This window comes from Rana temporaria, chromosome 4, assembly GCF_905171775.1.
Source record: "Rana temporaria chromosome 4, aRanTem1.1, whole genome shotgun sequence".
NCBI lineage: Eukaryota > Metazoa > Chordata > Amphibia > Anura > Ranidae > Rana > Rana temporaria.
The window spans coordinates 44,983,933-45,128,111 of NC_053492.1; the positions used below are offsets into that span (position 1 = coordinate 44,983,933).

Below are 144,179 nucleotides of genomic sequence, written 5' to 3' on the forward strand. Positions count from 1 at the left end.
ATGACGTCACTGCGTTCTTGCCTTTCAAGAGAACCGCGGTTCTTTTGAAAGGAGAGTCTGTACACTCGGGCGGCAACGTTTTTTTCCCGATGAGATTCTGGCCCATGTGTACGAGGCTTTAGACTGGGAGGGAATCTTGGCATCAATAAGCACAGAACAGAAATGGTAATTCTTCAAAGACTGTATGTGAACTCACTGCAAAGTATGTTCCCATGGGCAATACATTTAAAAGGCTAACAATAAAACCAATTTGACTCATATCCAAAGTTAAAAAAGCTATAAATAATAAGAAAATAGCTTTTAAAAATTATAAAATGCAGTATACACTATCATCATTTAAATGTTACAAAGAACATAACAGAATATGTAAAAAAGAAATTAACTCCGTAAAAATTCAAAATGAACCTCAGATTGCAAAACAGCAAGAAAACCCCCCAAAACTCTTCAAATATATGTAAAAAGATCAGGTGTGAGTATGTAGGCCCTTTACAAAATAATCTGGAGTGGGTGACTGGGGACAAAGAAAAGGCAAACTTATTATATACCTTCCTCAGCTCTGTGTCTACAAAGGAGCATGGGAGAACTCATGTCCATAATGGGGATGGTATTGACACAGCCTCAAATGACCCACAATGGCTCAAAAGTGATATGGTCCAAAAATATTTAGATAGAATCAAGATGAATAAAGCACCTGGTCCAGAAGGCATATACCCATGGCTCCTGAAATAATTGAGCTCTGTCGTTTCAAACTCATTGTATCTAATTGGTGCCCATATTTAAAAAGGGATCAAAGTCTTTACCAAGTAACTATAGACCTGTTAGTTTAACTTCTATAGTTGGGACGATATTGGAGAGTTCAATAGAAGACCACATAGACGAGTTCTTGCTTGAAAATAATATTTTAAGCAACAGACGCATGGATTCATGAAAGACAGACGTTGTCAAACAAACCTGATTTCTTTTTACAAAGAGGTAAGTAAAACTTTGAACAGAGGGGTGGCTGTGGTATATTTTGCAAAAGCGTTTGACACAGTTCCCCACACACAGCTAATGTGTAAGGTAAAGTCTACAGGCTTGGAAATATCAGTTTGTAAATGGATGAAAAACTGGTTAAAAAAAAAACATATTCAGAGAGTCGTGGTTAATGATTCTTACTCTGAATGGTCCAAGGTTATCAGTGGTGTACCCCAAGGTTCAGTGTTGGGACCCTTACTTTTTAATATCTTTATAAATGAACTAGATGGATCTGTGTCTTTTTTTTTAACCTGACTAACTACAGTATATAACTATGTAACATTCACCTGACAGTTTAGGCTCCATTAGTTCCAGTAATATTACATAGAAATGACATGGTATACTTACTGTAGGACAAGTAAAGACGAATCCATTTTTAGGCAAGGGATTTATTTCCATCTATTTAGCATGTTATAATTATTGTGCAGCGTATGATCATTGTGTAACATATAGAAAACATAACAGATAGCCTACTTAGAATTAGTGTCTTAGATTAAAAAGTTGATTGCATTTGGTGTTTGTTTTTTCTGAGAATTTTTTTTTGCGATTCTTTTAGTCAGTGGAAACACTTTCTATTTTAATCTGTAAAAACAAGAGATAGGAGATATCAAATAACCATATTTATATCGTATTGGAAGATTATTGCCTGCTTGACTACCTAAATAACAACTGGTTTGATAGAAGAAACTAATGTACCGTATATACTCGAGTATAAGCCGACCCGAATATAAGCCGAGGACCTAATTTTACCACAAAAAACTGGGAAAACGTATTGACTCAAGTATAAGCCTAGGGTGTCCATCTGCATGCCTCACGCGCCTCACTTTGCCTCACTGTGTCCATGTGCATGCCTCACTGTGCCCATGCCTCACTGTGCCCAAGCCTCACTGTGCCCAAGCCTCACTGTGTCCATGCCTCACTGTGCCCAAGCCTCACTGTGCCGATGCCTCACTGTGTCCATGCCTCACTGTGCCCAAGCCTCACTGTGCCCATGCCTCACTGTGTCCATGCCTCACTGTGTCCATGCCTCACTGTGCCCAAGCCTCACTGTGCCAATGCCTCATTGTGCCTCACTGTGTCCATGCCTCACTGTGTTCATGACTAGACTTACATTTAACATGGGAGTATATAGAAGGGGTGCCCGGCTTTGAAAAATTGGGGCTACATGTGTGCCAAGTTTCGGGTCCACGGGACCTACAGCTGGCCGGTACCGGGTCCCTAAAGTTACCGGAGAAATTACCATTTAACACAAGAGTCTATGGAAGGGGTGCCCGACTTTGAAAAATCAGTGCTCCCCGACATTAGGTTCCCCGGACAACAAACTTTGCACACTTGTAGAGGAAGAGTGGGGCTATATGTGTGCCAAGTTTGGTACCGGGTGCCCAAAGTCCGGGAGATCAGGCGCAAAAAGGTGACTCAAGTATAATGGTCTAAGGTTATCAGTGGTGTACCCCAAGGTTCAGTGTTGGGACCCTTACTGTTTAATATCTTTATAAATGATATTGGGTCTGGGATTAAAAGTACCATTTCCATCTTTGCAGGTGACACTAAGCAGAGGGGGGCATTTTCAGCACCAAAATATTTGCTGAAAAATGTGGCTTATACTCGAGTATATACAGTAGTTTTAGTTCTGTATGTGGACTTAGCATGGTAATACATTTTATTATTTCCAAACTGGTTGACCATTCTGTCTTTGTCCAGATATTTTCCACTTTAATTTAATGCTACTGTATAATTTCTATAAGGCCCCGTACACACGAGAGGATCTATCCGCTGGTATTTATCCGCGGATCAATTCCAGCGGATAGATCCTGTGGTGTGTACGGCCCAGCGGATATTTATCCGCAGATTTTTTTCGGCCCGATGGATTTCCAGCGGATAAAAATTTCTTAGCATGCTAAGAAATCCATCCGCTGGAATCCTGTCCATCGGATTGATCCGGTGGTCTGTACAGACTCACCGGATCAATCCGTCCGATCACCTCCCTCGCATGCGTCGTAATGATTCGACGCATGCGTGGGAAGTCTTTACCTTCCAGCGTCGCGCACCTCACCGTGTCATCATCGCGGGGACGGCGCGACACGTCACCGCAGATAGATTCCACGCGGATTTCGATCTGATGGTTAGTACAACCATCAGATCTAAATCCGCCAGAGGATTTATCCGCGTGGATAATCCTCTCGTGTGTACGGGGCCTTACAGTTTTGAAAATGAAACTTCTGTATGGCCTGAAGTTAAAGTGGTAAGTAAAGGTTCCGCTTTAAAAAAAAAAAATGTTATACTTACCTGCTCTGTGTAATGGTTTTGCACAGAGCAGCCCTGATCCTCTTCTTCTTGGGTCCCCCGCTGTGAGCCGCTTGCTATGGGGGGCACTGGTGCGTACTCGCTCCCGAGCCCAACTCTATGCGTCCGTAAGACACATAGAGCTGCAGCTCTTCCCTACCCCCTGTTCGCTCCTCATTGGCTCACTGGCTGTGATTGACAGCAGTGAGAGCCAATGGCTCCAGCTACTGTCTTCGTCAATGAGGAGAGTGAGTCCTGGGACAGCAGAGCATGGCTGGAGTATTAGGGGGGCTGCATAAAATGCATGAAGTTAAAAAACCTACAGCCTTTACAATTACTTTAAAGTATGACTTTTTTTGTCTACAGCGTTTTGGAATGATCTTTGTTTCTTACATCTACAATCTATGTTTTCTACAATAAAGCCTGTTTCAATAAGTATTTATAATTATAATGTAATTTACCGACCCCTTCCTTTTCTAAATGAACACAGTGAACACACTCGCTCACTGGGTCCAATCACAACTGAAGCATAGTAAACTGGGTTTACTATGCTTCAGTTTGTGAATGAACAGGAAACCACTCAACACAGAGCACTTCCCATTCATTCACTGTTCAGTGCAGCTGATGTTGCAGAGAAAGGCATGTGTGTTTGAGCTTTGGGGTACACACCCTAATGCAATAGGCTGTGCACACCTATGCCCATTTCCTACACTTTCAGACCTCAGATCAGCCCCAATTACTGCATCTTTACCTCACAGACCAGCCCCAGTTCATGCATCTTCAGACCTTCTAGGCCACACGCACAGAAGGGAAGGCCAGACTTTCTAATTGACAGTCCAGTGAGCTGTCAGTTACAGCTTTATGGCAGCAGAACTTCTGGATACTGCTGACAAAGACATTTGTAGCGCTACCCCCGAAGGAGCCGCTGGTTGATTCGGGATCTACTCTCTTTTGGCTCAGCTCACCCCTGTTTAATTAGCTCGAACCCTCCCTTGACACATCAGAAGTTTGGTAGTGGGATATTGTGACCCCTGCTGGGCTGGAGTCACAATAGCAGGCACACAATATACAATGACAATATGATAATGAATTACCTGCTGCAATGAACGGTCCCTCCAGACGAGAAAATACACTCCACACAGTGAATATATTTGAATAAAGGGGGGGGGGGAGTTTACTGTATAGAAACATAGAAAACGACAGGTATCGGGTTTAGACATAAACACAATCAATAAGTAATAACTCAGTCTGATTCGCAAGGGCCCTTGCAAGAATCAGCAATTAATGTAAATTAGTGAGATTCTTTTGAACCTAAGAATGGTACCATTCATCTAAACTAAAAGGGGAGTCTATGCTCGCGAGCGCCCCTAACGGGCATGTTCTACGGATCAGTCAATATCTGTGTTGTGGTTGGGTGGTGCACAATAAAATTGTAATCCACGGGTGACAGTTATTGAAAGAAACTATGCAACAAAATGTCTGAGGTAGCAGAACGTTGGTGGATTGATCGCTCGTCAGCGTCAATCACTTCTATGGAACACTGACACGATTTGCTAGGCCTCAAAGTTTCGACTGTGGGCCGAACACGTATCTGTGGCCTGTGAAATGGCAATGGGTGTCTGTAATAACAAGGAAGTTAGAAGTTGAACCTGTAATCTCTCACCCAACAGGCCGATCCGCCTGATGTCTCCTCAGAAAAAGGCGCGTTGCTCCACAGCACGAAGGGTCCCCGAGCGGGGGTTCTCCACCGTTTCTGCTGTCAGCTGGGCTGCCTCTTCGTGCTCCGGGAACACGGGCTGGATGCTGAGGTCTTGCTTCCGTCTGGATGGCTGGTCTCTCAATGAATAGGCCCAGGCTTCTGGCCTAGTAGCACGGGAGTGATTATTAGCAGCCCCGCAGAGGAGAGAAAGGAGAGCGAAGTCAGCCCCGCCCTTTTCTTAAATAACTTCCCACGTTCGTTCTGACTGGCTGAATGGAGTTGTCACGTGCTCCAATGGTACGGGGCATTGCAAGGGGCGTAGTCTGTTTTCTCCTTTGAGTCAAATGGAGTCCATATTTCCTGCTACTCATAGCCCGGCAATGCATAACTTTATAACAATGTCTAACATATTTACAAATGTGAATGTAATTCCAGCGGGGAGGACCTGTCGTGAGACTCTGACAGGGTGACCCAGCTACACATTTGATGACTGCCCAAGCACCGTGATGTGTGTCCAGCTTGGTGACTCTTGTGATCCGAAACCATGCCCTATGAATACAGGATTTTCTCTTTTAAGTATTTTACCAGCCACTTGATTCTGAAGATTTTTGGGTAAAATCGAAATCTTTTCACAATAATTTTGCATAGAATATGAAAGGATCACCCAAAAATATAAAAGTAATCCCTAATATTTATCATGTGCCTATGGTTGCATGGCTTTCACCTTGCATATATTCACCTTATGTGCATTCCTGACAATCTGTCACCACCAAGAGTGCAGAGAAACACCTGGTAGCTCCAGGTATAGTAATGCTTGGCAATTGGTATCTCAGGAACCCCGCACTGTTTACAGAGGCAGAAAGAGACTCACCAGCCCTGTGTGGGCCTACTGGGATCAACTTGGGTGTTCTTTTCCTGGCTCAATATCTGAATGGCTTGGCCGAGGAGTAAGGTGATCTATATGTGAACTGATTTGCTAGCCTTGGTGGCCAAGCATAGCCAGCTGCTGGACATCTCTCAGGTCATGCCTCTGTTGTTCTCTCCTGAAAGCGTGTTCACAGGGTTGACTGACCTGAAATAAAATAAGACTATTACCAAAACAGAGTTGGATATTAAGGGCCAGATTCACAGTCCGGCGGCGCAGCGTAACGTAACCCGTTTACGTTACACCGCCGCAAATTTCCCGATTTAGTGCCCAATCCACAAAGCACTTACCTGGAAATTTGCGGCAGTGTATCGTAAACAGGTCCGGCGCAATGCGGCCCAATTCAAATGGGACGGGTACCATTTAAATTAGGCGCGCTCCCGCGCCGGACGTACTGCGCATGCTCCCGTCGCAAATTTCCCGACGTGCTTTGCGCGAAATTACGACGCGCCGACGTTTTGTGAATCGCGACGTGAAAAAAAGACTTGCGCCGGGAAAAAGAAAAAATGTAAAAAAAATTCAAAAGCGACGCGGGAAAGACGGGCATACTTTAACATGGTGGAGTATTTTTACACAATGTTATAGGTGCCCTATCTTTGCGACGGAAATCTAACACTCGCGACGACGTAACGACGGGAAAAATCTTCGTGGATCGCCGTAACTCCTAATTTGCATACCCGACGCTGTATTACGACGTGAACTCCCCCCAGCGGTGGCCGCGGTATTGCATCCTAAGATCCGACAGTGTAAAACAATTACACCTGTCGGATCTTCTGGCTATCTATGCGTAACTGATTCTATGAATCAGTCGCATAGATAGAACAACAGATACGACGGCGTATCAGGAGATACGCCGTCGTATCTGCTCTGTGAATCTGGCCCTAAGAGACTAATGCCACGTACACACAATCTGAAAATCGGACGACAGATCGTCCAACTTTTTCTGTTTACTAGTCGCAAGTAGAAATTGAATAGGTTGCTAAAGTCACGAAAATTCTCGTACGACAGAAAAAAAAATCGGAAGTGATGTCATGTGTTGTAATTTATTTGTGTTGTATTTTCGGAACGACAACTGTACTGACCAAACGAAAATCGTACGATCTGGTATCGTACGAGGAAAATTTTCATGCATGTCCAATAAAATAATATCGGATGAACTGTCATGATCGGCTCACGGAAGCCCTGTACTAACGATCCAATTATCGGACGATTCTTCCTCGGACGACATTTTTCGTACAATATTTGGATCGTGTGTACGTGGCATAAGAGTTGTATGTAGCAAAGCATGTAATTATCTATTATTGATTGCCTATACATAATGGCCCAGATTCAAGAAGCACTTGCGCCCGCGCAACCATAGTTGCGCGGCGCAAGTGCTTACTTGCTCCGGTGTAACGAGTGCTCCTGATTCAGGAACCTCGTTACACCGAATACAGCCTAGGATGTGACAAACATAAGCCTCCTTATGCCTTCACATCCCAGGCTGCATTCTTGCGTTGGCCGCTAGGGGGCGCGGCCATTGTGATCGGCGTATAGTATGCAAATTGCATACTACCACCGATTCACAAAAGTTGCGCTGGCCCTGCGCACGCAAGGTACGGAGTTTCCGTACGGCCACTTTAGCATAAGGCTGCTCCTGCTAATAGCAGGCGCAGCCAATGCTAAAGTATAGCTGCGCTTCCCGCTCGCGACGTTCAAATTTTACGTCGTTTACGTAAGTGAACCGTGAATGGCGCTGGACGCCATTCACGTTCACTTAGAAGCAAATGACGTCCTTGCGACGTCATTTGCCGCAATGCACGTCGGGAAAGTTTCCCGACGGAGCATGCGCTGTTCGCTCGGCGCGGGAGCGCGCCTAATTTAAATGATTCCCGCCCCCGGCGGGATCATTTACATTAGGCGCCCTTACGCAGGGCTATTTAGCATATCGCCCGCGCAATTTACGGAGCAACTGCTCCGTGAATCGCGGGCAAAGCGCAATATTTGCGTGGGCGCAGAGAAAAATGTTTGCTCTTTGCCCACGCAAATATTGCGCGATTCTACCTGAATCTGGGCCAATCTTTTTTTTTTTTTTTATCTCCCTGGAGTTCAGTTCTAAACATTAACTGTTTCACATTTGATTTCTAAAGTATTGTGTATCATAAACAATTTGTAAGCAGGTTGAAATGCTGGTTAGTGAGACAGCTGCTGCCCCAGCCGGGAGGGAAACAATTTAACCTGTTTCCCGCACTTTCTACATCTACTTCTGTCTCTCTCCCTTTGCTGATAATAAAAGGGGAGAGGACTCTGCCCAGATAGATAGTTTGCATAGGAAAGAAGACACAGACAGGACACAGCATGCAATCTCCAGCCACAATATTGAGCTGCTGCAGCTACCACAGAGAGCTTTGCCTGCCTCTAGGAACCTTCCACAAGTAGGGGGATTGCTTGGACCTGCAGTCCTCCATGAAGGACACCAGCTCTGGAGATCTGCCAGTGTGGACTCTTCTGTGTATGGACTCTTACCTGTGCAGGTACGCTGAAGCAGCTACAAGCCTAAGTTACAGATTAGTTTAGGGAAAATACTTTGTTTTGGAACTGTTATGTTGAAAGTTTCCAGTAAAGCTTTTGAAACTTTGTCATGCCTGGTCTGGAGTTACTTAAAGGGGTGCATGGTGGTAATGGCGTATGGAAGAAGAGAGCCTGTATTGCACACATATGGGGTGAAGTAGTGACATGCTGTTGCTAGAGGCAACAAGTACACGAGGAGGATTATATGACAGCCAGACAGCGGAAGAGCGGTACCGGCAGAGGTGATGGGTCTCATGCAGGGGTCAAGTCCTGGGGAAAAAAGTGTGGGAACTCCAACCCAAGATCCACTCCCCCACAAAAAAAAAAAATGATACGCTCATATGCAAAATTACTAAACCGCATGTTTTCTTTGTTTTTTTCGATCCACTGTACCTTCGATCGAGGAAGTGACGGAATACCCGCACATTACCCGATGAATCCATATACAGGAAGCGGCCAGTAACATAAAGGATTACTAAGGTTCGCCTGGCCCTGACAGTGACTCGAGCTGGGCATCGCCGCTTAATGAAGGATTGGCTCGGGCAGCTCGGCTACTCTAGTCCTGCAAAGGGAACTGAGTTCCTGCTGTGAAAAAAGTGCAGGAACTCCGTTCCCACGCGTTCCCGCAGGACTTGAGCCCTGGTCTCATGTAAAGTGAGGGGAGCAAGTCATAGCCAAAGTGGTCGGTAGCCAGCAACCAGGCCGGGACCCATGTGGTGGAGACCCTAAGGACCTAGCCATATTGGAACGGAAGAGAAAACAGTGTGTAGTGGGTCCAGGCAAGTGCTCAGTGAGCTCTTGTTCTGTCACTGGGAGATAGGTGGCGGAGCCAAGCTGGACTGGTAGAACAGGACAATGCTCTGTGGTGTCTCCGTCACATATTGAGCAGATGTGTGTATTGTGGGCCTGGGAGATACCTGTATGACCGTTTCAGGTTATGATACAGAGACACTGGGGTGTAGGGCTTACTTCCAAGTTGGAGTCAGGGGTGGATCCAGGGGGGGCAACGGGGCAATCGCCCCCCTGAGAAAATGTTACTGACCCTGAGGCTGAGCGCTCCCCGGGTAACCATAGCCACAGTCGGGACATCCTTACATCCTACTGACCTCTGTACACTGTATTATACATTAAATTCAGTTATTTTTGGGCAGTGCCCCTACCGAGACTAGACTCTGGATCTGCCCCTAGTTGGAGTACCGCCATAATGTTAATGCCACATGAACGTGGCCCCACCTGGTCCCGGGCTTTAGTGAGTGCGTACAGAGTCCGGAGAAAGGAGGATTGTGAGAGAGCGCAAAAGGCCCCATGTGCACTGGGCAAGTCAGCCCCATCCACAAATGTTATTTTCTTTTTGAATAAAATACTATTTTCACTTTTTTGCATCTTGGTGTTGCTGATTGTCTGCAGCCTATTTTAGCTATTTCCTGTCTACATGCACCAGTGTCCGCTCTACATCATCACTCAAGACCAGCCTGTGAGGACCATGCCTGTGCAACATGTGTCAGCCTGGACACTTGCAAGCCCCATCAAGGAGTTACATGGCAGGATGACAACGCAGCAGACCAATTGGGAGTCAGTTGTCACCCAATAACAGGAAATGCTTAGACTTTATTGTAGCACCATCAAGTATTTTTTTTAATGACAATTCCGTATTTAAAACGATTGAAAACAACTTTTGTAATTACATGAACACACTTAAACTATGTTTAAGCTTATATGATACTTAAATTGGGGTTAGATCTACTTTGCTAATATTTCACATAATGGACTTTATTTAAACCCCCAAATATCTTTGGATCCAAATATAGCTTCTAATGTAAAACTTATCAGAATTTTATGTTTCATAGATTGACAATGCTGTGTATGTGACAGATAAAATGCTCCATTTCCTTCTTTAATGTTTGTGGTTGAGTTTTTGTGAGATTAAAAAGAAAAACAAACATACTCGTAGTTCTAGGAATTATTCAACCTCAACGCTAAATGGGACGCAGAAATTTCTCATAACCCCTGCAAGCAAAAGGATCTTTTTTTATTTCTCCCCATTCTACCATCGTCACGAAACGTAATGACCGTAATGTCTTCCTACAAGAGACAATGATATCATATTGTTACTGTTCTCTTACAACCAAGACTGTATTTAGGACAACTTTGTAGTATCTGTGACCTGCTTTTTCATTTCAGGTGAGATTACATCAGTCTCAACATGCAAATCTTGCGGTGCCATTACAAAGCAAATTGTACACCTTGGTTAATGTGGCCATACTGCACGTTAAACATATTACCGTGAAAAAACACTATAACCTGTAAACATAATGTCATTAAAATGATCCCCATTAAAGGAGAGCCATTATGTCTTTGGGGAGTTAAATTTTCGTTTTTGATTGCATTCCTACCTGAGCAGAGCGATTTTCAAGCATTTTTTTTGTGAGCGTATACAAGCACTTTAGAAGCATGTTACAAGCGTTTTACATATATATATATATATATATATATATATATATATATATTTAAGCGTCAGGCATTTTTTTTTGGCACTTTGGGGGAGAAGACCAGTTATTATGGGGCTAAAAATGGCCAAATTTGCCTCAGAAATAGATCATGTAGCTTTTGGAGCTTCAGGTATTGAGCTACAGGCATCTGAGCCCTCATTTGTGAACAGGGGCCGACTGACGATTCGGGCACTCGGGCACTGCCCGAGGGCCCCATGCCAATAGGGGGCCCATCAGGGTTGCCAGCCTCATTTTTTTTTTAATTCCAAGATTATAGCTGCCCTGCCTCTCCAGAACCTTTTTAGTGTGTGTATGTGTATTCTGTGTGTATGTATGCTGTGTGTGTATATTGTGTGTCTGTGTGTGTGTATACTGTGTATGTATACTGTATGTGTGTGTGTGTGTATACTGTGTGGCCCCATAATCTATTGCCTGGGGGCCCCATAATCTCCTATTGCCCGGGGACCCCATAATCTCCTATTGCTCGGCAGGCCCCATAATCTCCTATTGCCCGGGGGCCCCATAATCTCCTATTGCCCGGGGGGCCCCATAATCTCCTATTGCCCGGGGGCCCCATGAGTTGTCAGTCCGCCCCTGTTTGTGAACAGTTCCCATTGAAATAGATAGAATTTTGGATGTTGATGGCCTCACAATTTTGGCCTTCCCTACACTACCGTTTCTTGCCGGCCGACCAGAACTCGAACATTTTATGAGCGATCCACCATGGGAGGGTGTCGTCCCTCGAATTCCTAGCACAGTTTGATCCCATTAGGGGTGCTGGGATTGAGGATTCATCACCTTCCTCTGATACTGGCGAAGGCCACAACGCTATTAACCTTAGTCCTCTGGATTCTGTAAGCTTTAGTAGTGTTGTTGCTCATGTTGCATGTTATGTCTTTTCAACAGAGTTGTAAACGTCTGTTCATGCTGTATCTGTTCTTATATTTCAATATATACCTCAATAAAAATCTTTTGAAAGGAGAATTTTGGATGTTGAGCATTATGGAGCTTTGATCTTCAAGCTACAAAATGCTCAGGTGTGAACATTTCCTTAAATTGTATGTCAGTGCAAAAAAAAAATAATAATAATTAAAATACATCTCTGTAATGCTCGCACATTTCCCCTTGTTTTTTCCCTTTAACCACTTTCTGCCCAAGGCCATCATATGACGTCCTGGACTTTGCATGTTGATATGTTGCAGGCATCATTCAGATATCATTCTTTTCATCAGGCAATTCCCTGCACTGTAAAAACAATCAGCCGTTTGATTGTTTTTACAGGAGACATTTACCATAGAGGACATTTGTCTCCATACAGGAGACATTTACCATAGAGCTGACCGTGGACCAGATGGTCTCCGGCTATCTCTATGACCTTTGGAGGCTGGGCCGGATGTTATGACGTTAAGTCTGGCCTCGGCAGATGTAGACACTGCCGCTCCTTTACCCAGAAAGTCTAAGATGTTTTTTTTTTCATCTCAGAATTTCCAGCCTAGAGGAGAGATGTGGGGTCTTGTAAAGAGGACCTGTCATGCCATATTCCTATTACAAGCGATGTTAACATTCCTTGTAATAGGAATAAAAGTGATTAAAAAAAAGAAATTTAAGAGGAAAGTGTAAAAAACGAAATACAATTAAAGCGCCCCCGTCCCCGTGTGCTCGCACGCAGAAGCAAACGCATACGTACGTCGTGCCCACATATGTAAACAGCATTCAAACCACACATGTGAGGTATCACTGCAAATATTAGAGTGAGAGCAATAATTCTAGCCCAAGACCTCCTCTATAATTCCAAACAGGTAAACTGTAAGAAAAAATTACAGTGTTGACAATGTAGATTTTTAAGTCCTAAAGTTTGGTGCCATTCCACGAGTGCGTGCAATTTTAAAGCGTGACATGTTGGGTATCTATTTACTCAGCCTAACATCATCTTTCACATTATAGAAAGAAATGCTAAAAAACATATATAATGTTTGGGGGTTCTGAGTAATTTTCAAGCAAAAAATTATGATTTTTACATGTAGGAGAGAAATGCCAGAATTTGCTTAGGCTGGAAGTGGTTAAAGGCACTCAAGTATAGAAAAATACTTGAAACAGGAAAAAGCCAAATACGCTGTAAATTGAATCTAATTTACAGCAATAATTTCATTTGTGGTACCATCTATCAATATTGCATAAAGATCCCAGCATATACATAAGGGGCCAGATCCTCAAAGAAATTACGCCGGCGTATCTGTTGATACGCCGCGTAATTTAAAATTTTTCCGACGGATATTGGCTCAAACTTGTCTTGCATAGACACAGGTGCACAAATGTTGTTGGAAATTCCGAACGCCAAGAACGCGGTGACGTACAAGACGTACGATGGCACTATTAAAGGGAAGTTCGATACCAGTCGTGTCAGTAAAAGTTTGGTGAGAGATGATTTGCGCTTTCAGCCTTGTGCTTTTCAGTCTGTTACAGCGTGACGAACAAGCTATCTCCATTACGGACGCTAGTTTTACCAGACCGAGTGCTTCCGTCTCGTACTTGATTCAGAGCATGCGTGCAATTTTGTGCATCGGCAATTGTCCACACATGATCAGAATTTACGAGAACGGATTTTGTTGTCGAAAAATTTGAGAACCAACTTTTAAATTTTTGTTGTCGGAATTTCCAACAGCAAATGTCCGATGGAGCCTACACACGGTTGGAATTTCCGACAACAAGCTCCCATTGAACATTTGTTGTCGGAAATTCCGACAGTGTGTACTCAGCATTAACACCTCTGGCCCAGCAACCACTTGGTGGAGCAATTTCAAACCTGGTTCCAGTTTGCAGGAAAAAAACAAGATCCAAATACTCTGAGGTGAGAGAGGGTGGAACGTCCTTAACTCTGTGTACAGTAAACTCTGATACAGACCAACCTAAAGCCTACATAGGTATTGGATTCAACACTCTAGGGAAGAGAACAGATTGGCTGTGGATTGCAGCAAAGGTGGGTATAATAAATAAATGGGCATTGTGAAAGATTCTCTTTGAGCAATATTTGAGGCAATTAGACTTTACATTTGAACATTTAAATCGCTCTTATAAAACGTGTTGTAAAATGTAAAGTTGCACAGGTCTTATCTGTATATGTTTACATATAGCAGTGCCAGGAGCTGTACTTCCACTACCTGCTCAGTGACTTATTGATAAATGGTGTCCTCATCATGTAGGTCACATAAAATAAAACTTCAGCTCTCTCACTGTCCTGGATTGACCCAGTTTGTTTCCTAGACCCCCACCTTGACTACTACCTGAAAGTTCCCATTTAACAGACTTTCCACATTTTACAAAATAAACATAAATTGGCCCTTTAATAAAAAAATAAAATAAAAATATATTAAAAATATATATATTTTTTTATTTAAAAATAAATAAAAGAAAGGGGGGTTGCCATCTGGGGCCATGGGGGCCTCCGGGCCCCTGGGGACCTCTGGACCCCTAAAAGGTGTACTTTTTTAAAGGGGGTTGCAACTTGGGCCCCTGGGGACCTCCGGGCCCCTTACAGGTGTACTGCCTGTACCCCCCTGATGGTGGCCCTGGTCATGATACAACCAAAAACGTAATTGTATTTTATTGGGATTTTATGTGATAGACCAACACAAATTGGCACATAATTGTGAAGTGGAAGGGAAATGATAAATGTATTTATTTACTTTGGTCGGATGACTAGAATTGTTTCTGTATTATTTTTTTTGTATATCGTAAACATAGATATATTCCTTCTCTTGATACTGTCTATATTGTTTATATCTTTTGTTATAACTAAAAAAAAAATTTGAATACAGAATTATATAAAAAAATAAAAATAAAAAAGTGTGGCATACATTTGTATTCATCCCCCTTTACTCTCATACCCCTAACTAAAATCCAGTGGAACCAATTACCTTCAGAAGTCACCAAATTAGTAAATAGAGTCCACCTGTGTGTAATTTAATCTCAGTATAAATACAGCTGTTCTGTGAAGCCCTCAGATGTTTGTAATGGCCCGTACACACGATCCGAATATCGGACGAAAACGATCGTCCGAGGAAGAATCGTACGATTTTCGGTTCGTGTGTACACTACTTTTGAGAGCCAAACACGACAGTTCATCCGATATTATTCGATCGGACAAGCACGAAAATTTTCCTCATACGATGTCAGATCATACGATTTTCATTTAGTCAGTATAGTTGTTGTCCGAAAATACAATACAAATACATTACAACACATGACATCACTTCCGATTTTTTTTCTGTCGTACGAGAATTTTAGTGACTTTAATAACCCATTTCATTTTACTTGCGACTATTAAGCAAAAAAAGTCGTACGATCCGTTGTACGATATTCGGATCGTGTGTACGGGCCATTAGAGAACCTGAGTGGACAAACAGCATCATGAAGGCCAAGGAACATACTAGACAGGTCAGGGATAAAGTTGCAGAGAGGTTTAAAGCAGGGTTAGGTTATAAAAAAAAAAATTCCAACCTTTTAACATCTCACAGAGCATTGTACAATCCATCATCCAAAAATGGAAAGAGTATGGCACAACTGCAAACCTACCAAGACATGGCCGCCCACCTAAACTGACAGACCGGGCAAGGAGAGCTTTCATCAGAGAATCAGCAAAGAGGCCCATTATAACTCTGGAGGAGCTGCAGAAATTCACAGCTCAGGTGGGAGAATCTGTCTACAGGACAACTATTAGTCGTGCTCTCCACAAATCTGCCCTTTATGGAAGATTGAAAAAAAAAAAGCCATTGTTGAAAGAAAGCTATTAGAAGTGTGTAAGAAGCCATGGAGGGACACAGCAAACATGTGGAAGAGGGTGCTCTGGTCAGATGAGGCCAAAATTGAAATTGGACTAAAGGCAAAATGCTATGTGTGGTGGAAAACTAAGGCCTCGTACACACGATAGGTTAAACAGAGGACAACGGTCTGATGGACCGTTTTCATCGGTCAAAACCGATTGTGTGTGGGCCCCATAGGTTATTTAACCATCGGTTAAGAAAAAGCCAACTTGCTTTAAATCTAACCGATGGATTCCTAACCGATAGGTCAAAACCAATCGTTAGTAGGCACAACCATTGGTTAAAAATCCACGCATGCTCAGAATCAAGTCGACGCATGCTTGGAAGCATTGAACTTTGTTTTTTTCAGCACGTCATTGTGTTTTACGTCACCGCGTTCTGACACGATCATTTTTTTTAACCGATAGTGTGTAGGAGCGGCGGACCATCAGTCAGCTTCATCGGTTAACCGATGAAAACGTTCCATCAGACCGTTCTCATCGGATGGACTGATCGTGTGTACGCGGCTTAACACTGCACATCACCCTGAACAAACCATTACCACTGTGAAACATAGTGGCGGCAACATTATGTTGTGGCGATGCTTCTCTTCAGTGGGGACAGGGAAGCCAAATACAGGACAATCTTACAAGAAAACCTGTCAGGCCTCGTACACACGACCGGACATGTCCACTGAAATGTGACAGCTCTACAAATACTGCAGCAACTGACTTTTAATAAATGGACACTTACCTGTCGTGATCTCGGCTGCCAAAGCCGATCTGTTCGTCGGCTCTCGGGTGCTGCCGCCGCCATCTTCGGTAAGGGAATCAGGAAGTGAAGCATTTGCGGCTTCAATTCCTGGTTCTCCACTGCGCATGCGCGAGTCACGATGCCCGCATTCACTGGTCCCTACTGTATTCTGGGACCTGTGTGTCTCCCAGAAGACAGCACGGGGGAAAGAGTAGGCGCCAGACGTGGCGTAGGTTACCGCAGTGATCTATGCCAGGAAGTGGGAGCAAATACCTGTATTACACAGGTATTTTCTCCCTCCTCCCCCCTGAAAGGTGCCAAATGTGACACCGGAGGGGGAGAGGATTCCAAAAAGTGGAAGTTTCATTTTTGGGTGGAACTCCACTTTAATGTGCTCCTTTACAAATGCACAATGTGTATCTGCACAAAGTGAAAGCAAACACCCTTATCTCTTCATATCGAGTCTAACATTTTGTTAAACAAAATTGGCAAACACTGCATTGTTAAACAGAACAAAACCTCTTGTAGTAGTAGGCTGATAGTAATTCTATTACTAGAAGATTGTCATTATTTGCCTATTATTTCTCAAGTTTTCATTGCTAAATAATCAGTGCACTGGAGTGGTTGGTTTTGGTGTAGCCACGTGAGCCACCGACTTCTCCCAAGTGAGTTATAGACCTCATTTGCCATGAACCTAGTACAAAGCAATGAATTCTATTTTTTTTTTCAATCATCAGTAATGTGCAGGGGAGGGCTGGCAGCCTTAGCCCTGGGGGGCAAGTCCAGTCAAGTGGCCCATAGAGCATGAAAAAGTGATGGATCGAGGAAAACATAAGAAAACATAAGTCTAAGATTTTTCATGATCACAGATTCCGCACAGAGGCTCCCCTTACATCAGAGTCCGCACAGAGGCCCCCCTTACATCAGAGTCCGCACAGAGGCCCCCCTTACATCAGAGTCCGCACAGAGGCCCCCCTTTACATAAGAGTCCGCACAGAGCCTCCCCTTACATCAGAGTCCACACAGAGCCTCCCCTTTACATCAGAGTCCGCACAGAGGCCCCCCTTTACATCAGAGTCCGCACAGAGCCTCCCCTTACATCAGAGTCCGCACAGAGCCTCCCCTTACATCAGAGTCCGCACAGACCCCATATACATTAGATATGATGTAAGGGGTGTTCTGGGAAACTTGATTTAAGGGTGCATGCTGTGGACTATTGTGTAAAGAGGGTCTCTGCTCACCAAAGCCTGCCCCCCTCCCCTTTAACAAAGTCCACAGAACACCCCTTTTTATACACTGGGAGGCAGGAGAGACTAGAGAGGGCGAGCTTACCAGGATGGAGGCTGAAGTGCAGGCAGGCTGTCTGATGCTTTTTTGGGTTCAAACTTCCTGTCCAGTGCCCACACATGCCCGGGGAGTGTGGGCAGGGCAGACTCAGAAGGAGGAGGAGCAGATGAGCTCTATCTCTCCTCGTGTCTGTGCAGAGAGAGAAGGGGATGTCAGCGCTGGTGTGCGCTGAGGCTGAGCTATGTGTGAGACGAGACATAGCTCAGCTCTGCAGCCATCTACCTCAGAACTGACACAGGCACGGCTGCACAGTGGGAGGTGAGCAGCGGCCGTGACCCATGTTAACAGAGCTCCAGCAGGCATATTCCTGCTCTGCAAAAACAGCATTTGGTAGTGGCGGCCGGTGGCTGTGCATAGTGTCACCAGCCTGGGGGAAGATTTTCACCCTGCCCCCTCTGCCAGCCCTCCCCTGGTAATATGGCAGTTACTTTAACCTGTCACTTACTTGTTGAGGACATATAGCCTGGTATGGTCTAGGAGGGGTCCCCCCTATACTGACCAGCCAGGCGGCATGCTCAAATAAAGGGTCTGGTATGGATTTTTAGGGGACCTCATCCCCCGCCCAACCATCTAAGTTGCATTTGCCAAAGCCCACAGCACTATCGATATCAGCGTACTTTGTCTAGTTCTGGAGCCCAATCAGGCTGCACACTGCTATTCCACATTCATGTAATTAGTGAACTGCTGCATACCTAACAGTCATTTCGGAAAGTCTCATGTTCCCTTTGAATCTATAGAAAAAGTTTCTGTTCTCTGTTAACTTCAATAGAAACTCTCCATTAAAATGATATAGTTATTATAATCAGATAGGGACTTACAGCCGGGCTCCCTGGAATAGTTAATCAGTTACTAACCTTTTGTAGATCTATAGCTGGAAGATCTGCATTCACATTTCTTTCTATTATAATAACAGCTACAGTATGTCCACTTACTAAAGGAACAACAAAAGAGGAAAAATTACAATATCATGTACAAAGACATTAGGTCATATTCCTATTATACCTGGAATACAATTAGTGGACTTACCTGGTGTGCTCAGTATATAAATTCCCTCCTATACAACTTGAGCATCTACCAGTTGCACTGGGAGCCAGAGAAAAGACTTCACTACCATGAGCAACATCAGAAGACCAGCAGTGGTGGTAAGGGTTGTATTTTAAAGTTGTATTCATATTGTACAGAAAACTTAACTGCTCCCAACTTTTTGGGGGGGACAGCAAACAGTATGCCACTGACCTCCCCCTGGTTGGTTGGTAGCACTTACCCCGTCGCTTCACCGGTAGGTTCCCTTGCTCAGCAGCGGCCTCCTTTTCCCCTGCTCTCCACCGGTCATCACTGCAGTGGCAGATTTCATTTTCTCCCTCCCAATCAAGAGTCTTCTCTTTTCGGCCAATCGCCATTTGGGTCACACACCCGCTTCGGATTGGCCGGATTGAGGATCAGTGTTTCAACAGCGAATATTCATTCACTGTTGTAACACCTGGGTGGACTCCGAGCACAATGCTCTGCGTTCGGAGCCCACCCTAATTTGAAGCCTGTTAGAGCCTCTGGCTCTAATCAGGTGCTTCTAAAACCTTTGTCGCTGTAATTCATGCGCCCGGTGTCCTGAAAGGGGCCGGATACATGAATAGGGGGTGGCGGTCGTGTATAGCGGGGGAGGGTGGTGGCGGTGCATTGAGGGGGCTGTACCCAGGCGTCCCTAATGGAAGGGTCGCCACTGGTCTCCACACGCAGTCAAAGTGGCATTAGGGCCACCAGGGTGCATTGACATTGCATAGACATAATAAAAAAAAAATAGAGGCACTCAAATGATTTGTAAAGGTAAACTTGTTTTATTGCACAGCTTACATTTTCCAAATGCTGATAAGCAAATTGATGATAAGATATTTTCAAAGTGCTATTATGTTTGAATTATGGAAGTGAGTGTGACTTCAGAATACATATCGTAACTGGATAGAAGACAATCCGCAACTCCATACATGCTCTTCAATAAGTCCAAATTTATTGTAACTCCATCAAAAATACAGTGCCTTAAAAAAGTATTCATACCTCTTGAAATGTTATCAAAAATGTAAATCTATTTTATTGGGATTGTATGTGATAGACCAACACAAAGTGGCACATAATTGTGAAGTGGAAGGAAAATAATAAATGGTTTTCAATTTTTTTTCCCAAAAAATATGTGAAAAGTGTGGCGTGCATTTGTATTCAGCCCCTCTGAGTCAATACTTTGTAGAACCACCTTTCACTGCAATTACAGCTGCAAGTCTTTTGGGGATGTCTCTACCAGCTTTACACATCTAGAGAGTGACATTTTTGCCCATTCTTCTTTGCAAAATAGCTCAAGCTCTGTCAGATTGGATGGAGAACGTCTGTGAACAGCAATTTTCAAGTCTTGTCACAGATTCTCAATTGGATTTAGGTCTGGAATTTGACTGTAGCGGGCCATTCTAACACATGAATATACTTTTATCTAAACCATTCCATTGTAGCTCTGGCTGTATGTTCAGGACTTGTTCTCTGTTTGGGCCACTGACACCACCCACCCTCTCCGCCCGCTGACTTCTGGTTGCGCGCAGCCTCTGACTTCGCCGCCTCTCCCAGGTATCTGATCAAGCATTAGGAGCATTTGTGCGAGTACAAGTACCGATACTCCTATCGGTATCGGGACAACCCTAGTTAGGGGTATCAGAGTAAAGGGGGCTGAACACAAATGCACACCAGACTTTTCAATTTTTTTGTTTAAAAAAAATTGGATACCTATTTATAATTTTCCTTCCACTTCACAATTATATGCCAATTTGTGTTGGTCTATTACATAAAATCCCAATAAAATACATTTACGTTTTTGGATGTAACATGACAAACTGGAAAATTTAAAGGGGTACGAATACTTTTTCAAGGCACTGTATGTACAGTAAAAGTTTACACTTTTCAGCCATAATGGCCTTGTTCACAGCAGTTATGTACAAAAACTGCACAACATATATAGTGTAAAAACACCCCCCTCCTCCTTCATTGATCACAAAGATTTCCAATTAACCTAATGATTGTCAAATTGAAACAATGAAACAAGAGAAAGTAGAGGGTTAAAATTGTTCTGGAAAAAAAACCCCACAAAACAGAAATAAAAATAATCAAAAGAGATACAAAATAATAATAACTGATCAGTATGACAGAATAGAAACAAGTGAATGACCACGGGGAAGGGGAAATCAAAAATAGAAACAACAGAATATGAGAAATGGTGGAAAAATGAAAAAAGAAACCTATAAAATGACATTGTAAATGTAAATCCATGTCCCATCTGAAGTTTAACCCCTGGGGGACTCTGGTTTTAAGCCTAAAAATCCACCAAGTTTCCTTATCCAAAAGTCGCCCACCTTTGTCCCCACCACTGGGCATTGGAATGACGCAAAACATTAGAAACATGTTTGACATTAGGATTAACAGTATTGCAATAATGTTCCTCTATTCTAGTATGTAGGGCACGTGTCTTCTGTATTACAAGCAACACAGTATATCAGGTACACTACATACCGAATCCCGCAATTTATATATTGTTTAATTTCAAAGCTTTCACATGAATTGGATGAACCAAAAGACTTAGTGGGAGAATTCAAGTGACAATATCTACATATTGTAACTACCTGGAAGAATTTTTCACCTTAAATAGAATAAAAGTTTCATTAGAGTTTGACTGGTTTATTGTCATTTTATTTACTATACCTTTTAACCATAGAAGGCCCCTAAAATGATTTTCAGGTCTCAGGGAACCTCTGAAAAACATAATTTTCTATGGGTTAGTGGGAAAAATGCCTCTTTTGTTGGTAGTCAGTGGGAAGAATGCTCTACTTTGAGTAGTGGTGAAAATGTCACCCCTACAGACAGATAACAGTGTAAAAAGTGTTATGATACTGGCTCTGCCAAATAGTATTGGCCCTGAAACTATACCAATACCATTAGATGGGAGGTCAATCAGCCAAAGCTCCAAGAACCACCAAGTAACCTCTTGAGGAACCCATAATTGTGGTCTTATATGTAGAAACATTTCTCTTAATTGCTATTATACTTTTCTTGACCCTCTTGCAGCCTCTCTTTACACTGTTGGTGCTTTTTTTGCTGGTCCCTTGCGATGGAAAGAAAAATCTTCATAGGAAAAGGTGTCCAATGAACAGAAATGTGAATTTTCCATCAGTAATGCATGTCCATCTTAATGAGAGTGAGGAGTTCCAGTGGCATGTGGATGATGCGAGTAATAGGTCACTCTCTCCGTGGATATACAGGTAATATTTTACAATATGCTCATTCAGGGTTAAAGTGCACCTGAGCCTAGACTACAGGCATTAAAGTTTTTGCATATTCCTAACTAGCAGTAAAAGAGCTTAAAGCGGAGGTTCACCCTAAAATTCAAGTTTGTTTTATCCATGCCATTGCGGGCCAAACACAATGCGGGCGGCTATAACAGTGGGACACACGAGTGGCTGTTTTCACAAGGTAAGAGCGCCCGAGGGATTTAAAAAAAAAAATATGAAAACCCGCAGAACCCCCGCTTTAAAACACATCACTGGTATGTCTAGCTGTGTGTACTGTGAAGTGGTTCATCCTCAAATATTCTTAAAGCCTCAGTCTGGAATATATTTAAGGATAACAACAAAGACTGTTGTGTTCTATTTGTTTCTTACAACTTCCAAAAAATCTGATAGTTGGTAATGTTACAGCAGGGGTCCTCAAACTATGGCCCTCCAGTTGTTCAGGAACTACAATTCCCATCATGCCTAGTCATGTCCGTGAATGTCAGTGTATTACAATGCCTCATGGGATGTGTAGTTCCACAACAGCTGGAGGGCCGTAGTTTGAGGATCCTTGTGTTAGAGGGTTTGACAGCCTGCAACAATTTTGCGTATCAAAACTAAAGGGGAAAGGTGCTGAGACATCGGTGCTGAGACATCAGTGCTGAGACATCAGTGCTGAGACATCAGTGCTTCTGATGTGAATTTGTGAATTTTGAAGATTATTTTTTTCACCATGCAAAATGAAAAATGCAAAATTGGGCATTAATGGCCGTTTTCTCCAGTTTTGTCCCTTTTCTAGGCTTTGTCATGTTATCTTTTTTTTTTTTTTCAAATATGTTTATTGGGTTTTTAAAACATGTAAGAGTATACAAAGCGATCTTGTTACAATGTATGCAATAAGTCGAATAAGTGACATTACATTTAAGAACATAAAACAAGGATCAATATTTAAAGTTAGTGATCCATCATAGTCACAACAAAGCAGTCAAGATAAAATTCGAGTATTTAGGGGGGAAAGGAAGGGGTAGGGGAAGGCAAGGTAGAGGGAGGGTTGAGGAAACCATCCTATTATAAGCGGTGTGATTCAAATTGACAAAGTTATAGAAAATAGGAACAACAGAGGAGATTAATCAGATTCCGGGACTCATCAGGAATCCAACAAAGTACGGTATTCAGAAGAATCCGCAAAGTGGTGCCAACATGCCCATTTATCTCGGAAATTCCTAGAAGAATCTCTAGAATGGGATATCAATTCCTCCATATATGCAATGTGATCCACTTTGCGTATCCACTCTGAAATTTTTGGAGGGGTTGCTTGCGACCATTTAACTGGAATACACAGCTTTGCCGCGTTGATAAGAAACACAATAATAGATTTCTTGTAGACTGAATTGGGTAGGGAGGAGAGGTGTAATAGGTACTGTCCAGCTGTAAAGTCTGGGGTGTAGGTGGTAATGGACACAATGAGATCATGGACTGATTTCCAAAAAGTCGTGATAGCTGAACATTCCCACCATATATGGAGGAGAGTGCCAGCCTCTAGTCCGCATCGCCAGCACAAGGGAGAGACGTTTGGGCTAAATTTATTAATAATGTAAGGGGTTTTATACCACCTTGAGTATATTTTGTAACTGTTTTCCTGTATCAGGACGTTTAGTGAGCCCTTGTGTAGGCGATGGAAGACTGAAGTCCACTGGTCATTAGAGATTGTTATACGTAGATCCCTTTCCCATTTCTTGTTGGTGTTGTCTGATTGTGGGTCTGATGTTGAGCTCAATACACAATACATGAGGGAAATTAAATGGCCTTGGGGAGCCTTTCCTATGCAGACGGATTCAAAGGTTGTCTTAGGCCTGTGCCAAATGTTAGTGAAACCGAATTTTTTCAAAAAAAGAGTGATTAGTTCAAAGTTATGAGGAGAGACAGTAAGATTCGGGAATTTAGCGGAGAAATGAACCAGAGAAATGAGATTCCCTTTTTCAAAGAAGGCTTCAGCCCTGCAAGTCGTGTCTGAATCCAAGTCGGGGGAGGTAATGATATGGTGTTTCCGGGATATTTCAGGGTTAAAGGATATTGGGGTAATAGGTCCATATATTGAAGAGATTTTAAATTTTTTACAGAGAGACCTGAAAATTTTCAATGAAGTTCCCGTAATGGGATGTGTGTTTGCAAGGTGCGGAACCTTCCTAGGATCAATCCATGGAAGGTTTTTCAGAGGGATTGGTGGAGAGATTAAAGATTCCTCCAGTTGGATCCAGTCCTTGGAGCCACTGTGTAGGTGCCAATTAATAATTCTGGACATATGACAGGCCCAATAATAAGTTTTAAAATCTGGTAGACCAATTCCACCCAAAGATTTCGGGATAGTAAGCTTGTCCCATTTGATACGGGGTTGCCTATCATTCCAGATAAATTTCAAGCAGACACGGTTTAGAGATTTGAAGAATGTGGCAGGGATCGTAATAGGAATGGTCTGGAAGAGATACAAGACTTTAGGCAAGATACACATTTTTATGACGTTAGCCCTCCCAAACCACGAGAAAATGCCTTTGTTCCATTCAAGCAAATCTTTTTTTATGGTGTTCAGCAGGGGAACAAAGTTGATAGTGTACAGATTATCCATGTTGGACGGTAAGTGGATTCCCAAATAAGGTATAGATTCATTCTCCCAGGTAAATGAAAAATTAAGTTTGCATTGGTTTACCGTGTCAGTGGAAAGGGAAATATTTAAGGCCTTAGATTTGGAGAAGTTTATTTTGAAATTTGAGATGGTTCTAAACATGGAGAAATCTTTAAGTAGGTTCGGAATTGTAATTATTGGGTTGGTAAGAAATAGTAGAATGTCGTCTGCGAAAGCCGCTAATTTATAAGTTGTGTTATTAATCTTAACTCCACTAATATCCACATTCTCTCGTAGTCTACATAAGAAAGGCTCCAGGATAAGTATAAAAATTATGGGTGACAGAGGGCAACCCTGACGAGTGCCATTCGACAGGGAGAAGGCCTCCGACAGGACACCATTAACTTTGATTCTAGCCGTAGGGTATGAATATAAGAGGTTAATGAATCCCAACATTCGATCTTGTATGCCCAGGGATTTAAGGACATCTAACATATAGTCCCAGGCTATCCTGTCGAAGGCCTTCTCCGCATCGAGGGATAAGAAAAAACCCGGAGATTTTGATTTGATGAGCCAGTGTTGAACATGTATAGCCTTTATGGTGTTGTCCTTAGCCTCTCTTCCCGGCGTAAAGCCCGTTTGGTCGAGGGATATTATTCGAGGTAATAAGGGAAGTAAGCGATTAGCTATGATTTTAGCATATAATTTGATGTCGTTATTTAAGAGGGAAATGGGTCTGTAATTGGAAACAAGGGTTTTATCCTTGTTAGGCTTAGGAATCATGACAATGTGGGCTTCTAAGAGATCATTAGGAAGTGGGGACGGGAAAGGGCTAGAATTAAACGCGTTAAGAAATTGTGGGATCAAGACATCTTTGAAAGATCTGTAGTAATTAACCGAAAAACCGTCTGGGCCAGGACTTTTTCCAGTCTTTAATTGACCGAGTGCAGTTAAAGCTTCTCCTGCTTCCAGAGGCCTATCTATACTTTTCGCTGTGTCCGAGGATAAGGTATTAGGGCAGTAATTTTTCAAGAACTCAGAAATTAGATCTTTTCTTGAACGCGTATTTTTAGGGCCAAATTCAGGAGTCAAGTTATAGAGTTTGGAGTAGAAGATTCGGAATTGGTCTGCGATATCTTCAGAAGAGGAATATTTTTTACCTTTAGGGTCAGTAATGGCAAATATGTTCTCAAATTTTTTAGATTTTGAGTGCAAGGTGTTAGCTAGTAATTTCCCCGTCTTATTTCCATGCTCATAGAAAAATTTTCGAGACATATCAAAACTGCGTTTGATCCTTTTGTCTAGGACTTCAGACAGTTCTAGCCTGAGTCTCGAAAGCTCCTCAAGCGTTTGTAGTGCCAAAGAATGTTTATGTATAAGTTCCAGGCTATTGATTTTATTAGTTAAATCGTTTATATGAGCCTGATGTAGTTTCTTCCTTCTCGCACCGAGCGAGATCAAACTGCCTCTAATGACACACTTGTGCGCGAGCCAAACATTTATAGGATGTACATCGCCAGTGTTGTTATGTATGAAAAATTCGGAGATCTGAACGTCCAATTTTTGCATGTTGTCAGCATATGTGAGGAGAGAATCATCTAGTCTCCAATATCTAGGAAGGATTGGTTTATTTTTGAAGGTCAAATGCAGAGTGATTGGGTTGTGGTCCGATATGAGCATGGGTTCTACTGTAGCGCTTTCAATAGTGTTTAGATCGTGGTGGGACAAGAAAAAATAGTCTATTCTAGAATAGGAGTCATGTGGGAGAGAGTAAAAAGTAAAGTCTTTTGAAGAGGGATTTAGTATTCGCCAGGTGTCGTGAATGGAAAGGTCTTTTAGCAAAGATTTAATACTACTCAGTGTTTTATATGATATTGTAGAGGAGCCAGTGGAGGTGTCTAGAAGGGGATTCAGGGCTATGTTGAAGTCTCCACCGAGTATCAATGAGCCGACAGAGAATGACTTAAGGACTTCAATAGTGTCCTTAAAGAATTGAACGTGGAGCCTGTTAGGGGCATATATGTTGGCCAAAGTCACAGGTTTATTATACAAGGATCCTTTAACAAACAGGTACCTGCCTTCATTATCAGTTTTAGTGTCCAAAATTTGAAAGGGGCAATACTTAGAAATTAGTATTGAAACTCCCTTCGATTTGGAGTTTGGGTTTGTAGTGTGGAGTATCAGAGGAAATCTCTTATCCGTAAAGGTTGGGCAATTGTTGGACTTAAAGTGGGTCTCCTGAAGGAATATTATGTCTGCTTTTGATTTCTTCAACAATAGTAAAAGCTTTGACCGTTTCTCTGGGATATTGAGGCCCTTTACATTAAGAGAGTAAAGTTTGATTGTCTTTTGAGGGTCTGTTGTAGGATTATTGGGGGTAGTCATATTAGTCAAAAGTAGGAGGGGATCCTCAAGTTGAGAAAATAGGAAAAACGAGGGTGAAGGGGTTTAAGGGAAGGTTTAGGTGTTGAGTATTAAATACTCAAAACAGATAGTACCGGTGACTATCACAATAATAAAAATAAAAATTGACAGGAGTAAAATTTCCCCGCAGGGAAAAATATGCGGTACAAGGTGAAGTAGTATCTTATTAGAAAAAATAAAGAGATCTAACAAGAGCTACTCCGTGGGGGTTGGAGTGAACCGAGTCAGAGAACAATAAATCGGAACGACTGGATGCCCGCCGCCTACAGACTATTAAAGAAAGAAAGCAATATGCTATAGTAGAAATGATGAGGCTAACGGAATTCCCATTATAAAGGGTAATGAGAGACCGGAATCTGATAACATTCCAAATATATAAGATATAAACAATTGAAAGTAGTAAAACTGCTCAGCATCCGGACAGCATGTCAGTGTGTCAGGAGCGCTGTCCGGGTCTTAGGTACAGGTCACAACCATCAGTAATATTATCATAGGAAGAGAACTGCAGTAACAAAATGTAAGAAAGAGACTATTGCAGATCCCTTGCCCGTGTGGGTAGACCTGAAAACAGTAGTATCAATGCATAGTTAAATGATAGTGTTGATAATAGTAGAAAGAAACATTGTCTCCACCCTTCATAAATAAATCCAAAGAAAAAGAAAAAAATAAAAAATAAAAAATACATTGAATGCCACAAAAGTTGCAGCATGAAGGGTAGCAATTTCGTATGTGTCTTAAAATCACCAAAACAAATACGTTTCAGGTCAAACCACAAGGGTTATATATATCAGGAGTAAGATAGAAGAAACATCAATAAACATCAATAAAATATATGTGTTTTAGACAATTTTGGAAAAAAGTGTAAATAACAGAATACACTCATTTATCCCTTCTGGGTTTCCTGGAATGTGGCACGTTTGTTGATTGAAGATCAGGATCTGGAATGCCTGGAGAATCTAGGTTGCTAGGTGATTGGGATCGTCGTCTCCTGGCTCTGTAAGGGGCCGTTTCCATAGCGACAGTGTCATCCTTCCTGCAGTCTCTGGAGTTGTCTTTAAAACGAAAGTCTGCATACCAATTTGGTAGTTCCATATATGGAATGTTCATGGATTTGCAAAAGGCATGTAGATCTTCGGGTACCCTCAGCAGGGCAGTATGACCCTGATTGGTCGCTTGCAGGCCAAATGGAAACTTCCATTTGTAGATGATGCTTTTATTTCTCAGTGCATCCAATAAAGGTTTCAGATCACGTCTATTTTGGAGCGTGATTTTCGACAGATCTTGAAATATAGATAATGTAGAGCCCTCAAATTTCAGAGAAGAGCGCAGTCTTGCCTGCCTCAGAATATCCTCTTTCAGTAAGAAGTCATCTATATGGCATATGACATCTCTAGGAGGATCAGAGGGTCTGCCCTTGGGTCGCAGGGCCCTGTGCAGGCGTTCCATTTTAATGTTGGTTAAGGGTGGGCGACCCAGCAAATCGTTAAAAATTGTTAGAATTGCGGGGGAGAGTCGATCAAAATCAATCGATTCGGGCAGTCCCCGTACCCTCAAATTATGTCTCCTGCTTCTGTTCTCGAGGTCTTCTGTTTGGCGGTATAAGTCTCTCAGAAGCGTAATGTGTACGTTGGTTTTGTGGTTAATATGGCGCAGAGCTGCTGTCTGTTGCGCAGTAGTTTTTTCCACATCACTGACGCGCGCTGAAACTGCGCGTATGTCCAATTTCAGATCTGCAATGGCAGCTGATAGCGTCTCTTTAATATCAGCTGCCACGGAGTGTAGATCATTTAGGCTAAGGCTCTGTCGAGCGTCCGTAGCGAGGTGGGGATTCCGGTTGTCGGTAAGGGGGTTTGTGTCAAAGTTCCCTTGAGAAGTGGCCAATGTATCTGACTGGCCTCCCGGGAATTCGGCCATCATAAGATCTGACAGGAATTTCCAAAAGATTGTAAATTGGTGAAAATTCGTCAGGTAGAATGGAAAACAGTATGGGGATGATCACCGTGACAACGGGTATCAGATTAGTCGTATTCCAGTCGGTGGGACCCCTTACCGATTCCGTTAGCCGAGAATTGCAGCCTGCAGCAGCGGGAGCTTTCCAGTTAAGCAGCCATTCCCGATCACGGCTAGACCACGCCCCCCGTCATGTTATCTTTTGTTGTTACCGCAAATGAGCAGATTATTGCAACATGATAATAGCTTTGTAATTCCTGTTAAAGAAGAAATAACGTACCTTTTTAATGCAAACAAAAGAATTACAAGTTACAAATTGTGCATGCATGCATACTTGCAAACTGTGGTACCATTTGCATTATCCATATTTCATATTATCTGTATGGTATCCGACCTAGACTGTTCTTCGGCATTAGAGGGAGGCACATGTGCATGGTCCAGCCCCCGCTACAACCTATAACATGCTAATGTAATTTCAAAAGTTGTTTTCAATCTCTTAACATCTGCAGCTTTCATTACAATAATATCTGATGATTCTGCCATGAAGATTCTGACCTTGTATCTTAAAGGGCTTGTAGAGTCAGATTTTTTTTTTTTGCTATGCATGTGCACACTGAAATATTTCTTTTTGGAATTTCGTTTTCGTACGAAAAATGAATTTATTTAGTTACTCCTGAAAGTCGTTTTATTTATTTTATTTCTTTAAAAAATGCATTTGTCAAAAAATCTGAATTAATTAAGGTCGAATCTGTCAACTGAAGCCTTATGGTGTCCGTCGAATGTTCTAAGAAGATTCGACGAAGCAGGTAAACTGTACGATGCCGCAATCGTACATTTCCGGTTGAATGGTCCGCCCACAAGCTAAAGTAGAATTCTAATGTTGGTTGACTAGTAATAATTATATTTATTAATTATTATTACTAGTCAACCAACATTAGAATTCTTCTATAGCCTATGGGAAGAGCATTTGACTATAAATGTCCGCTCGTGGCGATTGTATGTTTTTAGCTGCTTCGTCGAATCTTCATGTCTCTATAATGTCGAATCTTTTCTCTCTATGTAGAATAATCTCGGACTAATAGAGTTAGGTTAGGCACATTCAACCGCAGATTCGATAGATACAGATCGCTATTGTCACCGTCATGTTGAATATTCTATCTATATCGAACTGTTGTCACAACGAAACGAAAATAAAGCATTTTTTATGTCGGATCTTTTGGATTTCAGATTCTGAGCGTTCGTTATCGTTTGTTGAAATGAACGCAAAAATCCCTGAAATTCGGACAAAAATGCATTCGGACAAAAACAAATGCACATGTCTACTATGCATTAAGATAAAAAATCTTCCTTGTGCAGCAGCCCCCCTCAGCCCCCTTAATGCTTACCTGAGCCCCATCTCTATCTAGTAATGTCCCTCCTGATTGGCTGAGAACACAGCAGTGGCGCATTGGCTCCCGCTGCTGTCAATCATAGTCAGCTAGCCAATCAGGAGAGAGAGGGAGCCTGCTAGGCCATGGCCCTGTATCTGAATGGACACAGAGAGCTGCAACTCGGCTCGGGTGCCCCCATAGCCCCATTGCTGCCCTGCATTGTCATACTGTGGATGCTACAATTGGCTGTGATTGCTCAGGCATGATCCAACATTGTCACCATCAGAAAGCTAGTCCAGAGAAAGTATATGCTGTTGACACTGGAATGCATGAAGACAGGAAGTGGCTGAATAGCTTAAGGAGATCAGAGATGCAAAAACAAAGGATGAAATAAAGGTTTACACATATTTAATGGAAAAAAATATGATACACAGTGCATAACCAACCTGAATATCATCTAGTTAGGATTTATTGCACTAGAAAAAAAATGTGTATAAGGCATGATGCAGGTGCAGTATCTTCTATGACATAATTGATGCTGGTTATGTAATTATTGTAATGACAGAACCTCCTATCAAGCACGCATTCTGGCCTATCTGCATCTGTATAACAGAAAGCTCTTGACTGAAGCCTGCTAAAATCTTTGCAATGTATACAGTATAGTTGACTTGAAGGGTAATGTTATCTTTTCAACAACGCTTTGACTATGTTTTTTTGCTTTCTTACCAGCCATGATGAAAACAGCAGCAGGGTTCTATACACCATAAGAAACGCAAATTGCCATGACAGTTGTGTGGATTCCAATGGCAATGTGGACTTGAACCTAAGCTCAGTTCCCATCAAGCAGGAGATTCTGGTCCTTCACCAGGAAATGAAAGGATGTCAAGCAAGCTTCAAGTTGAAGATCATGATGGTTTCTGTGGGCTGCACGTGTGTCCGAAACTAATAATAAACAGAACATGTGGTGAAAAGTTTGTTTCCATCTGACTCTCGCACCTATATGAACTTGTTGGACATCCCATTCCAAAACCATAGACTTTAATATAGAGTTGGGCCCTTCACAACAGCCTCCACTTTTCTAGGAAGGCTTTCCACAAGATTTTGAAGTGTATCTGAGAAAACTTGTGCCCTTCAGGCAAAAGATGGTCAGGTACTGATGGTGGATGTAAAGACCACGGTCAGAGTTCCAATTCATCCCAAAAGTGATCAGTATGGTTGAGGTCAGGGCTCTCAGTAGGCCACTGGAGGTCATCAACACCAAACTCATCAAACCAGGTCTTTTTGGAGCTGGCTTTCTGCACAGTGGCACAGTAATGCTAAAACAGAAAGGGTCTTCTCCAAACTGTTGCTACAAGGTTGGAAGCCTACAATTGTTTAAAGTACTATTATATACTGTAGCATTAATAGTACCCTTCACTAAAAAACACCTGAATGTAAATATGAGGGATATCCACAATTGTTTTAACAACAAAAATCCTTACTGAATTGAAAATACAAAAAAAAAAAAAAAACGTAACTTCATTATAATTACTGTTCTTATTAGTTTTTTCTATGTCTAACAAAGATGTCAAATAAAAAAAAAAAATGTAAATTATTCTTGGCACTTAGGTTTCCAAAAGGTACCAATTTTTGGAATTAGTGCTTCACCTTACTTGTGAGCCTTTGCCTATTTCTTCAGTAAGGCCGCATACACACGGTCGTTCCAAACCGATGAGAATGGTCCGACGGGCCATTTCCATCGGTTCACCGCTGAAGTGGCCTGATGGTCTGATGTGCGTACACACAATCGTTCCAAAAACTGATCGGGTCAGAAAGCGGTGACGTCAAACACACGACGTGCTGAGTAAAATGAAGTTCAATGCTTCCAAGCATGCGTCGACTTGATTCTGAGCATGCGCGGGTTTTGAACCGATGCTTTCTGTACTAACCATCGGTTGGGACCGATCGGGCAGCGGTCCATCAGTTCGATTTTGAAGCATGTTTTAAAATTTTGGACCGAAGGAAAACAGACCGATGGGCTATACACATGGTCGGTTTGGACAGATGAAACTGAACCTCGGTCCATTCTCATCGGTGGCTTCTGCTACTTGCCAGACCCTGTGATGGAGTTGATAAAATTATTATTTTATGTTTATGTTATCTTTCTCCTATCCACTCAAATATTACTTCCCTTTCTTATATTGTTTTATTTCTTTTATTTCTTGATATATATATATATATATATATATATATATATATATATATGTGTGTTTCAGTATTCTGTGAGAAAACGTTATTATTTTCCTTAAGTAAAGTCATGATAGAGTTAGAATTCTTCTGGAGTAAAACTTAAAGCAGATGTCTTCAAACCCCCCCCTTCAACTGCTAGCCCCCCCTCCCACCGACCAAAGCAATATGGCGACTGAAAGTTGTGGAATGTTCGCCTTGTGGCAAGGAACAGACGTCACAAGAGGACACCATGTGTGGATTAGCCAATCAGATACACCAATATGAATGATGCTTGCTTATGTCACTTTGTCTATAAAAGCTGTGATTTCAATAAAATTACGCCCTTTTTCGGTTGAAAGACGATGGAGACAGAAGCGTGATTACTTCCCTTGTATTTGCATTCTTTCGACGTCATAAATTTGACTCAGAGGCAAAATAGAATACAAGTCCTGGAATTGAGCCAGGGAACGTCCATTACAACCCAAAGTCATAACTTACTATTCCTGGTAACATTTTTGGAATTGTTCACACTACTTGTGCATCTATACCTACTGCTCTAGTTACCTTGCCATGCAAAGGCTTCTGACATCCACCAAACTTAAACGCTAAGCAATATCTCTGATACAATTTTTGTAAATTGACATCTTTGCCAGACAAAGACAAAAACCCTAAAAATAACTAATTTTAGGAAGGTTGAGTTTGTTCAAAAATTGTATTTTCAATTCCGTAAGAATATTTATTGAAAGAATCATTCTGAAAGTGGTAGTAAACTCTTGTTGTTGTTTTCTACCTATTGGTAAGCTTATAATAAAGTTTACCTGTAGGTAAAATGAATATCTCCTAAACGTGCATCGGAGATATTCTAGCAAGCAGCAGCCGATGATGTCACTGGTGCACGCACTCTGAAGAAATGGCATATCCATGCCATTCCTTCTGAGCTGTGTGCTGTGGCTGAGACTCCCGTGCGAGACTCCCGTCATCACGGCTTGGCCAGTCAAACTGCCGGAGTCCGCGAACCCGGAAGGAAGACCAGGCGAAGTTGAAAGCCTCTGGGGTAGTGCACTTTTTTATTTCATAAGCCTGTTATGGATTTTCCACAGACAAAGTGTAGGACTTTTGTCCGAAGGGCGTTGACCAGGAATTTGTCTTGCATACAAACGGCACACAATTGTTGGCCAACAAACAGAAAACTACGCGTTTTTCAGCTCTTTAGCGTCACCCTTTGGGCAACTTCTGCTAATTTTGTGGTATGCTTCTGATCCGATGAACTTGTGTACACATGATCGGATAATCCGACAACACACATTTGTTGTCGGAAAATTTTAAAGCATGCTATCCAACATTTGTTGCCGGAAAATCCGACAATTGTCTGATGGAGCATACAAACGGTCGCATTTTCCGACAACAGCCTGTCATCACACAATTGTCGTCAGAGAATCCGATCATGTGTATGAGGCTATAGAGTACACCACCGCTTTAATACTAAAAAGTGGCTAAAAAGTGGATATCCCTTCATTATAGGTTCAGGGTACTAATTTTGTTACAGGATGCAAAAACATTTTAGATAAATGTACATTTTCAATTTTTTATTAACAGGTTGGGGAAGACCTCTTTCTGTTCCATTATGACTGTGCTTCCGTGTACAAAGACAGCTTCATAAAGAAGTGATTTTCATCAAAACTACATAGAGCCCTGTCCTGAACCCTACTGAACACTTTTGGTCAATTTCCTTTAATGTTCATTATTTGCAAATTTTTGGGGTTCTAAATTATATTTTGAATTCAATATGGATTTATTTTTTATTTTTTTGGAATGCATCTACATTATATTATTGACTTAATTTTTTTTTCCTGTATGTAAAATATCACAACATTTTTCATGTGGGTTCATGCTCTTGCAAGCTTCTGACTGGTAATATTAATGTGCTTCTATGGAATGGCCATTGAGCATAGCAGAAAATGTAACTATTTTAGATGGCGCCAAGATAATCATTTTTGAAAAAATAAAATACATATTTTCTGAAAAATAAAAGTCTTCCATTAATTACTATTTTAAAAATGGATTATTAATTAAACCTGGAAAAATATAAATAGACTTCTGCTACCCACCAGGCCCAAACTCTGAGCAATATATCTGATAAAGTTTCAGAGTACGTCACGCTACCTGTGAATCTATATCTTCTGTTAGGCCTCATACACACGGCCGAGGAACTCGACGTGCCAAACACGTCGAGTTCCTCGGCGAGTTCAGCCCTGAAGCCGCCGAGGAGCTCGGCGGGCCGAGTTCTCCCATAGAACAACGAGAAAATAGAGAACATGTTCTCTATTTTCTCGACGAGTTCCTCGGCGGCTCCATCGGGCCGAAAGTGTACACACGACAGAGTTTCTCGGCAGAATCCGACTCTGACCGAGTTTCTCGCTGAATTCTGCCGAGAAACTCTGTCGTGTGTACGAGGCCTTACTATTACTTCTGTGCCTTGCTTCACACAACAAACTCTGAATATCATCTTGCTATTCCTGGTACAATTTTTGAAATGAGTGGCTCACACTACTTATGCATCTTTGCCTATTTTCGCAGTTACCTTGTATCCCCAAGGCTCCCTCCACCTACCAGGCCATAACTCTGGGCAATATTTCACTATATCTGGTGAAATGAGTGTCTCACACTATTTTTGCACCTTTAACCACTTAAGACCCGGACCATTATGGTAAAGGACCTGGCCAGTTTTTGCGATTCGGCACTGCGTCGCTTTAACTGACAATTGCGCGGTCGTGTGACGTGGCTCCCAAACAAATTTGGCTTCCTTTTTTTCCCACTAATAGAGCTTTCTTTTGGTGGTATTTGATCACCTCTGCGGTTTTTATTTTTTTGCGCTATAAAAAAAAATAGAGTGACAATTTTGAAAAAAAAATGCAATATTTTTTACTTTTTGCTATAATAAATATCCACACAAAATATATAAAAAAAAAAATTTCCTCAGTTTAGGCCGATACATATTTTTCTACCAATTTTTGGTAAAAAAAATCGCAATAAGCATTTATTGATTGGTTTGCGCAAATGTTATATAGCCGGATTCAGGTAGAGCGGCACTTCTTTAGGTCCGCGTAGCGCATCCCATTTGCACTACGCCGACGTAAGATAGTGAGGCAAGTACTGTATTCACAAAGCACTTGCCTCCTAAGTTACGCCGGCGTAGCGCAAATGGCCCGGCGTAACCCCGCCTAATTCAAATTAGGCAGGTAGGGGGCAGGCTCCATGTAAATTACCCGTGACCCCATGTAAATGAGGGCCGTTGGTACGGCGAATGCGCAGGCATGCTCAAAATCACGTCGCAAATACTCCTTGCTTTTGACGTGAACGTAACCTACGCCAAGCCCCATTCACGTACGCTTAAGCAAACAACGTAAAATACGACGGCTGTTCTTTCGTCTATACCTTGCATGGGTTGCACCATCTTTTTGGTGGTTTATCTTTACGCCGGAAAAACGGCATACGTAAACAGCGTATGGGGCGCAAGTACATTCGTGAATCGGCGTATCTAGGTCATTTGCATATTCTAGGCATAAATCAACGTACACGCCCCTAGCATCGGCATAGGAGACTTACGCCGGTCATATCTTAGCAACAGAGAAGCGTATCTCAGACTGAGAATACGCTTAAAGATACGACGGCGCGGATTCAGACTTACGACGGCGTATCTACTGATACATTGTCGTAAGTCTTTGAGAATCCGGCTAATAGGGGTGCAACGGATCGTCACCGATCCGTGATCCGAACGGGCCGCCCCGTTCGGATCGGCACACCACACGATCCGCGGAGCGCTCCGGAGCCTCGGCCGTAGGAAAGTCCCCGGCTTCGGCCTAGCTCCGGAGCTGGCGGCCATCTTGCTCCACCCCAGTGGAGACCGTGTGCTTGCCAGTGACCCTTCACAGCATGGGACTGAATTCCCCTGGCTGCTCCAACAGAAGTGATGGATGTCACCGACTCACCCGTGATTACACAGTAATCTGTAAGTAAGTGTCTGGAAGGGGGAACGGCCAGCCTCTGCTCTACAGATAAGATAATGTTAGGTGAGGGATCGGGAACAAGTGCACTGCACTGTATAGAGAGGTGAGAAACGAAGCCAGCAGTGTGTGTTCAGCTTGTTACTTCCTCTCACTCACTTTTTCCTCTCCCTAACCTGCCTGCTTGGAATGCCGTGCTGGAACAATCACACAGGGCTGTGAGGGGATCATGAGAGTCCTTATCCTGTCAGTGTGTGTTTGTACATCGCTACTGTCTGTGTGTGTGCTACACTGAGACACTTTCCCCACTGTATACACAGCATGTCACAGTACACAGTCCCTTTGCTTCACACACTGTGTATGGCATTGTCCAGGTCCCTGTTTAACCACTTCAGCCTCGGAAGATTTACCCCCCCCCTCCTGACCAGAGCTTTTTTTGCGATACGGTACTGTGTCGCTCATATATTTAGGCCAATATGTACTCTGATAAATGTTTTTTGGTAAAAAACAAATAGTTTTTTTTTTTTTTTTTGTGAATAGCTGCGTTTAATGGCACCTTACATGCTTGCTAATGTGACAGAACATCTCTGATATTAATATTTAACTTAATGTGAAAATCAGGTGTTCTGTCACATTAGCAAGCATGTAAGGTTTGCTGCGGATTTTAAAATGTAACATGTAAACAGTCCGTCAGATTTACATATTCTGTATTTAAGCTCCGTTTTGTGTTGAAAATAACTGAATCTAAAACTCTGTTGGGTGTAACAAGATTAATATTTTTTTTTGCTGATCCGAAAAATGATCCGATCCGTGACTCCTGATCCGAGGATCGATCCGATTTGGGAGTTTTCTGATCCGTTGCACCCCTACCGGCTAATAGCATTTACAAAATGGGGGATAGCTTTATGGTATTTTTATTAATATATTTTTTTACTAGTAATGGCAGCGATCAGCGTTTTTTTCATGACTGCAACATTATGGGGGACACATCGGACACTTTTGACACTTTTTTTTTGACCATTGTCATTTTCACAGCGAAAAGTGCTATAAAAATGCACTGATTAATGAGAAAATGACAATGGCAGTGAAGGGGTTAACCACTAGGGGGCGCATAGGGGTTAAGTGTGCCCTAAGGGAGTGATTCTTACTGTAGGGGGTGTGGCTGTAGGTGTGACGTCACTGATCGTTGTTCCCTATATCAGGGAACAGACGATCAGTGACACTGCCACACAGAAGAACGGGGAAGGTGTGTTTACACACACCTCACCCCATTCTTCAGCTCCTGTGACTGATCACGGGACGCCGGCGGTGATCAGGTCCGCGGGTCCCGCTTGCGCGGTCACGTAACTTCAGACCGGGTCGCAAGTGTGCGACGGCGGCGTGCTTTGCGCGACCCATGGCTGGGCTCTTAAAGGTGACGTACCTGTACATGCCTGTGCCCAGCCGTGCCATCCTGTCGACGTATATCGCGTTAGGCGGTCCTTAAGTGGTTAATGATGTTGCTACTTCACCAGGCCAAGCTCCTGCCAGCCACCAGGCCCAAACTCTGAGAAATACCTTTCTATCCTTGGTAGGTTTTTTGTAATGGGTGGCTTACTCTACTTAGCACTTGACAGTATCTTAGTGTGCTAATCTTGCGTTAAAGCGGAGGTCCAACTGTTTTTTTTTACAAATACTGCAGCTGCTGACTTTTAAAAAATGGACACTTACCTGTCCAGCGCGCCCGCGATGTCAGCAGACAAAGCTGAGCAATCGCTCGGTCCTCGGCTGCTTCCGTCGCCATCCTCGGTGAGGGAATTCACGGCTTCACTGGATAGAAAAAGGTCCTGGACTGCTGCACTCCTTAAAACGATGTCTTTATTATACAAATAAAATCCAAAAAACAACCAAAGCGATGCAGTCAAAATGAAGTGAACAAAAGGAAAAAGGTGGCTGACATGTTTCACATCATGTGATGCTTACTCGTAGCTGCCCGATTCCCTACTGCGCATGTGCGAGGACTGTGGTGCGCTGTCACTGGTCCCTGCTCTCCGGGGAACAGTGTTTCCTAGAAGACAGCAGGGGGGTGACATCACAAGGCTGGACTCCCGCGGGAGTCAGAACCCGGAAGTGGTGCAAATACCTGTCTCAGACAGGTATCTGCACCCCCTCCCCCTGAAAGGTACCAATTGTGACAGCGGAGGGGGGAGGGATCCAAAAAGCGGAGGTTCACTTTTTGTGTGAACCTCCGCTTTAATTCCTTCCTTTACATTTCCGGCCGTACTGGTGCTGCCAGAGAACACCAAAGCTTCAACCTCGCCTAAAACCCATGGTATGATATATTTTTTTCTAGAAAGGTTAAAATGTAAGGGATTTACATTTTCTGTCCATTAAAAAGAAATTGCCCCATCATCTTGTCAGACAGGTCTGCAAGGAGCTTCCAAGATCACTGTACTGCTTACCCCCACAGAAGTTGCTTGGTATAAGGGTTCTCTCTTTTGCCACAGCTCAGTGAATTGCTCTGTCATTTCTGATGCCCCGTACAGGGCCGTCTTTAATATGGTTTGGGCCCTGGGCAAAACATTTTTTTGGGCCCCCCTCCAGCTTATTTTGGGCCTGGCTGGTTCACATGTATGTGTTTTGGCGGCCCTCATTTGTGTAGGCACAGCAGCCCATTGAAATCCATTCTGCTTTTGCACCATGCTACTTACCTGCAGTTCTTGCACACACAAACGTACTGTGTTTTTAAAAGCGTGTTTTCACTGCAGAGGAGTAGGCAAGTGGATCACACACAGCCTGTTCTGCCTCCCGGGTCACAGCTGCTATGGCAGCAGGACAATGGTGAGGGAGGTGAAGAAGGAAGGAAATGGGCAGAGAGACACACACAGGCTTCTCCAACAGCACAGCAGCAGGGAAGAGGGAAGAGAGAAACACAGGAGCACACAGCCGGAAGAGCACCCGGCTACACACACAACTTGGCATCTTTTTCTGCACTGTAATACACACTTTTTGGAGCCTGGTTCTGATTGCCAACAACTTCAATTGGAGTTCTGGTTGAAACTTCCAAATTTCTGAGCTTTTCAAACAATCGGCTGAACCACAACTGGTCAAGCATTTTAGAAGTTAACTCATTTCTAAACTATTCCCATAAGCCTTTTTTTTTTTCAGTAAATAATTATTGGTTATGCTTGAAATTGACCACAGGTTAACCTCACCTCACTTTGCTTCTCTCCTAATAAAGCAATTCTGTTTTTTTTTTGTTTGTTTTTTTTAATCCAGGTAATTCAGCATTTATACTGATCTCTCTGATAGTTGATAACTATTACATTCCATCTTTCCAGCACTGCAACTTACAGAAAAGTCGTGAAGCACATTTCTGGAAACACCAGATGCCTATGTTACCAGTGTGGTTCCATCCCCCAAACTCTTTGACACTACAGGAAATTAGCAGTGATATGGAGGGTTGGAAGATAGAACCACAATGCATGAAGGTGTTCTGGAAGTGTCAAATCCTGTAAACTTTGTCGGAGGCTGCAGAGCTGGAATAGAGAAAGGTAGGAGACTTGGGTTGCCCCAAAGGTGAGTATAAAGCACTGTGTCACGGAGCTGCAGAACGGGGGATGCCTGTGTAAACAAGCATCTCCCCGTTCTGCCCAGTGACACTGACACTGATCGTCTGCTCCCTCTCATTGGGGGCAGCGATCAGTGATGTGTTACAGTAAGCCACGCCCCCTAACAGTTAGAATCACTCCCTAGGACACACATAACCCCTTCCTAACCCCCTAGTGGTTAACCCCTTCACTGCCAGTCACATTTACACAGTAATACGTGCATTTCTATAGCACTGATCGCTGTATAAATGTGTCCCAAAATAGCACCAAAGTGTCCGATGTGTCCGCCATAATGTCGCAGTCACAATAAAAATCACTGATCGCCACCATTTCTAGTAAAAGAAAAACATTGTTAATAAAAATGCCATAAAACTATATCCTATTTTGTAGACACTATAGGGCAGATCCACAAAGATCTGCCCCGGTGCATCGTATCTGAGATACGCTACGCCGCCGTATCTTACCTGGCTTTGGTTCGAATCCATAAAGATTTTGTGCCGTAAGTTAAGGCGCGGAATTCAAATTGGGCTGGTAGGGGGCGTGTTTCATTTAAATAAAGCACGTCCCCGCGCCGAACGAACTGCGCATGCGCCGTCCCTAAATTTCCCGCCGTGCATTGCGCGAAATTACGTCGCAAGGACGTCATTGGTTTTGACTTGGACGTAAATTACGTCCATCCCGATTCACGAACGACTTACGCAAAAAAGTTTTTAAATTATACGCTGGAACGACGGCCATACTTAACATTGAGTATGCCACGAAATAGCAGCTTTAACTATACGCCGAAAAAAGCTGACTGGAGATGGCGTAAAGGAATGCGGTGGCCGCTCGTATGTTCGTGGATCGTCGGAAATAGCTAATTTGCATACTCGACGCGGAAAACGAAGGAAACGCCACCCAGCGGACGCCGAAGAATTGCATCTTAGATCCGAAGGCGTACGAAGACGTACGCCTGTCAGATCTAACCCAGATGCGGTCTTATCTTGTTTTGAGGATTCAAAACAACAATACGACGCGGGAAATTTGAAAGTACGCCGGCGGATCAGTAGATACGCCGGGGTACTCTCTCTGTGGATCTGCCCCTATAACTTTTGAGCAAACCAATCAATAAATGCTTATTGCAATTTTTTTAACCAAAAATATGTAAAAGAATACGTATCGACCTAAACTGAGGAAAAAAATGTTTTTTTTTTTAATATTTTTTGGGGATATTTATTATAGCAAATAGTAAATTTTTTTATTTTTTTTCAAAATTGTCAGAGGTGATCAAATACCACCAAAATAAAGCTCTATTTGTGGGGAAAAAAAGGACGTAAATTTATTTTGGGAGCCACGACCGAGCAATTGTCAGTTAAGGCAAGGCAATGCAGTGTCGAATCGCAAAAAGTGCTCTGGTCTTTGGGCAGCCAAATGGTCCAGGGCTGCCCAAAGACCAGGCTCCATTATAAGCCTGGCAGGGTTGCTTTAAATCACAATTGTAATATAATGCCAATGACAGAATTTTGTGGTTTATCGTAACTTTATGTCAGATGAAATGTCTAGTAATGTCACAAAGGTGGGTCAGATATGTGGCTGTGGTTATTTTGGAGTTTTCTTCAGACTTACTGGAAAATGGTGATGGTCATATTTTGTTGCAAGATGACTCAAACACTTTGAGACACAATTAATTAAATGATACTAGCGGAAAACAAGGTAGTGATAACCTTCCATTGTTATGGGAAGGATGGAATGTTACAATAAACCGGCAGCGTTATGCGGTTGAGTTGTGGTAGAAATAGGTAAGGGTGACACAAGTGTTCTGGGTAGCTTAGGAATGAGGCAATTTCTATGAACGAAACCACAATAAAAAATTCTATTATAAGTCACATTTTACAATTATGAGAAACCTGAAATTCAGCAACGGTATTTGAAATCAGTAGGGATTGTTAATTGTTTTAAGATTTGCTAATTTAATTTGGAAATTCACTGAGAATCTAGGCTACATAGAAACAGTTTCTGATGGAATTTCAAATTTGAAACTTTTGTAATTTGAGGCCATCGATGACCCATATTGCCCTGGGAGATAAGCAGGTAGCTTTAAAAATACCTGATCATTTGATATGATAATATACCTGTCAATAGATATTCCCTATATTTCTGAGGAAACGGAATTGTTTTGGATAGAAGAGTGATTGAGGGTACTGGTATATATGGAAATATATTTGACCTAAACATTGTATAGCATAATGGGAGTTTTGATAGAATATACACTATGGCCCAGATTCTCGTATATGGGCGTAAAACTGTGCGGGCGTAACGTATCTGATTTACGTTACGCCGCCGCAAGTTTTACAGGCAAGTGCTTTATTCACAAAGAACTTGCCTGTAAAGTTGCGGCGGCGTAGCGTAAATCACCCGGCGCAAGCCCGCCTAATTCAAATTAGCCGGGTAGGGGGCGTGGAACATTTAAATTAAGCGCGTTCCCGCGCCGAACGTACTGCGCATGCGCCGTCCGTAAAATATTTCAGGGTGCATTGCTCAAAATGACGTCGCAAGGACGTCATTGGTTTCGACGTGAACGTAAATGGCGTCCAGCCCCATTCACGGACGACTTACGCAAACAACGTACATTTTAAAATTTCGACGTGGGAACGACGGCCATACTTAACATTGGTTGACCCTCATATAGCAGGGGCAACTTTACGCCGCGCAAATCTAACGTAAACGTCGTAACTTTACTGCGTCGACCGCGCGTACATTCGGGAATTCGCGTATTTTGCTCATTTGCATACTCGACGGGGAAAACTACAGAGGCGACACCTAGCGGCAAAAAAAAAAATTACATTTAAGATCCGACAGCGTAAGAGCCTTACGCCTGTCGGATCTAATGGATATCTATGCGTAACTGATTCTAAGAATCAGTCGCATAGATACGACGGCCCAGATTAGGACTTACGACGGTGTACATTGCATTGCGCCGTCGTAAGCCCTTTGAGAATCTGGGCCTATATTGTCAAAAGTATTGGAGGAATTATGGCATGGTGTTATTTTTCAGGGGTGTGGCTTGGCCCCTAATGTCCATTGAAGGGAACACTTAAGGGGTCAGCATACCAAGAAATGTTTGACAATTTCATGCTCCCAACTTTTTTAAGAACAGTTTGGGGTTGACCCCTTTCTGTTCCAACATAACTGTATACTAGTGCACAAAGTTATGTCCATAAAGACATGGATGAGTGAGTTTGGGGTGGAGGAACTTGACTGGTCTGCACAGAGTCCTACCTCTACTCGATATAACACCTTTGGGCTGATTTAAAGCGCAGATTGAAAGCCAGGCCTTCTCGTCCAATATCAGTGCCTAACCTCACAAATGCGCTTCTGGAAGAAAGGTCAAACCTTCTTTTTAGACACACTCCTAAACCTTGTGGACAGCCTTCCCAGATATACTACCTATCTACCTATGTATCAGTATATTAATGTTATATGTTCAATGCCAATGGAGGCAAACTACAAAGTGTTATCGTGTTGGTACCTGGTTTCTACAAATTTAGCAAAAATGTACCCTGGTTCTTCCTCCCTATGCTTTAGGGGATGCGGACAGGAAGGAGATATGTATCATGTTTGGTGGTCTTGCCCTAAAGTCTGTCGGTTCTGGAATAGAATGTTTAACCTAATTTACCCAGTGAGGGGACAAAATATATCTAGAAGGGCCAAAACGGGGTTGTTTAGTGATTTACCCGAGGTGATCACCAAACATCTGCATACTCTCATATTCTTCATTCTTTTAGCAGCTAAAATAACCATAACACGTGCATGAAAAACGCCTGTAATTAATATTGCTATGGTGAAACACAAGATATTATGGATCATGATCAATGGAAAACTGACTAGTATTCGCTGAGATAGGCAAACTAGGTTTGAAAAAGTGTGGAATCCCTGGATCGCTTATCTCCAGGCTCCTTGGGGGCGTGGCAGGTTCGTGAGAGGAGAACCGGAGTGAGGGGACACACCGAACTCTGTTCTTTTCTGACCCCCCCTTTTTTTTCTCTCTTCTTTTCTTCCCTTTTTTATTTTTGGATTTTCTTGCTATCAGCTCTGTAATGTCATATGGCAATTTTTTTGGTAGGATGCTGCCAGGAGACAGTAAAGTCTCCCCAACGACGCTACATCCTTGATTACTATGTTTACTGGGTCGGGAACACTGACTAACGGATGCTGCATCCTTGTTGTAACTATTTCATGGCAATTGTTGAACGTGAACGTCTGTATGATGACTTAAACTTGTAATAAATACCATTCACACTAAATAAAAAGTGCCATGTGCATTAAACAAGACAGGCCTTCCGGCCAGTATAGAGATTGATTTGGACAACCAAAAAGACTGCTCAAGAAGCCTGTGCATTAGGTAACGTGACCTAGTACAAGTAAAGCTCAGTGGGGTCCCAAACTCATAGTGTTTTTTCAGCACCCCTGAGACACCAACCCCAGGAGCCACATCACCGGGAGCACCTCTTTGGCCCCTGACCAGACAAAAGCAGACAAAGCAGCCGAATTCTACCAGAAAGATACACACACACAAGACTATGCTGTCATTCTGTTCCCGAAAATGGATAAAAACATATACTACCCTTAATCTTACTTAGCCAAAAGGCTGAGGAGTGACCAAATAGTGGGGTCACGTTCACCTGGATTCTCATAATGTAGAATTTAAAGGGGTTGTAAAGCTTCGTGTTTTTTCACCTAAATGCATCCTATCCTGAGCCACGAAACTCTGTGGGCACGATCCTGCGATGGTTTTCCCCAGCTTGAGGCGGCTCTTCTTTGGAGATTGATAGCAGTGCAGCCATTTGCTCCCGCTGCTGTCAATCAAATCAATCATGTGGCACACCAGGGGGCGGGGCCGAGTGATACACTTGGTGGCTATGGCCACCACTGTATCACACGGGAGCATGCCAGCAAGCTAACTCCCTTGGGAGAGCACTTCCCAGAAGGGGGTTAGATCTTGTGGGGAGGAGCCGAGACAGCCGCCGAGGGACCCCAGAAGACGAGGGTCTGGGCCACTCTGTGAAAAACTAACTGCACTCCACTCCAGTGGAGGTAAGTATGGTATGTTTGTTGTTTTTTTTTAAAAAATGTTTAACCCTTACAACCCCTTTAAGCCCAACACCAATTGTTTTTTTCCACAGAAGCACTCAGACAGGGAGAGGCAATGGACACATTAGAAACCAATCTGATGTTGTACTGACAGGGAGTATGCAATGCTGACATAAGGGGGAAGCAGGATTAATAATTTAGCATGTTCCTGCTCCTTCACTCCGATCAGCAATCTGAGGGCGGAGAGGTGATATTACCGTGTTTCTTATTGACCCCACATCTCTCCATAAAGAGTACCTGTCACAAACCATTCCTATTACAAGTGACTCCTATGGAGATTTTTAAGTACTGAAGTTTGGCGCCATTCCATGAGTGTGAGCAATTTTAAAGCGTGACATGTTAGGTATCTATTTACTCGACGTAAATTCATCTTTAACATTATACAAAAAAAATTTAATTCATGAAACCATTTTTTTCCCCAAAAAAAGGCGTTTGAAAAATTATTGCGCAAATATTGTGCGAGATAAAAAGTTGCAATGACCGCCATTTTATTCCCTAGAATATGTGTATCCTAAATTAATGGCATTTTATTTGCTAAAGGATTGTAGGCATTGTATAATAAAAAATAATATGTTTTTCTACATAAAAACGTTTTTTAAAATATATTTAATTAAATTATTATTCCCCCCCGTAATTTTTTTTGTGGCAATTTAATGCGGCTGATATGCAGCCTCTCTGCGACCATTTCCTGTCTATGTACCCTCCAACGATGGCTGCATGGCATTTTTCTGGAAGGGTTTCTAAATGGAAGCAAAAGTGGACCATGCCTATGTGTTGGCCACTTGTAGTCTCCATTGATAGTCAATGAGTGACAATACAGGAGAACAATTGGCAGACAGGGACAGAGTGTTTTTACCATATAACAGAAACTATCTGAACAAGGTCCTTCATAGCAGGATCGCCAGGTATAATTTTTGTTGGAATACAGAATTAAATTCTGTGCAACAACTACTGTACATCAGTATTTGGTAGAGATATGTTCTACAACCAGTAGACTGTGCACTGCCTGTTCTGTGCGACTAGATACTTGGGCCCGGATTCTCAAACGAGTTACGCCGGCGTATCTCCAGATACACCGTCGTAACTCTGAGTCCGAGCCATCGTATCAATGCGCCTGATTCTTAGAATCAGTTACGCATTGATTTGTATTAGATCCGACCGGCGTAAGTCTCTTACGCCGGCGTATCTTAACTGCATATTTACGCTTCCCGCTAGGGGCGTGTACACTGATTTACGCCTAGAAATTCACGAACGTACGCCCGGCCGACGCAGTACAGATACGCCGTTTACGTTAGGCTTTTCCCGGCGTAAAGTTACCCCTGCTATATGAGGCGTACATGAGGCGCACCAATGTTAAGTATGGACGTCGTTCCTGCGTCGATTTTTGAAAGTTTTATGTCGTTTGCGTAAGTCGTTCGCGAATAGGGCTGGGCGTCATTTACGTTCACGTCGAAAGCATTGGCTTCTTGCGGGTTAATTTGGAGCATGCGCACTGGGATACTTTCACGGACGGCGCATGCGCCGTTCGTAAAAAGCGTCATTTACATGGGGTCACATAAAATTAACATAACACACGCCCACATCTACCACATTTGAATTAGGCGGGCTTACGCCGGCCTATTTATGCTACGCCGCCGCAACTTTCGTTTGAGAATACGGCACTTGCCTGTAAAAGTTGCGGAGGCGTAACGTAAATAGGATACGTTATGCCCACACAAAGATACGCGATTCTACGTGAATCTGGGCCAGAATTTCTAACAATTTTAATAAAAACTGCAGATTTGAAAACATCAGTAATGACATATACCGTATACAATATATGAACATTTTATTGAGAGGGGTTTTTCACTATAATTTTGCCAGAGAACGTGGTGTGTCACCGTTCTTTGGCAGATAAGATGCTTCATTTATGTGTAATTTAACTGGATATTTAGGGCCAGATTCACAAAGAAGATACGACGGCGTATCTCCTGATACGCCGTCGTATCTCTGAATTTCGGCCGGTCGTATCTATGTGCCTGATTCAGAGAATCAGGTTACGCATAGATCTCCCTAAGATCCGACAGGTGTAAGTGACTTACACCGTCGGATCTTAGGCTGCAATTCTAGGCCGGCCGCTCGGTGGCGATTCCATTGCGGTCGGCGTAGAATATGCAAATGAGTCGTTACGCCGATTCACGAACGTACGCTTGCCCATCGCAGTAAATTTATGCCATTTGCATAAGAGATATGCGGCGTAAAGATAAAGCTGCCCCCTAGGTGGTCTTGCCAATGTTAAGTATGGCCGTCGTTCCTGCGTCGAAATTTGAAATTTTAACGTCGTTTGCGTAAGTCATCTGTGAATGGCGCTGGACGCCATTTACATTAACGTCGAAACCAATGACGTCCTTGCGACGTCATTTAGCGCAATGCAGGTCGGGAAATTTTAGGGACGGAGCATGCGCAGTACGTTCGGCGGGGGAACGCGCCTAATTTAAATGATCCACGCCCCATTTGAATTAGGCGTATTTAGGGAGATCTGCAGGAAGTATGGATTCAGGAACCCCCCTAAGCTTAACGTTGTTCCTGCGAGATCTGTCTTCTAAATCCGCGAGTTTGGCCCGCTGGGGGCGGATTTACGCTACGCCGCCGCAACTTTACAGGCAAGTGCTTTGTGAATCAAGCACTTGCCCGTAAAACTTGCGGCGGTGTAACGTAAATGTGATACGTTACGCCACCGCAAATTTACGCGAAAATACGTGAATCTGGCCCTTAGTTGTTTGCCTGGAGTTTAGCTTTAGTGGTTCAGCTCTCACTAAATAAATAAAATACAAAAATAAATGTCGGTTTTGAACGGAATAAATTCTTAAAGTAGGTAAATTCAAAGATGGTAAATCAAACGCGTATACCTTTATCCCACAGGGTGCAATTTGGTTGTCTAAAACAAATGACAAAAAGCTAGTAATGATAATGTCATTTTTCTTTACAATATCATTTCTTTTTTTCTTGAAACTGTGGTTACTGCTCAGTTACAACAGAAAAAAAAATCACAAGTGTCAAACACAATACTTATAAACCATGACCTCATTTGTCTATAAGGTAAGGCAGAATACTATGCAAATTCTTGACAGCCTTCCAGCTTTGGTTAATAAGTTACCTTCAGATTCCAGCTCATGGGCCACCAGACATACAATTCAAGATTGATTACCTTATATTTTCCTTCTAATAGTAGGACAAAATCTAAGAAAGTGTGATATTCTTTAAGGTGAAAATGATTGCAAAGAAAAACCGCTGCTGCATTGATGAGAAACCACAAATTGTAACCACACAAATATGGAAACCCCAGGGTGCCCTGTATATAATAGAAGGGCCCTGCACTGTGCCACTCACTGCTTCTACCAACTCTCTACTGACTCACAGAGGTGCCACCAGTACCATGGAGACCTTCACACCATCTTTTGTAAGAACTAGGATTTATTTTAAGTTTATGAAAGGAAATGTACTATTTCTATCTATCTATCTGTCTGTCTGTCTGTCTGTCTGTCTGTCTGTCTATCTATCTATCTATCTATCTATCTATTTATCTATCTATCTATCTATCTATTTATCTGTCTGCCTGTCTGTCTGTCTATCTATCTATCTATCTATCTATCTATCTATCTATCTATCTATCTATCTATCTATCTATCTGTTTGTCTGTCTGTCTGTCTGTCTGTCTGTCTGTCTATCTATCTGTCTGTCTGTCTGTCTGTCTGTCTGTCTGTCTGTCTGTCTGTCTATCTATCTATCTATCTATCTATCTATCTATCTATCTATCTATCTATCTATCTATCTATCTATATATCTATCTATCTATCTATCTATCTATTTATCTGTCTGTCTGTCTGTCTGTCTATCTATCTATCTATCTATCTGTCTGTCTGTCTGTCTGTCTGTCTGTCTGTCTGTCTATCTATCTGTCTGACTGTCTGTCTGTCTGTCTGTCTGTCTGTCTGTCTATCTATCTATCTATCTATCTATCTATCTATCTATTAATTTATTAATCTATCTATCTACAACTTATCTATGCAAACTAACCATTTAGCTTGTAGTTCCTTTAATGGTAATTTTCAATTCTATCTATTTGTCTTTTTATCTATGTAAACTTTGACAAACCAGTCATTTAATTTGTTGGACAATGTCAACATCTATGGGCCAGATTCACAAAGAAATACGTTACGCTGCGGGGGTGTAACGTATCCCATTTACGTTACACCGCCGCAAGTTTACAGCGTAAGTGCTTGATTCACAAAGCACTTACCTGTAAACATGCGGCGGCGTAGTGTAAATCCGCCCGGCGCAAGCCCGCCTAATTCAAATGGGGCGGGGACCATTTAAATTAGGCGCGTTCCCGCGCCGAACGTACTGCGCATGCTCCGTTCCTAAAATTTTCCGACGTGCATTGCGCTAAATGACGTCGCAAGGACGTCATTGGTTTCGACGTTAACGTAAATGGCGTCCAGCGCCATTCACGGACGACTTACGCAAACGACTTGAAATTTAAAAATTCGACGCGGGAACGACGGCCATACTTAACATTGGTTAGGCCACCTAGAGGGCATGCTTAGTTTTACGCGACGTATCTCTACGGAAACTACGTAAATTTAGAGCGACGGGCAAAGCGGACGTTCGTGAATCGGCGTAACTAGTCATTTGCATATTCTACGCCGACCGCAATGGAATCGCCACCTAGCGGCCGGCCTAGAATTGCAGCCTAAGATCCGACGGTGTAAATCACTTACAACTGTCGGATCTTAGGGCTATCAATGCGTAACTGATTCTATGAATCAGCCGCATAGATACGACAATCGTATCTCAGAGATCCGCCATCGTATCTCTTTTGTGAATCTGGCCCTATGTTTCTATCTTATCTTTTATTTATCGAACCATCTTTCTTTGCAAACTTTGAAAGCCAGCATTTCATTTGTTGATCCTTTACAGTAATATTATTTTTTTTAGATCTCTCTATCTACCTATCTATCTATTTTTCCATCAATCATTTTATTTATCCACCTATCAATGCAAACTAACCATTTAACGTGTGGGTCCTTTAATGGAAATGTTTTATTCATATGTCTATCTATCTATGCAAACTTTGACATAGTCATTTCATTTGTTGGTCAATGCCAATTTTTCATATCTATCTATCTATCTATCTATCTATCTATCTATCTATCTATCTATCTATCTATCTATCTATCTATCTATCTATCTATCTACGCAAACAAACCATTTAGCTTGTGGGTCTTTAATTGCAATTTTCAATTCTATCTGTGTAGTTATCTATGCAAACTTTGACAAACCAGTCATTTAATTTGTAGGACAATGTCAATATCTATGTATATATGTATCTATCTATCCTTTTCCATCAATCTATTTATCTATACATCTATCTTTGTAAAACTTTGGGGCAGATCCACATACATCTGCGTGGGCGCAGCGTATGTGAGATACGCTACGCCGCTGTAACTTACTTTGCTATTCTTTGAATCCCGAAAGAATTTGCGCCTTAAGTTATGGCGGCGTAGGGTATCCCTCCCGGCGTAAGGGCGCGGAATTCAAATGCGGCGAGTAGGGGGCGTGTTTCATTTAAATGCAGCACGTCCCCGCGCCGAACGAACTGCGCATGCCCCATCCGTCAAAACTCCCAGGGTGCATTGCTCCAAATGACGTCGCAAGGACGTCATTGTTTTCGACGTGAGCGTAAATGGCGTCCAGCCCCATTCACGGATGACTTACGCAAACTACGTAAAATTTTCAAAATTATACGCGGGAACGACGGCCATACTTAACATTGAGTACGCCACCAGATAGCAGCTTTAACTATACGCCGAAAAAACCCGAACGGAAACGACGTAAAATAATGCGACGGACGCTCGTACATTCGTGGATCGTCGGAAATAGCTAATTTGCATACTCGACACGGATTACGACGGGAACGCCACCTAGCGGACGTCGAAAAATTGCATCTAAGATCCGAAGGCGTACTAAGACGTACTCCTGTCGGATCTAACCCAGATGCCGTCGTATCTTGTTTTGAGGATTCAAAACAAAGATACGACGCGGGAATTTTGAAATTACGCCGGCGTATCAATAGATACGCCGGCGTACTTTCTTTGTGGATCTACCTCTTTGAATACCAGCATTTAATCGATCCTTTAATACCGATATTTTAGATCTCTCTATCTACCTATCTACGTTTCCATCAATCAATCAATGTATTTATTTATCTATCCATTTATCTGTGCAAACTAACCATTTAACTTGTAGGTCCTTTATTGGCAATTTTCGTCTATCTATCTATCTATCTATCTATCTATCTATCTATCTATCTATCTATCTATCTATCTATCTATCTATCTCTCTATCTATCTATCTACCTATCTATCTATCTATCTATCTATCTATCTATCTATCTATCTATCTATCTATCTATCTATCTATCTATCTATCTATCTATCCATGCAATCTTTGACAAACAAATCATTTAATTTGTTGGTCCTTGAATGCTTTAGGTGTTTTGATATTGTCATTGAAAGTTTTTTTGACTTATTAAGTATATTTAAAGGGCAAGATCCCCTGAACTTAAAGTGATTGTAAAGGAATGTTTTTTTTTTTATAAAAAAATAAATAAAATAACAAGCATACTTACGAGCTCTGTGCAGCGGTTTTGTACAGAGCAGCCCCGATCCTCGATGGCGCTCCTGGCCCCTCCCACTTGCAGAGTGTCCCCATAGCAAGCAGCTTGCTGTGGGGGCACTCATGCAGGCTCGCTCCCGAGCCACCTCTATGCGCCCATAAGCCCAGTCCCTCCCCCCACTCCCACCTCACTCCTCACAGACTGTGATCAACGTGTATGGCCAGCTTTACACTTTATGATTATGTGAACCTTTACTGATCCTAGTCAAATTAAAGTAAATTTATGTGATTTTTATAAAAAACAAAAACAAAAAAACAAACTTGTTAACTGTAATAAACTGTTTTAGCGTAGTTTCTCAGGCCCACAGCTGACTCTGGGGATCTATGAGCTGTGGATAGTTTCAGAACGTTATTATATTTGTATGTTATTGTGCCTGAAGTATTGCAAGGGCAATTGCAACAATAATAGTGACTGGATCTCTAATTTTTTAAATAAAGATGATTTTAACTGACTTTTATATATAGATTGGGGGCCAGATCCACAAACAAGTTATGTCGGCGTATTGATACGCCGCGTAACTTCTAGGATGCCCCGTCGTATCTTTGTTTTGTATCCACAAAACAAGATACGACTGAATGGGGGATAGATCCGACTGACGTACGTCTTAGTACGCCGTCGGATCTCAGGTGCATATTTACGCTTGCCGCTAGGTGGCGCTTCCGTTGATTTCCGCGTAGAGTATGCAAATTAGCTAGATACGCCGATTCTCAGAACGTACGTCCAGCCGGCGCATTTTTTTACGTCGTTTACGTAAGGCTTTTTTCGGCGTTACATTACCCCTGGGTCTATGAGGCGTACGCAATGTTAAGTATGGACGTCGGGCCAGCGCCGAATTTTCTGTTGTGTACGTCGTTTGCGTAAAACGTTCGCGAATAGGGCTTTGCGTAAATTACATTCACGTTAAAAAAAGCATTGACTATTTGCAACGTGATTTCGAGCATGCGCACTGGGATACCCCCAAGGATGGCGCATGCGCCGTTCAAAAAAAACATCATTTACGTGGGGTCAAGTTAAATTAACATAAAACACGACCACATCTTTGTCATTTGAATTCCGCGCCCTTACGCCGACACATTTACGCTACGCCGCCGTAACTTTAGACGCAAGTGCTTTGTGAACACAGCACTTGCCTCTCAAAGTAGCGGCGGCGTAGCGTAACTACGATACGCTACGCCTGCTTAAAATTACGCCGATCTACGTGGATCTGGCCCTGAAATAGTATAGTATAATAGTATAGTAAAATAATTTAAACACTGTATTCAATTTTCATTTGTTCTCTTTTCCTACAGTCTCTCTTTACATTATTGCTGTGTCTTGCGGGTGTTGTACTGCCTGGTTACACATTGGCTTCACCACATCTCAAGAAAGTTGGATGCCCAATCACCAAAGACATGCCGTTTCCATCTTCGGTCAAAGTCAGTCTGAACATCAGTGGCCAATCTCATGTATCAGTAGGAGATGTAAGGAGAAGATCCACCTCTCCATGGGACTACAGGTAATTGGACCATGCCACCTATAAACCATCCTCCAAACGGGGTTCTTTTCACACTTTGACTAGTTTAGGACACTGGGCATGCTTCAGGTGCCCAAAAAACTCTATCAAAAGTGCACAGGAAGTGTGTGGTATGTCCAGCCCTTCTGCCCAGCTGCTGCTGGACCTCTCCTAAATAAAAGCTGTGAGTTGCTGTGTACATACAACAGCTCTAGAAGCTTCTGCTGTCTGGCACAGTGTTCATCAACACCGATGAGACAAGAAATAGAGATATACATGGTAAATTTTTTACTTTTGTATCTACTCTGTTTCATTCATGTGCAGATCAAAGAGATGGACTTGTATATGGTGTCATATGGTGTCATATGGTGTCAGGTAAATCAACCTGACAAGTAAAAAGACACGTTTTTTTTACCATAATCGGCCATAATTAACTCCTTCTTCCCCTTATTTTCCTGCTCATTGTTTTGTGCATTACTACTATATTAACCATTACTATTTCAACTTTTTTTGTTTTTATTGTTTTGTTCTTTAGTTTTTTTCAATGTCACAATTACAAAGTTCAACTTGTAAATAACTTTGCAATGCTGTTCCCAAGAAAAATTATTTGTTTTAAACAGAGCAGATTATAGAGTCAGGCCTCGTACACACGACCGAGGAACTCGACGGGCGAAACACATAGTTTTCCTCGTCGAGTTCCTTGTTAGGCTGCCGAGGAACTCGACAAGCCAAGTTTCTCCATTCCCGTCAAGGAAATAGAGAACATGCTCACTTTTTGGCTTGTCGAGTTTCTCGACAGTTTCCTCGACGAAAATGTACACACGACCGGTTTCCTTGGCAAAAAATATCTCCCAGCAAGTTTCTTGCTGGTTTTTGCCAAGAAACTCGGTCGTGTGTACGAGGCCTAACAGTCAGGCCTCGTACACACGACCGAGTTTCTCGGCAAAAACCACCAAGAAAATTGGCTTGTCGAGTTCCTAAACAGCCTAACAAGGAACTCGACGAGGAAAACGATGTGTTTCGCCCATCAAGTTCCTCGGTCGTGTGTGCGAGGCCTGATCCTTTTTTTTCCACTTTTTTCACTTTTTCTAAAAAATTACTCACCATACACCCCCCCCACCTCTGTACTTACCTCCATGGGTGAGTAGCTATCATTTTAAGAGGCCAGTGCAGCAGTGTGGTAAATGAAAGTCCTGCTCTTTATCCCTTTGGATTTCTGAAGAGGATCAGAGCATTTCTGATTGGTCATGTGCCGGCATGACCAATTAGAATCGCTCTGATCTATCCTGGAATAAGGGAAGGTGGTGGAGAAACGTGGGGCTTTCAAATCCCCAAAGTGGTGGTTGCATTTATTTTATATTTATTTTTAACAGGTGATTCTGCCAGTAACATATTTACTGTTCTAAGCTGACAATGCTCACTCACTGCACTGTATCTGTGGAAGAACAGCACCGTCAACCTAGTACAGGACTAAAAACGTAAAAAGTCTCTGATTTTACTTTAAAAAAAATACGGGGGGGGGGGGGGGATTCTGTAGTTTTCGGAGATTCTAAAAACAATGTAACTGATAAGAGTGCTGCACAGGCAAGGAGCTCAGGAAATGACCAGCTCACAGGATTTCTGGGAAGATCAATTGTTAATTTGTTGCCCTTATCAACAAATACATAAAATGCTCTCAATTTATATTTTGTAGACCAAAAGGGACTAAACAAGAGAAGTTCATTGTTGGGGTTTCATACCTTTTAAGGGTACAAAAGGCAAAGCTTAAAGTGGATGTAAACCCTCCATACACCCAGTGAAGTGAATAGCCTCAGATGATACACAGAGATAAACCAAATCTCCCTACATAGGTTTTATATGTATATCTGCCGTCTTCACATTTATATACTGAAAGTTTGGATTGTGTTAGGAGATTTTCTCTTCTTGGTTAACACATGGGGTGATGTTTGGGCATACAGCCAAGATAGCTAAAATTTCTGATTGGAGGAAAGGCACACACCCCCTCTCATCATAGGCAGAGACTCTGAAGCCTCGTACACACGGCCGAGGAACTCGACGTGCCAAACACATCGAGTTCCTCGGCCAGTTCAGCACTGAAGCCGCCGAGGAGCTCGGCGGGGCGAGAGCTCCCATAGAACAACGAGGAAATAGAGAACATGTTCTCTATTTCCTCGCCGAGCTCCTCGTCGGCTTCCTCGGCCGAAAGTGTACACACGGCCGGGTTTCTCGGCAGAATTCAGCCAGAAACTCGGTCGGAAGCTGAATTCTGCCGAGGAAACTGGTCGTGTGTACGAGGCCTCAGAGGTGTTTTGTAATAGGACCTGCTCTCTGCTAATCTATTTTAGCAACCACCCCGAACTGAAGATTCAGGCTGCTTTTGTCTAAAAAGTCTGAGAATTTGCCTGGAGTTATCAGGCTGATAACAGAGGAACAGTTTAGGAGAGAGCTATGGGACTTTGAAGAGAGATAACAAAATACTGCAGATATATGTGCCCAGCTAAAATTTCATGAATCTGTTTTACATCCACTTTAATTGGCACAAAAGGCGAAACTTTACTAGTACATCCAATAATACTTAAATCGCTTTTTCATTTTAAAAGACAGTGAACATTACATTTGTTTGACCCTTGCTTGGATACTTACCAATTTATAAGGCCTTTTGTTGGTATTGGCAACTCCAGCTTGGAAAATATTAGCTTCCAATGTACCAGAGACATCGCAGGCTCAGTAAAAAGATGGGACAATGCACAATATGGAGGGTTCACAGTGAATACTATTATCCCCTGGCATGTTTAAACATTCTTTCTAATGTGGAATATCCTGAAGGAAGAAGGTACCTGAGAAAGGTATATATACCATAGGTACCTCAGCCGCGGACTGTAGCCTCTAAAACGTATTAAACATGTGCATTCGTTTTCGTCCGAATGCCTTTTCGTCCGAATTTCGGGTATTTTTGTTATCGTTTTAAAAAACGAAAACAAACGCGCAGTATCCAAAATCCGAAAAGATCTGACAATAGCTGACAATAGCGATCTGTGTCTATCGAACCTAACTCTATTAGTCCAAGATTATTCTACATAGAGAGGAAAGATTCGACATTATAGACAGAGGGCCATATTCTGAGTAAAGTTACGATGGAGTATCTCAGGATACTCCATCGTATCTCTCTTTTTTGGCCAGTGTATCTATGCAAGTGATTTTTAGAATAATTTTCGCATAGATACGCTGAAGATCCGACATGTGTAAGTCACTTACACTGTCGGATCTTAAATGTAATTACTCCGCCAGCCGCTAGGTGGCGTTTACGTTCAGGTCTAATTTGTTTATGCAAATGAGCCTGATACGCCGATTCACGAACGAAATTGCATCGCGTAACCGTCGCTAACGTCGTTTGCGTAGGCGTAAGGTTACCCCTGCTATATGAGGGGTAACCTTACGCCAGTCCCACGTAGGCCATGTAAAGTATGGCGTCGGGTCAGCGTCTTATTTTCCCGTCGGGTACGTCGTTTTACTAAGTCGTCCGCGAATACGACTTTACGTCAATGACGCACACGTCGGCGTCATTGACGTTTTACGCCGAGAACTGGAGCATGCACACTGGGCTATTTTAAGCCCGGCGCATGCGCAGTTCGTTAGAATCGGGGGCGCGCTTAAGTTAAATAGAAGCCGCCCCCTTGGATATACGCGGGGATACGCCGGGCCAATTACACTCCGCCGCCCCAAACTACGGAGCAAGTGTTTGGGGAAAACAGCACTTGCTCCTGTAGGTTGGGGCGGCGGAGTGTAAATGGCTTACGCGCCGCCCGCCTACTTTCTTTAACCACTTCAATACCGGGCTTTAAAACCCACCTCCTTCCTGGGCCTATTCTGGCACTTCTTTCCTACATGTACAAATCCTCATTCTTTTGCTAGAAAATTACTCAGAACCCCCAAACATTATATATGTTTTTTTAGCAGACACCCTAGGGAATAAAATGGCGGTCATTGCAACTTTTTATCTTGCACCGTATTTGCGCAATAATTTTTTAAACGGCTTTTTTTTGTAAAAAAAATGGTTTCATAAATTAAAAAATAACAAAACAGTAACGTTAACCCAATTTTTTGGTAAAATATGAAAGATGATGTTACGCCGAGTAACTAGATACCTAACATGTCACGCTTTAAAATTGCGTACACTCATGGAATGGCGCCAAACTTCGTTACTTTAAAATCTCCATAGGCGACACTTTAAAATTTTTACAGGTTGCCAGTTTAGAGTTACAGAGGAGGTCTAGTGCTAGAATTGTTGCACACGCTCTAACGCACGCGGCGACACCTCACATGTGTGGTTTGAACGACGTTTACATACGTGGGCGGGACTTACGTGTGCATACGCTTCTGAGCGCGAGCTACCGGGGACAGGGGCATTTTAATTTTTTTATTATTATTTTTTCTTTTTTATTTTACTTATTTCTTTATTTTTTACACTTTTTTTTACACTTTTTTTTTTTTCAATCGCTTTTATTCCTATTACAAGGAATGTAAACATCCCTTGTAATAGGAATGTGTGTGACAGGTCCTCTTTAAGGAGAGATGCGGGGTCAATAAGACCCCACATCTCTCCTGCAGGCTGGAAAGAATGAGATCGTGAAAAAAAATTCACAGATCTCATTCAAACTAGCCGCAATTGCGGTTTGTTTACTTACGGGGACCCGGGCGTGACGTCATCACATCGCGCCCGGGCCTCCAACGGTCATAGAGATGACTGGTGACCAGATCGTCACCAGTCTTCTCTATGGCAAACATCCGGCGGACGGCGATCATCTCTCCGGGCCCCCGGTGGGACGGGAGAGCCCGGAGAAGCACCGGATGGCGGCGGGAGGGGGGGATGTCCCCTCCCGCCGCCTGTAAGAACGATCTAGCGGCGGAATCGCCGCTATGATCGTTCTTACGGTGCGCAGGATCGCCGCCGCTAAAAAATGATATCTCAATGATGCCTCCGGGTGCAGGCATCATTGAGATATCCCCCCCGCAAAGCCCATCACGTCATATGACGTCCACCCAGGATAACAGGTCCCCGTTTTGGACGTCATATGACGGCGTGCGGGTGTCAAGTGGTTAAGAATATGGCCCAGTGCTGGGAAAGACCATTCGACATGAATGACGAAGGTTCAACGAAGCAGCGAAAAACATACAAACGTTGAATCTGACATTGAAGGCTTATGGTGTCTGTTGAACGTTCTAAGAAGATTCGATGGAGCAGCTAAACTGTACGACGCTGCAATCATACATTTCCGGTCAAATGCTCGGCCCATAGGCTATAGAAGAATTTGAATGTTGGTTGACTAGTAATAATAATTTATAAATATAATTATTACTAGTGTCATATAACATTTGAATTCTTCTATAGCTTGTAGGCGGAACATTCGACCGGAAATGTAAGAGTGGCGTTGTACAGTTTAGCTGCTCCGCCAAATCTTCTTAGAACATTCAACAGACACCATAACCCTTCAATGACAGATTCTTTTTTTTTTTTTAAGTGTATTTTTGTGCGTGTACTCGAGAGAGGAGCCGGACTGCAGGAGTTGGGAGTAGGCAGGCCTCCCCCAGAGGCAATCTGCCACCTTTCTCCATGCCCCGGGTGGCAATGGCGGGTATGTGAGGGGGTCCTCCCACACAGCCCGCCCTACCTGCTCCGCTTTGAAGCCCAACGGGGCAGAGGGACTCCCTGTAAGGGAGTGAGAGGATTTGCCCGCTCAACCAGCCCCGTTAGTCCTTCGCCTCTCTTTTTTAGAGACCGCGTGGTCAAAGTGCGTGCATGTTAACCCAATTTCGAGTGCGTGTAAGTGTGGTGGTTTTTGTGGGAGGGGGGTGGGCGTACTAAGCGCAGGCTTACCTCGCATAGCACACCCACCGGGAGCCGGGCTGAGACCACCAAACTCAATTCACATGTTGCCGAGACCAGGATCTGAACCCCTAGCTGCAGAGGTGAATGGCTTATCAGCGCAGTGCCAATCGCGTTGAGCCACCGCAGCTCCCTTCAATGACAGATTCAACCTTAATTAATTTGGATTTTCGGAGGAAATTTCGGGAGTAACTAAATAAATTTATTTTTCGGACAAAAACTAAATTCCGAAACAAAATATTTCAGTGTGCACATGTCTAATATTTATGCTTCTGCCCAACCATGGACAATATGAAGAATATGGTATCTGTATGTGGCTACTTTGTAATTAAACTAACTCCATTTCCTTTTTTTTTGTTATTCACAGCCAGGACATTAACTACAACAGGATCCCATCTATCATAACTGAAGCCAAGTGCCGCCATGATGGATGTGTAGATGCAGAAGGCAGTGTAGACCTTAACCTGAACTCAGTCCCCATCAGACAGGAGATCCTGGTTCTACATCGGGAGATGAAAGGCTGTGTCCCCACTTTCAAGTTGGAGAAGAAGTTGGTGACCGTTGGCTGCACCTGTGCCCAGCCCACAATGGAAAAGCAGTCATAATTACACAATGTTCTGCTCTGTGGCACGTCCGTCTCTGCTGCCCATGTATTGGGGAGATACAGAGAAAAAGTAGCATTGATATAAGTGCATCTGTTCCTTAGCAAGTTTATTGCACTGTTCTCAGTTTTATTACTATTATATATTTATATATGTGGTTGTTAACAATTATTATTTTTTTGTATTTATTGGTCTTATTTCCCAAAGTGCATGCTTATTTAAATAAATTGTATAGTGGATTTTATATTTGCTTGTTTGTAGTGTTATTTATTAAAGACAGGGTCCAGTCAATACGTACATTTACTACTATCAAGAACATTTTAATATAGTTCCAACATTTTGGGTTGGTCTACTTTCTCAGATCTTGTGGTTTTTTTTTATTCTTAGGCCTCGTACACACGATAGGATAGCAGAGGACAACGGTCTGAAGGACTGTTGTCTTAGGTTAACCGATGAAGCTGACTGATGGTCCGTCATGCCTACATACCATAGGTTAAATAACCGATCGTGTCAGAACGTGGTGACGTAAAACACAACGACGTGCTGAAAAAAACGAAGTTCAATGCTTTCAAGCATGCGTCGACTTGATTCTGAGCATGCGCGGGTTTTTAACTGATGCTTTTGCATACTAACGATCGGTATTGACCTATCGGTTAGGCATCCATCGGTTACATTTTAAAGCAAGTTCCTATTTTTTTAACCGAAGGTTAACTACCCTATTGGGCCCACACACGATCGGGTTTTGACCGATGAAAACGGTCCTTCAGACCATTGTCCTCTGGTTATCCTATTGTGTGTACGAGGACTTAATGCATGCAAGTGTCTCTGACTTGCAATTCATATGTCTTAGCAATAATTGTTCAATATATTGCTGGTATCAAGTCAATTATAATAGCATTAGTGAGATTCACCCTCTCTATTTGTCCCGTTTACTGTTATCACCAAGAGTGAAAGTGAAAGAAATTCTCTAATTTTGAGTCATCACAGGAACAGAAATAAAATCTTCCAATGGGTGCACTTGTTCTGGTCACAACCAAGGATGCCCTCATTTCTCCCACTTCCTGTTTTAGGACAGGAAGTAAAGGGAAATATCCCTAATGGGACACAGACAAAAAAATAAATAAAAACAAATAACCCTTCACTACTATAACCAAAACATAAAAAAATTGTTTTGCCTTTAGTTCTACCTTATGTCTAAAAATGTTTTTTTCATTTTAGACGGAGAAGGGGATTGTAAAAAACCCTGTTATTTGTTGCCATCTGTGTCCCATTTAAGAGATTTTCTTTTATGTTCTGTTCTATAGCTACAACAGAAAGTGGAAGGTGATATCTTCAAAGTGTAGTAAACACCCCTGAGACTCTTGCCCCTGGAACAGCTGTCCCAACTGGAAGAATTCTATTCCTGTTCTGGTGACAACCCAATTTTTCCATCAGTTTGAGTCCTAGTGAAAATGTTCATTAGGACAAACGGAGAGAGTTAACCCCCCTGGCGGTATTCCCGAGTCTGACTCGGGGTTACATTTTTGTGCTGCGATCGGTAACCCCGAGTCAGACTCGGGCTCCCCTCGCAGAATCCACAGGCTTGGTTTACTTACCCTGTCCCTGGATCCAGCGATGCCACCGCGCTGTGTGAGCGAGCGGGTGCTCGCTCGATTCACACAGTGCCTCTGTGTGCCGCCGATGTCTGTTCCCTGCGACTTTACGACGCACGGGAGCGGAGAACGGCGCCAAATTCAAAAAAGTAAACAAACACAATACATACAGTATACTGTAATCTTATAGATTACAGTACTGTATGTAAAAAATACACACCCCCCTTTGTCCCTAGTGGTCTGCCCAGTGCCCTACATGTACTTTTATATAATAAAAACTGTTCTTTCTGCCTGCAAACTGTAGATTGTCCATAGCAACCAAAAGTGTCCCTTTATGTCAAAAATGGTTTTAGAGCAGCTAGAAAACAGCGATTATAAATTATAATCACTTGCAGAATTGTGCGATAGCGATTTGTGGGGAAATTCGTCATAAAAAAAATAAAAGTAATGACAGCGACAATTCTGCAACTGAGCAAATTTCTGTGATTTTGAGTTGATTACATTATTGAATAATTTTTATTATAATTATATTATTATTTGTTATAATTATTTATTATATTATAATTTATAATTTTGTTTTTAAAAAAATGTCATACCCGGGATGCCTACTAGACTCTTGTTTGGTCAGATTTAAGTGAGTTATTCCTTAGAATTACAGGCCTACAATATAAAATGCCAAATTTCCTTGCAAATAATGGTACCGCTTTCAGCACCTTTTTTCTGAAATAATCATACCGCTAGGGAGGTTAACTTTGCCACAGAGAAATATGTAATATATTGCAGCTTACCAGTCCTCAGGTGTGGTTTATACATCAGTTTTCTTTTCATTTTTTTTCCTTTATTTTCACCTGGTGATCCTGCCAGTAACAGTTACAATACAATACAATACAAGAGGGTTGAGAAGGCCCTGCTCAAAAGAGTTCACAATCTAATAGGGTGGGGCAAGTGGAACAAAAGTTTGTAAATGGGGGTGATGAGCTGATGAAAGTAATACAAATTCAGTTAGTTGGGGTCGTGATATCTCCCTTTTAACTCTTCTCTGTAACATGGATGGTGTGGCCCACAGAGAGAGCAGGCAAGTTATTTCACTGGTAAACTTGCAGTGTTATAAGACACAACATTTGCGCAGCATTACTGAGCAGAAGGCAGATACTGCGCATGTAATGAGCAAAAATGGTTGCCCCCATATACATACTTTATGTACCTGCATGCCTAATATACATTAAAATGCATTATTGACATTCCCAATAGTAAGCTGCTAAAAATTCTGCACAGTAAATGAAAAGAAAATTATAGCCTCCAATTAAATTCAATATTATCCACTTCCTTACTGGGCACTTAAACCCCCTTCCTGCCCAGACCAATTTTCAGCTTTCAGCGCTGACGCATTTTGAATGTCAATTGCGCGGTCATACAACATTGTACCCAAATACATTTTTTATCATTATTTTCCCACAAATAGAGCTTTCTTTTGGTGGTATTTGATCAACTCTACGGTTTTTATTTTTTGTGCTTTAAACAAAAAAAAAGACAGACCATTTTTGTTATAATAATATCCCAATTTAAAAAAAAAAAAAAAAAATGTTTTTTTCTCAGTTTAGGCGGATACGTATTCTTCTACATATTTTTGGTAAAAAAAATCGCAATAAGCGTATATTGATTGGTTTGCCCAAAAGTTATAGCGCCTACAAAATAGGGGATAGATTTATGATTTTTTTTTTACTAGTAATGGCAGCGATCTGCGATTTTTGTCAGGCCTGCGATATTGCGGCGGACATATCGGACCCTTTTGACACTATTTTGGGACCATTCACATTTATACAGCAAACAGCGCTATAAATATGCACTGTTTACTGTATAAATGTGACTGGCAGGGAAGGGGTTAACTCTAGGGGGCGAGGAAGGGGTTAAATGTATTCCCTGGGAGTGATTCTTACTGTGGGGGGAGGGGACTGACTGGGGGAGGTGACCGATCTGTGTCCCTATGTACAAGGAACACAGCATCGGTCTCCTCTCTCCCTGACAGGACGTGGAGCTCTGTGTTTACACACAGAGCTCCACCTCCTTGCTCTGTCACTGCCGATCGCGAGTACCTGGCGGACATCGCGGCAGCCAGGCACGCGCATCGGCATCACGTGACAGGCCGGGCACAGTTTTTCCCCACTGCGTGCTCTCGGCGGCGAGCCCGGGTAATGTAAATAGCAGGACGTCCACCTGGCACTTGAAAGCCGCGCTGTGGACGTCTTTCGTCTACAGCGCAGGTCTCAAGTGGTTAAAGGCTAAGTTCACCATTTGTAAATAAAGAAAAAAAAAACAATAAATAAATGCACATGATTTTTTAGGTAAGAAAAAAAAATGTATGTTTATTATTTTTTTACACTGTCCCCTGCAAAGCATTGCAGTCATGATCAGTGAACAATGGGAGCAATGTCATGCTCCTGCAGACACTCAGTACAGCTGTCTACCTGTACCTCCCATACAGGCAGACAGTTACTAAAGGGAAGGAAGAGTCAATAAACTATGAGGGTGCTCATCGGTGTTGTCTGAAGCTGCCCACCGCAGTGGAAGATGGGACTTGTAGTTCATTCATCCACAGATCTCTGTGAACAAAGGACACTGCACTGTTTTAGAAATGTGAAAGTAAGTGCAGGGAAAGGAATCCCCGTCCGCTGTCACGGGAGGAGGGGGGGGGGGGGAGTTGAAAGGGGCGAGGTCGGTTGCTGCAAAGTAACATGTTACATGTTATACACTAAATATGGGTGTAACATGTGCATCGCTTTCCCCCACAGGACCTGCTTGGTATGATGGGTCCTCTATTATCTTGTCCTCTCTGACACACCTAGTTGTAACTTAAGTTTCGGTATACCACCACCACACTATATTGGCAAACAGGAAATAGACCACGACCTACTTAATGTTAGATAAAGTGAATACATTGCTGCAAGGCAGATAAATGCAAAGGCGATTAAGTTCTCATTTGTTTGCGCTATATAAGTTTCTCACTCACTCACTCACTCACTCACTCACAAAAGCACTAAACAGTTAACTGAATATGCCTGAATGTGTTAGGCCCTGTACACACGACCAAACATGTATGCTGAAACTGGTCCGCGGACCAGTTTCAGCATACATGTTCGGTCGTGTGTAGGCGCGAGCGGGCCGAATTCCAGCAAACATTTGCCCGCCGGGCCTTTTCCCAGCAGACAAATATTCCTGTTTTAAAACCGTCCGCTGGAATCCTGCCCGCTCGCACATGTACGGTCGTCAGTACAGACCTACCGTACATGTCCGAGCGCCCGCCGTCCCTCGCATGCGTCGAATGACTTTGACGCATGCGTGGAAGCCTTTAAATGGCAGGCCCGCCCACGTCGCTGCGTCATCGCCGCGTCATCGTCGCGGCGACGACGCGGAACGCCCCGCGTATTGTTTACACGCGGACTTCTGTACGATGGTTAGTACAACCGACGGACCGGTTTCATCGTACATGTTTTCCCATGTGTACCGGGCCTAACTCTCTGCAATAACCAATAAAACAAAGGGGGTTATTTACAAAAGGCAAATCCACTTTGTACTACAATTGCACTTGCAGTGCACTTGGAAGTGCAGTCACTGTAGATCCGAGGGGGACATGCAAGAGCAAGTACAAGAAGGTTGGGGGTTAAAATAAGGTATAGTTTTTAAACTGCACACAGTAATGCCGGATACACACGATCGGACATTCCGACAACAAAACCGTTGATTTTTTTCCTGATGGAATGTTGGCTCAAACTTGTCTTGCATACACATGGCCACAAATGTTGTCGGAAATTCCGAACGTCAAGAACGCGGTGACGTGCAACACGTACGATGAGCAGCGAAAAATTAAATTCAATAGGCAGTGCGGCTCTTCTGCTTGATTCCGAGCAAATGCGTGGATTTTTGTGTGTTGGAATTGGCTACACACCATCGGAATTTCCGACAAGAACTTTTGTTGTCGGAAAATTTGAGAACCAGCTCTCAAACATTTGTTGTCTGAAATTCCGACCGTGTGTACGCGGCATAAGAATTAATGAAGAATAAAAAAGCAAACTCCTTAATGCACTGCACAACAATTTTCAAGCTTGCCGGCCCTGGCCCTGACTTCAGCTGTATTAAATCCTCCACCTTTGACATGAGCACATGTCATGCCCATGCCACATGCCAGGCCCTCAGTAAATTATGGTATTTACAGGGACATGGCTGGTAATGATCTCCATATAAAGCTTCATTCACATGGGTATACTTAAGCTTACACCTGTGCAAAAGCCATTTTGCCTGCACAGGGATGCACAGGTGTGGGCAGAGGCAAGCGCTCCCTAGTGCCCCCGGTGACAGTCAGAGGTACATGAAATCAGCTTTAAAGGCAACACTCTAAATTAAAAGATAACACATGTTAACACTTTGCAATCTGTGGCCAAGCTTCTACACTCTTGACTGCACTGTGGACACAACTTTAGTTAGCATTCTCCTCTTCCTAGGTGTACAGAATTTCTGAACTGGTACCACGGAGCTTGTACTGGTCTCCACCAACCCAGCAGTCCCGTCACATTATTTAGAGGCTGGGTTCACATATAAGCCACATGTGGCTCACAGCAGGGGTACGTGCGTCTTGGTTCACCGTTTCAGGTCCAATTTCAGCCTGAATTTTGGGCTGAATTCAGACCTGAAATTGACCAAAAGACACATAGCGTTTTTTTGCAAACTTCACTGGACCGGCTGCGGACATATGTGATTTGGACTTCATAGAGAGCCAGACAAAATCTCCTGCTATTGTGAATTGGATGCGGAGAATCCACATCCAATTTGCAATGGTGTGAACCCAGCCTGAGTGACTATGTGTTGCTATTGTATACAGAAAACACTCTACTCCACTAACCTATGCTTCTTATCTTCCCAGGGCCCCATTACAAATCTTATGACTCCCAGGCTAGGTCTCTAGGTACTGTGTGACGTGAGACTGGTTCTGGTATGTGAGCAACGATTCGCAAGTGAAGGGGCCAAGCATAACACCCCTTCACTACGAGAACTTCAGTCACTCATCAGTGTCCAGTGCCTGAAGACAGTGGTGTAAGTCATTCAAAAAGTTAACAGGGGTGACAGGAAAAAGGGGATCAGGGGATAGTAAGGTGAGAGGGGAGTGTTGCAAAACAGGAGTCAAAGGGATTGATGAGTGTTAGGACAGGGGAGGAGAAGAGGAATACACTGAGTGGTGAGAGAAGCCCTTAATATGTGGGACAGATTGGTCTTTTTTTTTTTTTTTTTAATGCTGCCATTTATTCTACAATAAAAGACCTACTCCCCTACGAATGGTATTTATCATATTTACATGTCCCCCATGGTAGTGCCTAGCTACTCGTGCCCTTTGTTAACAAAACGTAGTAAATTGGTCTTTAAAAAGGCCAGAAAAATAACTACATTTGGCTCCCATAGACTTCAGTGGGGTTCAGGCCCTATGTTCAGGGGTTGCGCATTTTCTCAAACTTTGCTCAGTTCAGTCACCACTATCCACCACATCTACGGACATGGTTTTAGATACTCTTTAAACTTTCATTAGAATGAATTGTAAACATAGACTTCTTATCTTCGTATATTGAGAATTCTGCCAAGCACACACCCATCATGTAAGAACATGTCTGTGTACTATTCCTACAACCCATTTTTATGCCATTATTGTGTTTGCACACTTTTTTTGTTTTAGGTTTTATTTTTACATAGTGACCTGAAGTAACTTGTATGTAGAACTAGTTTCTCTTTCACGTCAAACATCTTTCAAATTTGCGGTACATTTATCAGATTATGGATTATTTAAAGGTACACACTTAGCTATTGGGAAATCTATATAGGATAACTGGCAGAGGCGTATCTAGTGAAAATAGCGCCTATGGCAAGCACTGAATCTGTGCCCCTGTCGAAACATTTGAAACCCATCTCTCAGATAACCTTAACAAAAAAAACAGCTAACAAATCTAGTGATATTTATCATCCCTTGTGATACCTTTGGTAGTGACATATCCTCTTTATGGAGAAATCTGGGGTTTATTAGACCTCTGATCCCTCCACTGCCCTCCAAGGCCAGGTAAATGCAGAACCAATACTGGAAGTGATGAAATCTTCATCACTTAAGGCCTCAGTTTTCACAGAGGAGAGGGAGAAACTGATGTTCCTCTGTCTTCTTTGTGCGCTGTCCAGTGGCGTAACCAGAGTTATGGGCGCCCGGGGCAGAATTTTTTTTACGCTCCCCCTTAACTGTGGTAATATAGGTAGGAGACTGTCTCCTTAAAAAATTGTGCAATATGCAGCAACAAAAAATTATATAGTTCCATTTATACTCCGCCATATGCATTGCGGTTAAAAACAGTCGGAACCGGCTGGCCATTATCCCGAAGGCGTTCTCCACAACTCTTCGGGCTCTGGCCAGCCGGTAGTTGAACACCCTTCTTTGTGGGGTGAGGGTCCTTTGGGGGAATGGCCTCATTAGATGCGGTCCCAGGCCAAAGGCTTCATCAGCCAGAAACACGAAGGGGAGTCCGTCCACATTCTCTGCATCCGGTGGCAATGCAAGGTCATCACTTCGTCTGCCTGAAGGCTCCCCCATCCGACATCCAGCCATTCTTCCCCACATCCACAAAGAGAAATTCGTACTGTGCTGACACCACTGCCATTAGCACAATGCTATTAAACCCCTTGTAGTTGAAGAATTGGGAACCAGAATGGGGTGGTGGCATGATGAGGACGTGCTTCCCGTCAATGGCTCCACCGCAGTTGGGGAAGTTCCACAGCGTAGCAAACTCCGATGCCACAGTCTGCCATTCCTGTGGCGTGGACGGAAGCTGTGGAATCAAACCAAAAAAAATGTTACTTTTGCACATAACATTGCAAGCAGATTATACAAAAACATTATTGGCCAATATCATTCAAACATTTATTTTAAGGAGCATTTTACACCAAAAATATAAGGCCCAATTATCACATTCCTCATCCCCTCTGATGGACCATTGTAAAAATTTTAGGGGGGGGGGCTAGATGAGTTTGGGACCTCTAAAAAAAAAAAAGAAGGGTGAAGCTATACTTTAAAACACATTTTAGGGGGGGGGGGCTAGATGAGTTTGGGACCTCAAAAAAAAAAAAAAAAAGGGTGAAGCTATACTTTAAAACACATTTTAGGGGGGGGGCTAGATGAGTCTGGGACCTCTAAAAAAAAAAAAAAGGGTGAAGCTATTCAATTCTTGGTCCATGAACGCCTCCTCACCCTGTTCATGGACTCGTCTAGGTCTAAAACAAGAAGACCAACACACACCGACTGCATAACATGAACTCGACGACGAGCAGGTGCCTGCAACATGGCTAGAAATGAACGACTAATCAGAAGGAACGCACTAAACAGAAAGCACTGAAGAACAGAAAATCCTATGAAGAACGACCTGAAAACCAGAAACGAGCGGACAGGAACGCACTGTAAAACAAATACGACCTGACCACACGCCCTGAAAGACAAGATATGAACCCACAAGCACAAACTGAATGGCAGAAAACGATCTGAAAGCACGAAGACTGAAAAGCGCGAATCGTCACTCACCAAACTTTTACTAACACGTGGCAACACGAGATTAGCAAAAGCAGCCCCAAGGGTGGCGCCAATGGAATCGAACTTCCCCTTTATAGTGCCGTCGTACGTGTTGAACGTCACCGCATTTGAGATTTGGTCTTGACAGTGTGTACGCAAAGAAAGCTTGTCAAGTTTCTTGACAAGCCTAACAAGGAACTCGTCGAGGAAAACAATGTTTCCTTTACGACAAGTTCCTCGGTCGTTTTTTGGACATGCTGAAAAACAACATTTTTTTTCATGCCGAAAAATGATCGCGTGTACGCGGCATAAGTGTCTACCTAGCTTGATATGGTGTGAATGGCACGAGCACCACTGTCTGAAGGAGCAGTTGCATCCAATGATATTTAGTGTATGGAATTTTATCATGAACAATGCAATAGCACAAGCACGTGAACTTGATAAATTCATGTCAAAAATGTTGCTGTTATGTACAGTTTCAATTGTTGATAAAGAAGGTTTAATTATTATTATTACTGTTATTATTAGTGGTGAAAGTAGCACAGACATTATTTTGTATTGTTTCTCCAATCTACCTGTGACAACTGTTCAGCCTTTTGTGATGTCATCTCTTTGTAAATGAGGGATGCAATTGATATAGTGCAATGCCAAAGGCCACTTACTAAGAGGAAGAAGTTGGGAAGAAAGAGGAATTTCCTCTGTCAGCCAACATAGTTACACTTTCGTATAGTGCGATCAAAGGTTAGTGCACTGTAAACACGATATAGACTCTTACCACCTTTAATAATATTTGAAATTCCAGTTTCATGTCTGGAAAAACATATGTATGCACATATTTACTTCAGTATCATGACATTTTCCCCAATGAGAATTCATCGGAAAATACAGAAACAAGTGGATGGTTAGGGGAATACGTATGTAGCACTATCCCCGTAGGAGCTGCTTAGTTTTTGGGTCTGCCGTTGCCCCGCTGTTCACCATCAGCGCTAAGGGTTACATTGGAGAGTTATCCACAAATGTCTGCACCAAACACTCAGGGCTAGATTCAACAAGCCCGCCGTGAGTTTGTGCGGGCGTAGCGTATCCTATTTACGCTACGCCTCCGCAACTTAGACGGGCAAGTGCAGTATTCACAAAGCACTTGCCCGTAAGTTGCGGCGGCGTAGCGTAAATCTGGCCAGCCGGTAGTTGAACACCCTACTTTGTGGGGTGAGGGTCCTTTGGGGGAATGGCCTCATTAGATGCGGTCCCCAGGCCAAAGGCTTCATCAGCCAGAAACACGAAGGGGAGTCCGTCCACATTCTCTGCATCCGGTGGCAATGCAAGGTCATCACTCTGGAGACGAAGAGCAAACTTTGTCTGCCTAAAGGCTCCCCCATCCGACATCCAGCCATTCTTCCCCACATCCACAAAGAGAAATTCGTACTGTGCTGACACCACTGCCATCAGCACAATGCTATTAAACCCCTTGTAGTTGAAGAATTGGGAACCAGAATGGGGTGGTGGCATGATGAGGACGTGCTTCCCTTCAATGGCTCCACCGCAGTTGGGGAAGTTCCACAGCATAGCAAACTTCGATGCCACAGTCTGCCATTCCTGTGGCGTGGACGGAAGCGGTGGAATCAAACCAAAAAAAATGTTTTACTTTTGCACATAACATTGCAAGCAGATTATACAAAAACATTATTGGCCAATATCATTCAAACATTTATTTTAAGGAGCATTTTACACCAAAAATATAAGGCCCAATTATCACATTCCTCACCCCCTCTGATGGACCATTGTAAAAATTTTAGGGGGGGGGGCTAGATGAGTTTGGGACCTCTAAAAAAAAAAGAAAAAAAAAGAAGGGTGAAGCTATACTTTAAAACACATTTTAGGGGGGGGGGGGGGCTAGATGAGTTTGGGACCTCAAAAAAAAAAAAAGGGTGAAGCTATACTTTAAAACACATTTTAGGGGGGGGGCAGATGAGTCTGGGACCTCTAAAAAAAAAAAAAAGGGTGAAGCTTTTCAAATCTTGGTCCATGAACGCCTCCTCACCCTGTTCATGGACTCGTCTAGGTCTAAAACAAGAAGACCAACACACACCGACTGCATAACACGAACTCAACGATGAGCAGGTGCCTGCAAAATGGCTAGAAACGAACGACTAATCAGAACGAACGCACTAAACAGAAAGCACTGAAGAACAGAAAATCCTATGAAGAACGACCTGAAAACCAGAAACGAGCGGACAGGAACGCACTGTAAAACAAATATGACCTGACCACACGCCCTGAAAGACAAGATATGAACCCACAAGCACAAACTGAACGGCAGAAAATGATCTGAAAGCACGAAGACTGAAAAGCGCGAATCGTCACTCACCAAACTTTTACTAACACGTGGCAACACGAGATTAGCAAAAGCAGCCCCAAGGGTGGCGCCAATGGAATCGAACTTCCCCTTTATAGTGCCGTCGTACGTGTTAAACGTCACCGCATTTGAGATTTGGTCTTGACAGTTGTACGCAAAGAAAGCTTGTCAAGTTTCTTGACAAGCCTAACAAGGAACTCGTCGAGGAAAACAATGTTTCCTTTACGACAAGTTCCTCGGTCGTTTTTTGGACATGCTGAAAAACAACATTTTTTTTCATGCCGAAAAATGATCGTGTATACGGCATAAGTGTCTACCTAGCTTGATATGGTGTGAATAGCATGAGCACCACTGTCTGAAGGAGCAGTTGCATCCAATGATATTTAGTGTATGGAATTTTATCATGAACAATGCAATAGCACAAGCACGTGAACTTGATACATTCATGTCAAAAATGTTGCTGTTATGTACAGTTTCAATTGTTGATAAAGAAGGTTTAATTATTATTATTACTATTATTATTAGTGGTGAAAGTAGCACAGACATTATTTTGTATTGTTTCTCCAATCTACCTGTGACAACTGTTCAGCCTTTTGTGATGTCATCTCTTTGTAAATGAGGGATGCAATTGATATAGTGCAATGCTAAAGGCCACTTACTAAGAGGAAGAAGTTGGGAAGAAAGAGGAATTTCCTCTGTCAGCCAACATAGTTACACTTTCGTGTAGTGCGATCAAAGGTTAGTGCACTGTAAACACGATATAGACTCTTACCACCTTTAATGATATTTGAAATTCCAGTTTCATGTCTGGAAAAACATATGTATGCACATATTTACTTCAGTATCATGAAATTTTCCCCAATGAGAATTCATCAGAAAATACAGAAACAAGTGGATGGTTAGGGGAATACGAATGTAGCACTATCCCCGTAGGAGCTGCTTAGTTTTTGGGTCTGCCGCTGCCCCGCTGTTCACCATCAGCGCTATGGGTTACATTGGAGAATTATCCACAAATGTCTGCACCAAACACTCAACAAACCCGCCGTGAGTTTGTGCGGGCGTAGCGTATCCTATTTACGCTACGCCTCCGCAACTTAGACGGGCAAGTGCAGTATTCACAAAGCACTTGCTCCGTAAGTTGCGGCGGCGTAGCGTAAATCTGGCCAGCCGGTAGTTGAACACCCTACTTTGTGGGGTGAGGGTCCTTTGGGGGAATGGCCTCATTAGATGCGGTCCCCAGGCCAAAGGCTTCATCAGCCAGAAACACGAAGGGGAGTCCGTCCACATTCTCTGCATCCGGTGGCAATGCAAGGTTACGCCGAATTAAAATTCTGAAGAGGTGGGTGTGTTTTATGTAAATAAAACATGACCCCACGTAAATGACGTCTTTAACGAACGGCGCATGCGCCGTTCATGAAAGAATCCCAGTGCGCATGCTAGAAATTCCGCCGCAAATCGTCTATGCTTTCGACGTGGACGTAATTTACGCAAAGCCCTATTCGCGAACGACTTACGCAAGCGACGTAAAAATTTCAAAATTCAACGCGGGAACGACGTCCATACTTAACATTGCGTACGCCTCATAATAGCAGGAGCAACCTTACGCCAAAAAAGCCTAACGTAAACGACGTAACAAAATACCCCCGGGCTTACGTACGTTTGTGAATCGGCGTATCTACCTAATTAGCATATTCCTTGCATAAATCGACGGAAGCGCCACCTAGCAGCCAGCATAAAATTGCAACTAAGATACGACGGCGTAAGAGACTTACGCCAGTCGGATCTTAGTCAAATCTATGCCTAACTGATTCTAAGAATCTGGAGATACGCCGTCGTATCTCCTTACTGAATCTAGCTCTATGTCTCTTTTTCCCAATGCCTTTATTAACAACTTCAAGTAGAGGGATGGAGGGTTAGGGAAGATTCAGATATCTTGCTTTGCGGATCACAGGTTCTCTCTTGAATCCAGAGGACAAACAGTCTCCACACTGGATCTAGCAACCCCCGGATAGGCCTCTCTCACTGACCTAGCAGCTGGTGCTTCGCTCGGTCAAAGTCTCTACCACAGACTTGATGAATATGGTTAAGTTGTTGCACAATCCTCTGCCACAGAACTGTTCAACCGAATAATCCCTTGTAAAGTCAGACAATAGCTACACAGTATCCATTTCTTTCAGCCATCCGGAGTTACTGTGAAGCGGGATGCGTCCTCCTATTGAGTTTCCAGGCTCTTCCTGAGATACCAGCCTTTATGCTCGGTCCTCTCTGGGGAAAGTCCTCCCCTGGTTCCACCAATTGCTCGGCTTCTCCCCGCAGGCAAGACAGCACAGGACCACTCCTGGATCAGTAGGCCCCATAATTATTGGGCCTACTTTCAGTAATGAAGCCTCGGGCCAGCAGGCCCCGAGGCAGAAGAATTGCCACGACACACCTTAGGCCAGGCGGGCCATCAGGTTAGAGCCTGTAATAATCCAGTGTCTGTACCTTAATTCCCCTCTTTCAGAATGCCCAGTGACAGGAGCACTCCCACTGTGTTGTCTCTGGAAAGCACTCAATACATCTACCATGCTGTATTTCCAACCTTGACCAAAGATGACAGCGACACCCAGGGTCAAGTGGAAAAACACACAGCGCAGCTGAACTGACACGGAAACCAGAATTTAACATAATCATTCTGAGCTAACTACAGCTCAGATAACACTAAATTTAAATATAGCGCCTACTCAACAGGAGCAGGGCGCTACACGTATTATTTGCAAATATGAAATGAATATTTCTGGGGAAAAGGAGAAGTTCAAATTGGCCGATCCTTCTTTATAACAGAAATCAGGTGACCAAAATGCCAGGTCATGTGATTAACCACCATGGGATCATTGGGCAGAAGAATTTATTTTGTGGTAATTTCTACACTTTGGTGTTTGTTTTTGTTTTTCAATGCAAATCCAAAATCAACTTATAGTCTGTCTTTGCACACATTTGTGCTTACTTGAACCTGCCTAATTCACACTTGTTTGTGCTTATAGTCCCACAATGCTGCAGGTTGTCAAGCCCTTTCCCACGCCAAGGCCTCCAGTGAAGGTTTTCGTGTTGATAGGCCTTAGGTTTATAGCACCATTTCCCCAGTTCCCTCTATTGTTTAGGTTCCACACTAAAGTCAGTCCTAAAGCCTCATCAGGAATTAGTCTATGATGGCAATCCAGTATCAAGTACTCACCCATGACAAGCTGTCAATTCCATCTTGAGCTTCTCAAACACCATCATAGGCTCTGCAGAAGAAACTATGGACTCTGTCGTATGGCTCTCTCTGCAGCAGCTGAAAGCCAACAGGAGGGAGAGGAGAAGAAGCCAGCTTTCAGCTGCTGTAGAGAGAGTCATACAGGGGAATGGTTGCAGTAATTGTCCCCCTGCCACACCGTTCACCCTCCCTGCCCACATCTGATTCACCCTGCTGGCCTGTTCTCTATGCAGGAGGAGTGGTGGTACCCCCATATCTACGGTCCTGTGGCTATAGCTGCCAGCAGTTCTCGTATGCTTTACCACTCCATCCATCCATGGCTAACTTTAGATGGGCATGTAGCTTTAACCACTTCAGCCCCAGAAGCACTTTTTGCGATTCGGGACTACGTAATTGTGCGGTCGTGCGAAGTTGCACCCAAACAAAATTGATGTCTTTTTTTTCCCACAAGTAGAGCTTTCTTTTGGTGGTATTTGATCACCTCTGCAGTTTTTATTTTTTGCGCTATATAAACAAAAAAAGAGTGACAAGTTTGAAAAAACAGCTATATTTTTTACTGTTTGCGATAATAAATATCCCCAAAATATATATATAAAAAGATTTTTTTTTCCTCAGATTAGGGCGATATGTATTCTTCTACATATTTTTGGTAAAAAATCGCAATAAGCGTGTATTGATTGGTTTGTGCAAAAGTTATAGCATCTACAAAATAGGGGATAGATTTATGGCATTTTTATTATTTTTTTTTTTTATTAGTAATGGAGGCGATCTGTGATTTTTATCATGACTGCGACATTATGGCAGACACATCGGACACTTTTGACTCTATTGTGGGATCATTGTAATTTTTACAGCGATCGGTGCTATAAATATTATTACTGATTACTGTGTAAATGACACTGGCAGGGACGGGGTTAAACACCAGGGGACGATCAAGGGTTTAAGTATGTCCTAGGGAGTGATTCTAACTGTAGGGGGGGATGGGCTCACTAGAACATGACATAGATCACTTCTCCCCACTTCTCCCCATGACAGGGAGCAGTAGATCCCTGTCATGTTACTAGGCAGAACAGGGAAATGCCTTGTTCACACAGGCATCTCCCCATTCTGCCGCTCCATGACACGATTGCAGGACACTGGCGAACATCGAGGCTGTGGGACCTGGTGGTCACGGTTACACAGTACGCGGCGGACGCGCGTGCCCAATAAGGCCATTAGCCCACCACCGCCACTCTGCTGATATATATCGGCGTGCAAAAGGCAAACAAACTAAATAACACCCAACTCCAGCTAACCTTTGTGAGTTGTTACAGTAGGATTTTCTTTTCTTTTGGAAGAACGGTTTTAATGATATACTTTACATATGGCTGACCATTGTTCCCCACCCCCATTTCGATTTCATATGGTATGTCCAAAACTCTGTAGCTGTCAACCTTGTTGGAGAGATTGACTTGCATGTAAAACATATAAATAAAGACCTGTGGAATAAAAAAGGAAAATACAATGATTGCGTGCATGAACCCTATACAGCAACTAGAATACTTAATTTTTTGCTGTAGTGGAACTATAAAAGTAATAAGTATATAGTGATTTCAACAATACCTCATTCATAACAATTTCCTGCAATCCCATTAACCTGGAGTCCTTTCTAAAAGGGGAACTTCAAGGTTCTTGCCTTATTTTTAAATATTGATATACGTGTAAAAAAAATGGGTCAACCTACACTACAACATCACTGATTTCTACATACTACACTCCTGTTTATGTCATAAGATAACTATTAATAGCATCTCCAGACCTAATAACCTTCTATTATTAGATGTCTGAGGTCACAGAGTGGTCTATTGCTATTGTTCTCAAACAGAGATATCACACTTGTGCTTTTTAACCATTGAGGCTTTCGCAAGTCAACTTTCCAATAAATAAACTGCAATCATGACACAAACAATCTTTTTGACTAAGGCTGCTCTGTATCTGTACACGTAACTTCACGGAAAAATTTAAATGGAACCTATTTAAAATGTTTAAAGTTTAAAGTGATCGCTACAACGTGACCCAGTTTCTATATATGTCTTACACTATGCAAAGATTGCCTTTATTTTTATTTTTTACTGGTTTTGGGAAGTGATGAACCTATCAACTTATTCAATAAATCAATATCTGAAGGCCATTAAAGTAGAACTAAAGACAATTTTTTTTTTGTCATTTTGGATAGAGTAAGGCCTCGTACACACGACCGAGGAACTCGTCGTAAATGAAACATCGTTTTCCTCGACGAGTTCCTTGTTAGGCTTGTCGGGGAATCTTGACAAGCTTTCTTTTCATACACACTGTCAAGACAAAATCTCGTCATTCTCAAACGCGATGACGTAAAACTCGTATGACGGCACTATAAAGGGGAAGTTTTATTCCACTGGCGCCACCCTTCTGAGCATGTGCGGGTTTCTAAGCATACACACGAACGTGTTTCTCGTCGAAAACCAGCCTGACGAGGAACACGATGAGGAAATTGAGACTCCCGACGAGGAAAAAGAGAACTTGTTCTCTTTTTTTCTCATCGAGTTCCACGACAGTTTTCTCGATGAAAAACATACACACGACCGTTTTCCTCGGCAAAAAAGCTCTGCCACCAAGTTTCTTGATGGATTCTGTCAAGGAAAACGGTCGTGTGTACGAAGCCTAAGGCCTCGTACACACGACCGAGAATCTCGTCGTAAAAGAAACATCCTTTTCCTCTACGCAAACCTGGCCGGGTCCTTTAGCTGCCTAAAGGTCCGGGTCTTAAGTGGTTAAACCATTTTCTACAGATCCATAATGGCGAGTTATGCATTATATACAGCAGTTGTGCCTGCCAAATCATCTTAATTAGGCTACATCTACCAGCCACTGACAGGGGGAACCGTTTCCAAACATAAACTTTTTGTTTAAATTTGGCCAATAAAGGGATTACATTTTTATTTATATATTGATTGGGATCTTTCGTCACTAATATCCCCAAGTATCTCAATGTATCCACCACCGTAAGTTGCGGCATTCCCACTGCTACAACTTCTCCAATTGGTGACAGCGGAGAGCGAAGAAGATGGAAGAAGACCCCCCGGAGAGTGGAGAAGACCCCCCGGAGAGCAGAAAAGACCCCCCGGAGCTGACTAATAAATTATTTTAAAACCCTGTTGTGTGTTTATTTTCTTTTACACTTTTCCTCCAGGTGAAGGGGTAGGGGTACGATGTGCCCCATATTCATTCACCTAGGGTGGGGGCCGGTATCTGGGGGCCCCCTTATTAAAGGGGGCTCCCAGATTCCGATAAGCCCCCCGCCCGCAGACCCCGAAAACCAACGGCCATGGTTGTTGGGAAGAGGCCCTGTCCTTATCAACATGGGGACAGGGTACTTTGGGGTGGGGGGGCAGCAGGGTGCCACCCTGCCCCAGAGCACCCAACCCCCCCATGTTGAGGGCATGCGGCCTGGTACGACTCAGGAGGGGGGGCGCTCGCTCGTCCCCCCTACTTTCTGACCGGCCGGGCGGCGTGCTTGGATACGGGTCTGGTATGGATTGTGGGGGGACACCCATGCCGTTTTTTCAGCGTAGGGGGTTCTCCTTACAATCCATACCAGACCTAAGGGCCTGGTATTCCCCTGGGGGGAACCCATGCCGTTTTTTTATTTAAAAGTTATCAATTACCATTGAGCCTCCAGACGCGTTTCGTCCTATTGGACGTTATCAATTACCATTGATAACGTCCAATAGGACGAAACGCGTCTGGAGGCAGTGTCAGTGACGTCACCACGCCTAGGAGGAGGGCTCCTCAAGCCGGCCGGCTTTTACTTGTTACACGCTGTTTTTAAACTTCTTAAGTGTAAGTACACTACTGTTTTAAATAAATGTGTTATACCTACAGTATCACGCTATTGCGTCCCTCTCTGTTTCCCGCTATATGAAAATTGGACCGCTTTACCACTGCTGCTTTGCTGACGGGCTGTGTTTGCATCCCAAACCGCAAACACTCATCACTTTCCATTTGAGGCTGCTATCTGGCTGGTAACCTCGGAGTATCCTAGTCCAGGGGATAAAAAAGGCCGTGGCTGGGATATAGCCAATTGCATCAAAGGCTTGCCATCTGGTAAGCTGCTATATGTCTCTGGTGGTGGGATAACACAGATTGTATGCATGTCACCAGGTGCATTGAAAATCCGATCAGCTACTGTTTCTACATGCAAATCAGCCTCTGATCCTTTCACTTGTATTATTTGCTTGATGTTGGTTGGAATTCACCACTACTCTCATTGTTTATGGACTGTCTAATGTTACATAGTAATTTGTTTTAATTTTGGGCGCGGCTTTTTTATATTGTCATATTTTTTCTGTTATCACACGCTAGCCGCTGCCTGAGGACTGTGTTGTGGCAGTGCGTTTTTTTGGTTTTATATACGTTTTTTTTTATAAAGGGTATATTTAATATTTGTAAAAATAAAATATATAATGTTTTATATAAACAGTTCTTTTTTGCAAAAGATCCCATGGGAGAAATGTAAGAGTCTGTAGTCTGTAGATGCATTAGGGTTGTTGGCAATACACAACTCTGAATAGACCCAATCTGTTGATGCACACCAGAAAGCATAGAAACATTGCCTAAGCCTGGCTATACAATCTTTATTTCTCTATATTGGGGATGGGCATCCAGTTTTGCTTGTTCGAGCGTTCGCTCCTATACCAGACTTTTAGCTTTTTCAGCCAACAAAATATACGAGCTTCTTTCTTCCACTGTCAATGGTTTTACTAGATTCAAGAAAAGAAACATTGTGGGGTTATCCCCATAATTCATACCATGTCCTTATCCAAGCACACAGCCTGGTTGGTCAGAAAAGGGGGAGGATGAGCGTGTGATTCCCTCATATTGAATCATACCAGGCCACATGCTCTCAACATTGAGGTACATTGTCTGGAAAAATTCCCTTGGCATAGCAACTTGTCCTTATGTTTATGAGGATAAAGAACTTCCCCACAACCCTGGCCCTCTAACAATAAGGGGGCAACCAGATACTGACCTCCCCCCCCAGATGCATGCAGCCATTCCCCTTTCCTGGCTGACAGGTTACATGCTTAAATAAGTGTTTGTTATGTTTTTTTGGGGGGGGGGCACACTTTTTCTTCCTGGATTTTAGGTGAGGTTCCCCCTTAAAATACATACCAGGGACAGTGCTGCCAGCATATTGTACAGTTAAGAAAACATCACTGCCAGCCCCTTCTCATACACCGCTCCTTATGTGTCATTGTCATAGCCAATCAAAGCTTCTAAATACCTCACTAACGCCGTTCTTTCCAGCTGCTCCTCCTCCTCTCCTGAGTGTAGCTTTAGATTGGAGGAGGAGAGCGGTTACGTGATGTCCATGAAACATCAGAAGAGAGCAGTCACGTGACAGGGTAGCATGACAGAATGGCATTAATGAGGTATTTAAAAGCTTTGATTTGCTAAGACAATGACACAGGAGGAGTGGTGTATGAGAATGGGCTAGCAGTGATTTTTTTCTAAACTTTAAAGTATGCTGGCAGTGCTGTCCCAGGAGACTGGGGGTCTCCTGGGAGTACAGGGGTCTGTGTACCCTGCAGGGGGCCGTGGAAAGTATTTTTTCCTGAAACTTCTCTCTTAAAACTAGGGTGCGTCCCCACTTCCACTCTATTCCAGACCCGTTCCTATAGGCCAGACATGGGATCACGACTCTGAGAGATATAGTGACTCAGGGACAACTGATTGCTTTTGATGAGCTTAAAAGGGGTAGGGGTCTCCCAAACCAAATGTTTTTCCAGTATATCCAACTGTGGCACTCTTTCCACTCTCAAGCCTCGTACACACGGCCGAGGAACTCGACGTGCCAAACACATCGAGTTCCTCGGCCAGTTCAGCCCTGAAGCCGCCGAGGACCTCGGCGGGACGAGAGCTCCCATAGAACAACGAGGAAATAGAGAACATGTTCTCTATTTCCTCGCCGAGGTCCTCGTCGGCTTCCTCGGCCGAAAGTGTACACACGACCAGTTTCCTCGGCAGAATTCAGCCAGAAACTCGGTCGGAAGCTGAATTCTGCCGAGGAAACTGGTCGTGTGTACGGGGCCTATGTTCACTTCCTCGATCATCCTGCAGATGTCAGATCTAGAAAGTATGTTGAGATCCTCGGAGGGCGGGGGAACATTGTCCGCGAAATATAACATGTTAGCTGTCCTGGACACGTCTAAGGTCTCCCAACTGTTTGCGCTTTGGTAGAAAGATATCCCAAATTTAGCTGATGATGACTGGGAGGAAGATGTCCAACAATATCTACCCCTGACAATTTTGGCAAGGGATAGGTTTATCCAATTGAAATTCCTGCACCACGCTTACTATTCCCCGGCACACTTGGCGAGAATTTACCCTGGTCGCTCAGCAATATGCCCTAAATGCGGCTCTAATAGTGCAGATTTCATTTATATGGTCTGGTCCTGCCCCAGAGTGGAGGCATTCTGGAGAGCAGTCCTCGATGACATCAATGATATAGGGAAGCTGAAGGTCCCATTTAGCCCTATCCCCCTTCTGCTAGGCATATGTGATTTCCTAGAAGCTCCTCAATCGAAAAAACGATTTGTCTTCTATGTGTCATTTTACACCAGGAAAGCAATCCTTCTTCACTGGAACCACACCCTCCCCCCCACTAGACAACTCTGGCTATCCTTGGTCAATACTGCCCTACCCCTCTATAAACTGACCTACATGGGGAGAAATTGTCCTAAGAAATTTGACAAAATATGGGCCGCTTGGGTGAAGGCGAGGCAGCTAACACTTGAGTAGGGTTCGGAGGTTCCCATCCCTGACCGCCTGTTCCCTTTTCATACGGAATCCATTTGGGCATATTCCTGGATTGGGCTGGTGGGATACATCTGTGAGTGTGCTGTTCTCTTTATAGTTATTTGTACATTACATTATTAATCTTTATTTCTACATGTTTGTTTTCATGCATTTCTTTCACTGCTGCCATCTGCTGGCCAGAATTTGCATGCCACACGTCCCTGATCTTGTTAGTAAAGTTTTTTCTATTCGGAGGCGTGGACTCTTGCTGGGCAGGTCTCTTCACTGGGAGCAGCCATTTTCAGTATCTCCTCATGGCTGTGTGACTAGACACTCCACATTTTTGGGCTCGAGAGAAGGCATCAGTTTTTGACCACGCAGAAGTCAGCAGAAGTCAGCAGTAGTTAGCAGCAGCTCAGCAGCAGCTCTGCAGCCACAGCAGCTAGCCTCAGGACATATTCTAACAAGTCAGCATTGATACCACTACTACAGAACAGTATTGTATCACCGTTTGTTGTCTTATCTGGATTGAATAAACCTACGCTGATTTCATCTTCATGTCTGAGTCTGGATCCATCTAACCTGAACATCTGCCGGTCCTGTCTGCCCCACTGCTTGGATACGAAGGTAAGAAGTCACACAGCTATTATCAGTTATACCTTCATTCGCCTTCATGTGGGAACAGAACAGTCAAAAACTGCCTTAATGTCCACACCCCAGTCACAGATTCCCTCAGAGTTACCACACTAAGGAATCTCCCTGCAACAGGCCTATCTGCAGCGAATCTGCCCGGCTACAGTGCATGTTCCACAAGTCTAAGGGCAAGCACCGCATGTCCACAGTATCTTTACTGTTGCCTGAAAGCCCTCCACAACTCATCAAGCCGTTTTCTATATCCCATATCAACCTTTGCTCGCATAGCAGAACTGTTAACGCACACGGGGTCCCTCTCTAACCTAAACCCCCGCAAATCACTAAAAACACCTGAGGAACCTTGCCAGAGTGCCCCAGCACAGCCACACTGCAATTTTCAGCCCCCAATTCAAAAGTTTATTTTCTTAAAGAGACAGCGCACCTTAAATCAAAATGGACAAAAAGGACCTTGCACAGTTCCCCAGTGATGAAACAGAGCTAATGCAGCCTGATACTGATCACCAAGAAGTACAGGAAGCAGAACCCACACTTCCAGCAGACCAAGTCGTGCGACCAAGACGCTCCCTCAAACCGACAATAAAGGTCAGGGAAAACTATCAAACCACAAAAGATGAGCTATGCGATAACCTGGAAGAGCTATGGGAGCGAGGTTCCTCCCTCATGTCAGGACTTAAATCCTCTGGTGATACCTCAAGCTTACAAGTTGGCATCAGGCGGCTGAACACAGCTCATGAAGGATACAAGAGACTGTTCACAAGGTATATAACCTTTCTAAAAAACGTTAATAATGATGAAGCCCTTTCAGAATTGAGCAAGGCAGAATCTATAGACATTCAAAGAGACACCATGGTGCTGCTTGCTAAAGATAAAGCGGAACTCCGCATCTCCCATTTGCAAGAAACTAGATCACACAGATCAAATTCATCCAAACATTCCTCTCGGTCATACAGATCATCGTGCTCAAGAAGCTCAACCCTAAGCGACAGACTACTAGAGGCCCGCATAAATGCACAGCAATCCAAAGTCAGGCGTTCCTTCACTGAAAAAGAAGCTCTGGCAAAAGCAGAAGCACAGGCCAAGAGGGCAGATGCAGAAGCAGAGGCCAAGAGGGCAGACGCAGAAGCAGAGGCCAAGAGGGCAGACGCAGAAGCACAGGCCAAGAGGGCAGATGCAGAAGCAGAGGCCAAGAGGGCAGACGCAGAAGCAGAGGCCAAGAGGGCAGACGCAGAAGCAGAGGCTCGAATAAAGATTCTTGAATCAGAGATGGAAGAGGAAGTTGCATTAGCTAAAGTAAGACTACTTGAGCAAGCATTAAGCCAAGGTCTTGATCCAGTCTGCTCGCTACCACAGGAGGTAGAAGATTCAGCTTACCGCACCAGCGACTATGTGCTGAAACAATTATCTGCATCACCCCCAGTATGCAGTACCGTCCAAGCTGACAACACCGAAACCTCAAAGTCATCTCCACCTACAGTGCCAGTGTCACTTACAGCACCCGAGAAATCTGATGGTGTTCACCCAGATGTGCCTTCTCAAGGACAGTTATTACAAAACTACAAAAAGGGCCATCAGGTGTTTCCTGGCCTACCTCCACAGCTCAAGCAGCAGTCCTCACGATCTACAGAGACTAGATCACAGCTCAACCCTGCAGCAGCATCATTCTACCTGGATGCATCTCACCCTTTCACGCCGCAAAGCCTACACGCCCCGGCGGCACCACAGGTTGTCGTGGCAACAAGCAGTGAGAAATCAGATATGTCTGAGTTGGCCAGGATTATGGCGATCAGAGAGCTAATTAACACAAGTCTCTCAAAATTTGATGACCGTGCAGAGAGCTACAGAGCTTGGAAGGCAACTTTCAAGGCCACCATTGCCAACCTCAAACTAGACGCAGAGAAGGAGCTCAACCTCATGATCTCATGGCTGGGTCCAAGCTCCACAAATCGCATCAAGAGCCTCAGAACTGTCTATGTGGGACAAGCAGAAGCAGGTCTCGCTGCCGCCTGGCAGAGACTCGAACGTACCTTTGGCAGTGCAGAAGCTATAGAGAAGGCCCTATTTAAGAGATTGCAGAACATTCCAAAGATCAATCTTAAGGACGTCCATAAGCTTCAGGATTTGAGTGACCTGCTCATGGAACTAGAGCTTGCCAAAAGAGACCCTCGTCTGATCGGGCTATGCTACCTGGATACAGCCCATGGAGTGAACCCAATTGTCGTGAAACTACCATACAGTCTGCAAGAAAAGTGGGCGGCATCAGTCTCAAGGTACAAAAGGGTGCATGACATCACCTTTCCCCCATTTATTCATTTCTGCAGATTCATTGAAGAACAGTCCCAGATGAGGAATGACCCCAGCCTCGATTTCCTGGAGTTCAACACTACAGCTCCAGCGACACCATCACCAAGGTATGAGAGTGCCATGCATAAACACAGAGACTTTAGAAGCAGCGTGAGTGCTAGAAAGACTAACCTACCATCTTATGCAGCACCCACGGGTAAACAGTACAATACCTCATCAGGAGACAAGTCCTTCAATCGTGAATGTCCCATTCATAAAAAACCACACTCACTGAACAAATGCAGAGGGTTTAGATCCAAACCCATACAGGAGCGCAAGAAAGTCCTCAGCGAGCTTGGGGTATGTTTCAGATGCTGCGCTTCATTGGAGCACATGGCTAAGGACTGTAAATCCATCGTCAAGTGTGAGGAGTGTCATAGTGAAAGACATGCCTCAGCTATGCACCCAGTTCCACTGCCCAGAGACTCACCAGCTGCCGTCGCCACCAGTCCCGCTCCAAGTCATGGCGGGGAGCCCCAGAACCACGCTAACGCAGCCACCGCTGTTTCCTGCTCATGTTTGGAAGTATGTGGCGAGGGCCAGGGTGAGAAATGTTGTGCCCGAATATGCCTAATCAAGGTCTATCCAGAGGGACTACCAGAAAAGGCAGTAAAAATGTATGCCATCATCGATGACCAAAGCAACCGGTCCCTAGCAGGACCTAAATTCTTTGAAGCCTTTGGGATAAAGGGACCATCAGAACCCTACATCTTAAACACCTGCTCAGGCCGCATTGAGACTAGCGGCAGGAGGGCGCAAGGATTCATTGCTTCCCCCATCAGTGGGAATACAGAAATACCCCTACCAACACTGATTGAATGCGATCAAATACCCAACCATAGGGATGAGATTCCTACCCCAGAAGCTGCGTTTCACCAACCGCACCTAAGGCACCTAGCCAACGTTATCCCACCTATGGACAACAATGCTGAGATTCTACTCCTGCTTGGCAGAGACAATCTAAGGGTGCACAAGGTGCGCCAACAGTGTAATGGTCCTGACTACGCACCATATGCCCAGAGGCTGGACCTGGGATGGGTAGTCATAGGAAACGTATGCCTGGATCAACCAGAAATCGACTCCTTCAAAACGTACGTGCGTGGAGACGGACGCACAACTTGTATTAAGCCGTGTCCTCATCACTATGAAGTGAAAGAGAAGTCTCCAGACCTCGTACAACCACCTGACATCATTTCTCCCCTCTTTGCTGACGACTCGGGGAGATCAGTCTTCCACACAACCAAGGATGACGATAAGGTAGCCTTATCAGTAGAAGACAGAGAGTTCTTTAAAGACGAAACCAATCACTGGGTTTCTCCATTACCCTACGGAACCACCAGGGTAAGACTCCCAGACAATCAGGAGCAAGCGCTATCCAGATCTAACTATCTTCAGCGTACCATGGACAGCAAGCCTGAGACGAGAGAACACATTGTCGTACCATCCGAACTTAATCCAGCAGATCACGCCACCAGGCCTACGTCTGTGGGTTCCTTTGCTAAATCTACTTGGCTTACAGGCCCAGAGTTTCTGCTAGGACTGGCAGACAAATGTGAACAGGAAGTTTACAGCATCCAGGATCCGGATAATGATCCAGAAATCCGCGCCGAAGTTAGCGCATTAGTCACTGAAACAAAGCAGACCTCCAGGCTTGACTGTCATCGTTTTGAACATTTCTCCAGTTGGATGAGACTTGTCAGAACCATTGCAAGGTTAGTGCACATCGCCAGATGTTATCACAACACTCAAGAAGATAAAGATTGTCACGGTTGGCACATCTGTCATAGACCATTCTCTGCTGAGGACATTTCTCATAGCGAGTCTCTCATAATACGTCATGTCCAGCAGCAGGAATTTAACGTAGAATGGAAGTGCTTGAACAACAGACAGCAGATTCCTATAAAAAGACCTCTTGCTAACTTAAATCCAATTATGGACACTTTTGGCCTGCTCAGAGTTGGTGGTCGTTTGAATCAAGCCCACCTAGGAGTTGCGGAGCAAAATCCTGTCATTATTCCCAGCAAACATCATATCACCACGTTGCTGATCCGACATTACCACAAAAAGACTGAACACCAGGGCAGACAAATCACTGAGGGCAAGTTAAGGTCTGCGGGTCTTTGGATTATAGGTATGAAGAAACGTGTAGCCCAACTACTGCATGACTGTGTGCACTGTCGTAAGGCCAGAGGAAAACAGCTACACCAACAAATGGCCGACTTGCCCGCGGATAGACTATGCACAGAGCCGCCCTTCACCTACACTGGCCTAGACGTCTTTGGACCATGGATGGTGTCCGCACGTAGAACCCGTGGTGGTCACGCAAACAGTAAACGTTGGGCCGTGCTATTTACTTGCATGAGTGTGCGAGCCGTTCATATAGAGGTGATAGAATCTATGGACACATCCAGCCTCATTAATGCCTTAAGACGGTTCTTCGCCATCAGAGGACCAGTGAAACAGTTGAGGTCAGACCAGGGAAGTAACTTCATCGGCGCCTGTAGAGAACTGAACATCGACACTAAGCCTATCCAAGATCAGTTGGCGGAGAAAGGTTGCACCTGGATTTTTAATCCTCCTCATAGTTCCCACATGGGGGGTTCCTGGGAGAGAATGATCGGGATCTCACGCAACATCTTAAATTCTATGTTGATGGATGTAAACTCTTCAAGACTTACACACGAGACTCTCGTCACTCTTCTCGCTGAAGTTTCAGCTATCATCAATTCAAGACCCCTTGTGCCAGTATCTATGGATCCTGAAACACCAGCCATACTGTCTCCGGCTATTCTACTTACCCAAAAAACGGACAATATGCTCACGCCTAGTGGAGAATTTACCCATGGGAATATCTACCAAAAACACTGGAAACGTGTACAACACCTGGCAGATTACTTCTGGAACAGATGGCGTAAAGAGTATCTCAATATTCTTCAAGGAAGGAGGAAATGGCAACATCAAAAACCAAACTTGAAAGAAGGAGACCTTGTATTAATGAAGGAGCAACAAACCGAAAGGATCACCTGGCCTATGGGACTAATTACAAAGGTTCTTCCTAGCAAGGATGGCAAGGTCCGAAAGGTGGAGCTGAAGATCTTCAGGAAGGGTGAGCTTAAAACTTTTGCAAGGCCGATTAACGAACTCATTCTAATATTACCCATCGAGAACGTTCCTGAAGGATGAAAAAGGACTGAACTCGAACTTCACAGTTTTACCCGCTATGGGTCAGCCAACCCACTATGTCATGTTTATTGCATTTCACATGTTCTTTGTTACAGGTTGTATTATATTTTTATGGACATTCGTCATAGTGAAATCTCCTTACGTAAATTTCAGACGGGGAGTGTGCTGTTCTCTTTATAGTTATTTGTACATTACATTATTAATCTTTATTTCTACATGTTTGTTTTCATGCATTTCTTTCACTGCTGCCATCTGCTGGCCAGAATTTGCATGCCACACGTCCCTGATCTTGTTAGTAAAGTTTTTTCTATTCGGAGGCGTGGACTCTTGCTGGGCAGGTCTCTTCACTGGGAGCAGCCATTTTCAGTATCTCCTCATGGCTGTGTGACTAGACACTCCACATTTTTGGGCTCGAGAGAAGGCATCAGTTTTTGACCACGCAGAAGTCAGCAGAAGTCAGCAGTAGTTAGCAGCAGCTCAGCAGCAGCTCTGCAGCCACAGCAGCTAGCCTCAGGACATATTCTAACAAGTCAGCATTGATACCACTACTACAGAACAGTATTGTATCACCGTTTGTTGTCTTATCTGGATTGAATAAACCTACGCTGATTTCATCTTCATGTCTGAGTCTGGATCCATCTAACCTGAACATCTGCCGGTCCTGTCTGCCCCACTGCTTGGATACGAAGGTAAGAAGTCACACAGCTATTATCAGTTATACCTTCATTCGCCTTCATGTGGGAACAGAACAGTGAGGCCTCTGGTTCCTATGCTTCGCTAATACACTCACTAGATGCAACTTATCGATCTACCACATTTATGGTAACAATTTGTACTACTATGTTGTATATGATTTTCTTATGATTCTGTCTATATGTACTTGTTCCTTGATTTGTTCTCTGTCTGTTTGTAAAACTTAAATAAACTTTATGTTAAAACCCCTAGGGTGCATGTTATACACCTGTGCGTATTACACTCCAATAAATACGGTACATAAAAAAGTTTTGGTGTTACTTACATTGTATTAATAAACTGAATTCAAACATGAGCAGTTTATTGTCATCTCACCAGGTAAAAATGGTTATAGAAATTACATTTATTTTTCTAATTGTCTCTTTGTGTTTTGACACTTTCCACATCATTATTTCACTTCTTAAAAATATACTAACATGACAATTTCAACTCAAACTAAGCAGCTGATGAAATGCACGAAAAGTTTATGAATGTAAAACCACAATGCAATTTTACAGCGATGTCTGGAAGAGATATGCAAATATCTTAGTGAATTGATTGGCTGGTTTGGTTAATAAGTTACCAACACTACATTCCCGTTCTGGAAGTCTCGCTGCTGTCTATATGATTTATAGAAGTAAGATTTTCCTTCGACTCATCAAACAAAAGGGACTTGCTAGGCACATGTCAAAGAGGAAACCACAGACTACTAGAGAATAGTGGAAAGCACACATAGCTGCCTATATAATGCCGGGGTCCCAATCTAATGTACAAGTCAAACCATCCACCTGCTGTACAGATCAAAGCACCTACCTGCTATACAGCTCAGAACTTCTACCTGTTGTACAACTCAGAGCGTATATCTGCTGCAGGGACACTCACATAGAGGACAAAGAAGAACTATGGACAACACAAGAGCCACCATGGTGAGGACCACTTTAATGACCCTTATTTTTTTTATTTTTTTATTGATTAGACATTACTCCCAAACCATGCAAAATTAAGAGGGAGTCTGTCATTATGTACCTTTTTATTATATTGTTTCAAATTGTAAGTCAGAGCAGCAAAAAAAAGAAAGAAAAAAAAAAGAATTAAGAATATCTTATTTCAGCTTTCTGCCCTATGGAGAAATGTACTTATATGACATTTGCATCTTTTTGACCATTTAATTTTCATATTTTTAAATTCCTTCCTCAATGACCATTTTTTGTTCACTAGTGTAGCGCCCCCGTACTTTTAGTATGGGCACTACGCTAAAGTTAGTGGGGAATGGGAGAGTTATTTTGCTCCCATTCACAATTTGTGGAAAGTTTGGGCTGCTGTCATTCCTGAACCGTCCTGTGGGTCAGTCTGCGCTCCAGGGGTGTTTTTCCACCTCTGGGCGACAGGTGGCACTAGAGGGGTTCTGGCAGAGCCACTTTTCCCCAGCAGCCAATTAGAGGAGTTTTCCCTCGCTGGGCATGCTGGGGGAGGGTATATCTGTGGCAGACGCCATTGTTCTTGGTCCTCCTTCTTCCCGTGGGGTCCATGTTCCAGGTGCGGCATCCACCTTCAGGGTGCGTGCATCCAACGGACCCCAGCGATGGCCCTCCAGACCGGGGTCGCCTTCCACGCAGAGTTCCATGTTCCTGAGAGGGGCCCCAGTGACTTAATGGGTCCCCACTTCTATTGAAAGGATCCCAGGCTGGGTGCCATTCGAGTGGGGGGTCGGCTTGAGGTGAACCCGGAGGCAGGTTATCTAACAGGGCTTGTCTAATCAGGGATCTTGTGACTGGAATGCTGACAGGTACTGTGAGAGAGATCTGTTCCTCCCAGCAACCTAAGTGACACTTCGACTGCCAGGCTCGTGGCAGGAGTCTGTCCGGGGGCACATTACCCACTCTGGCTAGAGTGGCGACGAACTGCAATTTGATACTACTGAGAGCAGGACTGCTCGACTCATATCCAGGCCTGATACTGCAGAGTTCTCTCACTTGCTTCATCAACCTTTCCTTCCTATTTGATGTTGATGTTGGGCGTGTTGGCCTGGAAATAAAGCATTGGAAAACCTTTATTCATTGTCTGGTCATTCGCTCACTACTCTGTTCTCCACCTGCACCCTAGACAACACTTAAGCCTCGTACACACGTCCGAGGAACTCGACGGGCGAAACACATCGTTTTGCTCGTCGAGTTCCTTGTGAAGCCGCCGAGGATCTCGGCAAGCCAAATTTTCCCATTCCCGTCGAGGAAAAAGAAGACATGCTTTCTTTTTGGCCAGACGAGATCCTCGACGGTTTCCTTGTTGAAAAGTGTACACACGACTGGTTTCCTCTGCAAAAAAAAAACCCAGCAAGCTTCTTGCTGTTTTTTGCCGAGAAACTTGGTCGTGTGTACGAGGCCTAAGGTAACTTAATAAGCCAATCCCAACAACAGACCTGCGCTACACTAGCAAGGAGAGAGAAGGTCTGTACAGGCAATAAGGCATAAAGAGATTACATAGGTTGAAAAAAGTCCAACTAATAGGAAACCAAATCAATAAATAAATAAATAAAAGATCTGATATTATATACAGAACCCTAAACCCAGAGTTGATAAAGAAGAAGGTAAAGCATAGTCTAATTTGCTCCAATATGGAAAAATACAATTTGCACCTGATCCCCCTAAGGCAATTATATTCCCTGGATCAACAAACTGTGGTGTCATTGGTGTGACTATCATTTGCAAAATGTATTTATTTATTGTATTGCTGGACAATATTAAATATATCATATAGCCAGAAAGAGTTAAGTTACGCACAATCATTCCTGATAAAGGTTTTTTTTCTATGTTAAAGGAACTGGTAATTATTTTCTCCCTTTTTTAAAAAAAAATGTATGCTCGGCATAAAAAAAAAGAAAAATATGTTATCTTAAATTTATTAAAATATCAATTATTATGTAAAGGAAAAAATCACAAAATGTTCACGATAATGCATACAATCTGATGGTCCAATCCCTCTGCTTGTTTGCCAAATTTATTTTGACTGAATAGTAATTGAAAAGTGATTTAACAACATTGGTTAATTTTCTTTCCTTTGTTTTTTAATTAAATTAAGAAAAAAAGCAGAGACACATTCAAATGACATTGAGAAGAGACAATAAAATATTGATACATACTTATATAGCATTAGAAAAGATGAACAGCTGTACTAGGTCAGAATTACTTTCTTCTGGTGCCCATATATTTGTAAATTTTGCTGCCAATTTTCGAAACCTTAGTTCAATAGAAACACAATTGCATGCAAACAAATCTACCAATTGCAGTTTCTACTGTTTCCAGCACTTTTTGAATGATCAAATGATTAAAATTGGTGTGGAAATAAGCTTAGAAGCATCTATTGGTTGGAATTGTCAGAGTTTTAAAGTTTTGATGGACGGTCATTGAAATATTGATTGTCTGGTTGCTTGAAAATGGGAAATCATATATAAAAAGTGGCAGATATTGAAGGTATACATCTGAAAGAAAAGCTTACAAAATGTTCTTTGTCAATAATGAATATAATAATAAAATAATATTTTTATTATTTTTGTAGAATTATCACCTAAAAAATATTTTTAATTGGAATGAGAATCAGAATTTCTTTTTGTAATAAGATGATATATTTTTTTTAAGATGATTTTTATTTAAAAGATTACAATCCAGTGGGGTTGGTTTACTAAAGGAGTAGACTTTGTTCACTTGGCAATGTGAATGAACGTAAAAAGGGGGAAACTGTGTTCCTTTTGAAAACCCAATTGCCATAGGTGTGCACAGACTATTGCATTAGGGTGTGCACCCCAAACCTCAAGCACACACTCCTTTCTGGACAGTGAATGAATGGGACGTGTGCTGAGCAGCTTCCTGTTCATTCACAAACTGAAGCATAGTAAGCAAAGTTATGAATGGACTCAGTTAGTGAGTGTGTTCACTGTGTTCATTTAGAAGGGGAAGGGGCTGGTAAATTACATATTTACCAGCCTCTTCCCCCAATCTTTATTCTAAAACGTCCCCAGCAACAGCTGAGAGTAGAGGAGGGAAGCCACCAGCACTGTGGGGTGGGTGGGGGCAACAGAGAGGGGTAGCCCAGGCATTAGGGGGAATCTGCACCACACGTAGTGATTAGGGTGTGCCCAGGCACACCTGGCACACCCCCTGCGCACACCTATGCCAATTGCAATAACAACAGAATTTTGTTATGAGGTTGATATAAAGGTAGCTTTGTCTTATTTACTAATCTCATCAAACATTACTTTTGCAGTAAGTGAATAACTCTACTCTATAGGTAATCAACCTCATTGTGTTGTAGATTATACATCATTAACTGGGCCTCATTTTCTTACCCATAGATTCATTTCACTGTACTGATTTTGCTCTTGGGAGACTCCCTGTTGATCCCTATTGCGGCTCTGGATCTCCATCATCTGAAGAAAGGAGGATGTCCACCTGTTAGGAAGTTTCCTTCATCAGTGAAAGTTAATCTGAACATTAATGGACAGGATGCTCCCGCCATAAGCGGTGATGTGAGGAAACGTTCCATCTCTCCATGGGAGTACAGGTAACTATCGCTCAAAAAATACTATTAGAGGACAGTTATTAAATTTGTAGATTAAATGCGTAGAATTTGTAATTCACATTTTCTTACATGTTAAAAGTTTGTAAAATAAATAGGAAAATTTTGCCTTTTATTAAAACACTTGCTTTTAACTATATGCCCATAATTATCCTTTTGCGCTTAATATACCATTGAAATAAGAAGGTGAGAGCTCTGCCAAAGGATTGTTATTTCTGTTCAGCCAGTCGTGGTGCAACTCCATTAACCTCCCTGGCGGTATGATTATTTCAGAAAAAAAGGTGCTGAAAGCGGTACCATTATTTGCAAGGAAATTTGGCGTTTTATACTGTAGGCCTGTAATTCTTAGGAATAACTCACTTAAATCTGTCCAAACAAGAGTCTAGTAGGCATCCCGGGTATGAATTAAAAAAAAAAAAAAATTATAAATTATAATATAATAAATAATTATAAATAATTATAACAAATAATAATATAATTATAATAAAAATTATTCAATAATGTAATCAACTCAAAATCACTGAAATTTGCTCAGTTGAAGAATTGTCGCTGTCATTACTTTTATTTTTTTATGACGAATTTCCCCACAAATCGCTATTGCACAATTCTGCGTCGTAACGTCGCAGGGAACGGAGATCGGCGGCACAGGAGGACGCTGTGTGAATCGAGCGAGGTCCCGCTCGCTCACACAGCGCGGTGGCATCGCTGGATCCAGGGACAGGGTAAGTAAACACTCCCTGTACATCCAGCGAGGCGAGCCCGAGTCTGACTCGGGGTTACCGATCCTAGCCCAAAAATCTCACCCCGAGTCAGACTCGGGAACACCGCCCAGGAGGTTAAAGGCAAATAGACTGTTGACTTTGCAATGGAATTGTATCCAGGGCGAGTGAATGAGTTGAAGCTTTGTTGACTTCTATATCTAATTATGTTTAAGTACAATTGCTTTTTTTTGGGGGGGGGGTTTCATCCACCACATTCAAAATTCCCTTACAAAGTGCAACTTCCCTTGCAAAGTGAGCAGCCTATTTGCCTTTAGTAAATCAACTCATTGAAGTTGGAGGATCAGCATGACTAATGCTCAGAAGGAGAGGTCAGCAGTAGTGACACTAGGGCTTACCTTGGCTCAGTTGTGAATTTTGCATTTGAAGGTAGCGTTAGAAGTTCTGGTGGCTGACATTGCTTGTTGTCTGAGGTCGCTTCATAATGACTTACAATGTATGCTTTTTTCTTGACCACAGCTATGATGTAAACAACAATCGATTCCCCTCTACAATTGCTGAGGCCAAGTGTCTCCATACTGGGTGTTTGGATGCAGAGGGTAATGTGGACATCAACCTGAACTCGGTTCCCATCAGTCAGGAAATCCTGGTCCTCCATCGGGAGATGAAAGGCTGTGTCCCCACCTTCAAGCTGGAGATGAAGATGGTCAGTGTTGGCTGCACCTGTGTCCGGTATAGGGTCCGGGAGCAATAACACAGAACAAGAGTGATGTTACTGGACTCTGCTAACCTGCTAGCTATAAATAGTTCTCTGAAGGAGAAGGGAAGGGCAGAACCCCCCAACAAGACCCATTTCCAATGGTTGACCCTCTCACATGGGTAGAACTGGATGGACCTGTGCCTTTTTATAACCTTATAAACTATGTAATGGTACAAAATGTTCCACTCAAAGAGTTTACTTAAACAAAAGCAAAAGTGTTGGATACAGTAAGGAATACCCCCCTTCAAGTTTTTTTCCTCTCTGTGTCCCGTCAGGGAGATTTTTCTTTACTTCCTCTCTCCACACCAATGGAAATTGTCTGTTAGACAGTTGTCTCTGGAACAAATGTCCTCATTGGAGGATTTCACCTGTATTCCTCTGACAGCTCAAAAATTGGATTACCCCATCACTTTGGGGAAGATTTACTAAAACTGGTGTACTCAGAATCTGGTGCAGCTGTCCATGGTATCCAATCAGCTTCTAACTTCAGCTTGTTGAATTAAGCTTCGGCAACAAAATCTTAATGCTGACTGGTTTCTATGCAGAGTTGCACCTGCTTTTGCACTCTTCAACCTTAGTTAAGAAAAAAAAAATTGTCTCATGGCAATTACCAAGAAAAACCGAGATGATGAATCTCCCCAGCACAAACATAGACAGTAATAAAAACCACACAGTGGTTTTAACCCTTTCAGAATCCATCCAAAAACAAACAAAAATGCTTTTGGGTACATATTAGTTGTCAGGTAATTTAATCAAAAATAAATAGAGAATCCCAAAAGAGTAGTATTCTGTACCATAAGGGGTGGATCATGCTGTACCTGGTTATTTCAATGAAAAGCTTTAGTATAAATTGGAAGGTTTTCTGTTAATCACCTACCTTAGTTCTGAGTCCTTGCACCCTTTACATCTTGAATTTTCTGCTAATGAAGAACTTCTTATATCTTACCCTGATAGCACTAGGAGTTTAGGTTGTGGGAGAGTTGGGTGCATCAGGTTTGGTGTGAACACTCACTCAACTTCCAAATTACGCTAAGCTTCATAACTGGGGTAGAATATTGAGCTTGTGCCTTACACTCCCATGCCTAGTCCTTTACATAATATATGTTACTGCACAATGACTTTAGATAGATCCTGTTACCTATCCATATTGTAGGCTTAACCTGTACGGTGAAGCTATTATCCCACTAGTTGTCTCCGGTCCACTGTGATGGTGCATGGACCTGGTGACATGAAAGACCAAGCATTGGATCAGCCCATAAGATTACCACCTGTAAAGCCCCGTACACACGATCAGGCTTTTGCCCAGCCAAACTCACATCGGAATTCCGACGTAATTCCATCGGAGTAAAAGAGAACATTCTAAACTCCTATGGAATTCATCGGAATTACTCCGATGGGGCATACAAACTCCAAATTCCAAAACTACAAATTCCGATAGTGTGTACGGGGCTTAACAGGTTCTACAAAACTGGGCATTTGCCTTTATTATATATTGCCAGATATATATAGGATGAGTTTCACTGATGAAGTGAGATTAAATGCGTAGCAATGTATATTGCAAATGTTATAGTAATTGTATTTTAACTATGTATTTATATATTTATATCTTTTTATGGGATATCTACACTTTGTTTTCCTACTTTTATTTTTACATTATAATAAATAAAATTGAATGTTGTATTGTTGAAGTGTTTTTTTTTTAATTATTATTATTCTTTATTTATACAGTACAGTCCACAAAAAGAGGAGATAGAATAATAGTACAATCCAAGACAAAGCCTAATATACCCAGCAAGTGCAGTCTCAAAACAGTTAGTAATAAACATGCAGTGAGTGGGAGACACCGCTTGGATAATAATCAAAAACTTTAGAAACTATGATGTAGACCAGGGATTTTCAAATTTTCTAAACAAAGGGCCAGTTTATTGTCCTTCAGACTTTAGGGGGGTCGGGCTATGGCCATTGGGAAAAGAAATTGTCCTTGCGTCAGTGGGAGTAACAAATGCATCTTTGGTAATACGGGAGAAATAGTGCCCCATCATTACATCCCCCGATGAAGTTACGTGACTGTAACAAACACGTGCGAGAAAGCAGGGCACCGGAAGTGATATTCAACGAGTTTGCGACTCATTTTTGATATGCCTGTTTGATAAAGTTCACATTGTGAGTACCTGTTTTCATTATTGCTGCTGATTCTAATAAATGTTTTAAATACTACACTATCGAGCATCCCTCTTTACATCCCCCCATGCCCCAATGTGAGGCTATCTGATACAGACACACCAGGGACACTTAAAGTGGACTTTGATGCCAAAGTAAAGATACATACCAGTGGAGCCTGAGACGTCAGGAGCCACCAGGAGATTGAAAGACACACTTATACACCTATACCCTCAGGCCCTGTACAGACGAGCGGACAGTCCGCTGAAAACGGTCCGCCGGACCGTTTTCAGCGGACATGTCCGCTCGGAGATTTCTGTCTGATGGTTGTACACACCATCAAACAGAAATCCCCTCGGACAGGATATGCGGTGACGTGCCACGCCGTCGCCGCGACGATGATGCGGCGACGTGCGCGGCCCTGGAAAGTCAATGCTTCCACGCATGCGTCGAAACACTTCGACGCATGCAAGGGCTTTGGGCCGAGCGGACATGTCCGGTGAGTCTGTACAGATGACCGAACATGTCCGATGGACAGGCTTCCAGCGGACATGTTTCTTAGCTTGCTAAGAAACATTTGTCTGCTGGAAACTGTCCGATCCGCCGGACAATTGTCCGGTCGGCCGTACACACGACCGAACATGTCTGCTGAAACTGGTCCGTCGTGTGTACGGGGCCTAAGTTGCACGGAGAACCAGCGACCACCTATCAGTAGCACTCCATACCAGAGATTGACTACTAGCACCAGCACCAGCACCTTCACCTGATCACTGTGCACACACAGCCATCTATCCAGCTTACACTGTATGGACATTATCTGCACTTCGTTTTTTTTTTTTTATTATTCATTTTTATTTTCATTTTCATTTTTATGCAATTTAAGTGTGAATTATCTATTTATGGTAGCATATGTCACATGATGATGCCATTTTAAGAATTTTATGGGTTTTATTCTCACATCTATTTTGTGGTACACTTTTCACAGTATTCGGACATTTTATTAGTCCATCGTTTTTATTGTCGCAGCTGAATATTTATATTTTATTGTAGCTATTTTGACCATTCCCTTATTGCCTTTCAAGTGTACCTGTCACATGAGCACATTTGCACTTTATCACCTATTTATGCACAGCACAGCACCACTTCTACATTTATAGTGCCCCATCATTGGCGTCAATTGGAGGAATAGTGCCCTATAGCTGATAGCACTTGCAAGAATTATGCTCCATGTTGGTGTAAATGGGAGGAATAGTGTCTTGTATCAATGCGGAAAAGTGCCCCAAGGGCCAGAAAAAGGCAAGCAAAGGGCCACATCCGGCCCCCAGGCCGCTATTCGGAGCCATTGATGTAGACAGAGCATCGTGGAACATCCATGTCCAATATGAGTTGTATTAATGTAGCTTCCCTTTTTTGACAGTGTGGATTGGATTTCTATAGATTTTTAAGGATATTCAAGAAGAAGGGATGGGAGAGAGGAGAAATAAGAAAAACAAAAAGAAAAATAGGAGCCAGGTCTGGACTAGCCTCTGACTTGTAAAGTTTTTCTAAATATATACACTTTATTCGGTACACCTGTTCAATTGCTTGGTAACACAAATTGCTAATTATCCAATCACTAGACATATGCGTTCCCGTTCTTAACGAATGGATTTTTGTTAGTTTTCGTACATTCGTATCAATTCGAACATCCGAAAAGCTGAAAGAACAAAATATGAAAATTACGGAATTACGAATAAGCAAAATAACGAACAAGCTAAAATACGAACGTATGATTGGACAATCTTACTAAAATACGAAACTCTGAAAAAGCAAAAGAACGAAAATTACATCTATAACGAACGATTTGCATTCCGTATTTTAAATCCTTTGTCTGTTCGTATTTTCATTCGTATGTTCGTATTTTCATTTGTGTGTTTTGTAAATCCGTTTCTTTGTCTGTTCGTAAATTTGTGTACTTGTATCGTTCTTTCGAATGGGCACTGGGCAGTGTAGTTAGTGAGTGATTACTTAATTTCTTAGCCAATCAGCTTATCTCTTTTGTGCTGAGTCACATTGGACAGTGTAAAGCCTCGTACACACGATCGGACTTCAAACAATCTTTTCCATGGATTTTTGTCTGAAGGGAGTTGGCCGGACTTTTGAAACCGAAAAAGTTTGTCCGATAGAGCGTACACACGGTCGGATATTTTGGAAAACGCTCATTTTGACGTTTGTTGGCAAAAAGTCCGACCGTGTGTACGGGGCTTAAGAGAAAGTATATCTTAATATGGATTAGCCGCGTGTTGCTATGTATTTACGAAAGTACAAAATTACGAATCCATTAAACGAAAATTATTATCTAACAAAATTACGAATTTCGAATCAACAAAAAAAAAATAGACAGAATTACGAATCATTCAGTATAAACAAAAATAAAACTGTTACGAAAATACGAGTTCGAATAGGAAAACTTGCATCTTACGAAATACGAACGGGTCCGAAAAATACGATTTTTTTTGTTGTGTAGACGAAACGGCAACACAATGCATTTAGACATCTAGATGTGCCGAAGACAACTTGCTGAAGTTCAAAGCGAGCATCAGAATGGGGAAGAAAGGGCATTTAAGTGACTTTGAACGTGGCATTGTTGTTGGTGCCAGACGGGCTGGTCTGAGTATTTCAAAAACTGTTGATCTGCTGGGATTTTCACACACAACCATCTCTACGGTTTACAGAGAATGGTCCAAAAAAGAAAAAGCATCCTGTGAGCGGCAGTTTTGTGGAGGAAAATGCCTTGTTGCTGTCAGAAGAGAATGAGCAGACATGATAAAAAGGCAACAGTAACTAAAATAATCACTTGTTACAACCAAGGTATGCAGAATATCATCTCTGAATGCACAACACATCAAACCTTGAAGTAGATGGGCTAAAGCAGCAGAAGACCACACCGGGCGCCACTCCTGCTGGCTAAAAACAGGAAACTGAGGCTACAATTTGCACAGGTTCACCAAAATTGGACAATAGAAGATGTCCGCTGGTGTCCCGTGATCATGTCACGGAACTGCAGAACAGGGGGATGCCTGTGTAAACATTTCCCTGTTCTGCCTAGTGACAGGACACTGATCTACTGCTCCCTATCATCGGGAGCAGTGATCAATGTCATGTCTCTGGTAGCCCAGCCCCCACACAGTTAGAATCACTCCCTAGGACACACTTAACCCCTTCATCGCCCCTAGTGGTTAACCCATTCCCTGCCAGTGTTATTTACACAGTAATCAGTGCATTTTTATAGCACTGATCGCTGTATAAATTACAATGGTTGCAAAATAGTGTCAAAAGTGTCCAATGTGTCCGCCATAGTGTCGCAGTCATGATAAAAATCGCTGATCACCACCATTGCTATTAAAAAAATAATAAGCAGAAAAATGCCATAAAACTAACGCTGTAACTTCTGTGCAAACCAACCAATATACGCTTATTGCGATTTTTATTACCGAAAATATGTAGAAGAATACATATCGCCTACACTGAGGAATTTTTTTTTTTTTTTATATATTTTTGGGGGATATTTATTATAGCAAAAAGTATCGCACTTTTTTTGTTTATAGCGCAAAAATAAAAACCGCAGAGGTGATCAAATACCACCAAAAGAAAGCTCTATTTGTGGGAAAAAAAGGACACCAATTTTGTTAGGGTACAATGTCGCACGACCACGCAATTGTCAGTTAAAGCAACGCAGTGCCGAATCGCAAAAAATGCCTGGGTCATTGGGCAGCCAAATCTTCCGGGGCTGAAGTGGTTAATGACTACAATGTACCCTTCCTCTGATGGCAACTTCCAGCAGGATAATACACCATGTCACACAGCTCAAATCATCTCACCACTGGTTTCCTGAACATGACAATGAGTTCATTGTACACGTGGACTGACAAATTGTTAGATCACATTCACCATATGTATTTAATACTTGGTACACAATCCTTTGTTAGTAATGACAGCTTCAAGATGCCTCCTGTAGGGAGAAACTAGTCCCATGCATTGCTCAGGTGTGATTTTGGCCCATTCTTCTACACAAATAGTGTTGAGCGGAATACGCCATATTCGATTTCGCGATATATTACGAATATATAGACGAATATTCTTGAAATATTCGCTAAAATCGAATATTCGTGATATTTTATCAAAAACATTTTTTTTGCAAAATTTCGCTAATGCGAATGCGAAATTGATTGCGAAATTTTGAAACATTCAATTTCACCTGCCCTTTGGAAAAAGTGTGGTTTTATGTAATGGACCCTGCAACTAACAACAAGGTATTAATAAAATAAATACATTATTATATAGATTTGAGGGTTTACTTTGACCAATTTGTATATTGATTAGTTTAATAAATATTGAATAACCATAGATTTGGAAAATACAGATCTCTCCTCTAGACTGACCTGTATTGAGTTAGGTAAAGATCAACCGCACACTGGGGCCCCTGATTCTGTTGAGTTAAAAAAAAAGCCAAGTAAACCGTTTACGTTGACATCTCTTAAATGTCTTTATGATAAACGGTTATTATTCTCATTAAAGAGGTGAAATGCAAATGATGACACGGGACAAAAGATGGAAAATTCTTTGAAGATGTGATACACTGGAAAAACGCACAGAAACACTCCACTCTCTCCTATGACAACTGTGGTAGGAGAACTCTGATTGGCTCTGATGCAAAAGAAGGGCGGAGAAAGTATTCGCGAATATTCGTAATACGAATATTCGCGATTGCGAATATTCGTCAACATAAAAGGATCGCCTCAGCTTAGCTACTCGGCCCAGGGTCTCTAATCATACCAGCAATGCTTTTAGACGTCGATGGAGATCACTAGGATGTGATCTGATTTAAAAATAAATTTGAAAAAATACGAATATTCGGAATAGCGAATTTTGGCCGCGAAATTCGAGTTATTCACGAATATTCGAATATGCCATATTCGTAACGAATATTCGCAATGCGAATATTCGTGAGCAACACTATACACAAACAGCCTTCATATCTTGAAAGTTCTGTGGGCCTCTTCTATGAACTCTGATCTTTAGTTATTTCCATAGATTTGTCATTGGGTTCAAGTCAGGTGATTGGCTGGAGTATTCGAGTGGCTTTATTTTCTTTCTTTGAAACCCATTGAGAGTTTCCTTGGTTTTGTGCTTGGGATAATTTTCTTGCTGAAATGTCCACCCTCGTTTCATCATCGTTATCCTGGTAGATGGCAGCAGATTTTTATCAAGAATGTCTTGGTACATTTTTCCATTCATCCTTCCTTCAATGACATGAATTTTGCCAGCTTAGACCACCGTGAAAATCTCCCAGTATGATGGTTATAAGGAAACAGGCAACCAGGAAGTGTGGAGATTACAGCAGAATTACAGCTACTAATGAGGACATGAAACCAGTACTGCAGTAAGGTAAAGGAAGCTATTTAGCTAAAAAAAAAATTCCTTTAGTGACCCTTTAAGTTTATATTGAGATTTTGTTTGAATGTTGCATTGTACCCAGATATTTTACCAACCTCATCTCGAGATATCGCCCAAATTGTCCACTCCGCTCCTCCCAAGACATCTTGCTCTCCAGCTCCCTTGTTACCACCTCCTGTTCTCGCCTTCAGGACCTCTCCAGAACCTCTCTAATCCTTTGGAACTCCCTACCAAAGTATTTCTGGTTAGCTCCTACACTGTCTGCCTTTAAGCAATCCTTAAAAACTTTTTTATTCAGGGAACTGTATTTGGGTCACCTCCATCAGATCATGCCCGCACCTATTGCCTTTTGTTTCATCCCCACCCCTGTAAGCTCCATGAGAAGGGCCTTCCTATTCCTTCTGTATTAATGAGGTTGTAAACCTCGAAAAAACAAAAACAAAACCCTGCAAGACAAAGGCATAATGAACTAATATGCATCGCATACAATCTCATTATGAAATATCTACCTTAGAACGATGCCCTGGATCAGCGTCGGCACTCCGAGTACAGCGCTGGCATCTTCCACCGGCATCACTTCCGGGTTCGCGGCTCCAGCGATGTGATTAGCCGAAGCTGCTATGACGTCAGTCCCGCGCTGGAGCTGCTGGTCACGGCACAACTCCTGAAGAAACGCCAATAACAGCCCGCTTCTTCATTGCGCATGCACTGATGACGTCAGCAGCAGGGTATATACTGAATATCTCCTAAACTATGCAAGTTTAGAAGATATTCAAGGTACCTACAGATAAGCCTTGTTATTGGCTTACCTATAGGCATAGGCGTGCACACCTTAATCACACTGTATGCCGGCTGCCTCCCGAGATCTGCTGTGAAATGCTGCAAGAGAGTGTGCAGCCTGTGCTGCCTGTGAAACAGTTCCACATGCGGGCATGTGGAATATGATGAAAACATAGGTAATGGTCACTCACATTTTAGAAGTGACAGGTAAGCGTGTAACAGATATTCCCGAGGAGGGAGGGGTGTCATCCGGCCGTCGTTTCTCTTCCGGGTCCTGCTGAAACGTTGTGTGGGGAGGTAGAGCTTCCACCGCTCTTTCTCAACATGCTTGAGAAAGGAGTGCGGCAGCCGCGTCATTCGCTGCCTGACCACTCAGAAACGCGTTGCATACCCGGTGACGTCATTATCCTCCGCCTGCTGTCCATCTGCGCTTCACGCCTCGGTCTGAGGAATCTCCATCATAGCCGGCTACTTTTCATTAGCGATGGAAGCTCTACCTCCCCACACAGCGTTCCAGCAGGACCCGGAAGAGAAGCCACGGCCGGATGACACCCCTTTCTCCTCTGGAATATCTGTTACACGCTTACCTGTCACTTCTAAAATGTGAGTGACCATTACCTATGTTTTCATCATATAATTTTTTTTTTAAACTACTACACCCAGAGGCGCCTCTTCCCTTGTTGCAGTCGGCTATAGGGTTCAATAGCCTGTGGTGCATCCCTGACCCCAACGGGGTGCACTTGTCACCTGGCCACAGGTGACCTGACACCCCCTCATCTTATTCCCCCTTCTAGATAAAAAGGACTTCACCGGGTTTTAGGCAACTTTAGCAAGAACCCCCTTTTTGTCGTCTCCACAGGCGCAGGAGTATCTAATGACTCATTGGATGCAGTAGGGGCAGCAGACTCCACAGCCACTGCTATGACCCCAAGGGCATTCCACAAGGCCCCCTGACATACCTCAGGCACCTCCTCTTTTACTGGGTATAATTCCCCCTTGCTTGGACCTGGAGAGTCCAACATGAGTGGAACCTGTGCCCGCTCTGTGGGTGTCACAGCAGGACAGGCCTCTGTAGCAGACTCGCCATCATCCCAGCTGGTTGCCAGATGTTCAGCAGACAAAACAGAGGTATCTTCTGACTTGTCTTCCTCCTTGGGCTCTTTAGAGAGCTCAACCTTGCTGGCTGTAGGGGATACATATCACCAATTCACCACCTCCACCCTAAAGCTTTACCCCCAAATGAGTCCATAATATCTTACCTTTCCTTACATATCCCTTAGGCATACCCTACGACTACAACACTTAACAAGAACCTAACATTTAAACCCTTAAAATGTAACTATAACCCCTAACCTGTGATTAACCCCTTGAAATCCAAATTTACTTTGCCTTTGCTGAAAGTATTGGACCATTGGGCACCAGGCTCAGTAACAATGCCACCCAGTCCCTGCACCATAAAAAAGCAGCACCAGGTAATGTTTCAGATTGTCCCCTTGTGTCACTTCAAAAATATTCAGTATATTGCAGTGTACTTTTTGTTTTGTTTTGGATACAGTGTTCCCACTGTATCTAAAACTAACAAAAAAATACACTGTAATATATATATATTTCATTGGGGAAGTGCCTTTCCAGGTTTTTATTGCTGTCTGTGTCACAGCTAGGAAGATTTCCTCTCTCTATTTGTCCTGCTGATCATTGTACTCACTTCATCTAAAGGAAATTCCTGTTTTGTTGAATTCTTCTGCAGATGATTTGGTGTTCATAGAATACAGGCTTCCTTGGCTTAGTAAATCACACACATAATATCTAAAATGTATTTACGTTGCATATTTTACATGTCATAACATTTTTCAATATGCTTATGAATTTCTAATACAGGTTTCTTTTATTTTAAAATGATCATATTATGCGTGTGACATATTTAACAAAACATCTTTCAATTTACCAATGTATCTTTAATCTGGTGTAATTAATTAACAAATCAAGCTTCAGACTTTCATACCATGATAATTAATAACTGATATCATGATAATTAATAACTGATTTTGGTAATGTGTTTCTTATTTATTTGTGAAAAGTTTTAACATCGGCGTTAGACGTTCCTGATCTGTTTACATGTTCCAGGTCACTAAATGAGAACACGTTTAAAGCTGAATTCCAGGAATTCAGTCACTTTGTAAGAAGTGTAAGCACACTATGAGTTAAAGAGGTGTTCCAGCCTGGGGAAAAAAAATTAAAGTCAGCTACAAATACTGTAGCTGCTGACTTTTAATATATAAACATTTAGCTGTCCAGGGAGCCCGCAAAGTCGGCACACCAGCCGATGATCGTATTGGCTGTCGGGGGCTGCGGCACCATCTCCACTAAGGGAAACTAGTAGTAATGCCACAGACGGTTCCCTACTGTGCATGCGCGAAGCGTGCTGTGCTTTCTAATTGAGCCACAGCGGAGGAAGGAGAAGGGGGTCCGAACTTCCAAGGGATGGCTTTGCCGCATTGTCTTCTGGAAGTAGGGACAGGGACGTGTCAAAAACAGGCACCTGTTCCCCCATGCCCTCTGAAAGGTGCCAAATATGGCACTGGAGGGGGGGGAGGAAGCAAGTAAGCGGGAGTTCCACTTTTGGGTGTAAATCCGCTTTAAGTTCAGGGAGGTACATGACATCTCTGGAACGTATCTCTATTTTTCATATCTGACAAGTTTATGGCTTTGTCAGGGCATGCACTGAAGCTCGGGGCTGTAAGAAAGTAGAGTGAGGCACACAGAGCAGCTATGCCCACCCTTCCCCTCTGCTGTCCATTCAGAGAAGCCTTTGTATTTTGTAATAGAGTTTACATAATACAAAGGCTTCTGTGATTTTGCAGGAGGAGGGGAGGGGCAGGCATAGCAACTGCACCAACTCTAATGTTGAAGATGCTTAGACCTGAAGCATCAGCATTGGGCTTCCAGAAAAAGATCGATAGCCACCGTCTGGCAGTGTAATAAAACTGTCAGATCCAAATAATATAGATAAGCTCACAAGATGTAATGTAGTGCCTTGGATTTAACTCAAAGTGTGCCTTCACTTTTTACAAAGGCACTGAATTCCAGGAATTCAGCTTTAAAGTCCCTTGAATCATCAGAACAGTCAGTCAAGTAGCATTTTTAGAAGGAATGTTGAAATAGCTATAGGGAATTAGAATAAAGGTTATATATAATTGTGAGCATTTGTCACGGTAGCAGAGTTGGAGTCACAGAAGAAGATATCACATGGGTATTGGAGAGGATTTTACTTCTTAATTTTTATGGGACATTTGGAATGTGTTGTGGAATTATGTGTAGCCACCCTGGCGGTATGATTATGTCAGATTTTTGCGACTCAAAGCGGTACAATTATTTTGCATAGAAATTTGGCATTTTAAATTGTAGGCCTGTAATTCTTAGTCATAATGCACTTAAAGTGAAGTTCCACCCATAAATATAACATTACATCAGTAGTTTTAAAAAAATGTCATTAGTCTTTTAAGAATTTTTTTTTTTTTTTAGATGCCTTCAAAGTGTTGTTGCTAGGCAGAATAGTTAATCTTCCCTCTTCCTGCACCTAGGTGCTTAATGCTTCCTAACCTACACCGCACAGACTCCTGGGAATGTAGTGGGTGTAACTTTCCAGGAGTCTGTGCACTCCCCAGTCTCAAAGAATCATGTAACTTGGACAGTACAGGTGCTGAAACCTGATCTGAAACCTATCACACTGCTTGTGCAGCACTGAGCATGTGCGAGATCTGCAAAGCTGAAATCCAGGAAGTCATACAGTCTGGCTTCATGATGCCCACACTTAAGATGGCCCCAGTCAATTTCTATTTTATAAAGTGTCTAAATGCTGTAACAACCTAACAAAACGGACCTTAGTTTACAGACTAACTTTACTAGGATACATTAAGCTTGTGTATTACAGGGGTATTTATATTTAAAAAGTGAAATTGTGGCCGGAACTTTAAATCTGTCCAAACAAGTCTAGTAGACTTCCCAGGTATGATAAAGTTTGAAACACGAAATCATAAATTATAATATAATAAATAACAATAAATAATTATAAAAAAAATATATATAATAATAATAAAAATGTATTTACCCATGATTCACTTTCGCTCAATTCTGCAAGTGTTCTAATTTACTATCGCTGTTTTCTACCTGTTCTAAAACCACTTTGACGTAAAGGGACACTTTTTGGCTGTCATGGACAATCTCAAGTTTCCAGGCAAAAAGAACAGTCCATATAATATAAAACTGCAGGCATGGCACTTGACAAAGCACTAGGGACAAAAGGGAGGTGAAATTATTTCATACTGTAATGTAATCTGTAAGATTATGTTTTGTGTACTTTGTAAATTTGCCGCCAGACTCCGCCCGTGCGTTGCGACGCTCGCAGGGTAGGAAGCCTGGCACACAGAGGCATTAGGCAGAGGACACAGCCCGCGGACATAGTGGGGGGGGGCATCGCAGGATCCTGGGGACAAGGTAAGTATACTGCACCAGGATCCTGCAATGCAATCCCGAGTATGGCTCGGGGTTACTGCTAATGGTACTGAAATTTAACCACGAGTCACACTCGGGAAAACCGCCAGGGAGGTTAATATATAATAATTTTGTACAGTGATTATATATAAACATGTATGATATGTAGAGATTTTTTTACTTGATTTAACCACTTAAGGACCGCCTCCTGCACATTTACGTCGGCAGAATGGCACGGCTGGGCACATGCATGTACAGGTACATCCTGTGCTAGTGCCCAGCGGTGGGTCGCGGGCGCGTGCCCGCGGCGCAAACACAACCCGGTCTGAAGCTCCGGGACCGCGGGCCCCACGGACCCGATCACCGCTGGAGTCCCGCGATCGGTCCTCGGAGCTGAAGAACGGGGAGAGCTGTGTGTAAACACAGATTCCCTGTTCTTCACTGTGGCGGCGTCATCGATCGTGTGATCCCTTTTTAAGGCTGGGTTCACACTACTACACTACTTTCATCCTACTTTGCTCTGTGTTCAATGTTTCCCTATGAGAGCGTCTTGTAGCGTCCTACACAAGTCCGTCTGACTTTGAAAATGCTCCCTGTACTACTTTTGGTCCTACATTGATCCTACTTCAGGCCCATTGAATATCATTGAAATCGGACCAAAGTAGTATCCTGTTCATGAAAGTAGGATGGATGTAGGACCAATGTAGGATAAATGTAGGACCAATGTAGCAGAGCAAAGTAGGATCAACGTAGTGTAGTAGTGTGAACCCAGCCATAGGGATACACAATTGATGACATCACACCTACAGCCACACCCCCCTACAGTTAGAAACACATATTAGGTCATACATAACCCCCAAACTGCAATTGTCATTTTCACAGTAAACAATTAATTTTAAATGCATTTTTTGCTGTGAAAATTACAATGGTCCCAAAAATGTGTCAAAATTGTCCGAAGTGTCCGCCATAATGTCGTAGTCACAAAAAAAATCGCTGATCGCCGCCATCAGTAGTAAAAAAAAAATTAATAAAAATGCAATAAAACTATTCCTTATTTTGTAAACGCTATAAATTGTGCGCAAACCAACCGATAAACGCTTATTGCGATTTTTTTTACCAAAAATAGGTAGAAGAATACGTATCGGCCTAAACTGAGGAAAAAAACGTTTTTTTATATATTTTTGGGGGATATTTATTATAGCAAAAAGTAAAAAATATTGTCGCTCTATTTTTGTTTATAGCGCAAAAAATAAAAACCGCAGAGGTGATCAAATACCACCAAAAGAAAGCTCTATTTGTGGGGAAAAAAGGAAGTCAATTTTGTTTGGGAGCCACGTCGCACGACCGCGCAATTGTCTGTTAAAGCGACGCAGTGCCGAATCGCAAAACCTGGCCAAGTCCTTTAGCTGCCTAAAGGTCCGGGTCTTAAGTGGTTAAAGGGATAGCCATTTTTGGAACCCTCATCATGTACCTGTTTTGCATTATTCAGTTATATATATATATATATATATTGAAGAAGAATTCCCGGGGGGGGGGGGTCGGTAGTGGTATTACAGATCGAGAAGGATTCTTTAGTCTTTGGCACTGCCCAACCTGAAATTAGTATTAAAATTGAATTAACCACTTAAGGACCGCCTAACGCCGATATACGTCGGCAGAATGGCACGGCTGGGCACAGGCACATACAGGTACGTCGCCTTTAAGAGCCCAGCCGTGGGTCGCACGTGCCCCGGTCCAAAAGCTCCGTGACCACGCCAGCGGGACCCGCGGACCCGATTGCCACCGGTGTCCGACGATCAGTCACAGGAGCTGAAGAACAGGGAGAGGTGAGTGTAAACACACCTTCCTTGTTCTTCACAGTGGCGCTGTCATTGATCGTCTGTTCCCTGATATAGGGAACCACGATCACTGACGTCACACTTCCAGCCCCACCCCCTACAGTTAGAAACACACATGAGGTCACACCTAACCCCTACAGCGCTAGTGGTTAACTCCTAAACTGAAATTGTCATAATCAGTGCATTTTTATATCACTTTTCGCTGTGAAAATGACAATGGTCCCAAAAATGTGTCTAAATTGTCCGATGTGTCTGCCATAATGTCGCAGTCACAAAAAAAATCACTAATCGCCGCCATTAGTAGTAAAAAAAAAATTATTAATAAAAATGCCATAAAACGATCCCCTATTTTGTAAACGCTATAAATTTTGCGCAAACCAATCGATAGACACGTAATTACGATTTTTTTACCAAAAATAGGTAGAAGAATACGTATCGGCCTAAACTGAGAAAAAATAATGTTTTTTATATCTTTTTTGTGGATATTTATTATAGAAAAAAGTAAAAATATTGCATTATTTTCAAAATTGTCGCTCTATTTTTGTTTATAGCGCAAAAAATAAAAACCGCAGAGGTGATCAAATACCACCAAAAGAAAGCTCTATTTGTGGGGAAAAAAGGACGCCAATGTTGTTTGGGAGCCACATCGCACGACAGCACAATTGTCATTTAAAGCGAGGCAGTGCCGAATCGCAAAAACTGGCCAGGTCCTTTACCTGCATAATGGTCCAGGTCTTAAGTGGTTAAATAGAGATTTGTTTTCTTAGTGGCTTTAGTATTCTTAGTTTACTTTTTGACAAACGCCAACATTTTAGTGTGACAGCATACACACAGCCACAACTCGTGAACTATTTATGAATGAAAACCAGAATGAAAATTGCAGTGACGTCTGGTAGAGATATGCAAATATGGTTTATCATATATCAGCACTACGTTCCAGTTCAGGAAGCCCGGCCGCTGTCTATATGATTTATTAAGGTAACATTTTCCTTCGACTCAACAAATAAAGAGTAACAGAGGAAACCACTGAAAACCAAAGAGCAGTGGAAAGCCCACATAGCTGGCTATATAATACCGGGGTCCCAACCTGATGTACAACTCACAGCACCTACCTGCTGTACAGCTCAGAACTTCTACCTGCTGCAGAGACACTCACATAGAGGACAGAGAAGAAGTATGGACATCACAAGAGCCACCATGGTGAGGACCACTTTAATAACCCTTATTTATTTTCAGCTTTCGTGATTAGATATTACTTTCAAACTATGCACAATTAGGAGGGAGCCTATCATTACATTGTTTAATCATATTATTTGTAAGCCAGGGCAGCAAAATTATTCTGCAAATATTTTCTCATGGTGTATCTTCTCTTATCTAGTAAATACTCCTAAAATTGCCAACGATTTACAGTTGGGAAAATTCCCATTCCTATTCCAGCTTGTAAAAAAATTTAGACATATGAAATGTAGAGTCTTTTTTCTTGATTATTAAATTGTCAGATTTTTTAATTCCCTCATCCATGACAATTTTCTGTTGGCTAGCATGGATGGAAAAGCATGGAATTCTATGCATACTAGCTCATTATGCCTTTCTCTTGCATGGTTTTCTTTGTCCCAGTTTTTTTGGGGGGTTTTCTTCCTCTTTAAATTACACTCAAGCATTCCTACACCTTTTTTTTTCTTTATATTTTCTTTTTTTATGTTTGGAACTAAATATTAATTTTTCAAAAATATTTTTTTTTTCTTTATATATTTTTTATGTTCAGAACTAAATACAACAATTTCAAAAATATTCTTCTTTCTCCCTCTTTCTCTCTCTCTCCCTCTCTCTTTCTCTGTATAAATATATATATATATATATATATATATATATATATATATATATATATATATATATATATATATATATATATATATATATACTTATTTGTTTCTGGTCAGAACTAAATATATAGTTTTCAAAAATATTCTTCCCTTTAAGTTAATTAAATGTGAGTTGTAAATTAAAGGAAATACGACACAAAATGTGTACTGTGATGCATATAATCTGATTGCCCAATTTCACTGCTAATACACCCATATTGATCAAATTTGTATTGAGAATGAATGGTCATTTAAAGGTAATTTTAACAAAATTGGTAATTGATCTTTCCTTTATTTTTTGTTATCATCAGATTTGATTTAACTAAGAAAAAAGTGTGAGACACATTCAGATTACATTGAAAAAAAAACCCACTAAAATATTCACACACACGAGTCTAGCATTAGAAAGAATTGGATAGCTGTATTAGGTCAGAGTTATTCTGGTTTTCATATATTTGACAATTGTTTTTTTACCTTTTTTGTTTGGTAGCCTGGAACTGAAAGCTTTATGGCAACTTACAAAAATTACCAAAATTGTAGTGGGGCTAGTTTAGAAGCACCTATAGGCTGGAATTGTTTTGTTGGATTTTTTTTGGTTGCTTCAAACTGGAAAATCATGCAAAAATGATCTTTAATTGTTTTCTGTAGCATAAACTCTTCACAAAAAATATTTTTTATCTGCAACTCCAATCAAACATTTTTTGTGATCAGATAACAATTACATTTTTGCAGATTTCAATCTAGTGGAGTTGCTTTAGCAAAGAGTAAATGTTGTTCAGTAGAAAAGTGAATTATCTATTTGCAAAGTGCAAAGTAAGTAAATAAGGTTAACCTCTGTTCACTTTGAATACTCAGTTATAACTGATGGAAGTTGAAAAATATGGCTTTTTGTTATTAGGTGGAGGTAAATAAACAAAGTTTTATCTTATTTACTAAGCTAAGCAGACATTCATTTTTCCATGTGAACAGCCTCTGTTCTATAGGAAACGACCCAATTGTGTTGTAAATTATACATCATTAACTGGTCTTTATTTTCTCCTCCCAGATTCAGCTCACTGTGCTGGTTTTGCTCCTGGGAGACTCCCTATTGATCCCTATTGCGGCTGTGGATCTCCATCACCTGAAAAAAGGAGGGTGTCCACCTGTTACAAAGTTCCCCTCAACAGTGAAAGTTAATCTGAACATTAATGGACAGGATGCTCCCGCCATGAGTGGTGATGTGAGGAAACGTTCCATCTCTCCATGGGAGTACAGGTAACTCTTTACTTCTGAAAAAGATGCATTAGGAAACAGATATGGAGATTTGTGTGCAGCTTTTTTCTAAATGTGTATTATTTGTAATTCACATTTGCATAATTTTCATAGTTTGGAAAGTGAATAATTCGGAAGATATTGTCTTATATTAAAACTTTTGCATTTAACTATAAATGCAACTTAATATACCATTGCAATAAGCAAAGGGGAGCTCTTCTACCTGCCAAAGTATTGGTATTTTTTTACAGCCAGTCAAAAGATTTACGGTATACTGCCTGCCACACAACACAAGTTATATAACGATGTAGAACCTTCCATTAAATAGAATTTAAAATTGTAAAAACATATCTAAAATTTTTAAATAATAAGCAACTAAACAACTTTTTTAGGCTTTATTATATTTCTAGGTGTGTAAATGTCCACCTAAAGGGACAATATTAATAAAGTAAAATAAAAATAAAAATTAACAAAATGAAATGTATGAATAAAATGTTTCTGCACTACTCCAAAAACTTGAAAGAAAACAGATATACAAATCCAGTCTGTACATAGGGTTTGGTTTAATAAAGGAAAGTAGAGTGTTCACTTTGCAAGGGAATTTAGTCCAGAGCCTAATGAATTAGATGAATCATGTGTAAGCAAATTGTTTTTATTTTCCTTGCATGTGATTGGGTATTCCTTGCAAAGCAAAATTACACCACATTCACTAAACTTAGGGGAAAATTGAAAATTTGACTGCAAAGCGACTAGCTGCAATCCAACCCCTAAGCATAGACTGGATTGGTATAGCTGTGTTCTTTCTGGATTTTAGGAGTGGTGAAGTTGGAGGATCAGCATGACTAACGCCCCAAAGGTAACGTCAGAAATGGTTACCTCTGTGTTCCTCTCAGATCAGTAAAATGTATTCAAGTTGTGATTTTAGCCCTGTTGCCATTACACCCAGATACCATTAGAAGTTCTCTGACTGATGTTACTTGTTGTCTAAGGTCGCTCCATAGTGGCTTACAATGTATGCTTTTTCTTGCCCACAGCTATGATGTAAACAACAATCGATTCCCTTCTACAATTGCTCAGGCCAAGTGTCTCCATACAGGATGTTTGAATGAAGAGGGTAATGTGGACATCAACTTGAACTCAGTTCCCATCAGACAGGAGATCCTGGTCCTCCATCGGGAGATGAAAGGCTGTGTCCCCACCTTCAAGCTGGAGAAGAAGATGGTCACTGTTGGCTGCACCTGTGTCCGACCCATGGTCCAGGAGCAATAACACAGAACAAGAGTGATGTTACTGCACTCTGTTAACATACCAGCCATACATAGTTCTCTAAAAGATAAGGACAGAACCTCCAACATGACCCTCTCCCTGTGGGTACAAAAAGTTCCACACCTAAAATAATATTAATGTACTCAAAGAATTTACTTGAAATATATCTAAAGCCAAAGTTTTTGATAGAGTAAGGAATGGTTCAACTCCTGTCAGCTTTTTTATTTCCTTGTGGGGTCCCATTGGGGAGATTTTCTTTTACCGCAACAGGAGAAATCTCTCCACACTAATTGAAGTCCTCTGTTGGATTTTTGCCACTGGAATAAGAGTCCTCAATGGAGGATTTCATGTCTATTGCTCTGGCAAATCAACATATTAGATTATCCCTTTCGCTTTCTACCCCATGACAATAGATAATGGACAATGGTGGCAATTGACCAGGACAAACTGAATGCGTGAGTCTCCCCACCGACATCACCCTTCTACACTCCATCCAAAAACAAAAAGATGTGGATTACCTGTCAGGAAATTTAATTCAGAAAGGTTAAGAGAAGCCCAGGAATAAAGCATTCTGTACCATACAAAGTGAATCATGTTGGAGGTCTTAGTAAGGAAGGTGGGCACTATTCCTTTTTTTTTCAATGAAGAAGTTTTGGAGTAATTTGGAAGTTTCCTGTTAAACGCCTAACATAGGTGTGTACCCGTGTATCCTTTGCATCGTGAATTTGCTGCTTATGATAAACTTCCAAGATAGCACAAGGAGTTTATTTTGTGGGAAAGTTTAGTGTGAACAATCATTCAACTTCCAAATTACTCTAAGCTTCATAACTAGAAAAGAAACATACATAGCCGGTGCTATATATTTCTAAATCCTAGTCCTCTGCAGTATATCTTGTACTGCACAATGACAGGTGCACTTAAAATAGATCCTGTCACCCAACTACATTGTAGGTTTGACCAGTACATTGAGGCATATTGCCTATTATCCCACTAGTTGTCTCCTGCCTGGTGTGATGAGGCATGTTCCTAGTGATATGAAAAAATGAGGACAAGATGGCAGGTTCTACTGAACTGGACATTTGTTTGTATTATATATTGCCAAATATATATAGGATAAGTAGCACTGATTAAGTGTGGTTAATTTTGTAGCAATGTATGTTGCAAATGTTATAGTAACTGTATTTTTAACTATGTATTTATATATTTATATCTTCTCATGGTATAGCTACATTTTATTTATTTGATATATGATGATAGAAAAAAATAAAATAAGTAAATAAAAACTGAATATTGTAAAGTCATCTTTATAATAAATATTACTACTAATTCTGTATTAAAAATTAATAAAATAATACTCAAGCACTTTCAACTAAACACAAGTGACAAGTGCAATAATTGTAATATATATATATATATATATATATATATATATATATATATATATATATATATATATATATATATATATATACATATATATATATATATACATACAGTGTATATATAGTCGTGGTCCTAAGACCGAGACAAATGTGGATCACATAAACACGCGACAAGACTCACAACATAAATAGACCTGAGGTGTGGCTTTTGGTCATCTGGTAGGTATGGCAAGAAAAGGGCCATACCCAAGATAAGTAATGGATGATTGTAGAGAAGAATGTGCTGAGAAGTGTTGTAAAAGGGGAATGGAAGGGAGGGCATGGCTCGCTGGACCGACAAAGAGCAAGGGTGAGTGGACAACTTAAATACCCTCCGGGCTCCTCCCATAAATTCAGACCACCATACTGGCCTTCTAATTTATGGTCATGGCCCTAAGACCGAGACAAATGTGGATCACATAAACATGCCACTAGACTCAAAACATAAATTGACCTGAGGTGTGGCTTTTGGTCGTCTGGTAGGTATGGCAAGAAAAGGGGCCAAAAATAACCAGATAGGAAAGTATCTTTATTGGCTTTAACCTCAATGAGCGAGCATTGGGAAGGCAAGGGCCATCTTAACTTAGGGGTTTGGAATATATCTGGCGAAGCAGGCAGACTTCCATCTTCCGAGCTTCTTGATCACATGATCTGGTACTCCATGCTCAGATGCGGCTGAGGCTGCGCCGATCTGAAAGGAATGTCCAGAATACCGGTATGCAATCCTTGAAAACTTATTTATTCAGGGAAGTGTACACCTCTTCCACATAAAAAAACTGTACTTGGGTTACCTCCATCAGATCATCCCCCATACCTATTGCCTTTTGTATTACCCCCACCCCTTTAAAGTGAAAGCTCCATGAGCAAGGTCTTTCTATTCCTTCTGTATTAAATTGCATTATAATTGCACTGTCCTCCTTTATATTGTAAAGCATTGCACAACCTGTTGGCACTATATAAATCCTGAATTATAATAATTGTATTCACCATTATATTTGTATTATTTTCACTATTCTTAAAGGGATAGCTCTACAAATGTATCTATTTATACATATAAATTGTGGTAAGCAAACTAACTGCACCTACCAACATACCAACACCCCCCCCCCCCTTTAAATATGGCACAGCTCTGTGCCAAGTAGGAAACCACCATGGGAAGATGGCTTGCATAAACCTTACATAGTGATACAGTAGTAAAATGCAAATTTAACTAACTATGAAACACATCTCTAGGTATAATAGTCCAGAAAATACAAAATACTTTAAAAAACACAATAGCACTAAATAGCAAGAAACATACAGAATATGTAGTGTTATGTACAGTTGCAATCTAATAAATAACAGCAGCATGAAAGAAAGCAAATTATAACACATAATAACTCGGTAAGGGTGCTCCCTGCACTCCTCAGTACCCAGGACTTGCTTGGCCATGTAATAGTGGATGTCCAATTCATCAGTATCAAAAGTACCTTAGTTGAGTACCTGATGCCACTTGGGAACACACAGGTACTACCAAACTGCTGTTCCATACATGTGCTGTTGCTATGACTCGATCATGCGGAAGAGGGTCTCTGGGACATAAGGGAACTCTAGCCCAGCCCTCAAATTTTCCACTTGCCTACTCGCATTTTGCATCACTGCTGGCGAGCGTGGGCTGCCTGGGAGCTGGGGGGGGGGGGCGAGCACCACTGGTAGACAGGTTTTAATGGGAGCCGTTCTCCCAGCAAAAAGAGAAAAGAGAGTGGAGGAAGAGGAGAGCTGGCCAGAGTACAGAGCTGTGATTGCCCGCTGTAACAGCTTTCTTTTGAATTGCAGTCTGCTCGTGGTTACACACAGCCCTCCCTCCTTACCTAGCGCTAATGATAGACAGAATGCCGGTCCAATGCCAGGATATGTTATGTCTGTCACAGGCACTGGGTCATTAGGCAGGGCTGTGTGGGACCGCAAGCAGACTGCAATTCAAATGTAAGCTGTTACAGAGGGCAATCCCCGCTCTCTGATGATCCAGCCACCCTCCCTCTTACTCTGTACTGGTCATGCTACAATCATGGACACAGGTGAGGCTGCATTGGTGGGCACTGGTCATGCTGCAATGATGGGCACAGGTGAGGCTGCATTGGTGAGAACTGGTCACGCCACATCGATGGGCACATGTGAGGCTGCATTGGTGGGCACAGGTCATGCTTCAATGATGGGCACAGGTGAGGCTGCATTGGTGGGCACTGGTCACACTGCAATGATGAGCACGCATGAGGCTGCATTGGTGAGAACTGGTCACGCTGCAATGATGGGCACAGGTCAGGCTGCACTGATAAACACTGATAACGTTGTTGTTAAAATGTATTTTTGTAACGTAATTCTGCATAAAACATTTAAATGTAATTTCATTAGATAATTTATGAAGGCATATTTAGGGGCATAATTAGGGGTGGGGCTGGGTGGGGCAACTAGTGGCGAGCAACCCTTAATGTAGACGTAAACCTGATTCATGAAACTTGAGCTGGGCACATATATCTGCATTGTTTTTTATCTCTCTTAAAAGCACTAAGTTCCGTGGCTTTCTCCTGCTCTGTTATCTGCATGATAACTTCTGACAAGTTCTCTGAAACATGTGATAAAACCAGGCTGAAATTTGTGTCAGGGTGAGTGCTAGAAATAGATTAGCAGAGAGCTGGTCAATTTCCTTTCCTCCTATCAGCTGTCTTACTGTGCATGCCAAGACTCCCCTCCCCCTGCTGGAACAGGAAGAGAAAATTCTAAAAAAGTCTAACACAATGTGCACTTTCTAAACAGTATATAAAGCTGAAGACAGCAGATATACATGTAAAACTTATGTAGGGAGATTTGTATCATCCCTGTGTATCATCTGAGGCTGTTCACTTCACTGGGTGTATGTGAGGGTATAAATACACTTTAAGGCCTGGCTAGAAGATCAGGACATTCAATTTAGGGCCCTGCTCTAGCATACAGTGTTCCAAAACTTTTCAAATTATGTAGTGCTGCAAGAGCGTCAGCTGCCTGTTTAGTCCTCGTCCTAGAGGAAGGTAGGAAGTCAACCGCTGAGCAGCCTCCTGAGTGCTTCTAGACTCATCCCCCTTTATCTTCTTCCCCATTCTAGATAAGAAGGACTCCAGCCTACCCTGGGATTAGGCAACTTTCAAGAGAACCCCCCTTTCTGTCGTCTCCGCAACAGGTGCAGGAGTGTCTGATGACTCATTAGACGCAGTAGGGGCAGCAGGAGTCACCACTTCCTCTTCAGACTCAACAGCCACTGCTGTGACCCCAAGGGCATTCCACAAGGCCCCCTGCCACTCCTCAGGCACCTCCTTTTTCACCTGGAGGGTCCAACACGAGTGGAACCTGTGTCCACTCTGTGGGTGTCACCGCAGGATAGGCCTCTGTAGCAGATTCACCAGCTGGCTGCCAGATGTTCAGAGGTAGCTTCTGGCTTGTCCTCCTCTTTGGGCTCTTTACAGAGCTCAACCTTGCTGGCTGTAGGGGATTCATATCACCAATTCACCACCTCCACCTTAAAACTTTACCCCCAAATAAGTCCATAATATCTTACCTTTCCTTACATATCCCGTAGGCATACCCTAAGACTATAATACTTAAAAAGAACCTAACATTTAACCACTTGCTTACTGGGCACATATACCCCCTTCCTGACCAGAAGACTTTTTGCGATTCGGCACTGCGTCGTTTTAACTGACAATTGCGCGGTCGTGCGACATGGCTCCCAAACAAAATTGATGTCCTTTTTTTCCCACAAATAGAGCTTTCTTTTGGTGGTATTTGATCACCTCTGCGGTTTTTATTTTTTGCGCTATAAACAAAAATAGAGCGACAACTTTGAAAAAAGTAATAATATTTTTTACTTGTTGCTATGATAAATAGCTCAAATTTTTTTACATTTTTTTTTTCTCAGTCTAGGCCCGATACGTATTCTACATATTTTTGGTAAAAAAAAAAATCGCAATAAGCGACTGGTTTGCGCAAAAGTTATAGCGCCTACAAACTAGGGGACAGAATTATTATTTATTTATTTATTTTTTACTAGTAATGACGGCGATCTGCGATTTTTATCGGTACTGCGACATTATGGCGGACACATCGGACACTTTTGACACATTTTTGGCACCATTCACATTTATACTGCGATCAGTGCTATAAATATGCACTAATTACTGTATAAATGTGACTGGCATTGGATGGGGTTAACACTAGGGGGTGAGGGAGGGGTTAAATGTGTACCCTGCCTAGTGTTACTAACTGTGGGGGAAGGGGGGGTGACTGGGGGAGGTGACCGATCTGTGTCCCTATGTACAAGAGACACAGATCGGTCTCCTCTCTCCCTGACAGGACGTGGATCTGTGTAATTACACACACAGATCCACGTCCTTGTCTCTGTAACCGCCAATCGCGGGAGCCTGGCGGACATCGCGGCCGCCAGGCACGCGCATCGGCACCCCAGTGATGCGGCGGGCACACGCACGCGCCGCTGGCGCGCTCGCCCGCCCCCCAGTGGCCAGGAGGAGCGGAGGCCATAAAAACACGGCAACTCAGAGAATTAGAACCACCCTGCGGCCGTATAAAGTCGTACGGCCGTCGGGAAGTGGTTAAACCCTTAAAACCAAACTATAACCCCTAACCTATGATTAATCCCTTGAAATCCAAATTTACTTTGCCTTTGCTGAAAGTATTGGACCATTGGGCACCAGGCTCAGTAACAATGCCACCCAGTCCCTGCACCATAAAGAAAGCAGCACCGGGTAATGTTTCAGATAGTCCCCTTGTGTCACTTCAAAAATATTCAGTATTCAGTGTACTTTTTTGTTTTGTTTTGGATACAGTGTTCCCACTGTATCCAAAACTAACAGAAAAATACACTGTAATATATATTTTTCATTAGGGAAATGCCTTTCCAGGTTTTTATTGCTGTCTGTGTCACCGCTAGGAAGATTTCCTCTCTCTCTATTTGTCCTGCTGATCATTGTACTCTCGTCATCTAATCATGTGCAAAGGAAATTCCTATTCTGTTGAATTCTTCTGCAGATGATTTGGTGTTCAGTGAACATAGGCTTCCTTGGCTTAGTAAATCACCCACGTAATATCTAAAAGATATTTACGTTGCATATTTCACATGGCATAACATTTTTTAATATGCTTATGAACTTCTAATACGAGTTTCTTTTATTTTGAAATGATCATATTATACATGTGCCATAGTTCACAAACATATTTTAATATGCCAATGTATCTTTAAAGCGGAGGTTCTGCGGTCGATAGTTTTTTTTTTTCTGTGCATTCAATGTTGGTTTACATCACAAGTTAGTACTCACTTGTTTGGCGAATAAAACCATGCCCAGTCCGTTTTCGTTTAAAAGATTAACTTTTAAAAATCTATTTAGGCATATTCCATTTTGCTTGTGGGCATTGTGAAGCCCACAAGCACTGACTTCCTGCAAGCGGTGAATGCACGCCTCCCGGCATTCACCGCTCCTTCTCGCGCATGAGCAGTGTTGACGGCAATCGCGTCAAAACACTTTCTGGTTGCCATCACAACGTGCGGCGTCATATAAAGTAAATGCCCCATTGTGATGGCATTCAAAACTCACAGCTCAGAATGGGGACAGAGCATCATGGCAATTACAGCTACGCCCCTGTCACGTGACCGAGTCCCAGTGCGGTTAGCTCCCAGAGAACACTGGGGAGACGCCTACTCCCGCGGGAGTGGGATTCATGAAAATTACAATTACAAAAGGTATTTACATATAAAAAAAAATGGACGATTTTATATCCTACATGTCCACTGATGCGGTGGAGACAGTGTTGTGTTTTGGATGAACCTCCGCTTTAATCGAGTGTAATTGATAAGAAATTCAAGCTTCAGATTTTCTTTCAAAAAGTTTTTATTAATATGAACAAAAAGTTGAGACAGAAAGAATTCACGATACTCATATGCGAATTAAACATATTGAACGGTATATAAAAAGATAACAAAATGGTATAGTCTAGCTAACAACTGTGATAGTTAGGTACACTCGCTGTCATCTTTGAGAAATTGAAGAAAGCTAGAGAAGAGAGAAGGCCCCAGGTGAGGCATTCCTAATGGGAGCATACTGTGCCCTGGGTGGCTCCCTTATTCCCAGCGACAAGCGGGGTGAGTCTGTAACATTTAGTAAGACAGACCAGAAGGTGAGGAACCTGTAATTCCTAGAAAACTGAATTAGGTTACAATTGTCTGTAAAAGATGAAGAATAGAAGAAAAGAAAGAGGTAAGAGGGAAGGGGCAAGGAAGCCAATCACCTGGAAGAGGTTGAAGAGGAATTGAGAGCCTGGAGGGTTGTAATAATGGGGATCCCGACTAATCGTGCCCAGAGTTCCCAAATAGCTACACATTTGGATGTAGAATCTGTTAACATGCTGGATAATTTTTCTTGGGTCATAATCAATGACATTTTACGAGTGCTAGCTGCATGAGAGACCCTAGGTTGCTTCCATGCTTTAGTAATGGTCATTTTGGTACCAATCAAAATGAAGAGAATTAATTTACGGGTGGGTTTGTGAATCTTTGGCAAGTCTTCGTTCAAGAGGGCGGTGGTTGGGGTTCTAGGAAGTTGACAGTCAGTAATTTTGTAGATCAAGTTAAATATTTTTTTCCAAAATTGCCTTATTCGTGGGCATTCCCACCATATGTGGGACATGGTACCCTGAAGGTGGCATTCTCAGAAGCATAGGGGATTCACTGTTGGGAAGATGGCTGCAAGCTTAGAAGGAGTAAAATACCATATTGGCATTATCTTGAGGTTAGCCACGATTAGGAAAATGTTTAACCACTTGCCTACAGGGCACTTTCACCCCCTTCCTGCCCAGACCAATTTTCAGCTTTCAGCGCTGTCACACTTTGAATGACAATTGCGCGGTCATGCAACACTGTACCCACATTTTTACCATTTTTTTCCCCACAAATAAAGCTTTCTTTTGGTGGTATTTGATCACCTCTTCGTTTTTTATTAAATGCGCTATAAACAAAAGAATAGGGACAAGTTTGAAAAAAAAATTTCCTCAGTTTAGGCCGATACTTATTCTTCTACATATTTTTGGTAAAAAAAAATCGTAATAAGCGTATATTGATTGGTTTGCGTAAAAGTTATAGGGTCTACAAAATGGGGAATAGATTTATAGCATTTTTATTATTATTTTTTTTCATTAGTAATGATGGCGATCAGCAATTTTTATCGTGACTGCAATATTGCGGCGGACACATCGGACACTTTTGACACATTTTTGGGACCATTCACATTTATACAGCGATCCCTGCTATAAAAATGCATCGATTACTGTATAAATGTGACTGGCAGGGAAGAGGTTAACACTAGGGGGCAATCAAGGGGTTAATGTATTCCCTAGGGAGTGATTCTTACTGTGGGGGAAGGGGAGTGACTGGGGGAGGGGACCGATGGTTGTCCCTATGTACAAGGGACACACCATCGGTCCCCTCTCGCTGACAGGACGTGAATCTGTGTGTTTACACACACAGATCCACTTTCCTGGTCAGTTACTGGGCACGTGCATCCGGTCCCCAGTGACGCGACGGGCGCACGCGCGCGCCCCCTAGTGGCTTTTAAAGGCGTGACGTCATATGACGTCCACCCAGAATAACAGATTCTTCCTCGGTTGACAAGTGGTTAATACACCGGCAAAAGATCTAGAGTGGACCCTCTGCACTTTTCAATGTTCCATTGTATCTGAAGTTCATCTTCCCAGGCTGACATGTAAGAGGATTTGTCAGTCGGGCTGGCAAGAGACTGGTAGATTACAGTGATTCCACCCCTTAGCTCCCCTAGCTGACTGCACCATCGTTCATAGGCTGTAAGGGAGGGGGAATTTGGTTTGTTGGTCCAAATTTTGTTAAAAAAATGGGTAATTTGTCTGTGTTTGAATCTTTCTGAGTTCGGTAGTTCCAGAGTGCTCACACAGCAGCTCAAGAAAAGAGGACCCATGGAATTAAAGAGGTGACCTATTCGGTACATTCCCTTTTCCAACCACCACCTAAATTACCTAATGTCTAAACCTGAAGGAACGTCAGGGTTGTGGAAAATGTGCCCCAGTGGCTGGTAATCCGAGGTCAGGGAGGTCGAGGGTCTCAATTTGTCCCATAGGGTAAGGGCCTGCGATAGGATGGGAGAAAATTGGTGGTCAATCCCTGGGGGGAACCCAGAGGAGAAAGTTCAGAGTAAAGGATGGAACTGCCTGTCTTTCAAGTATGATCCAGTATGGTTTATCAAATTTAGAATAAACCGTAGACAACTGTGCTAATCTAGCTGATTGAAAATACCATAGAAGGTTGGGTAGAGCTAGTTCTCCTTTAAGTTAAGCCTGGAATAAGTTGTTTGGGGGGAATCCTGCAGCCCCAGCCACCCCAGACAAATTTCATTATTTTGCTTTGGAAGGATCTTAACCTCCCTGGCGGTATGATTCTTTCCGAAAAAACATGCTGAAAGCGGTACCATTATTTGCAAGGAAATTTGGCGTTTTATATTGTAGGTCTGTAATTTTTAGAAATAACTCACTTAAATCTGACCAAACAAGATTCTAATAGGCATCCCGGGTATGACATTTTTTTAAAAACAAAATTATAAATTATAATATAATAAATAATTATAAATAATTATAACAAATAATAATATAATTATAATAAAAATTATTCAATAATGTAATCAAATCAAAATCACTGAAATTTGCTCAGTTGCAGAATTGTTGCTGTCATTATTTTTTTTTTTTTATGACGAATTTCCCCACAAATCGCTATCGCACAATTCTGCAAGTGATTATAATTTATTATCGCTGTTTTTTAGCTGATCTAAAACAATTTTTGACATAAAGGGACACTTTTGGTTGCTATGGACAATCTACAGTTTGCAGGGAGAAAAAAAGGTTTTTATTATATAAAATGACATGCATGACACAGGACAGACCACTAGGGACAGGGGGGGGGTGTTTTTTTTACATACAGTACTGTAATCTATAAGATTACAGTATACTGTATGTAAGGTGTTTGTTTACGTTTTTGAATTTGGCGCCGTTCTCCGTCCCCGTGCGTCGTAACGTCACAGGGAACGGAGATCGGCGTCACACGGAGGCACTATGTGAATCGAGCGAGGTCCCGCTCGCTCACACAGCGCGGTGGCATCGCTGGATCCAGGGACAAGGTAAGTAAAAAGTGCCTGTGGATCTAGCAAGGCAAGCTCGAGACTGACTCGGGGTTACCGATCGTAGCAGGAAAATCTAACCCCGAGTCAGTCTCGGGAACACCGCCAGGAAGGTTAAGTGGTCCTTCCTGACCAAAATGGGTAGGGCTTGGAACAAGCACAGCAGTCTAGGGAAGAGTATCATCTTAATTGAATGCATTTTGCCTAGCCAGGATAGTTCCCCTCCAGTTTTTCAAGTCTGATTCAAGTTTTTTGTACATAGGGGATAGTTGGCAGAGTATAGGTTTTCAATTTTATCAGTAAGGGTTATTCCCAGATGTCTGATGGAGGAGTTACTCCAAGCAAACTCAAACAAATTTTGTAGGGGAGGGACATCTTCAGGGGGAAGTGATATGTTGAGGGCCTGAGATTTAGAATGGTTAACTAGAAGGCTAGAGATCTCTGAGAAATCTTGGAGGAATTTGCACAGGTTGGGGAGAAAAGTCAAGGGAGACGTGATGAACATGAGGATGTCATCCGCAAAAAAATGCACATTTGTGGGTCTGAAGACCACAGGAAACCCCTTGTATATTTGCATTGTGTCCAATGGCCACCACAAGTGATTCAATTGCAATCGCAAAAAAAAGGGGGGAGAGAGGGCATTCCTGTCTAGTTCCCCTGGAGATGGTTATAGGAGCTGAGGAATGACCCTGGATAGGGATCATTGCTTTTGGGGAGGAATATAGAGCATGAAGTATACCCATGAATCATTGGCCAAAACCCCAGTGTTCAAATAGTGAAAAAATGTATGGCCACTCAATGAAATCAAATGCCTGGTGTAAGCGAGAGAGAGTATCATTCCTTTCTGTTTAGGACCCTTATCCCAGTTAGACTGAAGAATGGAGATTACATCTATGGCCCTTCTGGTCTCGTCCATGCCCTGTCTGCCTGGGATGAATCCCACCTGGTCCTTATGAATGTAGCGACCTATGGAAGAGGCTAGATGATTGGCTAAAATCTTCGTGAGTATCTTCAGGTCATTGTTAATAAGGGATATGGGTCTATAATTGCAAACTTCTTCCGGCTTTTTGTCTGGTTTGGGGAACACCGTGTTTTCTGCATAAGGCCTTGTATTATGGGACGATAGGCCACCTGGACCAGGAGTTGATCCCTTTTTTAGGTCTTTGATGACTTCCAGAATCTCTTCAACTGTAAAGGGGACTTCTAGCAATTGTCTATGAGTAGGGGAGAGGTGTGGCAAAGGGAGGTCCTTTATGGAGTCAGAAAACCTTGGACCTATGTCCCTGGATTTTGAGCTGTAAACCATGGTGTAGAAATCATGGAACGCCTAAAGTATCTTGCTTGGGTTGGCGGTGGGGGGGCACCCCGGGACTCAGATTTTGGGAATGGGGTGAAATCTTTTGCACGAGTCTCCAAGACCAACGGGATGTTACTGTCTACTGACGCCGAAAAGGCTTTTGATAGAATATCCTGGGACTACATGTTCTCCACCTGTACGCACATAGGGTTGGGGGGAGGCATGATGTCATGGCTATCGGCCCTATACCAACGTCCACAAGCCAGAATAAAAGTAAACAACACTCTATCCGACCCAATAGATATACAGAATGGGACACGTCAGGGCTGCCCCCTTTCTCCCATACTTTTTATTCCTTCTTTGGAACCCCTGATCAGGGCTGTTAACCTGTCCAAAGATGTGAGATGCTTTAAAATAGGTAAACATGAGTTCAAAGTAGCTGCTTACGCAGACGATTTATTGTTTTTTCTCACAAGACCCTTTTTCTCCATCCCCAATCTACAAAAATTATTTGAAACATTCGAGTACATCTCCAATTTTAAAATTAACAAATCCAAATCAGAAGCCCTTAACCTGACCCTAACACCTGACCAAGTTGCCCACTTGAAATCTAACCACTCATTCCACTGGGTCCCCTCCTCCCTTAAATACTTAGGGGTCACCTAACCAACAACATAGACTCACTTTTCCATGCCAATTACTCCCCATTGCTTAAGTCAATTACTAACGACCTTCACAAGTGGACTCCAAAACTATTCTCGTGGTTCGGAAGAGCCTCAATCCTGAAGATGACAATCCTCCCCAGACTTTTATACATCTTTAATGCCTTGCCTATACACGTACCGAATTTATTTTTTGCCAAACTACTTAGAATACAAAGGAAGTTCCTGTGGGCTGACACAAACCCCAGGATCAGCCTTTCATTACTCACACTAACTAAATGCAGGGACGGGATAGGACTTCCTGACTACAAAAAATACCACCAAGCGTCACACATCACTAGAATAATAGATTGGCACTGCCACAGCAAGGAAAAAGACTGGGTCAAGCTGGAACAGCACTTAGCCCCTCACCATACCCTATTCTCCCCATGGACTTCGCACTCAAAAATAAGTAAGTCAATTAAACACCCAATAATAGCAAATACACTAAAAATTTGGCATAAAATCGCGACAAAACATGGCCTATCCTCGACTCCTAGCCCCCTTACCCCGATCTTCGACAACCCCGACTTTCCCCCAGGCCTCCAGGGCAAAAAAGTCCCAGACCTTTTGGCTCTTAATTGCTTCTCTGGAACCAGAGTTAAATCACATGATGCGCTGAGGGCAGAGTTCAGTGACCTGTTCCCTGGCCCCTGGTTCTATCTACAACTGAGAAACTTTCTAGTCAATACTAAGTCTATTCCCTCTTACAGTCGACCACTGACAACCCTGGAAGACATATGCTATAAGAGACACCCAATCACACACGCTACTTCCCTGGCCTACTCATGGTTAATTCAGCCTGCACAAGAAGATACGAGCAAACACAAAATGAAATGGGAAAGGGACCTAGGTATCTGTATAGAAGACAAACAATGGGAGAAAGCACGCATTTGGTCACACAAATGCTCTCTGAGCGCAAGATACCAGGAGATCTCCTACAAAATACTAACCCAATGGTATATCACCCCTCAACGGGCCAAAAAATGGTTTGCTACATCTTCAGACACCTGCTGGCGTTGTGGTGAGGCTATAGGCACTTTCATGCACATCTGGTGGGACTGTCCTGCTATCTCTGCCTTTTGGCAACAGGTTAAAGGAGTTCTATAATGCATTTCTTTTTTACAATATAATGTTCCCTTAGGCTTTACCTTTCAGTCGATGTCTTTCTTTCCAAAATCGGCGCAGCCATTCTTCTGCTACCTCGTCCTGAATTTCTGGCACTTCCTGGTTATGGAGCCATGGAGGATGATGTAAAAATCGTCATCCCCCAAGCTCCCTTGCGTTTATTTCCTGTCTCTCGGTGCCTCTCTCCTCATCCTCCCCTCCCCTATCCTAGTATCTCCCCTCCCCATTCATTTCAATAAACACACCCCTCCCTGCCTCCCCTGCCATGCCATCCGCCCCTAAAATTATCATATCCCGCCCCTCCAAAAATCATGGTGTCCTGTGACTGCACGGAGCTCCTGCTATGTGACTACACATGCAGCACATGTAGCCTCCAAGTTTAGCAAAACTACAGCTCAAAGCATGCCCATACAGTGCATGTTAGGAGCTGTAGTTTAGCAACTGCTGCAGGCCCCCAGTTCATGTAATAAACATGGTTTTTGTCAATATATCAGTGATTCTTGGCTGCATAACTACAAATATCAGCAAGCATGCTATGTGATTGCTGGTAGTAGAAATTTCCTAAACTACAACTCCCAGCAATCACATACCAATGCATGCTGGTATTTCTAGTTATGCAAAAGCTATACACTCATTATCTTTTACACACCCACAGTATCACCCCCCCCCCCACCTCTGTTCCCTACCGCATCCCCCCCCCCGCACCTCTGTTCCACACAATATCACTTCCCGCACCTCTGTTCCACACAGTATCCCCCCCACACCTCTGTTCCACACAGTATCACCCCCCGCACCTCTGTTCCCTACCGCATCCCCCCCCGCACCTCTGTTCCACACAATATCACTTCCCGCACCTCTGTTCCACACAGTATCCCCCCCACACCTCTGTTCCACACAGTATCACCCCCCGCACCTCTGTTCCCTACCGCATCCCCCCCCGCACCTCTGTTCCCTACCGCATCCCCCCCCGCACCTCTGTTCCACACAATATCACTTCCCGCACCTCTGTTCCACACAGGACGAGGACACCCTTCTCTCCCCCGGAGGACACCATTCTCTCCCCCGAGGACGAGGACACCCTTCTCTCCCCCGGAGGACGGGGACACCATTCTCTCCCCCGGAGGACAGGGACACCATTCTCTCCCCTGGAGGACAGGGACACCAGGGCTGGACTGGGACAAAAATATTGCCCTGGACTTCATACACTTTGACAAGTCTCTCCCATGGCGGCCGGCCCCCATGCGCCTCTGTCCCCCTCTCTGCTCCTCTGGTTCTCCCCCTGCTTCTCTGTTCCCCCACATGCTTCTCTATCCCCCCCATGCTCCTCTTACCCTCATGCTTCTCTGGTCCCCCCTGTGCTCCACTGATACCCCCCCATGCTTCTCTGTTCCCACACATGCTTCTCTGTTCCTCTCCTGCTCCTCTATCCCCCGTCCCTCATGATGCTCTGTTTCCCCGCAGCGCTCACCTCTTCTCCCTGTCCAGCCCTGGTGTCCTCGTCCTCCATGGGAGAGAATGGTGTCCCCCTCCTCCAGGGGAGAGAATGGTGTCCCCGTCCTCCGTGGGAGAGAATGGTGTCCTCGTCCTCCGTGGGAGAGAATGGTGTCCCCGTCCTCCGGGGGAGAGAAGGGTGTCCCCGTCCTCCGGGGGAGAGAATGGTGTCCTCGTCCTCCGTGGGAGAGAATGGTGTCCTCGTCCTCCGTGGGAGAGAATGGTGTCCTCGTCCTCCGTGGGAGAGAATGGTGTCCTCCCTCGTCCTCCGTGGGAGAGAATGGTGTCCTCGTCCTCCAGGGTAGAGAATGGTGTCCCCGTCCTCCGGGGGAGAGAAGGGTGTCCTCATCCTCCGGGGGAGAGAAGGGTGTCCCCGTCCTCCGGGGGAGAGAAGGGTGTCCCCGTCCTCTGGGGGAGAGAAGGGTGTCCCCGTCCTCCGGGGGAGAGAAGGGTGTCCCCGTCATCCGGGGGAGAGAAGGGTGTCCCCGTCCTCCGGGGGAGAGAAGGGTGTCCTCGTCCTCCGGGGGAGAGAAGGGTGTCCCCGTCCTCCGGGGGAGAGAAGGGTGTCCCCGTCCTCCGGGGGAGAGAAGGGTGTCCCCGTCCTCCGGGGGAGAGAAGGGTGTCCCCGTCCTCCGGGGGAGAGAAGGGTGGCACCCTCTCCTCCTCCAAACACCCATTGGCCCTCTCCTCCTCCAAACACCCAGGGGCCCTCTCCTCCTCCAAACACCCAGGTGCCCTCTCCTTCTCCCACGGACACCCAGGGGCCCTCTCCTCCTCCAAACACCCAGGTGCCGTCTCCTTCTGCCACGGACACCCAGGGGCCCTCTCCTTCTCCCTAAGCCACCAGTGACCCCAAAGCGGGACACACATGCGCTCTGCCCTCCCGTGACCTGATACCCACCGTCCTGGGATGCCATGATGATGGTGTGCAAGTCTCCAGTGTGAGGGCTATAGGTAAACTCGCACTCAGCTTCTTTGGTCCGATTGGAGGAAAAGCAGCGGAGGCGATCCAGACCCCAGCACTTGACAGAGATCAAAGACCAGTGGTGGCCCCTGCATGGTTGCATGGTGGGTCCACAATGCATGGGCACCGCCCCCGTCACCTCTGCCGCCCTCCCTATTCATGTGCCTGGCCCCTTTCAGGATGCTGGACACATGAAATACTATGGCGGGAATAGGCGGGGTGTGTATTTTGAAGCACGTGATAAGAGCCAGAAGCTATTTTCACACTAAAGTTCCTCCTTGCCAATCAGCAGGCAGGTCAGTAAAACCTGTCTCCCGATTGGCCAAAGCTTTAGGCGATCCTATTGGATGCCTAACGCATTGGCGGAAAAGGAGACATGACGGAGGAAGCCTAAGGAGCCAAGCGGACACAGGAGCCACAGCCGCCGCAACAGGAGAAGAAGGAAGTGACGCGTATGATGGGCACAAGTGGCTGCATATGGTGGGCACACTGGCTGCGTATGACGGGCACAAGTGGCTGCATATAGTGGGCACAATGGCTGAGTATGACGGGCACAAGTAGCTGCATATAGTGGGCACAATGGCTGCGTATGACGGGCACAAGTAGCTGCATATGGTGGGCACAATGGCTGCGTATGACGGGCACAAGTAGCTGCATATAGTGGGCACAATGGCTGCGTATGACGGGCACAAGTAGCTGCATATGGTGGGCACACTGGCTGCGTATGACGGGCACAAGTGACCTACCCCAGTCTAGGATATTCACCGACCAAAGAAAAAGCAGCTGCGCATGCGCCGTGGACCCACGACCAGCTGTGCTCCTGGCATACAAGCACCGGAAGTGACGCGGTACGATTTTTTCACAGGTCTGATCCCTACAGCTGGGAGGATGGTGGTGGGGGGTAGGTGATCCCTACAGCTGGGAGGATGGTGCTGGGGGGGTGATTCGTACAGCTGGAAGGATGGTGGTGGGGGGGGGGTGATCCCTACAGCTGGGAGGATGGTGCTGGGGGGGGTGATCCCTACAGCTGGGAGGATGGTGGGGGGGTGATCCCTACAGCTGGGAGGATGGTGCTGGGGGGGGTGATTCGTACAGCTGGAAGGATGGTGCTGGGGGGGTAATCCCTACAGCTGGGAGGGTGGTGCTGGGGGGGTGGGTGATCCCTACAGCTGGGAGGATGGTGCTGGGGGGGTGATGCCTACAGCTGGGAAGATGGTGGTGGGGGGGGGTGATCCCTACAGCTGGGAGGATGGTGCTGGGGGGGTGGGTGATCCCTACAGCTGGGAGGATGGTGGTGGGGGGGGTGATCCCTACAGCTGGGAGGATGGTGGTGGGGGGGTGATCCCTACAGCTGGGAGGATGGTGGTGGGGGGGTGATCCCTACAGCTGGGAGGATGGTGGTGGGGGGTGGGTGATCCGTACAGCTGGGAGGATGGTGGTGGGGGGGGGTGATCCCTACAGCTGGGAGGATGGTGGTGGGGGGGGTGATCCCTACAGCTGGGAGGATGGTGGTGGGGGGGGGTGATTCGTACAGCTGGGAGGATGGCGGTGGGGGGGGGGTGATTCGTACAGCTGGGAGGATGGTGGGGGGGGGGGTGGGTGATCCCTACAGCTGGGAGGATGGCGGTGGGGGGGTGATTCGTACAGCTGGGAAGATGTTGGGGGGGGGTTGATCCCTACAGCTGGGAGGATGGCGGTGGGGGGGGTGGGTGATCCGGGGGGGTGGGTGATCCCTACAGCTGGGAGGATGGCGGTGGGGGGGTGATTCGTACAGCTGGGAGGATGTTGGGGGGGGGTTGATCCCTACAGCTGGGAGGATGGCGGTGGGGGGGTGGGTGATCCCTACAGCTGGGAGGATGGCGGGGGGGGGGGTGGGTGATCCCTACAGCTGGAAGGATGGCGGTGGGGGGGGTGATCCCTACAGCTGGGAGGATGGCGGTGGGGGGGGTGATTCCTACAGCTGGAAGGATGGCGGTGGGGGGGGGGGTGGGTGATCCCTACAGCTGGGAGGATGGCGGTGGGGGGGGGGTGATTCATACAGCTGGAAGGATGGCGGTGGGGGGGGGTGATCCCTACAGCTGGGAGGATGGTGGTGGGGGGGGTGATCCCTACAGCTGGGAGGATGGTGGTGGGGGGGGGGGGGGTGATCCCTACAGCTGGGAGGATGGTGGTGGGGGGGGGGGGTGATCCCTACAGCTGGGAGGATGGTGGTGGGGGGGGGGGTGATCCCTACAGCTGTGAGGATGGTGGGGGGGTGATCCCTACAGCTGGGAGGATGGTGGTGGGGGGGTGATCCCTACAGCTGGGAGGATGGTGGTGGGGGGGTGATCCCTACAGCTGGGAGGATGGTGGGGGGGGGGGTGATCCCTACAGCTGGGAGGATGGTGGTGGGGGGGTGATCCCTACAGCTGGGAGGATGGTGGTGGGGGGGTGATCCCTACAGCTGGGAGGATGGTGGTGGGGGGGGGTGATCCCTACAGCTGGGAGGATGGTGGTGGGGGGGGGTGATCCCTACAGCTGGGAGGATGGTGGTGGGGGGGGTGATCCCTACAGCTGGGCGGATGGTGGTGGGGGGGGTGATCCCTACAGCTGGGAGGATGGTGGCGGGGGGGGGGGTGATCCCTACAGCTGGGAGGATGGCGGTGGGGGGGTGATCCCTACAGCTGGGAGGATGGTGGTGGGGGGGGGGGTGATCCCTACAGCTGGGAGGATGGCGGTGGGGGGGTGATCCCTACAGCTGGGAGGATGGTGGGGGGGTGATCCCTACAGCTGGGAGGATGGTGGTGGGGGGGTGATCCCTACAGCTGGGAGGATGGTGGTGGGGGGGTGATCCCTACAGCTGGGAGGATGGTGGGGGGGTGATCCCTACAGCTGGGAGGATGGTGGTGGGGGGGGTGATCCCTACAGCTGGGAGGAATGGCGGTGGGGGGGTGATCCCTACAGCTGGGAGGATGGTGGTGGGGGGGGGTGATCCCTACAGCTGGGAGGATGGCGGTGGGGGGGTGATCCCTACAGCTGGGAGGATGGTGGGGGGGTGATCCCTACAGCTGGGAGGATGGTGGTGGGGGGGTGATCCCTACAGCTGGGAGGATGGTGGTGGGGGGGTGATCCCTACAGCTGGGAGGATGGTGGGGGGGTGATCCCTACAGCTGGGAGGATGGTGGTGGGGGGGGTGATTCGTACAGCTGGGAGGATGGTGGTGGGGGGGGGTGATCCCTACAGCTGGGCGGATGGTGGTGGGGGGGTGATCCCTACAGCTGGGAGGATGGTCCCGTGTACATGGAGCCTAAAAAAATACAGAAGAGCGGAACTTTACTTTCTGGGTAACGTTTCACTTCAAAGTTAAATCAAACCTAAAGTTCCACTTTAAACTTTCCCATTGAAATGAGGAATAAAATGGAAATGTGTTTGTTGGTCGGGTATTCAGAAGCTCTCCACCTACATTTTCTTGCCAGTCTTTATTGTGCACACCAAAACAATGTAACATTTTATTATACATGGGTGATGTTTTAAAAGCCTCCACCCGAGTCTATGTTTTTTACGGACCTCAATAAGCCTCTGCTTTGGGGGCGGGGCTGGAGGCGGGGCTGTGTCACCGTTTGCTCCCTATCACAGAATGCAGCCTAATGTATCATTAGATCTGTATCTGCATGTCTCTTTCTCTTCCGTCTCCCCTCCCCCGCTCTTTGTATGGTTCTCATTAGATCTGTATGTTCTGTCCCGCCCCCCCCCGCTCTGTGTATGGTCCTCGTCACTTCTGTGACAAATTGTGATGGGTTCACTGAAGGGTAGTGTCGTGAATCCCCTGGAACGCATCACATTTGGCGTTGGAACGCATTGCGCATGCGCAGTTCGCCGCCACGTGACTTAGGCTGCATTCTGTGATAGGGAGCAGAATATGACACTGCACCGGCCTATTCTCCTATACATGTATAGAACCATGACAAGTCCTCTTTATACTCCTATATACATGTGTAGAACCATGACAGGTCCTCTTTATACTCCTATATACATGTATAGAGCCATGGCAGGTCCTCTTTATACATGTATAGAGCCATGACAGGCTCTCTTTATACTCTGTTATACATGTCATGTATAAAGGAGTATAAAGAGGACCTGTCATGGCTCTATACATGTATATAGGAGTATAAAGAGGACCTGTCATGGCTCTATACATGTATAGGAGTATAAAGAGGACCTGTCATGGCTCTATACATGTATATAGAGGACCTGTCATTGCTCTATACATGTATAGGAGTATAAAGAGGACCTGTCATGGCTCTATACATGTATAAAGAGGACCTGTCATGGCTCTATACATGTATATAGGAGTATAAAGAGGACCTGTCATGGCTCTATACATGTATATAGGAGTATAAAGAGGACCTGTCATGGCTCTATACATGTATATAGAAGTATCAAGAGGACCTGTCATGGCTCTATACATGTGTATAGGAGTATAAAGAGGACCTGTCATGGCTCTATACATGTATATAGAAGTATAAAGAGGACCTGTCATGGCTCTATACATGTATATAGGAGTATAAAGAGGACCTGTCATGGCTCTATACATGTATATAGGAGTATAACGAGGGCCTGTCATGGCTCTATACATGTATATAGGAGTATAAAGAGGACCTGTCATGGCTCTATACATGTATATAGGAGTATAAAGTGGACCTGTCATGGCTCTATACATGCTGACTGCCTCACTTGCTGACTGCCCGCCACCACTAACGGCAGCGGCGCCGGGCTCCTCGCAGGCTGCGAGTGTCCTCACCAGAGCAGCCATCAGAAATTGTGGGGCCCCTTACAATACTTCAGTACTGCCCCCCCCCCCCCCCCAGGCCTGACCACCAACATTCCCCAGGGTAGACCCACTGGCCATCTCACAGAATCTGCTGTAAATGGGGAGGATTACAATGTACAGCTTACCAATACTTAGATGTGGTGGCTGAATTCATTTGTATTTTTCCTTTTGGGATAAAGGTGTTTTTGATTAAATAGAAAATGACCACTGTAAGCACCTCTGCCAGTGTTAAATGGAGGAAGAGAGCAGAGCAAGAGAGGGGAGAGCGAGAGAGAGAGAGGGGACAGGGGAGTGGAGAGAGAAGCGGGGTAGAGAGAGAGAGAGCACAGGGCAGATAGAGAGAGCAGGGCAGAGACAGAAAGGGACGCAGAGAGAGCAGGGCAGAGACAGAAAGGGACGCAGAGAGAGCAGGGCAGATAGATAGAGAGAAAAAGGGACGCAGAGAGAGGAGGGCAGAGAGAGAGAGGGGCGGACAGAGAGAGAGAGAGGGGCGGACAGAGAGAGAGAGGGGACAGAGAGAGAGAGGAGGGGCAGAGAGAGAGAGAGGAGGGGCGGACAGAGAGAGAGAGGAGGGGGGGACAGAGAGAGAGAGAGAGAAAGAGAGAGCGGACAGAGAGAGAGAGAGGAGGGGCGGACAGAGAGAGAGAGAGAGCGGACAGAGAGAGAGAGAGAGAGGAGGGGCGGACAGAGAGAGAGAGAGGCGGACAGAGAGAGAGAGGAGGGGCAGACACAGAGAGAGAGAGAGAGAGGTGAGAGAGGAGGGGGGTCTTTCTGGGCGTAGAACTTAGCTCAACTTCAGCGGATTTGTTTTTTTGCTTTAGCCATAAGGGCCAAATTATGCTCTAGTCTGGCCTTGTCTAAATGTAATAAGGATTCCTTTGATGGGTGTTTCATAGGCCTCGTACACACGACCAGTTTCCTCGGCAGAATTCAGCTTCCGACCGAGTTTCTGGCTGAATTCTGCCGAGAAACCCGGCCGTGTGTACACTTTCGGCCGAGGAAGCCGACGAGGACCTCGGCGAGGAAATAGAGAACATGTTCTCTATTTCCTCGTTGTTCTATGGGAGCTCTGGTCCCGCCGAGCTCCTCGGCGGCTTCAGGGCTGAACTGGCCGAGGAACTCGATGTGTTTGGCACGTCGAGTTCCTCGGCCGTGTGTACGAGGCCTTATGCTTTTTTTTCCTTGTTGAAATGCCTGCTCAAGATTCACAATGGTGGATTGACGCTCCTTTTTGAGTTGGGTTGCTATTTGAATAATTTTGCCCCTAATTGTTACTTTAAGAGCCGCCCATAAAGACTTCGGGGAGAAGTCATCCACATCATTTAGCACAAAATATGCCTTGAGGGCATTCTCTATAATTTGGGTTTCACAGTAGCCAAGTCAGTCACAGAAGAAGATATAACGTGGATATTGGAGAGGATTTGACTTATGGAACATTTGGACTGTATTGTGGAATTATGTTTAACCGTTTCCTGCTCGCCATATAGCAATATGACATGCGCAAAATAGTTTAGTTATCCTGCCCAGACGTCATATGACGTGATCAGGATAATAAGCTGGCCACGCACCTGCAGGGGAGCGCAGCGATTGTTGTACAGCATGTCAGTGTAACACACCGCAACTCCGATTTAGGTAAAGAGTCTCTGACGGAGATACATGATTAGCTGTGTCCAATCACAGCTTATCACGGTGTAAATAGGAAAAGCTGTGTATCGAAGAGAGCCCATTGGCTGCTCCTTTGACGGGGGCTGCGCTGATTGATTATCAGCGCAGCCCCCCAGGACCACCAGGGATGACCATGACTTGTGACCACCAGGTATGCCACCCATGGCCACCAGGGATGCCAATCAGTGCCCACAATTAATGCCAATCAGGGCACATCACTAATGCTTGCCAGTGCCTCCTTATCAGTGATGCCCATCAGTGCCATCTATCATTGTACATCAGTACCACACACCAGTGTCCATAAGTGCCACCTATTAGTGCCCATCAGTGCCGCTTATCAGTGCCCATCATTGCCGTCCTTCAGTACCCATCAGTGTTGCCTATCAGTGCCCATCAACGCCACCTTTGAGTGCCCATCAGTGCCGCCTATCAATCAATGCCCATCAGTGCTGCATATCAGTGCCCATCAGTGCCTATCAGTGCCCATATTAGTGCCCATCATCAGTACCTCATTGGTGCCACCTCATCAGTGCACATCAGTGAAGGAGAAAACATACTTATTTACAAAGTTTTGTAACAGAAACAAAGAAAACCTTTTACCCCCTTAATGACCAGAGCATTTTTTGCGATACAGTGCTTTAACTGAAAATTGCACAACACTGTACCCAAACAAAATTGACAACCTTTTTTTTACCAACAAATAGAGCGTTCTTTGATGTCCGCTGGCGGCCCGCGATTGCGGTGAGGAAAGGCAGAACATGGAAATGCCTATGTAAACAAGGCATTTCCCCGTTCTGCCTCTCCTCCCCACAATCGCGGGCCGCCAGCCGACATCGAGTCTATGGGACCCACGGGCACATTCCGACGACGCATGTTGGGCGCACATGTGCCCACTATCCTGCTTATGCGTTTTTCATGCTGCCGTCATATATCGGCATGAGCCGGTTGGTAAGTGGTTAAAAAGCGACAGCGATGAAAGCTCAAAGTTGGCTTGGGCAGGAAGGGGGGAAGTGCCTGAAATTGAAGTGGTTAATATATATATATATATATAAAATGAATGCCGGGGGGGGGGGGGGGGGAATTAAAATAGAATTAAATAGAGATTTGTTTTCTTAGTGGCTTTAGTATTCTTAGTTTTTACTTTTTGACAAACACATTGTGACAACAGGTAGAGATATGCAAATATGGTTTATCATATTTCAGCACTACGTTCCAGTTCAGGAAGCCCGGCCGCTGTCTATATGATTTATAAAGATACAATTTTCCTTCGACTCAACAAATAAAGAGTAACAGAGGAAACCACAGAAAACCAGAGAGCAGTGGAAAACCCACATAGCTGGCTATATAATATCGGGGTCCCAACCTGATGTACAACTCAGAGCACCTACCTGCTGTACAGCTCAGAACTTCTACCTGCTGCAGAGACACTCACATAGAGGACAGAGAAGAACTATGGACATCACAAGAGCCACCATGGTGAGGACCACTTTAATGACCCTTATTTATTTTCAGCTTTCTTGATTAGACATTACTCTCAAACCATGCACACTTAAGAGGGAGCCTATCATTTTTTCCTTTTTTATTATTTTGTTTCAAATTCTAAGCCAGAGCAGCAAAATGATTCTGCAAATATTTTCTCATGGTGTATCTTCTTTCCTCTAGTAAATACTCTTAAAATTGCCCAAAAATTGGGAAAATTCCTATTTCACCATAAGCTTGTGAATTTTTTTTGACATATGAAATGTTATTATTCCATTGTCAGATTTTAAAATTCCCTCATCCATGACAATTTTCTGTTGGCTAGCATGGTTATATAAAAGCATATTTTATCATATTGTTTCAAATTGTAATTCAGGGCAGCAAAATAATTCTGCAAAAATTGTTTACACTTATAAATAAAAAGTTTCCGATTGGAAAAAATCTTATTTTACTTTTCTGCCATGTGGAGGAGTCATGATTTTTATTTGCTTCTCCATGACAATTTTCTGTTGGCTAAAATGGATATTTTAAAAGCATGTAAAGGCTTTACAGCATAGAGAGGGTATACAGTTAAGCAACCCATAGATGACACAATCTTCTTTAGCTGGTTTCCCCCATCAACACAATAAATGTTGATGGGGGAATCCCCCTGGCAGTGCTATTGTGTTCTGCAGGTAGGAAGCCTTTTCTGCTGGCAGAAAGCAATGAATACTGCAGGCAGCTATAGCTGCTGGCAGCAATCGCATGCAAAAAAAATTGACAGGCTGGTGGTCCTGAAGTTGCTCTTGAACTGGCCAAGATTCGATCCATCTATAGCTGGCTTTAGTCAGGATAAAAAAAAGGCATAAATTAATTGATTTCAACCATTACAGAAATAAATTAAACGATTAAAGTTACATAGTTATTCAGGTTAAAAAAAAGACCCATGCCCAGCTAGTTCTACCAATAAAAAAAACAAGAAAAACAAAAATAAAACCTCCATATACACAATCATACACCCACAGCAGGGGGGAAAAATATGATTAGGCAATTGTATAACTTGTATCAACAATTCTTGGTGTTATTACCTATAATATATATCTTATATACAAAACTCTAAACCCACAATTTATCCAAATGAAGGTAATAAAAGCTTCTATAAAAAAAATAGTTACCTATAATATATATCTTATATACAAAACTCTAAACCCATAATTCATCCAAAGGAAGGTAATAAAAGCTCCTATAAAGCATGGTCTAATTTGCACTAACAAGACATTTTACAGTTCTTCCCTGATCCTCTAAGGAGATCAAATATTCCCTGGGTCAACAAACTGTGAGGTTATGGGTGTGATTATCTGTTGCACAATGCATTCATTTAATTGTATTGCTGTACAATATTAATAGTATCGTAGAGACAGAAAGAGTTAAATTACATTCAAGCATTCCTACACCTTTTCTTTTTCTTTATATATATAATTTTTTATGTTCAGAACTAAATATAAAAATTTCAAACATATTCTTATTTCTCTTTATATATTTATTATGTTCAGAACTAAATACATAATTTCCAAAATATTCTTCCTTTTAAGTTGATTAAATGTGAGTTGTATATGAAAGGAGACAAAAAATGTGTACTGTGATGCATATAATCTGATTGTCCAATTTCTCTACTTGTGCATCCCTATTGATCAAAACTGTTTTGAATGAATGGTAATTTAAAGGTAGTTTTAACAAAATCGGTAATTGTTCTTTCCTTTATTTTTTGTTATCAGATTTGATTTAACTAAGAAAAAAAGTATGAGATTACATGAAAAAAAATACACTAAAGTATTCACACACACCAGTCTAGCATTAGAAAGGATTGAATAGCTGTATTAGGACAGTTTCTTTCTTCTGATATTTATATATTTGGCAATTTTGTTTTAACAATTTTGTTCGGTAGAAACATAATTGCCTGGAACTAAACACTTTTTGGCAATTTATTAAAATTTCCCAAATTGTAGTGGGGCTAGCTTAAAAGCACCTATAGGCTGTAAATTGTTTTGTTGGATTTTCACTGCAATTTTGGTTGCTTCAAACTGGAAAATCATGCAAAAAATCGCAGAGGATCTTTAACTGTTTTCTGTAGAATAAACTCTTCACGAAAAATATTTTTCATCTGCAGCTCCAATCAAACATATTTTTTGTGATCAGATAACTTTTTGATTTTTACAAATTTCCATTTATTGGAGTTGCTTTAGTAAAGAGCAAATGTTGTTCACTTGCAAAAAGAATTATCAATTTGCAAAGTGCAAAGTAAGTAAATAAGGTTAACCTCTGTTCACGTTAAATACTCAATTATAAGTGATGGAAGTTGAAAAAAAAAATCAGGCTTTTTGTTATTTGGGTGAGGTAAATAAACATAGTTTTATCTTATTTACTAAGCTAAGCAAACATTAATTTTGTCAAGTGAACAGCCTCTGTTCTATAGGAAACAACCCAATTGTGTTGTAAATTATACATCATTAACTGGTCTTTATTTGCTCCTCGCAGATTCAGCTCACTGTGCTGGTTTTGCTCCTGGGAGACTCCCTATTGATCCCTATTGCGGCTGTGGATCTCCATCACCTAAAAAAAGGAGGGTGTCCACCCGTTACAAAGTTCCCCTCATCAGTGAAAGTTAATCTGAACATTAATGGACAGGATGCTCCCGCCATGAGTGGTGATGTGAGGAAACGTTCCATCTCTCCATGGGAGTACAGGTAACTCTTTACTTCTACCATCTCTGAAAAAGATGCATTAGGAAACATAAATGGAGATTTGTGTGCAGCTTTTTTCTAAATGTGTATTATTTGTAATTCACATTTGCATAATTTTCTTAGTTTGGAAAGTGAATAATTCGGAAGATATTGTCTTATATTAAAACTTTTGCATTTAACTATAAATGCAACTTAATATACCATTGCAATAAGCAAAGGGAAGCTCTTCTACCTGCCAAAGTTTGGTATTTTTTTTCAGCCAGTCCTAAGATTTATACTGCCTGCTACACAACACAAGTTATATAACGATGTAGAACCTTCCATTAAATAGAATTTAAAATTGTAAAAACATATCTAAAATTTTTAAATATTAAGCAACTAAACAACTTTTTTAGGCTTTATTATATTTCTAGGTGTGTAAATGTCCACCTAAAGGGACAATATTAATAAAGTAAAATAAAAATTAACAAAATGAAATGTATGAATAAAATGTTTCTGCACTACTCCAAAAACTTGAAGGAAAACAGATATACAAATCCAGTCTGTACATAGGGTTTGGTTTAATAAAAGAAAGTAGAGTGTTCACTTTGCAAGGGAGCCTAATGAATTAGATGAATCATGTGTAAGCAAATTGTTTTTATTTTCCTTGCATGTGATTGGGTATTCCTTGCAAAGCAAAATTACACCACATTCACTAAACTTAGGGGAAAATTGAAAATTTGACTGCAAAGCGACTAGCTGCAATCCAACCCCTAAGCATAGACTGGATTGGTATAGCTGTGTTCTTTCTGGATTTTAGGAGTGGTGAAGTTGGAGGATCAGCATGACTAACGCCCCAAAGGTAACGTCAGAAATGGTTACCTCTGTGTTCCTCTCAGATCAGTAAAATGTATTCAAGTTGTGATTTTAGCCCTGTTGCCATTACACCCAGATACCATTAGAAGTTCTCTGACTGATGTTACTTGTTGTCTAAGGTCGCTCCATAGGGGTTTACAATGTATGCTTTTTCTTGCCCACAGCTATGATGTAAACAACAATCGGTTCCCTTCTACAATTGCTGAGGCCAAGTGTCTCCTTACTGGGTGTTTGGATGCAGAGGGTAATGTGGACATCAATTTGAACTCAGTTCCCATCAGACAGGAGATCCTGGTCCTCCATCGGGACATGAAAGGCTGTGTCCCCACCTTCAAGCTGGAGAAGAAGATGGTCACTGTTGGCTGCACCTGTGTCCGGCCCATGGTCCAGGAGAAATAACACAGAACAAAGTTATGTTACTGGACTCTGTTAACATACCAGCCATACATAGTTCTCTAAAAGATAAGGACAGAACCTCCAACATGACCCTCTCCCTGTGGGTACAAAAAGTTCCACACCTAAAATAATATAAATGTACTCAAAGAATTTACTTGAAATATATCTAAAGCCAAAGGGCCAGATCCACATAGATCGGCACCGGCGCAGCGTATCAGAGATACGCTACGCCGCCGTAACTTACTTGGCTTTGTTTCAAATCCTCAAAGATTTTGCGCCGTAAGTTACGGCGGCGTAGTGTATTTATGGCGACGGATTTCAAATTGGGCGGGTAGGGGGCGTGTTTCATTTAAATGAAGCGCGTCCCCGCGCCGAATGAGCTGCGCATGCGCTGTCGTGAAATTTCCCGGCGTGCATTGCGCTAAATGACGTCGCTAGGACGTCATATTTTTTTAACTTAGACGGGACTTACGTACATTTCGATTCACGGACGACTTACGCAAAAATTTAAAAACATTTAAATTTCGACGCAGGAAAGACGGCCATACTTAACATGGCAAATCTAACTATACGCCGCAAAATACCAGCTTTAACTATACGCCGGAAAAAGCCGACTAGAGACGACGTAAGAGAATGCGACGGCCGCGCGTACGTTTGTGGATCGTCGGAAATAGCTAATTTGCATACCCGACGTGGAAAACGACGCAAACTCCACCCAGCGGACGCCGAAGTATTGCATCTACCATTCAAAGGCGTACAAAGCCGTACGCCTGTCGGATCAAACCCAGATGCCGTCGTATCTTGGTTTGAGGATTCAAACTAAAGATACGACGCAGGAAATTTGAAAGTACGCCGGCGTATCAGTAGATACGCCGCCGTACTCTCACTGTGGATCTGGCCCAAAGTTTTTGATAGAGTAAGGAATGGTTCAACTCCTGTCAGCTTTTTTATTTCCTCGTGGGGTCCCATTGGGGAGATTTTCTTTTACCGCAACAGGAAACAAGGAGAAATCTCTCCACACTAATTCAAATCCTCTGTTAGATTTTTGCCACTGGAATAAGAGTCCTCAATGGAGGATTTCATGTCTTTTGCTCTGGCAACTCAAAATATTAGATTATCCCTTTCGCTTTCTACCCCATGACAATAGATAATGGACAATGGTGGCAATTGACCAGGACAAACTGAATGGGTGAGTCTCCCCACCGACATCACCCTTCTACACTCCATCCAAAAACAAAAAGATGTGGATTACCTGTCAGGTAATTTAATTCAGAAAGGTTAAGAGAAGCCCAGGAATAAAGCATTCTGTACCATACAAAGTGGATCATGTTGAAGGTCTTAGTAAGGAAGGTGGGCACTATTCCTTTTTTTTTCAATGAAGACGTTTTGGAGTAATTTGGAAGTTTCCTGTTAAACGCCTAACATAGGTGTGTACCCATGTATCCTTTGCATCGTGAATTTGCTGCTTATGATAAACTTCCAAGATAGCACAAGAAGTTTATTTTGTGGGAATGTTTAGTGAGAACAATCATTCAATTCAACTTCCAAATTACTCTAAGCTTCATAACTAGAGAAGAAACATTTCTAAATCCTAGTCCTCTGCAGTATCTTGTACTGCACAATGACAGGTGCACTTTAAATAGATCCTGTCACCCAACTACATTGTAGGCTTGACCAGTACATTGACGCATATTGCCTATTACCCCAGTAGTTGTCTCCTGCATGCTGTGATGAGGCATGTTCCTAGTGATATGAAAAAACGAGCACAAGATGGCAGATTCTACTGAACTGGGCATTTTTTTTGTATTATATATTGCCAAATATATATAGGATTAGTAGCACTGATTAAGTGTGGTGAATTTTGTAGCAATGTACGTTGCAAATTTTATAGTAACTGTATTTTTAACTATGTATTTATATATTTATATCTTCTTATGGGATAGCTACATGTTATTTATTTGATATGTGATAATATAAAAAAATAAAAGAAGTAAATGAAAACCTATTGTTGTAAACTCATCTTTATAATAAATGTTACTGATTCTGTACTCAAAATGAATAAAATAATAGTCAAGCACTTTCAACTAAACAAACTAAAGTGACCAGTGCAATAATCATACAATAAATATATATATATATATACACACACACACACACACACAAAATAGTTCATATGTGAATTTTATAAACAATGTATAATAAGTGCCACAAAAGATAAATGATAAAAAAAATGTGAAAAAAAACAACAACATTCATATGGTTCAAATTG

General features: G+C 43.2%; 3 protein-coding genes across 3 annotated transcripts; all 3 read left to right on the top strand.

The window, feature by feature from the left end:
* Nucleotides 1-18,769: 18,769 nt before the first annotated feature.
* LOC120936186 (interleukin-17A-like) lies at nucleotides 18,770-31,489 on the top strand. Its single transcript, XM_040348351.1, has 3 exons — nucleotides 18,770-19,001; nucleotides 21,952-22,145; nucleotides 31,248-31,489. Exons 1-3 carry the CDS (start codon nucleotides 18,972-18,974, stop codon nucleotides 31,462-31,464), a joined length of 441 nt encoding a protein of 146 aa, XP_040204285.1. The 5' UTR covers nucleotides 18,770-18,971; the 3' UTR covers nucleotides 31,465-31,489.
* A 17,113-nt stretch (nucleotides 31,490-48,602) lies between these two features.
* On the top strand, nucleotides 48,603-60,390 carry LOC120935285 (interleukin-17A-like). Its single transcript, XM_040347428.1, has 3 exons — nucleotides 48,603-48,889; nucleotides 53,458-53,663; nucleotides 59,912-60,390. The coding sequence occupies exons 1-3, from the start codon at nucleotides 48,701-48,703 to the stop codon at nucleotides 60,147-60,149; spliced, it is 633 nt and encodes a 210-aa protein (XP_040203362.1). The 5' UTR covers nucleotides 48,603-48,700; the 3' UTR covers nucleotides 60,150-60,390.
* Nucleotides 60,391-137,396: 77,006 nt separating this feature from the next.
* LOC120935609 (interleukin-17F-like) lies at nucleotides 137,397-141,913 on the top strand. Its single transcript, XM_040347657.1, has 3 exons — nucleotides 137,397-137,408; nucleotides 140,454-140,662; nucleotides 141,679-141,913. The coding sequence occupies exons 1-3, from the start codon at nucleotides 137,397-137,399 to the stop codon at nucleotides 141,911-141,913; spliced, it is 456 nt and encodes a 151-aa protein (XP_040203591.1).
* The last annotated feature ends 2,266 nt before the right edge of the window (nucleotides 141,914-144,179 follow it).

What these genes read in the sequence shown, in the direction of transcription:
- LOC120936186 (XM_040348351.1), top strand. Translation starts at nt 18,972, where the DNA reads ATGAGCAACATCAGAAGACCAGCAGTGGTG. An exon ending in TCAGAAGACCAGCAGTGGTG is followed by an intron (nt 19,002 to 21,951) that starts GTAAGGGTTGTA and finishes ACCCTCTTGCAG; the next exon opens with CCTCTCTTTACACTGTTGGT. An exon ending in CTCTCTCCGTGGATATACAG is followed by an intron (nt 22,146 to 31,247) that starts GTAATATTTTAC and finishes CTTTCTTACCAG; the next exon opens with CCATGATGAAAACAGCAGCA.
- LOC120935285 (XM_040347428.1), top strand. Translation starts at nt 48,701, where the DNA reads ATGATTGCAAAGAAAAACCGCTGCTGCATTGATGAGAAACCACAAATT. An exon ending in AGACCTTCACACCATCTTTT is followed by an intron (nt 48,890 to 53,457) that starts GTAAGAACTAGG and finishes CTTTTCCTACAG; the next exon opens with TCTCTCTTTACATTATTGCT. An exon ending in ACCTCTCCATGGGACTACAG is followed by an intron (nt 53,664 to 59,911) that starts GTAATTGGACCA and finishes TGTTATTCACAG; the next exon opens with CCAGGACATTAACTACAACA.
- LOC120935609 (XM_040347657.1), top strand. An exon ending in ATCTCTCCATGGGAGTACAG is followed by an intron (nt 140,663 to 141,678) that starts GTAACTCTTTAC and finishes TCTTGCCCACAG; the next exon opens with CTATGATGTAAACAACAATC.